This window comes from Cheilinus undulatus, linkage group 13, assembly GCF_018320785.1.
Source record: "Cheilinus undulatus linkage group 13, ASM1832078v1, whole genome shotgun sequence".
Lineage (NCBI taxonomy): Eukaryota > Metazoa > Chordata > Actinopteri > Labriformes > Labridae > Cheilinus > Cheilinus undulatus.
Genome location: NC_054877.1, coordinates 37,411,216 through 37,513,304, shown reverse-complemented (window position 1 = coordinate 37,513,304; position 102,089 = coordinate 37,411,216). Strand labels below are relative to the sequence as shown.

Genomic DNA, 102,089 nt, shown 5'->3' with positions numbered 1-102,089 from the left:
TATGCTTTATACCAATAAAGAGAAGTGAAAACTAGACATGAGTGGAGACAGTTTGTTTTATGTCTCACTGCACCCAAGTGGATAAAATGAGAGTTTATCAAAGTGCATGCACTTTACTCATTTTATTTGCTTTTATTAAAGAGCAGCTGGCTGTGAGCTGGTTCTTCCTGCTGTTTCATCAGCCTGTCATGTTACCGGAGCTCCATCTGGGTGTTTCTCACACAAAATCTATCAAGATTTATTTTAAGGAGAGCTCAGGGAGAGGAAGAAACACCCACTTCTGCTGATAACTGCACCCACTTGTATCTAGGAGGGTTTAAAATGACACCAGCATTCAGGGAAGTGTTGTATTTACATTTGGATGATTCTACTTGATTTATAGCTGCAGTGAATCATGCTGCAGGCATCCCCCACTGCAGAGTTCTGCTCCATATGATGCCTGCCACAATGTTTTCACACATGAACAAAACTCCTGAAAATTTCACATTTCAGGGTGAGCTGAACACATACGAACACATTTTCCACCTCGACTTTTCCCTTCCAAACCCCTGGTAACTGTTAACACATGAAGTAGCAGTGAGCTGACATTAGAGTGAAAGAAATGTCCAAGAAAAATTATTGCAAACAACAGGACTGGCTGATGATGTCTGTGTCCTGCAATTGATGCAACAAAGAGGAGTGCAGCATGAAGTGAGCTCAACATACCCAGGATTTCTTCAAGTAAGCCGGCTTGACAAAGCCTGGAGTTTCAATAAAAGATCTGACATCATGATGCTGATAGTGATCACTCTGTTGTTCTCAGACTTTCTGCATTAGGACGTGTGTGCAACTGGGGGGGGGGGGGCATAGGGTGTCATCTCAAGGTTATTCAGCATTAACATTAGCAATCCGCAGCTGTCTGATTCTGTCAGGTTAAAAGAGAGGAAAAAGATAAATACATAAAAGCTTAAAAAAGACTTCTGCTGCATAAAAATAACAGGGACCCCACCCCTCACCCAATGCCAGCTAGGCTGGGTTCCAGCCCCCCGCGACCCCCAACAGCACGAGTAGTATAGAAAATGGATGGGTGATAGCAGAGATGTTAAAAAGAAACTTTAGTCCAGACTAACCAACTGGTCTAAAGTAGATATTGGATTTTTGCAGATATGGATATCAATACCAACATTTAACCTTAATTCGGACCTAAAACTTCATTCCTTAAAACAGAAAGTTAAGATTGAGTTTAAACAAATTTCATCACTTAAAACAGACGTTAAAGCGTTAGGAATGATGATGACTAAAGATGGCTACAGCCCTGACTAGTGCTGGGGGCTTTGTCTCAGTTTGAGTTTTACATTTGTGTGGCATCGAATGCCAAAATATAGATATAACTAGATTTGCCTACACTAAATCACAATCCTGGTGTCGACTAAGGGATCCAACCTTATATGTTTAGCCAGCAAATTGTGTGTATCCCTATTTCACCCCATTAATAATGAGTATAAATAACTGCCAAATCAAATTAATTTGCTGAAATGGTTTAGTACACCTTGATGCTAGAGATGTTCAACAGATTATATGTCCTTGCAGGTATTTGTCCAACTCAAGGTTGCCAACAGACTCAACAACAAAGAGGAGAGCCCCTGCCCCTCAGGGATTCATTTTTGCCATAAACGAGTGTGTTGGATGTTTAGAACTGGTGCTAGCGTCCTGGCTAACAGTTCACTCACTTTGGACCTGAAAAGTGTGACAAACTATTGCTGGGTTCTGATGTTGGAATTATTTATTCATGTTACCTTTAATTTTTTAAAAATCTTTTCAACAATTTACCACCCATTACCATTTCTAACCCATTTGGCTGCTTTTCCAGCTTTTTTTTGGCACTTTTAACCCATTTTTTTTCCACTTTACACACATTTTGCCAGTTCACTCATTTTTGCCACTTTGCTAATTTTGGCCCTGAAAAGTGCTTCAAACTATAACTGGGCTCTGATGTTGGAATTATTTATTCCTGCTACATTTTAACCCCTTTCCACACTTTTTACTCCAATTTTGGCTACTGCTTTCTACCATTTATCACCCAATTTGGCTGTTTTTCAAGCTTTTTTTGCAACTTTTAACCTGTTTTTGCCGTTTCACCCTTTTTTGTCACTCTTTTGCCACTCTCACGTTTGTGAGCCTTTGTACCAATTGTTGCCTCTGTGTTGCCACTTTTTACCCAATTTTGACATCTTTTTACCTTTTATTGTCAGTCTTTTGACACTTAATGCCCATTTTAGTGATTTTTTTTTTAACATTTCTATCTATTTTTGCTGCTTCTTGCCTATTCTACCTGCCTTTTACTCATATTTGCAACCTTTTGCCCATTTGCTACTTTTTTCGCTAGTTGTTACTCATTTCGCAGATTTTTGCCTATTCTTCCACTGTTGTACCACCTAACACCCGTTTCAGTCACTTATTTTTGACATTTATATTCCATTTTGCCACTTTTTGCCCATTTTAGTTGCTTCTAACTCATTTTTGCCACTTCATGCCCATGGCTATCCCTTCTATTAACCAGTTTTTACCCATTTTGCTGATTTTTGGCCTTTTTTGTGTTTTTACATTGTTGCTGTATACATGCCAGTTTATTGTGACAGTATACAAATAGACTATTGCAATCTTCTGGATTGAAATGCTGCGACATTGCACTGCTTGCAGTAAGGCTAAAAGTGCAGGACTGCTGACCAGAGCAAGTGCTAGTCTATGGCTACAGCCCTGTCATGGTCTGAGTATTACATTTGGTTGGCATCATATTCCAACATATAACTAGATTTTGTTACACTAAATAATAATCCTGATGCTGACTAGTGAGAGTGCTGGCATTAAATAATTATGTTGACTAAATGTGCACATTCCTACAAGACAGCAAAAGACTAATTTATTGAAGGGTCATTTTCCTTAAAGACAAAATTACTTTTATTTACATTATTTCATGAGCTGAAATCGGATGCTTTTAGGACAAAGGATAAAGAATCGCTTTGTCTGCCACTGGGACATTTTGTAAACAACAAGACTGAGCGTCTTTTTTTGTGTGACAACTTGTCTCCAGAGACCTCCTTCCACCTCTTATCCGACAGGGAAAACATCACACTGTGAGGGGCATGTGAGTAACATCTCAGGAAGATTTCAAGGGCAGCCTGTCCTGATATTTTCTAGAAGTTTTCAGGAGTGCATGAGCAAAAACAGCTTAAAACTTGTGCATGAAAGTAAACATAACCCCAGAGGGACAGTGATGAATGTGTTGCATCCTCCCTCCTTCAAACAGCACAGCAGGGCTCCATCTCAGAGAGGGGGGGGCCCTAGAGAGCATTCCTTTAAACACATTTCAAGTATGCACATATACCAGGAGGGAACCATTCACACGTTCTAAACTAGGAGCAACATTCATAGCAGCAAACTGAGAACAAGAAGAAAATGAGACACAGAGAAGCAGAGATAAGCCTCATTATGTTGTATTTGCTTGTGAGTAACGTCTCCTGCACATGAAATGTACACTAAACTGTGAGTGTTTGCAGCACAGTAACAGCTGATCCAGTCCCACTCTGCAGGCAGCTCGACGAGGACGACACGGTGCTGAAACACTCGGCTCTTTGAAACATGTCGACTCTAATCTGAACAACAAAGATGGATTAAGACAGATTCACAGATCTGTAAACTGAGCAGCAGATCTGAACTGCTTTAAAACATAAAAGTGAACGGACGACTACAACACTCGCCCACGCTGCAGAACTTCATGCCAAATGTGTTTGTGAGGCCCGACCACAGCAACCCGGACCAGAAGTGCAAATCGAGCCCAGATTATTTAATCTGGAACATTTTTCTCTGAAGTCCCATCAAAGATACAAAATGATTTTTAAGTTAAGGGTTAATTCAATGACATGTTATCATCATTTTGTGCCTCATAGCGTTAGACTAAAGAGCAGATTTTAACAAGAAGTTCATATTTGACGTGCAGAGACTTGACATCCTCTGCTGCATTCGGTTCTCCTTCCTCCTGGTCTTCACCACCCTCACATTAGCAACAAGAGAACATCAAAAACAGCGGTTTTACATAGAAGAAATCCATGTGAGGTGTTTTATGCTTAAGAGCTAAGAGAGGTGGGCTTGGACATGACATCTAGGAGCCTCTATTGATGATAAATGTCTCCTACAGGGTTATTTAGTAGAATCCATAAAGAAATCCTCTTCCTTTCTTGTTCCCAGCAATGCAGAGCCTTTCTTTTAACTCTTTCCATTTCCTTCCTGTTGTCCAGCTTTATTCTTTCCCCTTTTGTTGCTCACAGTTGAGTTCAGGGTACATCTCATCTCTCCTATGCAAAGGGATCATCCTCCTCCTTTTCTTCACTCTTTCCCATCTTTAATTCTCTTCTCTCGTGAATATATCCTTTATGGAACAGCTCAGGTTAAAAAAAATCTGCACAATCCTGCCTCAGGATTGGCTGGAGCGTCCTGTCAATCATGTAAGAGAGCCAGTCAGTAGGTGGGGAGGGAGGAGGCGGACGGCTGCAGGGAGCCTGAGGAGTTTGAACGTCTCATGTGAGGGAGGAGGTACGAGTCCGAGCACAGCTGGTGAACGTCAAAGCGATCCTCCTTGCGGTAGGCCAGACAGCGGCGGATAAACGCCTGCAGAGCAGAGGAGGGGAGGGAACAGATTATAAAATGAGCTGCAGGCTGTGAGTGGGTTTGTGTGGGGAGATGCTGCACCTTTTGTCTGCAAAGACCGGCTTTAAAGTGATCTTTTTATAGCTACACATCAGAGCTGATGCTGGTCTCCGTGCATGTGTCAACATGTTCTTAGATAGTCACTCTGTTTGCAGGCTATGGTGCATATTAACACTTAATTATGGTCAGTTAATGTCTGAAATACCTTTAATTACTGAAACAAACTGATGTCTTTATGTAGTTAAGTTTATACCTGTCAGGGCTGGGCACGACAGTGACGTATTCTGAAACGGTTCACATCTGCTGACTGTCAGACGTTGTTTAGTAGGTCAACTGACAGTGCATCTAAAGTGAGTTTATCATTTCTGCAGACAACCTGCTGGATCTGCAGGTATCTGGCTGTTTCAACTATTAATATATCAGTCTTAGAGCTGCTATGATCTGTTAGAACTATTCATGTGCTACCCTGCTCAAACAATATATTAACATAGATTTATATCTACTAATAACAAAAGTTTTACCCTTCCCCTTCTGATAGACTAATAAATTATTGACTTTATAAAAATAAAATGCATCTGTGCTGAGCTTCCGTGCCCAGCCAAACCAAGTTGAGCCAAGCTACTCCATGTAATGGACAAGCCCCGGTAGTGAGTGGTAATTCTTAATGCCTTGTGTGGACGCAGCTCAGTGGGGACTGAAAACAGTTTGAAGTCTGATAGCTTAGACTGCATATGGAGGTGGTCTGGTCTTGAGGTTTCTCTCAGTTAAAATGAAAAAGTTCCTTTTTTGGGGAATTTTTTGCCTTTCTTTAATACGACAGCTGAAGAGAGACAGGAAATCTGATTCTACGACCACTGCGATGGGTACATACTCTACCCACTGTGCTACACTTTGCCCAGAAATTTCACTCATGGTGGATTAATGCTGGGTTGTTGTAAATATTAATAAAAAGTACACCCAGACCATCTCTTTTAGCCTAATGCTAATGCGTAACAGAAGTTGCTATTAACAGGGTAACAGATGATATTCTGATTAATCATTTGCATAAAAAGACAAAGTAAAATAGATAATTTCTTAAGTTAAGACAGGCAAGGTTCCTGTCCTGGCACCTCTACATACTGTAACACAACAGTTGTGTCACCAAACATTACTGCTTTCTTCTTCTTTAGCCATTTTGGGTAGTAAGTGATCAGATTTCAAATGTGCTACAGCCAGCATTGAATGGTAGTACCACTTGCAGCTCTGGTAAAATGGTGGAAAAATCCATGTTTAATTTGAGATTAGTCACATGAAATTACATCAGTAAAGGCTTTTGCCCACTGAGTCCAGAATATTTTTAAGCTTTTTTCATGTCCATAACCTGATAAAAAACCCCATGCATTGAAACCTTGCAGACTGAGTCTGTTTTTTTCGTCCAAATTTTTCACGTTAAAAAAATGAAATCCATCTCATGTTGTATGAATCATGTTTACACACTCACACTGAAATTTTGGTCCATCATATCAACAAGTTCGAAATTTCACATCAGTAAAAGTCATTTAAATGGGTGACTGATGATCCAAAACAGTGCCCACTGCTTCCTCCTCGCTTAGTCACTTCCGCCAGACCCCTTCTCTCTCTCTCTCTTACACTGAAACCTCAAAAGTTTGCTTATTTATTATGTGGATATCAGCCATGGAAATATAACAGATAAAGGCATAAGTTATAGCCTACTCACAGGTTATAACAGAGGGCGAATTAGAACGTTGCTCTCCAACGTGGTGCAGTGCTATGACACATGAGTGTGTGCTGTATAAAGCTCTGTATCAAGATGGATGCATCCAGTGGGATTTTAAAGGAGGGACAGAGCCACAGGCTTGCAGAATGAAATAATTTGCCACATTCTACAAATTTTTGCAGTGAAGGCATCGGCAATGCATCAGGCTCGGTGTGCAAGGTCCGAGTGCCTGACTTTTTTCGGATTACGGATCTTAAAAAAAAAAAAAAAAACGCATCTGAAAATAACGGACCCAGTGTGTGAAAACCTTGAGTCCAATGTATTTTATTCGTATTCACTGCAAAAGTTCACAGACCACGGTTGAGTCCATCCATCCTGACAGAAATGTTTACATGGCACAAACTTGCGCTTCATGTCGCTGTGGAAATTGTAGGAGGACAGTAACTTTTTAATTCAGTCTCTATTACGAGGTTGCAAGTACAAATTTATGCCCTTATCTTTTCTGGCTACATGCACACATGGACCAATCACAGCATTAAAAGGGAGGTTTCAATGCAAGCAAGTGAGTGAGAAGGGAGCTGCAGCTGCTGTATCCATTTAAATGGCTTGGTCTTATGTGACTAATGCAAAAAGTAGAACTTTGCGGGAAAAAAAAAGACAGACACAAGCTGGCATCAGTGTGCAAACATAATTAGCACAACCTGAGTTTCTTTTTTTTAACATGCAAAAATTTTGGTAATAAACAAAAAAAAAAAAACTGTGTAAAAGCCTTAAGTTATGTAAAAATGGCAGAGACAGTAAGGCAGATCCTGTCATGATTTGAAGGGAGCAACTTTGAAAATTCATGATCACATTTGTTGACAATGAGCTTTCTTTAGATTTCTGCAGTGTTGCCAACCATAGCTCAAATAGGGATGCACAGATGCATCGGTTTGGCCATTTGCCAAATGATATGGCACGACCAGATATCAGTAGCTAATGTTTGTCCGTTGTCTTAAATCAGTTTATGCTGACATCTTGTTTTTTCACTGTTGGATCACAAAAGAGATTTTTATAGGGCAGATAAAGTGGCCTGTTGGGTAACCAGTGATCATTTATCATGGTAAAATAAGACCAAAAGAAGTAATATTAAAAAAATATCAGTATTTGCCCGAATTTTCACAATCAGTGCATCTCTCCATCTCCAATGGAGTCAACAGGACAATACTGCGAACTACTTAGAGGGAAAAATAAAAGATTATTTATCTATTCATTGGCTAAACTTTTCTTTTTTTATCAAAGCGATGAAGAAAGTCTGATTTTCAGATATTAAAATAACTCAGCCTGATAAAGACATTCCTTTGTTATCTATTCCAAAATATTGTTTATCTTATTTTTAGGTGTTTTAAGGGTTGTAAAGCCACAGCAATGAAAATCAAAATAATCACATGGGATATGTACTATTTGCAAACTTCAATGTTAAATGGACTGATATTCTGTTAAGAAATGATCAATATGGAGCCAGACCAATCTAGTTTGACAGAAATAGCTGCATCTTAAGTTGTATAAAGGTGTATTCAAAGGACTTCTGGTGCAGCTATGACTACAGTAAAAACTGCCAGTCCGACCCTTGTGTTTTATACTGTGTACTTTATGCGTGTATTGATCACTGTGTTACCTTGGCCTCTGTGCTGGCCTGTGGTTTAGCAGGGAACTGGACCTCTGTAGCTTTCAGGATAGTGTTCTCCTGAAGAATATCCTGCTGTGACTGGTTGTGACCAAACGGCTGCAAAGACAAAACACAAACAATCAACAGAATAATAAAATAACCTATAGCTTCTGCATGGCTTCTTCTCTTGACAGTAAAGTGAAAAGTTAAAAATGACTCAAAGTACTGGCTCTGAGAAATACGACAAAAGGTCATGAACTCTGCTTAGAACAATCTACAGGAGGTAAATGTTTTAGTGTGGTGAGTGGGGCTGCACCTTTCGTCCGTAGAGGCACTGGAAGAAGATCACTCCTACAGACCAGACGTCCACCTTGTTGGAGATTTTAGGCGGCTCCTTCCCCACCACGAAACACTCAGGAGGAAGGTACCTGCAAGACAAGTATATAAACTAAATATATGAGTTCCTATGTGAATTATCACCATAAAATCCATATATATATATGTCACACTTTTTATATTTAATCTAAAGGCATTTGCTCTCATTACAGTAAGTGCAGCAGCCACTATCTCACACTGCACATATCTGAGAAACATAGCTGCTTCGACCAGGCTGGTAGAGATTGGGGCCCCTTTTACGGTATTTTCTTCCTCATTAAGTCATAACCATGAATTTAAAGAAACTGGGGGTTTACTAAAGATAATAGAAACCCTATGAAGTGCTGGCTGCACTAAAAAGACTGCTACATTGAGACAACAAGTGACAGCAGAGATGGGCAGAGCGACTCATGTTCGGTGGATCACAGGTGCAAACTCTCAATCGCAAAAACAGATGGTGCTAAAGGAGCTGGACAGCTGTACAAAAACTGCAGGTAGTAGACTTTGCTGAACACAAAATTTCAGGGAGATAGCTTAAACCTTCTTTCTCTCTAGGAGAAGCCCAAAAATAGACTGTGACTTACATACCAGTAACCTGTCTGGATTTTATAGGGATTCAATAGTATACAGCCAGTGGTGTATTTATTGCAGGGTATACAGGGGGGTATAGACTATACTCATTTATTTTTTAGTCAAAGATTTTCCCTACTTCTAAAAAAAAGTATATCCAATAAAGAGTGTATAAATTAATAGTTAACCCACTGCATGCAACAGGCAGGTTTGCAGCTCATTATAATGACAGAAACACAACATGATGTACTGAGAAATCAGTCAGATATATGAGACCGTGTTTTGTGTTAAAATTAATTTAAAAAAAATTACTTTTGTGTTTGGTTGAGGTTGATAACTGTGCTGATCTGTGCACTTGTGTATCTGTGTCTGTCTTACCAGTAGGTACCGGCTCCCTGTGATGTGAGGTCCATCCCGTCCACGCCGTAGTTATCATCGTCCATGATCTTCGACAGGCCAAAATCTGTGATTTTGATTTCTCCACATGCTGTGCCATCCACCAATAAGATGTTACCTGCAAAACGAAGACAAGCAGAAACTAGATCAGGCTTATGGACGAGAATAATACAATACTGCTAGATGCAACGCACCGGAAAAGCAAACCTCGCCACACAATGTAAAGTTAATGCAAGGACTGACAAAAAAGAAGCTGATGGAAATTTCTATGTTAAGCTACAGATGTGATTCATCCCGAGCATTTCTGTACACGTGACCTACCTGGTTTGAGGTCGTAGTGGATGATGGGCGGTTTGATCTCGTTGAGGTAGCGCAGGGCGCTGACGATCTGCATGACGATGGAGCGAGCCTCCTTCTCCGACATCAGCTTGTTTTGTTTCAGGTAGAAGTCCAGGTCATTTCCTTCACAGAACTCCAGCACCGTGCAGAACCTGAGAGACAGAGGAAGAAGACGGCAGGCATAGTTGAATACAAGAAACTATTGTACAAGAATGCATACAAATGGAGATCAAAACCTACAACTCCTGCTTAATTTCATGTCAATAATGTAAAGATACTTTCATGTAGACAATAGGAATCAAATTTTCAATAAATGACTGTATTGGTGGAAAGGTTCATTTATTATTTTGTGCACAAAATAAGTAAATAAAAAAATGAATGATCAGAGTAAAAATGGTAAATCCATGTACATGGATAAATGCCTCAAGCAGCAATTGTTTCATATTAATTGCAATTTTGACATGAGGGCTTTTATTTTTAAATGTTCACCTTTTCCATTGCGTCACATAATTTCCATTTTCTCAAATATTTCATTAAAACAAGAAAACAAAATAAGAGAATAAAAAAAAAAATTGGGCCCATTTTTGGAAATTTGTTTTGAAGTTTTCTGTCAAAAAAGAAAAGAGAATAACAAGAGTTCCTCCTAATTTCTGAGGCTGGATTCAACCAGGAAATGGAACTGCCAGAAAATAGACCGACCCTGAGGTCACGTAGGAACTAAGTTGAAAAATATCTTAAAAAGGAATATTCATTTTTTCTTTAATAATAAAGCTATTTCAGATAAAGAATTCTCCACATTGTACCTTTTGCTAAAATATATATTTAAAAATAAAAGGTTAAAAATCGCACGTTCGACAGTTTTAGCTCATTTTAATAAACGTATCCTTCATTCATGACCAAGATACATCATAACCAGAAACATTATCACATTATGTTCATAATAAATCTCTGATGAGCTTATTGAAAAGGAGTATGATCAAAGTTTCTGAAGTCAAGACTTTCTGCTTTTGAATGAGAGTGACTTTTGTTTTTTTCTAAGTAAATGAGCTATTTGTTAGGCCCTTGAAATCTCTGCCAACATGAGAGCTTCATTATAAAAGAGTTTATATGTGGTTAATCTGAACAATTAAAATCAAACTGGTTAGGTCAGACAGGTTACACATCAAGTTTTCTGAACTCTTTTTTTTTTTGTCTATGTGTGACTAAACGCACAGAGCTGGAAGATAAACCTTGAAAAAATAACTTCTTTTGTCAGGGCATGTTGATGCTGAATCCTCTTTTTCCTGTGAACTGCTTTTAGACTTGCCAAACCCACTGTTTGCCCTCAAGTTTCACATCAACGACGCTGATCTACCAGCCAGAACACAAACAGCCCATGCATCATTTAAATATACTGGTAGTTTCTTTATCAACGTTTAATTCTCACTCATGTCCATCACTCTACTTTAAAAGATGAAAGAAAGTGTTTTAAGCCAGTGTTGGTTGATAAACAAGCAGAGGATGTGTTGAGTCAGCAGGGTGGCAGCTCATAGAGGTCAGAGGTCACTCACGTGTCAGTATCCAGGGAGAAATAGTCGTACAGTTTGACTATTCTGGGATGGTCCAGCTGCTTGTGTATCCGGTACTCTCTGCATGCATGCCTGAGAGGAAATAAATGTCAACATGGAGCGTACTTTTCTGGAGAGACATTTTGTATGGGTGTGGATTTGTGTGTGTATGAGACCTACTTGTGGTAGTTTTCTTTTTTCTCCTCCCTCCAGTTCTTGTTAAGCTGGTGGATTTTAACAGCTGCGTAGCGCTGCTCAAACAGGTCGAAAGCCTGAGTATGAAAAGAAAGCAAACACCAGCCTTTAAATATCAGAGAAGGAAAGGAGTAAAAAATTTCCACTAGTACTAATATTACCTTATAAACTTCACTGAAGCCACCCCGGCCCAGTAGGTGCAGCAGCAGGTACCTCTCATTCAGGGTGGGGTGGTCTTTAAACCTGAAGGTAACGGTTAACAAAATGGAAGAAATTACCTTGACTTATTCTAAGCACAGAATACTGTTTCTCTTAATTTAATGTTTTGTTTTGACGGAGAAAACTGTCTAATAAATTCCCTTGGCAGGTTTTGGTATGACTTACGCTGAGCTGTCCTCGTTGTTTATCCTCTTCAGCTCTCTAATGTGGAGGTTTCTCACCCTCTCCAACCGCTCCAGCTCCGCCTGGATCTCTGCTTCCTCCTGCATAAACATTTAAGATGGAAAGTTTTACATTTCAAAAATAATTCATGCCGTTATATAATTCAGTAGGTTTCAGCTGGTCTAGCCTCAGGGTCCACTGCCACCTCCTCAATGACAAACAGGAAGCCACATTTCTGTAGAACCAGTGTAACACTGCAGAAAGATGTCAGACAGTCCCGCTTCGGGTGGCCTTTAACGCTGATATTAATTTCATTTAGAGTAAATCACAATATGTCTTACTGCAATTTTCAAATAGCAGAAGGTGGGATATTTCTTTTACTTGAAATTTGTCAAATACCAGTTTGATAGATTTTATTTTTTGCAGCAAAGATGCTCTACACATCAAGCAAAAATGCATGCATCCATTTTCTTAGAATAGTTTACAAAAAGTCAGACTTTCATTATTTATGAGATGTTTTTCTTTATCAAAAGGAGAATGATGTAAAAACGATTGTTCCCTTCAATACAACAACTTTATCAAATTTGTAATGAGTCAAAAAGATCACAATTAGATTTTTTCAGAACTGTTCAGCCCTGGTTAAATATACATTTTGTATGTCTTTTACATATAAATTATGTAAAAGTTTTAAGCTGTCAACATGCAATTCCCTTCTCCTACAGTCTCCTCAGCCTCGCTCACAGAGCAGACAACAGGGTCCCCCGTGCATCCGGAAAACTCTTTTTTACACAAGCAGGTTTTGTATCAGAAGGAGAGGGATGGAAGCATGAGAGAGCAGGGAAAGTTAACAAACAGCCAAAGCAGGTTAACGGTGTTAAGAGACAGAAGTCTGAATGGGCATGATTATGCCAAGATTAACAGTAACACAAACCCATGGCCCCAGGACGTGTTGTTGAAAAGCCAGGATTTAAAATTCTCATAAAGACACTTTCCCTAAAGTTTGATTTGCCTGGGCACAAATTTTTTGCTGAAAACTCCCCACCAGAGTTGTCCATTCCAGTGAGAGAAAAGCTGGTCCAATAGCTAACCCCAACCGTAACTTCTCCACAACTACGGCTCTGTGGTCTCAGCCTGCCAGTGCATTACATCAACAACAACAGAGTTAGAAAGTGTGTGCCTCCGCTTGAGTTTTTTTTCCCAATGATCACACAGGAGAGCTTCTTGCACAAGGACTAAAAGATGCTCTCAAGTCATGGAACTTGTCAGAAACTCATCAGCACAGATAAGAGGACAAACGAAATCAAAGCTGTGAGCCTAAATGGACTAGACTGCAGGAGTTTGACCATTGGCTGCATCTTGTAAATAGAGAGGTTTTGTGTAGGTTTGCTTCACCTTTAATGAGGACAATAATCATTTTTATAGTCAACAATAGCAGGGAAAACATTCACAATAAAAGACTTTATAGAAGGGTCTATTATTATCATCATACTGGTGTAATTTTATGCATCAAAGGGCTGAATTAACTATTTACACAGTAATTTTGAGGATATTTCAAAATATTGCCAAATATATATCATAATACATCAACTGATTGACTGCAAACCTTTTTCAGATGCCCGAGGCGAAGCTTGAAAATCTCCTCCTGCTCGTGGTACTCAGCGAGGGTCAGTCTGCCAAAACACAGATGAATCAGAAACTCCAGAAAACAAAAAATCTTAGAAAAACGATTTCATACTTAAAAAACATCTTGGTATAAAGTTCCAAACCATCTGGTAACTGATCTTTTAAAATTTCATTTTTCAATAAAAAAGCTTATAAAAGAGGCATTCAATTTATATAGTTTATATCTCAGTTCTATATATTTCAACATCCTCTACATCAGTGGTTCCCCACCTTTTGTTCCTCTGAGCACCAGGACTCAAATGAAAAAAAGTGTCAAAAATTAGCATCACCTTTAATTTTTTTTCTTTCTTTAAATCAAAACAAAAAAGACTTACTCAAGTGCTATTATCAAAAGACCTCTGTATGAACTTTTCATAGATGTTTGATTTTGATTTTAGGTATTATAGGTACATCTAATTCTGACAATCTCAGAGCACGCAGACAGCGTTGCACATGCCCCCACCCACCAAGGGGGTCCCAGACCCAGGTATGCTCTACACAGATCTCCTTTAAATGCATCTGTGTACTCACAGCTGTGGCAAGGATGGTTTGAGGAAGGGGTCGGAGTCATTGCCATTGACCACTTTAGTTTTGCGCTGCTTGGGCTCAGAGGTGGAGGCCACAGAGAGGGAGGGAGATGCAGGGTTTGGAGGCTTCCTCTTAGCCAGCAACTTCCTCTGACGCTCTATGTCCTCCCTCTGCTGGTTGATGCCCTCCTGCTGCCTGCACAGAGAAGAGAGATGGTCAACAAATATGATCAAGAAAAGTAAATGGATTCAGTTGGTGGTTAAGCTTTGCATGTGCAGCCTCTCACTTTATCAGGTTTTGGAATGCGTATCCATCGGTCCACTGCTCCGTGTAGGACGCTCCGTGTCTGACGGTGGTGAAGTGACCGAGACGGAGACGGTCCTGCATGCTCTTCTCCCGACACGACTGCTTCTCCTGTGTACTCTGATCAAGATAAGAGGAAGAAATCAGACTTAAAAAACACTGAGAGTTAGAGATGCAATGATAGGCTCAACTCACAACACAATAAATTCTGGATGCTGACATCACACTATCATTTGTTCAAGATTTTTGTTAAGGTAAGAAACCCAGCTGATGTTCAAACTTTCAAGAGAAGATTAGCTAAAGAACAGCTATGTGTAATGCTTTTGTTTTGCCTTTTTAACTCACAGCCTTTAATCATAAAAGGACAAAAATGTACTTCAGCTAGATAATAAAGGTATGTGAGCTAGTGTGGCAGGAATTTGGTTGGAAGTGCTGTATCTGTTTTTTGTCACTCTGAGGCAGAAACTTCATTTTGCAGGAGGGGATACCAAATGTTCGATGCAGTGCAGGTTTCAGGCAACCACTGGCACATTTTCTGAGGATGCCATCATTAAAATGGACCTACCTCCGCAGTTACCGCATTGTTTTTTGGAAATGTGTAGATTTTCAGACAAGAAGTAGTGATAAACACATGTTTAGCATATTGACCTCTTCCTGTTAAACAGCTATTACTTGATGCTGGTTACTTCATGGGCTCCCCCCAATACAGGACATTGTAAATGATATTTATGTTATAGAAAAGATGACTTTTTTGTTAATTTTTGGACCAATTGGGTTGAATATTTTGCACAGATTTTGATGAGGTGATCAAGGACCTTGTGGTGCTATCTAATCTTAGCAAACTACATTGTTATTGTAATTTTAATCTATTTTTCCTCCTCTAAAGTGTTTGTGGTATGTTTTTGGCTGATCTAGTGTGCACACTTTTCCTCTACCATGTCATACGTAGAAAAAGAAAAGGCTGAATTGCAGAGGAAACTCAGCTACGTTTCCACCTGTGTGTATTGATGTCTACATTTCTAAATTCAAAATAAAGAATTAAAAAGGGACATGGAAGTTAATAGAAAAAAAAGCTTAAAGCCCTCTGAACACTGAAAATATGAACGTATTAGCACCCACTGAGGGAGCATATGTCCTTGTATTGTTTTAACAGTCTGCTGTGTCTATTTCTGTAACCTGCAACACACGTGTGGAGACCCTGTTCACAACATGTATGTGAGGAAGAGAGAGACTGTCCACTAATTTAGAGAAGGATCTTAAATGACTTAAAAGAAAAATGCTAATATGTCTGATAAATACATAGCTGCAAGTCTCCCAGGTACCAATGTCTATGTGGGACAACACTAGCTATGCATCATACACTACAAAAACGTAGCAAGTTGCAGCTGTATCTGTACGTCTCTTCTTTGTTGTTTTTAAAAAGAAATCAAGATTTTTTAATTCCTTTTGCCAACTGGAACCGCCTCTTATATGTGCAGAATTTCATATGTCTTACAAGGTACCTTTACATACCTGTTGAATGTGTTAAAATGCATGTTGGTATCCTTATCATGACAGAGGAATGATCCTGGTAATGTGTGCACCCTTTCCTGGTCATTAGACAATTTTAGATATGCTCTAATAAGTGCTCTGATAAAAGCACTAAATCTGTATCATTTTACATCTACTCTTGGTTTTTAAAAAACGTTGTTGGTCCAGAATCATAGAGGGTATGAGATACTGTTAATTTGTTACGGTCATATATATAGATCAGTGCTGCATGATTTGGTAACACAGTGCTGTGAAAAAGTTTTTTTCCCCTCTCTGATTCCTGATTCCTGTTTTTGCATATTCATCACACTTAAATGTTTTGGATCATCAAACCAATTTTTATATTTCACAAAGACAAACAAAGTAAATACAAAATGCAGTGTCTGAATGGTTATTTAAATTTTTTAAGGGGGGAAAACAATCCAAATCTACCTGGCCCTATGTGAAAACGTAATTGTCCCCTGAACCTAATAACTGGTGTGCCACCCTTGGCAGCAATAACTGAAATCAAGCGTTAGTGATAACTGGTGATGAGTCTTTCGCATCGCTGTGGAGGATTTTTGGCCCTCTCTTCTTCACAGAATTGTTTTAACTCAGCCATATTGGAGGGTTTCACAGGATGAACTGCCTGTTTAAGGTCACAACACAGCATCTCAAGTGGATTTAGGTCCAGACTTTGACTTGGCCACTCCAAAACCTTAATTTTGTTTATTTTGAGCCATTCAGAGGTGGACTTGCTGGTATGTTTCGGGTCATTGTCCTGCTGTATAACACAAGAGCGCTTGAGCTTGAGGGCATGAACTGACGGCCGGACGTTCGCCTTCAGGATTTTCTGGTAGACAGCAGAATTCATTGTTCAAACACAGCAAGTGGTCCAGGTCCTGAAGCAGCAAAGCAGCCCCAGACCATCACTCTGCCACCACCATGTTTGACTGTTGGCATGATGTTTTTTTTATCAAATGCTGTGTTATTTTTACGCCAGATGTAACGGGCCGCACATCTTCCAAAAATTTCAGCTTTTGTCTCATCAGTCCTCAGAATATTTCTCCACAAGTCTTGGGGGTCATCAAGATGTTTCTTGGCAAATGTGAGACAAGCCTTTGTGTTCTTTTTTTGTCAGCAGTGGTTTTGGCCTTGGAGCTCTCCCATCATACCATTTTTGCCCAGTGTCTTTCTTATGGTTGAGTCATGAACTCTGACTTTAAGTGAGGCCAGTGAGGCCTGCAGTTCTTTGGATGTCATTCTGGGTTCTTTTGGGACCTCCTGGATGAGTTGTTGTTGCACTCGTAATTTTGGTTGGCCAACCACTCCTGGGAAGGATAACCATTGTTCCCAGTTTTCTCCATTTGTGGATAATGGCTCTAATTATAGTTCGCTGGAGCCCCAAAGCCTTGTTAATGCCTTTGTAACCTTTTCCAGACTGATAGATTTCAACACTTTGTTTCTGATTTGTTCCTGGATTTCTCTGGATCGTGGCATGATGCGTTTCTTTCTGAGATCTTATAGCCTACTTTACTTTGTCTGACAGCTTCTATTTAAGAGATTTCTGGATTCAACAAATCTGGCAGTTATCAGGCCTGGGTGTGGCCAGTGAAATTAAACTCAGCTTTCCAAAAACTGTGGTTAATCACAGTTAACTCATGATTTAACAATACAATACAACGCAATACAATACAATAATAACTTCATTCATCCCCGAAGGGAAATTCATTTGTCTGGAGTCATATCTGTTCATAGTAGATTTACAGAGTCTGATGGCTGAGGGTATAAAAGATCTCTTATATCTTTCTATCCTGCAGCGAAGAGAGAGGAGCCGTCCACAATTGTTGTTTTTTTGGTCATTTAAGGTGATAGGAAGTGAATGATCCATGTTCCACAGAATGGCCTCCACCTTCTTCAGTGTGCATCTCTCCACCACATCCTCCAATGAGTTCAACTTGATTCCAACCACAGAGCCAGCTTTTTTCACCAGTTTGTCCAAACGCCTTGCATCCTTGTGTAACAAGGGGGGGGCAATTGCTTTTTCACATAGGGCCAGATAGGTTTGGATTTTCTTGCCTTAATAAATAAAATCATCATTTAGGAACTGCATTTTTGTATTTACTTGGGTTGTCTTTGTGAGATACTAAAAATTGGTTTGATGAGCCAAAACATTTAAGTGTGATAAATATGCAAAAACATCAGGAATCAGAAAGGGGGCAAATACTTTTTCACTTCACTTACACTTTCAAAGAATCATTCAGCCCTTGTTTTGGAATAAAAGAAAGTTAAGGAATAATTGCATATCAAATCTTAACTGCAATACTTGGGAAAAAATTGTAATTAGACTATTTTCCAAAATCATTCAGCCCTAATATTAAGTAGCATAAAATCAGAAGTTTTTACAATACTGCTTTAAAAAGAACTAAACATTAAATTTTTTTAACCCTTTCTTTTAATTAAGCTACTTCCACAAAGTGCAATAGTGGCATTATTGTAAACTTAGAGTCCTCTCTGCAAGACTTTCTGTAAACCTTTCAAGTACTATTTAACACAAACATAATTGCTGCCTTTTATGTGATTATGTAACTGCACACCCTGAGATCACAAGTGTGATTTGATTATTGTTGTTTGTTTATTTTTTATCTGAATGCTTTATTCTTATTTATGTTAGTATATTTCCTGCTGATATGTTTTTTTGTAGATCCTAATTCACAAATGTACAAAACTCCTGAAAACTTCCTGAGGTTTTTTGGGGTCAGCTTCACGTAAGAACAGACAAATTTTTCACTCCGGCTTTAACCCGACCTTCTTCAATCAGCCCCAAGTTAAATATTCCTGCTGGAGTTGGCCTAACTGGAGTAAAAATCAAGAAAATTCACAGTGAGTGAGCAGGAAGGATGATGATGTTTATAGCCTGCAAAAAATGCACAACCATGGACAGTTCAATAAATTGTCAGCACTCGTAATTGTGGTTTCTTTCTTCCTAACATGTAACATTGAAAAAAGGCAAATATTGTCATCATAGCAGCATATCTTGAAGGCTGTTGCTTCTGCGCCATTCTTTTAATGCTCGTCTTGCTCCTCCTTTCTAAGAGAGATTTTCTCTCACTGAGGTGAATGTGCTAACAACCAGATCAGGAAGATTTCAGGAGCAGATGACGTAAAATTTTGAGAAAAAATTTGGCAGTGCATGTTTAAAAAAAGCTCAAAAGCCACTTTAGCGTCCAGCCCCAGCCCCCAGCCCCCAGCCCCCAGCCCCCCCCCCCCCGACATACATAAAGTATTTTTGATTTTGAAATCAGGATGCCATTGAGCCAGTTGTAGTGTTTCTAAAGAGGAAAGACAAACTAGATACTGTGGTTACAGGCCCACACCTGTACGCTCTAGGTTACATCTCCACCCAGAACAGAGGTGTGGTAGGTGAGTTTATTATTAAAATTACAACACTAAGTTCCAGATTTAATAAAGCCGCATTTAGAAATACTTTGATATTAGAGACTTGTGAAATGGTTGTATGAGCTGTCAGTCCCACCACCACTGTGCAGCTTTGCAACAGCTGGATGGTTAAGTGATTTTGAGAGCTACAAACCCAAAGACTGAACGTTTCCTTAAGAAAGAACCAAAACCAACAACACTGCACGTCGCTGCTCTATTCTGTTGTGCAGGTATGAGCTTTATCTTTGCAGGTACAAAGTACACATGTTGCCAAGCATCAGCTTAAAGAGCATGATAATGACGAACAACTTAATGCTGCTGCCCTTTAACTCAAATGTACATTAAAGTACGGAGAGGATGATTGCATGCAAAGACAGATACCTTCTCTATGAGCAGTTTCTTGCTCATGGTGATGCATTTGTTGAGCCGCTCTTTGTATTTCTCCAGTAGTTTCTGCTGTTCATCTATCTGTCTCCGCAGGTCACAGTTGGCCTGTGAAGTCCAGACATAAGGGACAGAGTTTAAAACAGAAGAAATCTGACAAGAAAGCCTGTATCATCTTCAAAAACAAAAACAACTCCGGTTTATGGACAGCAGACTCACCCTGAGAAGATCGTCTATCCGCCCCTCTTTTTTTTCCAGGTCCAGACTCTTGTTGCTCTCCAGAGCAGCAAGCTTCAGCCCCGTTAATTCCGTCTATCAGATTAAGAGAAAAACCAGGCAGAGATGCGTTGATAAAAACACAATGCAGGAATCTTTGGGGGAAATATGAGTGTTTCAGCTGGGTGTCCTGTTACCTGGACACATTTGCTGGAAGAGGCTTTAGGATTGTGTTCCCCAAAACACAGACTGGTAGGAGAGGAGCTGTTCTGACGGATCTAAAGACAAAGAGGTATTGTTAAACCTTGTATAAACAAACGGACTCACTTTCACTTCCTGGGCACATAACTCTACACAAAATCTTGTGCTGCATGCAGGCATCTTACTGTATATAAATACTCACGATTGAGCCTGGGGCAGAGTGGGAGCTCTGTGGAGAGCGGCGAGCTGATGGGAGGCCTCTGACTGGACTGGAACCATTTCCACCCTGAAACTTTGGATTGGAAATAAACAAAGATTAAAACTCTGGTTAAATACAACAAAAATGTTACTTTTAGCAGAGGGAGAAAGGTTTCTGCACTCACATCAAAGTAGTCGCTGATCTTGGGCCCACGTGTGGACGTCTTTCCTGCAAAGACAATTTGAGATTGAATGCATAGAATATTTTAATATCATATTTTAAAATAAAACCCAGCTTTTGTTTTTTCAATGATTGGCAGACTTGAAAACAACCAAACTTTTCAGTGATGCACCAATGCATCGGTAGAACATTGGCATCGGCTGACGGTGGCCTTGTGAACCCTCAATGGCACATCGGCAAAAGTTCTGACAAGTGCTGATAACAGTTGCTGATGTTTGTCAGACGTGGAAAAGAGACAAATCTGAAGTGCATGCTGCTATGAGATTGCTAAAACATGACAAAAGCAGTAACAGACAGTGGTCTGATGGGTTTCGGATGTGCGCATCCTCTTGCTCTCTTTCCACATCAGCAGAGTTGCAGCGTGGCGGCTCTGATGTGGTTTAAACAAGTTGAAAAATAGTGGGACACTTTTAACATTCTCCCGTCTACTTTAACTGCACTGCAGTTAGTTTGAAAGAGAAATCAGCTTGTTGGATTCATCATCTGCAGTCAGGAATGAGACAAAAGGTGTAATGGCCCCAAAACATCTAGAGTTAGACCCTGATCACAGTTTAGAAACTACACTAAACTACTCCTACTGACTACTTTTATTAGAGTCTGTTCAAAAAAGATTTGAACAAATAGAGTCTGATCTACTTTCTGCATCTGGATGTTTTGATCCGGTGGAGCGGCATACGTTTAAAATATGAGGCAAAACCTCTTGAAACAAAAACAAATTTCCTACGTATTGCAGCGGACTACAATCCCCCGCAACTTTAACAGCACAGCAGTTAGTGTGAAAGAGAAATCAGCGTGCTAGATTCATAATCTACAGTTTGGAAAAAGTTAGCCGACGTAATCCCCTCAGTCAGAGCCCTGAAATGTCTTTTTACGCACAGAGGCAGACTCTGATCACAGTTTAAAAACTCCACTAAACTACTACTGACTACTTTAATAGAGTCTGTTGGCAAAATGATTCGAACGAATAGAGTCTGATCCAAGGGATTGAACAATCACAAAAATTCAACAAGCAGCAACAGTTAATGCAAAAACATCCGTATCGGCCAAATTGTTATTTTAACCATCAGTATCGGCCCCGATTTTCACAATCGGTGCATCACTAAAACTTTTATTGAAGATTTTTTTTTGTCTTCATCATGGCAGTTGAGCTGAGGAGAGACAGGAACCATGGGGAGAGAGAATGCGTGATGACACGTACCAAACAGTGCTGGGATTGAGACCAAATCAAGAGCCCAGTGCACTGAGGAATCTAGCCTCTGTGTATGGGTGCCTGCTCCACCGACTAGTCTAAACAAGCATCCACAGGGCCAAAACGTTAAAGAAAAATTACATTTGTTGGAATAAATAAGGATAAATAAAATAAGGATTGGAATAAATCAATTGAGTTGGATGTGCCAGTGTTTGGTTTAACATCAGTATCACCTGCTATTTGTCCCGTTGACCAATCTGCAAACAATGTGGCATGAACTGGTATCAGTAGCCATTGGTTATCCCTGACTGCTGAACTAAATGAGATATTTTTAAAGTGCATAAAAGTCACCTGTTAGACAAACTCTAATCTGTTTTAATGGTCAAACACAAGAGAAAAAACTGGCACAGAGAGAAAGTAAAAAAAAAAAAAATGTAAACATCGTTTTCACAGTCAAATCATCTTTCTTTTTGAGTATTTTTTTAAGGTTACTGCCTTTTATTATGATGGGATCGATATTAGGAGAGAGAGTGGGGGGAAGACATGCACCAGATCAGGTTAATCTGACTACTTTTTGTAATAAATGGAGTTTTATAGTGCGTTTAATGCAGGAATTGAGGATGTGGTTTGTTAAAAAGAAGCATGGAGATGCATTAGTTAAAAACGAGACATCTTCCGAGGCTCAGAGAGAAATGCACTCTACTTCAGATTCATTGCATGAGAGGACAAGAATATGACCATAGAGTGCAAACTGTGCCCAGGCCAGAAACATCTCCTCACTGCTGTGAGCTTGACATTAAATCCTTCAGAGCACCTGCAGAGCTAAAATGTTAACACTGAGGTGAAGATGTGCTTTAGCTGCTGAAGATCCCCAGACCCTGAGTGATGCTTAAGATCAGAGCATAATTCTGACACCAAGAAAGAAGTAGAAGCTTGATTTTCAACAACAGATATTAACAAAAGCAGAGATAAAAAGGCTTTGTGTTGCCTTGTTAGGATAAAGCAGCATTTATTGTGTATTAGAATACAGATGTGTACTGATAGGGTGTAAACTTTAATTCTATACTTTGAATTGGCACTTAAGTGTCATCTCATTCTCAAACTGAAGTAACGAGAAGTGTAAATGATTACATTCTAAAGTGAGTAATTAACTCGAATAATACCTTACTTTTTTAAAAGAACTACCTCAACACTGGCCATAATGCACACCATCATTAAAGCCTTCATTATTCTGATTTCCTGCTGGTGTCAGTCATACCTTGACTACTCTCAGAATAGGTGTCAGCTTTTCTCTTCCTCCCCCTGGACGTCTCAGAGTGCTTCTTCTCTGGGGTCTGCAGATATGAAATAAGAGAGAGAAGAAAAAAGCACATAAATCTCTTGTGTTTTACCTAGCAAAGCTGGCGCTAGCGGTTGTTTTCTGGAGGAGAGAGCAGCAGGAAGAAAGAGTACATACTGAGTAGGCAGGGGAGCTCCCTCTTTTCAAATCAGAGTTCTAGGACGAGAAGAGAAGGAGAGGTGGAGGTAGTGGGAGAGACGGAAAGACGAGTGGGCAGAGCGAGGAGAAAAAAAGGGCTGACAACATGCAGCGTGCCTAACCAGGCCTTGTTTTTGTTATGTATAATATTTAATTTCATCTTATGCTTTTAAAAATAAATAAGTCATCCATGCATGCGGCAGACATGTGTTTCTACGTGCGTTTTTACCTCTGACTCCTTGTCGCTGGATGAGCCCAGACTGCCATAGCTGTGGTTGGAGGACTCATTGGCCAGCCCCTGTAAAACAGTGTGAGATTACACAAACACATGAACACACACACAATATGAAAATATTCTCTGCAGGTGTGAGGTGCTATCCAAGTTCAGCAACGTCATGAAATGTAAACAGAGTGAAACAAAGCCTGAGGCAGGCCTGCGGTCTGACTTGTCTCAGAGGAATCCAGATCTTTGGTTATTGAAAGGTGTGTCTTTTGGACTTTTACCAACAAATGCATCTTTTAAGGAAAACAGGAATGTTACCTGTTTTCACTTCATGGGAACCTGGGTTTGGTGATTATTTCCTGCCTGGTAGCTGAGGTGTTATCATGTGGAATACTTCATGATAAACACAGACAGCTTCAGCTTGTTTGAAACATTATTTCTGATGCAAGAAAGCCAGATATTAGCGAGTACTGGTGTCAGAACATAGGATCAGGTTTTGTTGTTATTGGCATCGAAACGATGCAGCAAATCTATCAAGATGCTGCTAGAAATTTGCAGAGTGCTGTTTCTTGAAAGAGTAAAGATTAAGATCCTTTATTTTCCAGAATACATGGAAGAAAAAGATAACGGTTACCTTTTTAGGACTTGCAATTAAATCTTTTAACCTTTATGAAAAAGGCCTCTCCAATATTAACCCTCTAGTCTCTGTGTGAAGGCTGGGCTCAAGCTCCTTCATAGAAACATATTCCTGAAAATTTAAGGTCACTTTCTGGCTTTACATCGATGAAGTAGCCTCACATCATTGGATTTTTGCTGATATATGATACTCCAATACATGCAAATTTATCTTATCTGTTGCGGATATCTAAATGTATTTCAGACCTAAAACTTCGGTCCTTGAGACACACTTTAAAGCATAAGGAATGATGAATAAAGAAAAAGACTTCAGCTGACGTAGGTCTGTTGGTCCATCCTAAAATGCCACTAATTTCTGTGTTTGTAGGGCCAAAATTACAGCTGATATAGGCAGAAGTTTATAGCAAAATATCCACTGTAAATATCAGCAGAAATGTTCATATCTGCCAATAACGATGAGTCATTTTTTTAAGCTAGTATTTGACAAAACAGATCGCAGATAATATTATGCATCCCTTCTCTTATAATGTGTTTAAATGCTACTTTTTGGTTTTGCACCAGCCATGTGCCCATCGCTAACGGATATTATTCATGAATATGTCCTGCTGTGTTCATACATCGGCTCTTGAGTCTGAAATTTTACCAGAGGATGGCAGGAAAAGTCAGAGTAAAACTGCATGACAACTACTGCTTCTGTTTTCACACAAACACAGAGTTCCTACACACTTTTAAGAGTCAAGTTTTAGATTTTAAAATCTTATTTTTCTTATCTTATTTTAGTACAACATAATGTGGTTAAAATAATGAATTAATCCTCATAAAGCTTGTCTTGTTCATTTTTAAGATCAGAGGGGGTGCAATGAGGAGAGTAGCTGTCACAGATTAAACTGATGGATAAAAGTTGATTGGTCGGTGTGTGGATTAATTTCTTAGGTTAACTACAAGAATCATACCAAAGTTCAAAAGACAAGCAGGAAGAAGCAGAAGAAGCAGCTGACAATGTTTCCAAAGTGGCGGTAAACCTTCACACCCCTGAGGCAACTATTGGCTAGCATGCTACTATTGATAGAAAACAAAGTCGTACCAACACACCTTGTGGTTTTACAGATAACTTTTCTCCAAAACATTAATAATAAGGTCTTATTTGCTTTGTGTTTTATTTAAGTTCTCCCAAAAACCACGTGCGGTTTTAGTGTGTCTCCTTTTGTTTGCATCTTCCCCAGTAGACCATAACAGCATAAGTTATACCCTGATCCCTCTAGCATACAAAGTAATCTTAAATACACCCTTATTAGTGCTGGTACTATTTGATTTCTTGAATGTCATCTTCTAATGAGACGCTAAATATAAAAAAGAGTCACTCCAAAATATGTTGTTTTGAAATATTATTGACACTGTTATTCTTAATTCTGGGATAAATTCATCAACTGACAACCTTCTGTTGATGAGCATATTTCTTATTATTTTGCGGGAGATTTGTGTGGACTTCCTGTTGACAGGGACTTCCAGTGTCCCCAAAACTTTAAATCAAGAATTGACACTTTGTTTAAAATTGCTTCTTGAGCTTTGGGTAACCTTTTGGTATGTTAACACTGAGTCAGAAGTTTATTTATTCATTTACTGATTCATATCTGATGTCATAATGATGATGGGTTATAGAGCTGTTGCTACTTGCTATTTAAGATGTCTCACCTGTTTGCCAGATGAGTGTCTAGTGATAATACTTTGCCAACCAATGCAGGTCTTCATTGGTTAAGCTTTTAAAACTCTTGCAATCTGAGCCCACTATAGCTTAATAAAGCTTTTGTTTTTTTTGTCCTGTAGTTACCTTAGCTCCTCCGCTGGTGCTCCCAGTGCTGCCAACCGTGTTCCCACTGACGGCTCCCGTGAACCTGGCCTCCAGCAGCTCCTGTCTCCGGGGGTCCAGGCTGTGCAGCTCCTCCATGGGGCCTGGCACAAGGGAACAACAGAGTAAAGTTACATCAGCACCATTAAGCAACAAGGAATCAGAGAAATGGAGCCTTTAACACTTTCTCTGTGATGCCACTGATAGAGGAATAAAAATGAGCATGCAGAGAAGGAGCGGAGGACGCTATCTGTGGGAGGATTACAGAAAATTAGAGTGATTAGAGGATAAAAATAGAAAAATGGATTTGATTCAGCTGGGCAGCAGGTAGCTCTGTAAAAAATGCACTTTCACGCTGTGATGGTGGACAGTGTGGATGAGTGACAATGCATTTCTATTTAACGCAGGAAGGTCAGGCTGTATCAAAGCAGAAGCCAGGCGGAGACTCCAGTGTATCAAAACAAGAATCTTCAACCATTTCTCACAAAATCACATCAGTTAGACTGTAACAATGCCCCCATCACAGTGCTAAAGCAGTCTGTGGTATTTAGGGACATTGATACCTCAGATACTTTGCAAATAGAGCAGCTGAGATAATGACACTCGTGGTTTTACATCTGTCCACGGGCTGCACTTTCAATGACGACTAGTCAGGGCTTCTCAGTAGCTGTGAAGTTAATTCAAACACTACAAAAGAGCATCTTTGTTTAAAGTTGTTCTGTAACTGATACCAGTACTGGAAAAGCTCCGACACAGCAAGTAATTAGGGATTCAGAACTGACATGAAAGGCAGTCTGTGCATCAATGGCTTTACATGATATAAGCCCCTTCATAAGCACAAAGAGGAACTAATTTCAGGTATTTTTCATGTGATGTTTACAGACATCCATGCATTGCTGTCAGCAAGTATAAGCAGTTATTGGAAAATGTAAAAAAGAAAGAAAATGTAATACTTTTCAACGCCGAAAAATCCCACCAGTAAAAGTGATTTGTATGACACAGGGCAATGTGGCCACAAGATCAAAAACTTAAACTTTGATACAAACCAAGGAAAAACCAACAATATCAATAACAGTTTCAATCAGCGGTGTAGTACAGGGACCGGTATACAGTCTATCTACTCATTTATTTGTCACCATAGAGTATACCCACTTCTAAAGAGTACATCAATTAAGATGTCCAGAAGTGTACCCACTTCTGCCCAAACCACTGATTTCAATGCCACAGCAACAAGAATATGAGTCCTACAGCACCAAATACTGGAAAATGTCTTGTTTTTGATCACCAAACACTGCAAACACCTGCAGTGTTTACTGCCTAACTGCACAAATACACTAGTAAAGTTTCTGCACAGATGTTTGCATTCAGACAGCTTTTTCTATTTCTGGGCTGAATATGTAACAAGAGATCCATAGTTCTTTATGCTTTGGTATTAGACTTGTATTTTTTTTTAAATGTATGAAATAGTTTGAAAATTTTACATAAATAAAGCCTCTGGTTGCAGCGCTCATTAGAAAAAAATGGTTTTAGGGTGCAAGTGACCTAGTGGTTTAAGGCACGCCCCACGTATGCGGACAGCCCAGGTTTGAATCCGGCCTGAGTCTCTTTACCGCATGTTTCTCCCCTGCTCTCCTCCCTGTTTCCGTCTCTATCCACTGTCCTCCTCTATCAAATAAAGGCACAGAAATGCCCAAAATAAATCTTAAAAAAGAAAAAAAAAGAGAAAAAATTGTTTTATCTTACTGTTTTAATTATAGATTCATAAATCCTCATATAAATTTGTATCTGAGTATGTAAATCAATCTGTTGGATGCATGCCACTCAGTCCAAGTTTAGCCAAATTTGCTGGTAAAGCTTATCACTGTAAACTCTGCATATTTTAAAATGATACACACTCAACCAACGGTTTAAAAAAATGCATCTATTTCATAAGACAGGTATGTAAGAGAGGAAATAATTCCATTAAAATGCATGCAAACTCCTGCACCCCGTCTAAATTGCATGACAACAGTAGCAACATGTGCAGGTGTTTGCATACAGAAAAGATGCAAATGTAGGTGTGCAATTTAGACAGAATGGAGGTGTTCGCCTGCATCCTTTTGCATTTAAAAACAATTAATTACCCACGACTGTTTCCTGGGACTCCTACTTTTGTAGCTGGTGTTACCAAACAGGTACAGACATTTTATTTTTACTAGAAGAATAATCAAAGTCTAAAACTGTAACAACCCTTTTGTAAATCTGAGCCACAATCTGCATAAAAAGACAGTCACATAAGCAGCAGGCTGAACATACATGCTCCCTGACATCTTCTATGACAACTGGTTTCCTGGGAGAGACAGAAACATGCACACAGGCGTAGGTCCCTCTGCTCTCAGCTGACTACTGCTGCAAGTGTTTGTTTCCTTATTGGACATTTCCTGGCTGTCATCTTTACATAGCTTCTGGCAAAGGGGCGAGCCCTAAAAGGCATAATGGACATTATGAAACCCTACAGCAGTGAGACAGAAAGACAGGCCTGTGTGAGGTTATCTCAGGACAGAGGAGAGACTGATTTAGGATAATTTATACATAAAACCAGAAATGTATTACCCTGCAGTATTTATATTTTGATATCTTGCTGTTAAGACTCATTGGATTTTACTTTACGGATTTCTCTAGTGCTGTAGTAAACTTTACACTGTCGTTATTACCGTGTTATCATCGTCTAAATGTTTATAAACATCATATTAAGCATAGCTTTACGATTATAACCATTTACACCCCCTAATGATCCCTGTTATGTTACATCATATCCAGCAGCTTAGCAACATCAGAGTAAATAAACTGTCAACATGTCGAAAACAATGCAAACTGGTGCATGCAAACTGTGCAGAAAGGTAAAAACCAGGGCCTGCTCTTTAGTTTATAGCAGTAAAGGCATGCACTGCAATGCATTAATGGATGCATGCATAGCTACGTTATTTAATATACAACTAGACTGCTGACAGGAGTGCTGAATGCCACAAACTGCCAAAACAACACTGTTACAGCATCAACAGCAAAACCAAACTACGACTAGTGTAACAAGCTGACAGTCCAACAAACAAAACAACAAGCTAGCGCTTCCTTTGTGCAAACAGGATAGCCTGCTGCTACTTAGACTGGCCATCAACTGAACTGACAGCTGACGTTTGGCTTCCAATTCACGGCATCAGTGAACTTGACATCCATTTTTACTTCCACAAACGTCAGCCGTACACGGTTAAAATAGTCCACTTCTCCTGCAAAGAGCTCACTTTAAGGAGAGCAAGAGTCGGTGTTGCTCTTGGTGGATTAATATACCTTCCTTGCTCTTTGCGGTCGCCGTTATATGTTGTTGAGAAATCGTTGGGGACGAGGAGAGCTGCGACCAAGATGGCGTCGCCTCCAAACTTCCACCACCACTTCCACTGTTACTTTGGACACTCATGAAGCCACTTTACCGCCGAGAGGAGCCAGCGTACACTCTGCCGTTCGCGGAAATCCCAAACTTGCGTCCATCGTTTGACACCTGCTGTCGTCAAACAGGCCGGTAAACGTCAGCGGGAGCCTGTATGTGCTGCTAGACGTCTCGCATGTTGTGACCCGTGCGGGTCCTGCGGAGGAGCGGCTTCTTTAGAGACTCGCTGAAACAGATCCAATGTAACCTTTGCATGATGACCGCACCGCGCGCCTGTCAGCATCCAGTCCGCGAGCGGAGCTCTGATTCTTGTAGGCGAGGCTATCGCGAGGCTGGCGCGCACCTAGTAGCGCGAAGGGGATGGCATGACATCGACACAGACACTGATCTGGGATCATTTTACCCTCCTAGAAAGTAGCCCCGGGTTCACTGGAAGCCACGGCTAAGCGTCGACCTGAGAACAGCCTCTTGTTACAGTGAAAACAACAAACACCCCGAAAAAACATGGCCGAAAGTTCCTGTCTGTTTGAGGAGGACGACACAAAACAGAAACACAAAAACACACGCACACGTGCACGCGCACTAACACACGAGGAACGGAAGACACGAAAGCAACTATATTAAGTATATGCACTTTGTATGTTTTGCGTATTTATCAATATGCATATATATATATATATGTAGATAGAAATACTTATAAGCACTGAAATAAAGGTTTATTTTTTTTTAAATATAGTGTTTCTCCATGATGCATGTACAGTAGTCCATATGCACATGTTGTATGACAGCAGTGTGCATGCAGCTTGTCTGTTATGCACATCTCAAGCTGTCCTACCTCTGCACAGGGCTGCTGTCTTGCTGTGCTGTTTTTCAGTCCTGAGATACAAGTTGTAGGAGAATGGGGGTGGTGGAGTAGTGGGGGGCTGAGAGGGGGAGGTGCAGGTGGGAGGATAGTGATGTGGTCTTGGCTATAAGGTCTTTTGTTCCAAATTTGGTGCAGTGCATCAAAATGCCTTTGCCTTCTTGTAGGGCACCAGACACAAAACACACAAAGACACACATCAGCTGTTTGGCCTACATCTCGATCTAACCCACCACTCTGCATTTTCAAAATGTCAAACATTTATTTTACATAATCATAAATCCTCTGTGGCCCTGCCTGTAAGCAGACATATTTATCCTGTGATAATTAAAAGTGATTTCATTGGTTCACGTCAGGACTCAGAGTTTCAGAGTGAACACTGTTCGAAGGTCTTTGTCTGTCAAACCTCTGCTCTCCTTGCAGTCAGATTGCATCAGGAAACACACCGAGGCACAAACCATCATTCTGCACCTCATATGCACCTGCCCATGGTAACCTGATTTTTTGGTCACAAGGTTTCCATGGTAACAGAGCAATAGGCTTGACAGGCAATGAGGAGGGTTGTATAAGCAGTCTACTACATTACACTACTACACACTACTACATTACACACTACTCCACATACACAGTCAGTGAAGTCAGGACGTTCAGGGGAATCAAATGTCTGATGGAAAACATGAAGAGTTGGCTGACATTTTGGAAACCGTCCCCAGCTTGTGTCGAGGAAACACAACTGAAGCTAGAACAATAAATAATAGTGTAAGTTTCAAAACATGAAGGATGTAGTAGGAGTAGTAGATATTCATTTACACAGGCCTTTCAAGTGTAACAAATGAAGTACAATAACATAACAAATACTGAAAATCTCAGATTTGATCAAAAATGGTCAGATCTGTTTTTCCGCAGCTGTGAGAGGCAGTTTTTCAGGCTCTGACATTTCCAATTAAAGTCAACAGGGACTGGCTTTATGAATAATTGGGCATTTATGTGTGCCATACTGTTTTTTGACCCTCCAGTCCTTAAATAGGGATATTTCCATGAATGACATCAAGTTGTTTTGAAATGAAAGACAAACAGCCTCAGTTAAATACCAAAGTAATTGTTCACTGTATTTTGTCTGATAAACATGAGGAATAATCATAAATAGACTTTTGCACATTATGTGAGGACTATCCTGAAGAGTGGATGCTTTAACAATAAATGGACATCTGAAATAAATAAGAAAAATAACAGCAAGGGTTATTTAGATAAACAAATCTGAAAGCAGTTCTTTAAAAGAAATATTGGACAGTACTGAACACAAATAGAAAATGTACGATGCAGATCAGGCTAAATGACAGGGCTGAAATATGTCTCTCAAATATAGAAGCAAAGTACAGGATCTAATAATCTTTTGTTCTCTGCACACCACTGAAACACAATATTTAATAGAAAATGGCACAACAGCATATCAACTGTTGAAACTTCCATTTTTGGAAAACTTTATGCCCATTTTAAATTAATAAATTGTTTAAGAAAGGTGGGACAGGGTCATGTTTACCTCTTCAAAACTCTAAAAAACACTGGAGGAGCTTAGGAACCATAGAGCCCAATGGCATGGACACTGCAATTGGTTTTCAATCACACTTTACACAATGTCCCAATGTTTTTGGAGACATGGTTTCATTAAAAGTAAAAGATCTTATTGAGATAAAGTCAGGGGGTATTTTACCTAACCATACAAATAATAAATACCCTAACTGATGTTATCACTCCACTCTGAGTAATAAGAAATCACTTAAATGTTTTAAATAAAGGACACAATGTAGGGCAGCGTAAAGTTTATTCAATTATTTTACATTTGTCTGAACTTACATTTTTACAAACTCATCTGTTTTAGTAAGAGACCTAAGTTAAGAATTACAATGAATGAACTGTTTTTCAGCAGAAGTCTTCTGTATTAAGGAGGATTTTGTAATTTAAAGTATATATAAATATATCTGAGTGGAAATTTTTTCTGATTTTTAAGATCTATTTTCTTACTTTTCCACCTTTTTTTAGATAGGACACTGGATAGAGCTGGGACAAAAAAGAGAGAGAGGGGGTTAGGACATGTGGGTAAGGAGCCACAAGCCAGACTTAAACCTAGCCCACCAGGTTTAATCACTTTGGCTGCCAGCTCCCCATGTTGTTGAGATTTTATATAAATTAATAGTTTAGTCCAGTCCATTGTTTTGCTTTTGAAGCCTCAAAAGAAAATCATGTGGTTCCTCGGCTGAAAAGTCTCCCTCTGCCTCTCGTACATGCTGACGTATGACCTGAGAAGGTCCACCATTGTTTTGGCCTGAAAAAGGAGAGAAATGTTGTCATTTTATAAAGACACATACATTATATTTGATGCACGTTTTCAGACCTCGGCATCCACAATGAGACATTTTTGTCCTGTGTAATCCGATGAATAAATTCAGATTCATGCCATGGAGAGATAATCCAACAGGGAGCTGAAGACACGCATCATAGTAACTTTGTATGCCACATCAAAAATGCTATCTTCAATCAACTGAAACTAGGGTTTTTGTGTATATTTTCAATTTTCAAAAGTAATAATGCAATAAAAAAAATTCAAATTGTGCTTATATATAACAGTAATAAATAGAGGATAAAGCCAGCATACATTTCCATTATATTCTGATGCCTATAAATGGTAAAACCATGCCAAATTGTGTTTTTTAAAGATTCAGCAGGCATTTAAGGTGTGTGTAATATTTGATACATCCAGTCTATAAGCTCTCATCATCATCCTTTAAGAAATGTATTCTCTTTTGCAAATTAATTGAGCCAATTAAAGCTTTAAAAGGCATCATTTGATACATTAAAAGATGAAACTGAGCATGCATTTTTTAAATATGCAATCAGCTGTAACATGTAATTAGATGTTTGTGTGGGTCACACGCTTTTAACTTATTTTCCCAACTCATTTTCAATGTCAATAAAGTTAATAAAAGAAGAAACACTCATTGGTGTCGGGAAATATAACCTTTAGAAAAACAGATATGTATTATTTTTCTCTCTTGTGTTTTCATTTTATTCTGAAATAATATAATTGTCTTAACAGTGTTGTTATACATGTGATGTCAGCTGAGTTCCTATTTTTTCTTTTAAGGATTTTTTTTATACTATGGATTTAAAGAGTAAGATTTAATTTTAAAATCAGATGGTTTAAGGAAAATTACTACAATCAGAGTGAGTGATCGGCTCAGACTAATTTTAAAACAAAGTTTCAGGGACTTCTTCTGCAAGAAACATGACCGAAAGCCTCTCACCTGTGTGGTTTCACAGACGAAGTTGACAGTATTCACCAGTGTTCGGATGGTCATCTGGAAAGTATTTCCTTTGCTCTGGTAGTCTGTGATGCGGCTAAACTGGTGCATGACCAGCAACTCCTGAAATGTTCACAGTATGATCAATCCACATGAAGCTGCATAGATTTATGCACAATTACCCTAACACAAATATGAGAGTATGAAAAGATCCTAACAGAAAAAATATGACACGTCCATATTATAACCTGACACTCTGCACTGGATCAAAGTGCTTTTGAATCTATGGTATTTACTTATCTATTCATTGTTGACCTTCTTATTTTATTTCAATGCATCTATTCAATTTCACATTTATCAACATTGCCTAAAAAGCAGAGCATTTCTGGGGAAGCATGCCCTTGGACCCTCCAAAGTTTGGGCTAAGCCCTGTATATCTAACACTTCTGCCACTGCTCCTAAGGCTGTAATCACAGCTCCAAAGAAGATTTTTCAGGTTATATCGATTATGACAGGCCCAGCAGACAAAGCCGTGTTGAGTCCATGAAATTTATAAAGGTGCCTCATCTGCTTCTTTTTTTTTTTTACAGTCAAATGCTTTACCCATTGCAAATATTGGCGGAGGAAAACTAAAAGACTGATGGGTTCCTTGGAGGGCAAGCATCAAAATAACTATTCAGATACAATCAGTCTAATTGCTGATGGCCTGTTTGCTTTTGTAGCTTAATAAGAGGCAACGGCAATGACTTCAGATTGTTTCATAGCCAGCAAAAAACTGATCACAGGACTTTAAAGTATTAATTTTAAGGCTTATCTCGGCGCATACCTTTGTCTCTGGGTCTATCAAGCTCACACCTTGCTTGCTGACAGCAATCCGTAGTATATTTGGGTAGCTGTATTCACATGTTTGCTGCAAAGTCAAATTAAAATGTAATATAAATAAACAGTTTTCCCAATTGGTAATAAACAGAATAAGCAGTATTTTTAATCTTTGTGACTCACTTTGACTTCAAAGAAGGCACAGCCGAAGGTCGGCCAGCTTGAAATGGTTTTCAGGAAGGCGATTTTGGCCTCATCCACAGTGATCCCGCTCTGCTTGTTGTAGGAGGAGATGATATGCTGCAAGAAGAAAAGATGACTAAAAGTCAGTGGATATCCATTACACTGGACGCTACATAATTTCTATAAAGATCCTTTGCTACCTTCTTCCATTCATCTGGTGACATGAGTTTGATCTGGTCAGCAGGAACCAAATGCTTTAACATTTTGGGGATCATGACAAACTGTGACCTGTCTGAATCCACCTGAGTTCTGAAGAGCAGCCCGGCCAGCTTGATCATGTCCTCTTTGGAGCAGGTGTGGTACCCTTTCAGGTACTTAGGCTGTTCCTGTAGGAAGAAAAAACAGAAGTCATGCATCACCATGATGTTGTGTGTTTAGAAAGAGAAAATAGATCAGAATTAAGGGTGTTTAGTTGAATACCTGTGGGAAATGGAAGTTTAGGTCTGCAATCAGGTCTTTCTCTGGGCTCACATTGAACCAGAGCTTCCTCCTGAAGAGCACCTGGTATGGTATGTTGGTCTGGGAGCCTGGGAAACAAAATTTGAATTGTAAATATGGAGTTAAATTGATATCAAGATATGAAGTTTCCCCATGATTCATTACCTTCTCTGCCTTTTTTAGCTTTCTTCGGAGCATCTGAAGTTTGCCTTAAGCTGTCAAAGAAATATTTGTCCTCCTCCATACTTGAGACCTGAGAATCCAAACCAAACATGTCAGATGGAAAAGAAGCATTGTCCTGTTCATAACTCTGTATTTCTAAGAGTCTGTATTTGTACAAATCAAACGGACACTTGTAAATGTTTTAATTATGTTACAACGTAATTTAAGGTTAAATTCAACAAAATCTGAAGAATAAAAATACAGCAGGAATGTCACCAAACTCTCACCTTGTGTTGTGTTTTCAGATATAAGCCGTATCCTTCAGTTGAGCCAAGTTTTAGCAGAGAGGCGATAGTGAAGCACAACTCTTTGATTGTGGTCGTCGATGACACCTCAAATATCTGCATCAAAACACAGACAGTGATTTAAGAGACAGCAATGGAAAAAATAGAAAGTGTTATTTTCAACACCACTAATGTGCAGTCATGCAGAAAACGGAGGAGGCACTGTGTATCAAATTGAATAGTAGACAGTGTAATTCTAATTAAATCAAATGGTGACACCAGTGAAGATGCATTGCCCTAAAGTTCTGACATAAATGGATATCTCATCTTTACAGACGTTTGTTTGTCTTACAGCGTCAGTGTCATTTGGGAAGTGGATTTTGTGGAAGATCTGGGAGCTGTTCTGCTGGATGGCTTCCACTTCTACCATGTGGGGAGGAAGCTTCCTGGGCTCCTTACTGAGGGCACAAAGAAAAACATCAATATTACTTTATCAAAAATACACATAAGTACACATTCTCTCCTTTTATTAATGGAAACAAGTTCATCAAGCTTGACCATGCTTGAGTCTTAAAGTAAAAATCTGTCTTGGCATCAGTTTTTTTTTTAATTGAATGACTGATTTTACATGAAATACTCATAGGTCCAACAATTTTAGGGTAAATATTAAGCTGTGAGTGTACCCTGAATATCACTAAATGAAACTAAAGAATATACCTTTGAATATGATAAAAGATGGATGGCATGTCAGCTCCCAAATGTGAAACCAAAACATTTACAGCTCCCACACATTTTTCTCACATTACTGTTTCTTTTCGTCAATTATTATTTAATACGGATTTATGACCCAATGGGAAGTTTAACTTAATTTTAATGGGACATAGCATCATGACTGATTATTTTTTACAATTTATAGGTAGGTACAGAACATCAATAATACAGCTCCATTGTACAAACTATGGCTAAAAATGATGTCACTACCACAATATGTCAGCATTTTTGATGGGGGTGTTTTGGCTTTACTTGTGTACCTTGGGGGGAGCTAGAGATGCATTGTCCACCTTTATATATAGTCACTGGTTCATATGGTGGGAGGACTTTACTGTCATGTCATTAAATCTGATCATTTATTATTTCTATGTCAAACTCCATGCTGACCTGAGCATCGCCTTCAGCCTGTGCAGACAGTCTAAAGACAGCTGTTCTTTTGGTCGAGACTCCAGGAAGCGCTGAGTGTGTCTCATCAACATTTGACTAGGTGGGAACAAACCTGTACACAGCCACATCAGCTGCCAGCCTCGCTCCACACTCAACCTGATAAACAATAATTCATAGAGGATTAGAAATGTTCGTTTAATTTAAACGTGAATTCTTTTTGAAATGTAGAAAAAGACTGTGTGAGTACATGCTGGTGTTCCCAGTCATCTGTCTCATGATCTGACAGTAGATCTCATCCTGCAGATCTTCATGCTGTGTGGCTGGACCAAAGATCTGGTCAGTGAGCTCCAGAGGAGTGCGAGCTTGTTTGATAGGGTAGTCACCCATGTACTTAAGGATGGGTGGCAGAAAAGGTTAAGGACAACAGCAGGTAGGTTCCTACATATGTTTGTGTGGCTGAAACACATACATGATCCCACATATATTGGTGTCAGGTAAGCCCATGTGGGCTAGGCATATGATTCTATGTATGGAACACGAATAAAAAAAATTCAAACTATGTATTCAAAACACAAAATTATAAGGGATACATTTTTTTTAAAAATAAAAAGCACACATTACAAACTGTTTGATGTTTGGGAAAAAAATCTACACATAGGAAAAGTAGCAGAGGGTGCCGGTCTGGCACAGTTGTGAGAGCAGGTGCCCATATTACCTGGTAATCCAGGTAATGTTTGGTGCATGTCCTCCCCCACTCTAGCCCCCCAAATTCCCTCTCTCTCTCCAGCTGTTCTGCCAAACATGAAGACAAAACACCCCCCAAAAATATCTTAAAATAAAAGTAACAGATTAGACTAGTGATTCCCAAAGTTGTGCCTGAAGTTATCAGCAAGGCTCACTAAGGCTAAATAAGACCTTGTGCATTGTTTTGCACTGCTAGTAAAGCCCGGCAAATTCTGAGAAAAGACTTAAAGGTAAATGTGGGGTCAAGAACAAATCTACAGTAGATGTCACAACCACTAAAACAAAGTCATGTCTTATCCTCAGCTAAGACAACAGGTATGAAAGAAAGAGACACACCTTCCCTTTGCCCCATCTTAATTGTTTAAGATAGTTTTTTAAAAGTATTGATATACAGTATATTTATGTGTTGATGTGTGCAGGTGGGCTTGAACCTATTTTCATCTACCAAAGAAAGGCCCAGCAGAAAGAGTTTCAATTTTTGAATAGTCGCATTAACATGTGCAACAGTATCTCTAGTTGTTGCATATTTGCAGTCTTTATTTCTCAAGGCACACCAGTGTGCCTCGACACATCATTTGGGTACCACTGGTTTACAGCAGTGACTCCAAAAATGTGGGCCGTGGCCCCCTTGTGGTCAATGAGGGTACTGCAGGATGTCGTCTTTGTGTTATAATTTACTATTCGAGTCTAAATAAAGATGGATCTATAATCTTTGCATCTTACATATAAAGCCTATGTCTATTTGCCATCCCCTTTTGGACAATCTGTCACCAGTACAAGGTCCCAATTCACAAGTGATAAACTCATGGAAAACTAAACACACATCTACTCTTTTTGTTTTCCTTTGATATGAGGACAGTTTATGAAGATGATGGGGTAATTCACTGAGAAATGACTACTACTAATAGTACCAATTAAACTGACTAATCAAATGTCCATATTATCACAGGAAAGGAGATCAAATAATATGGATACATGTACGCCCTTCTGTAACTATGCGCTTTTGAAAAGGTCTTTTTTGTGTGGTCTATTGGTTCAGTCATGTCTTGTTCCATCTAAGGTCCATCATTAGAGATTTAACGATATTGTAAATGTCGTGGTGATGTGCTGACAATGCAATGTGCAACTGTTGTTTGATAAATGCAGATGTCACTTTTTCCAAGTCTTCTTTGTTGTTGTTTTTTTTCATTTATTTTCTTGACACCAGAATAAAAACTGTACCTTGGACTTGTCGCTGAGGTATTACTGTGAGATACATCAATATTTTTCATTTTATACAATTTTGTGGTTGAAAATTTGAAAAAAAAATCAGTTGCAATTTCTTACAGGGAGGTGGTGGTGGGTCCTGATGCCCTACCAGTTGAGAAACAGTAAGCCAACAACTCGATAATGCTCTTTGTTCCCTTGCAGGGCTGTTATAAGCAGACTCAACTCACATGCTCCCCAGAGAAGAACACACACAGTGAGACATCTGCTGGTGCATCCCTGCTGTGCATGTATTTGTTGAGAGGCTCTGTCTCATGTGAATATGGAGCCTCTTATGCAACAGTGTTAAAAAGTTGCAAGTGCATCTGTTGTTGTTGATAAACTTCAGTAGCAAGTTTGATACCAAATCATCAACAGCAATCCTCATCCATACTTGCAGTGTTGTGGATAAAACAATATGAGATTAAAGTTTGGGGCAGGACATTAGAAATGTTCAGCTAATAAAGAAATTTAAACGCTGAGATCCACATGTGCATTGATAACCCAAAATAGTTAAAGTAAAGTCAAACAGGCCTTAACTCTGAAAGATGTCTATTCCTTTAAACCAGGATTGTGCATTTTAAAGGATATCAGTGAAGGCGTTGCAGGCCAGGCTGCTGAGTTCAGAGTTGCGTACGAGGTTCCTCATCAGTGGCTGTTTGAGGGGTTCTTTCGAACAAGCCCACAACTTCTCCCTGCTGGCCGCTCGGCCCACACCCTGCCGACCCGCATCTTTACCTGCAGGCCTGTGACACATAGGGCAAGCAGAGTTATTCATGGCTTTTTTGTCTTTAAAACATCCAAAATAACTTGAATTTTATTGAAAAACAGATAAAGCGGCATAATAGCAATGCTTAGAAGAGTCTGATCACACTATCATCAATCAAAAAGACTAATATAATAACTTTACCTGAAGTTCTCCATTGCAAACTCTTTAAGAGAAACAGGGGCCATTGTTTCCTCTCTCTGTGGAGCACTTTGTGCTGCTGAAGTTATCTTTGAACCTGGAATGAGCAGCTCCTGTTTGGTCAGAGGCAGTTCATTAGTTTTACCACAAGATAGAGCTCATGTCACTGTCTCACAGTGCTGTATACATGAACCTGAAGTCTACCTTTGTTTCATGTGTGTAGAGTACACCCGGTGTTTGTGCTCCTTGGGATACTCAGATTTAAGTCTCAAGTGAAATCTATAATACTAAATGTATTATATCTTTTTATATGTTGATTGAAAGTATATATACAGACACCTGTAACAGACATAAATACACTTTTCATTTACTCTGTCATACTGTGATTAAGTGTTTTTTCCTGTTTCTTCAGCTCTTGACTTACTTTTCTTGTATTCCTGGAGTTGCAAAATTACAAAGGAACATAGGAAAAGTCTGAACTTAGTGTTGTAATGGCAGCATGAAGTGACCTCGTCGGCCTATCAGAGCAACCAGGTTATTACTGAGAGAAAACAAGCCTTGTATTACTGACATTACAAGAAAATAAATCAAGATCTCACGAAGGCAACTAAAAATTGAGCATATAGGGTTAGTTCAAGCGCTGCCATATAATTAAGATCAGCTGATCCCCCGCAAGCCCTCATGACTCTCATGCTCGCCCTAAGCATGCCATTGGCTAGTTGCACTCATGCTGCCATATTTAAGCTGTTTTAGCCTGGTTAAGCTTTGCTGCCCCCTCTGCATGCTTTTTGCAACCTTCCTCCATCCCAGCTCCTCCTTTGTTCTGCCTCTGACTTAATCAATCTAATTTTGTTGTCACCGATGCCTGCTCTGCTCTGGGGGGTTTTCTGCTTCTCTCCCTGCCTCAAGCTTTCCTTGTAGGCACAGGAAAGCCAGGAAAATGTGGTATTTGATGCTTTCCACGCAGACTCATAGAAGGACAAGGGGCATCCCAGAACAGTCACAATCATAAAAAACGGCAAAAGGAGCAAATTAATAACTGCTAATAAAGAAAAATATTTTTACTTGCAAATAAAGTGTTTCTTGACAAAGTGGCCATGACTGAAATAAGTAATCATGTGAAAAGGAGCATTATTATGATGTGATAACTAGGTTTTAAAGTCCAGATCTTGAGTAAACAACCAGATATGACTTGTTATTATGGGAGATTGATGTACAAACAATATGAATGGATTCATGTCTGCTCAAAGTTTCCTCAATTCAATTTCTTACACTTTATTCCTTTATGCATAATTCCTATAATGGTTATGTGTTTAATTTTTCTGGGAAATATTCTTTTACAGCAGTTAATGGCACTTTTTTCATGAGTTCTACCTCATTCTTCAGTCAAGTGGTCCTTTTCAGCAAGTTTTACATTACAAAGTGTGAGGTATTTATGTTACTCTACCAGTATGTCATCTGAGGGTTTGCTGAGAGTTGGCAGAAACTGCAGTGAGTCCGTATGAACTACTCCGCTGTCGCTGGTCCGCTGGTTGGTTGCCCTGATCAGCTTGTCTTTGGGAGGATAATGTTCATCTTTTTCTACCAGCAGCAGGTCTCCACGCTTAAATGTTAGGAACATTGGGTCGTCTGAAGAATGGGAAAGAAAAACACAGAAAAAAATGCAATAAGTACTTTTACTGCACGGCTTGAGAGTAAGGATGTCCATGATTTTTAAGCTATGCATTTGAGGAATATGCAAAAACTGAAGCTGAGAAAATTACATGGTGAACCCAGCCATCTCAATAATTTTTGTGGACCTAGTTATCTTAAGAACATTCAGTGCATTTAAAAATACTCCAAAAATATCAAATGTAGAAATTAATCAAAGAAAGAAGCTGATGAAAAAATGGTCATGATTCACACTTCATGGCCACATGATGCATGGCAAAATTTGGTGACTGAAGTTCAATCAGAGCATGTTATATACAGTTTAGATTGACAGAATGGCACCATCAAGTAATGTTTATTTCAAGATCTAAAAATGTTTATCAGGATGATTTAAGGACAAAAAGTAAGTCTGGCCCTAAAACTGCTTTAACAGTACATGTGTTTGAGGTTGCTATCCCACACCGTATACATGGTGTACATGCTGTGGTCTCATACCTTGTTTACCAGAATCATATTGCACCACAGCGTACACCGAGCGCTGTCTCAGCCCCTTCAGGTTTTCCTCTATCAGTGCTGCCATGCCTTCAGCTTCAGGAGATGACAGGACAAACTCCCCTCTGATTGTGGCCAAGCTCACTGACTGAACACTCAAATGTTCCTCACTAGACAGATGAAAAAACAGGGTTTACATTTTCTAAGTACCTGGAGAAACTGGAGACTTAAACAACAGTTAACAGGGAAACTTAATTGACTTTTTATGCTGTTATCATTTTAAAAACTTTTCTCATGGACAGCAGTCTAAATTACAGAGTTATCAAATAAAATAGAGACACAAATTAAACTCTTCAATCCAAATCTTTTTAAATGATTTTTAGTCTTCTGCTTCTATTTCCTCCTTTTGTCTTAAATCTCTGTCTTTTGTCTGTTACTTACATTCCTTTTTTGTACTTTTGCTTTAAATTCATATACCAGTATATTTTCTGTGCCTTCATAATGAGTGCATTTACATGGACTTCTGTCATAGTTTAGATCATTCTGTTTAGTATCCCATTTTGTGAGCGGGCAAAGAAAACGTCGTATCCTTGTCTTGATTTTATGAGAAATGTAATCTTGCTTCCCTGAGAACCAGGAAATAAAACAGGATACTGTGGCATGTTTATGCCATATTGATTTTCTGCCAGCTGCAAACTACCTGGCAAGGCAGTGGCAACTAGGGTCTCATTTCTGGAGCCCCATAGAAACTGAGTTTTTTAAAAAAATCATTATTTACATTTGGGCTTTTTTGCCTTCATTGGAGATATAAGACATGGATTGAATCAGACACAGGGATGAAAGAGTGGGGAGGCCAGACCTGAACACGGGCCACCCGTGAACATGGGGCACGGCCTTACCACTAGGCCATCAGCACCCCTAGAAACCCCCAGAGTTTTGTCTTCCAGTCATGAAGAATCAGATATAATTGGAAGTTTTGATGATTCCACTGCTCCCTTGTCCTTTGTGTTGTCTGTGGCAGGCTGATATCAGTCTGAGATGAGGACATGTTTGATATTTGCTGTCACTACCCTCTCTTGTTGCTGAAAATAAGGTGGATACACCACATCTGCAACATAATGTCAGCATTTAAGGATGCTCAGCCAGTGGTGTAATTTTTCTGAAATTTAAATATATCAAAGAAATATGAATAACCATGCATCTCTCTGCGAATGTAAATGCCATATCTGGAATGTGATCAAAACTGGAAAAAGGCTCATCTGAGTCCATGTTAATGCACTGATTGTCTTGCATGTTGTCTGGGTTCTGTTCTGCTGTCAACAGCTTATCCTGTTAACCTTGTTGGTCGAAAGGCTTTGTCAAATCTCATTCTTAAAGGTTCTACACCCAAAAAAAAAAAAGGCGCTATAAAATCAAGAAGTGATCATCATAATCATCATAATTATGATTAGAACCATAACAATCTTGTTAAAAGAAGACAAAATGCATACCAGTTCTCCTTACCTTATCAAGCTTACTTCCTTTACCTCAACGTAAGGAAGCTCAAGAAGTCTCCTGTCTCTTCCGTCCATGAAAAAGATGCCACTCCAGTTAACAGCCACAAAAAACCTACTCTTGACCAAAGGAGGACCTGTGGATGGATGTGGGAGTACAACTGTTTTAGAAACAAAACTAAAGTGAGACAACTGCATGTGGTGACTGACAACAGTTTGGTATGACAGACTTTTTAAAACTGAGCATTGAAAAAAATAATCAAGCTGAGTCTGATGCTCCATTAAAGTCCTCAATGTGTGGTTTCATGAACATATTTTGCTAAATAATAGAAAAACATAGTGACAGTTTTGTAATATTTAGGTCCATGTACAGTAGAAGCAGAAGTGTATTGTTTTTATGGTGTTAGAAAGCAACACATTTATAAAAATAATAAACCCATTGTAGGCACAAAAACATGCAGAACTTGTATGTGGACTGACCTGACATCATGGTGACCTGATAAAATTTGGAGAAATCAACGGGCCACAACTGACGGGCACAGCCAACGAGTTCTCCTTTAACACTCTCTGACGTCTGCTCCCCGTTGACATAAGGACCCTGGGCAATCAGGATGTGAGATTCACCTGAGGTGCTCATATGATATAAACCACGATAAAAAATGACTCATGTGCTGTACCTGTAAGTGTGCTGCGCTGATGAGCTGGACCCACTTTGCCATGGATTTGTTCTCAATGAGTGGCGTGGCAATGCATTCTGTAACCACCTTCTGCATGTTGTCTTTGTTGAAAATGGAGCCAAAGCGGATGTAATAGTGCTGTGCTGCCATCTGGATGTATTCATCCTCCTGAGAGATGTTTGATTTTGTTTAAGAACAAGATGTTACAATTAAACCTGGTGCAAAAGGAAAGGTGCTGACCAAAACATCTGTGTGTATTAGGAGGTTGCAGGGGTTATGAAACCAACCGGTATTAGCATTAATGTTTCTTTACAAACTACAAAATCAAAAAGAAGCAGAGAAAAAAGAAATGTCTGAAGCCGTTGCTGCCAGGTTGGTAGCTTGAAAAAGTTTTTATATACATTTTCCAGAGCTAAGATTCAACAGAGTGAGTCCTTTAAGAGTGAAAGGGCAAATTATGACAGTTTTCATCAGACAAAACTACTTATGCGTGTTTAGGAAAACACAAAGTCTGAAGTTCAATTCTGGCCAAAGGTTTGCAATGCAGCAGTACTGTGTTAACTGTTTTAGCTGTGTTAACTGAACCAGGAAATGAACTGAACTGATTTAGGCTGGCTGATGGTGTTGCCTGTGATAAAGTTTGTCAAGTTGCCAGTGGATGGTTTTATAACATAAGGCGCCCTGGAGTCTTGGACGAAGAAGGAAGAAGATTTATTAATTGTGTTTGAGGAACAGCCCTGACTTTATGACACCGGCTTTAACAGGTACCTTAAAGAAGAAACACAAACTGCACTTTCCTGCATCACAAAGCTGCTGGGTGTATCAGTAGTTCTCAAAATGCACATTTGCCAAATTACTCTCCTCTCATATCTACATTACAAGTAAAATTCAGCTTCAAGACAGGAGTAAACAGTGGAAATAAAAAGAGAAGCACCTTGCTTTGGGAAAAATATATTGTCTCTTTCAGTAACAGTGGTGTGAACTAGAAGGCTTTTGGAATGCTGCAGAGTGGCCGGCTGAAAGCAGATCCAAATTACACCTTTTTTGTCATGTAAACTGGTCTGGACTGTGCTTGAGCTACCCACAAGCTCTGCTGAATGTTGCTGCTCTCCCTGTTCCACTGCTCAGATGTAAACCAGCACAGCAGACAGGTGACATCTCAAATCAGCATATACAGTGCTTAACAAATGTATTAGACCACCTGTCATATTTGTCTCAAAGACCATCCAGCATCATGAAGTGCTTTAATGTGGACTCTTTCATTTTCAGTAAGCTCTCCACATTTTGGTTTTACCATTTTGAACAGCAATGAGGGATTTCAAACTGAATCCACCCAAACTTGAGCCGGCCTACTGGGCTTCTCTGAGAAGTCAGAAATGAATCAAGAATAACATTCAACCACTAAAACTCATTTTTCTGTTCAGGAATGCAAGTAAATAACTATAACTTGACATATTAATCAAGAAATATTAATGTTCTTTACAATTTTTTCATTTTTTTTGTAAATCAGTACATTTGAAAATTCACGAATAACAATAATAATTATGTTTTGGCATTAAAAATATCATTTTGGTTAAAGAGCTTCTACATATTGGTGTATTAACCTTTGCAGAAACATAAAAAATTATTTTGGTAATCACCAATGCTGATAAATTAGGGCAGCTGTGGCATAAACCTTACTTTGGTTAGGGTTAGGGTGGTCTAATAAATTTGTTAAGCACTGTACATACCTTCAACCACACAAATGGAGAAAGCGTCTCACATTTCAGAAGGGGTTTAAAAAGATGCCAAATTGTATTATTGAAGAATGTGATGAACTGTTTGAAATGGCAATTAAATAGGTGACCCATGCTATGGTTTGAACAGATAACTGTGTTAAAAATGTAGCTAAAATTAAAATTTTTGTGGGTGTTTTTTACTATAGACTAGTATGAATTTTTAGTTTGAAGACATGTAAACTAGTCCCACTAAACATACCCAGCAGGGTGGGAAATTACCACCAGCCACTGGGGCAGGTAATTAAACGTAGTCTAACCGAAAAGACTGATTTTCTTTGAGTAAACAGCATAAAATAAACTCTTTTATTCTTCTTGTTCCTTCTGACTTTATGTGCAAAGCTGAGCAGATATGCTCCCTGACCAAAATCCTGCCTCCTCCTCCTTGTTAGAGCTGCTGTCAAATGTTTACAGGCAGCTGTGTGCTGGGATGGTTTGACTCAGAATCATATAAAAGTAGTTCTCCACTGCAACTGGTAGATCTGCTGAAGGTGTTTGAACCAAAGTCTTGCGTGATGCAAGTCTAAAATAGTTCAACAAAGCCTGAACTTTGGCTCAAGACTGCAGAAATTGTGCATAGAATATGAAATTCTAGCGAGTCTAAAACGTATAATAGAGGAAAATGCATATGAATTTACAGTGCATGGTCAAGTACTGCACAAATTGATTGAAAAACCGGATCAACCTTACCAGAGTGGCTCGTAAAAAAATGTTTGTGGCTGGTATTTGAATCACCCGGCCCCAGTGGCAGGTAGATGAAAAGTTTAAATTCCAACCCTGAAACCCAGTTTTACATACTATTTGCTTAATTGTTGCTTTCTTATCAGCTTTGTATAAATGCTGGGAATATTTTCAATGGAAAAAATAGCATTTTTCTTTTTACAAGTCCAGAAAATTAGCCTCTTGTCACTTAAAAAATAATTTTCTGAGTTTCCCTTCTGGCATCTCAAAGTGGGGTTTTCAAACATTTTTGTGATCGCTGAACTCATGAAATATCTAAATTTTCAGGCTACCTAGCCAGATGAATATTTCCCACACTCCCTGAGCTCCTTTTCCACAAACTCCTCAGCGAAATATTTGCCTCTACAGTCACTGATATCTCCACTTTGTTCAGAATGAAATGTTTTCTAGTAATTTGCCCAGAGTTAGTTGCAAAATTTGGCTAATGAGAAGTACATAGTCGCCTAGACACACAAGACAGAAAACTGAAAAAAGGAGCTGAAAGGCTCTAAAAGACTGAAACATTCAATAGAGCCAAAAAAACTTTGCATAGTTGGGATTTGCCATTAGTAACACCTTTCATGCTGTACTAAAGAAATGTAGGATCTGCATGACTTTAAAGCCATTTATGACACAAACGTTTGTTCCTGTCACATTAATTTTTCAAGCTTTTCTCCAGAAATGTAGTTTTGATAAGACTGTGGCGTTATCATGTGGTGCCTCACCTTCTCACTAGTGTACTCTCCAGATTTCATCCCCATGATGATCTGTCTGTAGATCAGATCTGTGCTGGTCTGGTCCCTTGAGCAGTCATGCCAGGGTGTGAACAGCTCTTTGCGGAAGGACAGCCTCCAGGGAGCGTCCTTCTCCTGCTTCCCCTGCCTCTTCATCTCCTGCTCGCACTGTGACACAGCATCCAGCACATGGTTCCCACAGCTGCCCAGAGACCACATCTAGAGACAAAAGACCATCAACTTTATTTTAAGCCTTGATACTGGAGGAAAGGCCTGATTAGGCAACATTCAGAAACTCTAATCACAGACTTTGACTGACAACCAAAGTACACAGGGCAGTTTGAATGGATGAGAGGGTAAAGTTCACCTTGTCAAACATACTGATGTACAGGGAAAACCCATCTGTGTCTCTGAGACCTATACTTTCAGCCATAGATTCACAAACTTCTTCAGAGGTGGAGGCTGAGTCCAGTTCCACACTGATAGAGCGGCCGTCCATTGTGTCTACAGACACCTCTATGGGTGTCTTAGATTTTGCAGCCTGTGAGAGAAGATGAGACAAGATAAGGCTGAAATGGACTGAAATCAAGAAAACATTAATGTTTGAGAAGTTAAGACCTTGCAGATGAAAAACAGAAAAAAAGTGTGTTCACTGCTCCTACCTCTAGTTCCTTTACACATGGCAGCTCTTTTCTCTCTCCATTTTCCCTAATACGACGCAGGCGCTGGGAACAATATGCTCCGTAGCCCATTGGCCCTCTGCGGACAAAACTCTCCAAATACTGCAGAACAGCAAAGTGGGAAAAACACACTTTTAACAGATTACAAAATAAGCACTAAAGTATGAAAACAATATTCACTCTAGTACTATTGTCACGATGAGCAAAGGTCTGCAGCAACCCAGAATATGCAAGATTGTCCACGATGTGAAAAAAAAAAGAAAATATTTCAGTAGATTTCAGTGAGTTGTTACAGACACACTCAGAAAAAGATTAACCCACAAACAACATAATTAGACTGAAAAAACAAAAACAGGTCTAAGGTATTTACAAATTGTGGCTGTCAAATATGACAACTAGTTAAACACAGTTAGAGTGAAACTGTCTCTGAAAACCAGAGGTTGTGCATCTCCCATGCTTGTTTTGGAGGCCCTTGATATTAAAGTGAGACTGCAATCTACTGTCCCTGTGTTCTATGTGAATGACTGTATCCATGGGCCAACCATGAAATTATTTCTGCAAAGCAGTAAGATCTGTTGGAGAGACTTTCTTCAATACCTCAGTCAATAGTCCATAGTGGAGGACTGTAAGGAATGTACTTGGACATCCTTGGTGGCTGGTTGAAATCTGGCTTTTAAAGATATTAAACATAAACATGTGATTGCAATCTAGGTTACTGGTGATGCTTGCTGACAGATGAATCAACAGGCCAATCATGATGTTATTCTTGTGGAGCAGTAAGAGGCCAGAAAAACATCCTTCGATAGCTCAGTTGGTAGAGCGGAGGACTGTAGGGATTGTACCCACCAAAAGAGGTGAACTCAGAAATCCTTAGGTCGCTGGTTCAATTCCGGCTCGAAGGAGGAGCTTTTAACTATAGCATATTGTACAATGCAAACATGACGTGGATCTTCAGCATACAGCTGTGAAAATGCAAATTAGCGCAAGAAAAAGAAATCAAATTCTTGTCTTCCTTTCTCCACATGCTGTCCACCTCCATTGCTACTTTTGGAGCATTTAAGTATAGAAATTGTAGTGAATTATTCCATCCCATGGTGTTTTGGGGTAATCTTTTAATCCATGACCTCTTCATGAAATTATTCTCACTGACCACAGTTGAAACAAGGCACACTCTTGTGCAAGGGAAAATGGCTCTGTACTTGTCCCCAATTTTAGCAAATGTTTCACCTCCCATGCCACTTTTAAACAGTGTAGCTATTAAAGATGTGACTGCAATTTACCTTATTGGTAATCTTTGTGGATAAATGAATTGATTGGCTGATCATGATGTTATTTTTGTCAAACAGTAAGAGGCCAGAGAGACATCCTTCGGTAGCTCAGTTGGTAGAGCGGAGGACTGTAGGGATTGTACCCACCAAAAGAGGTGAACTCAGAAATCCTTAGGTCGCTGGTTCAATTCCGGCTCGAAGGAGGAGTTTTTACCTCTGCCATATTGTACAGTACGAGTGTGACATTGCTCATCTGCATACAGTTGTGAAAATTCATAGTAGCGCAAGAAAAAGAAATCAAATTCTTGTCTCCATCTCCCTTGCTACTTTTGGAGGCTGTAAATATAGAAATTGTAGTGAATTATTCCATCCTTTGGTGTTTTGGGATAATTTTCTAATCCATGACCTCTTCATGAAATTATTCTGACTGACCACAAAAGCCAGGAAGCTTCTTTCCATAGCTTGGTTGGTAGAGTGGAGGACTGTATTGAATGTACCCACTTAAAAGACATGAACTCAGAAATCCATAGGCTGCTGGTTCAAATGTGGCAAGACCAAGGAGCTACTAACAGTGGCATATTTTATAATACAAATAAATGTTTCATCAGCATACAGTTTAAACAAGGCACCATGTGCAAGGGAAAATGGCTCTGTACTTGTCCCATTTTCAGCACGTTTCACCTCCCTTGGCACTTTTGAAGAGAGTAGATATTAAATGCATGACTTCAATCTGCCTAATTGGTGATTATTTTGGATAAATGAACCATTGGGCCAATTTTGAAATTATTTTTGTTAAACAGTAAGAGGCCAGAGAGACATCCTTCTGTAGCTCAGTTGGTAGAGCGGAGGACTGTAGGGATTGTACCCACCAAAAGAGATGAGCTCAGAAATCCTTAGGTCGCTGGTTCAAATCCAGCTCGAAGGAGGAGCTTTTAACTCTGCCATATTGTACAGTACGAGTGTGACATTGCTCATCTGCATACAGTTGTGAAAATTCATAGTAGCGCAAGAAAATGAAATCAAATTCTTGTCTCCATCACCCTTGCTACTTTTGGAGGCTGTAGATATAGAAATTGTAGTGAATTATTCCATCCTGTGGTGTTTTGGGGTAATTTTCTGATCAATGACCTCTTCATGAAATTATTCTCACTGACCACAAAAGCCAAGAAGCTTCCTTCCATAGCTCGGTTAGTAGAGTGGAGGACTGTATTGAATGTACCCACTAAAAGACATGAAGTCTGAAATCCACAGGGTGCTGGTTTCACCAGATGCTGTTCATCTCCCTTGCTACTTTTGGAGGCAGTAGATATTACACCTTTGACTTCAATCTACATTATTGGCGATCTTTGTGGATAAATGAATTGATGGTTCGATCATAAAATTATTCTTGTGGAGCAATAAACTAGCATAGAGTTATCCTTCGATAGCTCAGTTGGCAGAGCAGAGGACTGTAGGACTTGTACCCACCAAATGAGGTGAACTCAGAAATCCTTAGGTCGCTGGTTCAAATCCGGCTCGAAGGAAGAGCTTTTAACTCTGGCATATTGTACAATACAAGCGTGACATTGCTCATCAGCATACAGTGGTGAAAACACATAGCTTAAGCTGTGTCACAGCATTTCTGTTTTGTAAGTTAACTGAAATACAGGTTAGTGGCCATACATGGCTATCCAAAGCAGTGGTTCTCAAATGGTGTGGCAGGGCACACTGGTGTACCTTGAGGACTGTCTAGGTGTGCCGTGGGAGTTGTTTAAGCCATATGTTATTACCACAACTATACACCAACTTAAGTTACCATAACATGTTTAAAAAGGCTATTTGGTATGGACATATTATGGAGTGTCTTAAGATTTTGGCCTGACCTCAGGTGTGCTCTAGGCAAAAAAGACACCGATCTAAAGTTCATGTCCGCAGTTGTTCTAAATGGCAGGAATTCTTGAGGTCTTCTGGCCATTTTGGCCTGGGAAAAAAGGCTTGTGTAAACTCTGGCCTTGATGAATCGTACTGTTCTCTTTTACTTTCAATATCACTGAAAAACTAAGCATGCCCTAAGCTGACTGTGGACTTAATATAAACATCAAGCTGCAATAGATTATATGAGGATACAATGTGGAAGGTTATGCTGTATTTTATCTTTAGATTATCATGTTATCTTGTGTTTCAAATCTTATCTTATTTTACCACTCTGATTAAATCAACACAGCAGGCGGGTGTGAACTGTTTAGAGAAGAAGTTGTGTCTATCTTCCTGTGACAACTATCTTTGATAAAAGCAGAATGATAGTTGATGGCGACAGAGTGACACGTGAGAGATGTCCTAGAGGAGGGATGCCCTTTAAATTCTTAACATATAACACACCATAAAATACATCAGCTTCAGATTATTTTAAGCCTCAGTGTTCCTGAAGGTCTCGCAGCAGAACAGTGTTAATTTGTCAGGGTTTTATATCTAGTCATAGTCTTGTAAATGTAACATAGCAACGGGGAGATTGGGACACAGATGGCCTAGTGGTTAGGTTGTGGCCCATGTATGAAGGTGGGCCATTTCGTCACGTCTCTCACTCCTGTTTCCCACTCTATGCATCCTCCCATCTCTGTAATAAAAGTAAAAAGCCCTAAAACAACCCTCTAAAAATGGGGAGATTAATTGGGTTAACTACAGACATTCTGAGTTTATCACCATAAAAATGCTAATTGGTTGACGGCGATAATTTACGATACAAAGAGAAGTGCAGGCATATCTTAAACGAAGATCTTTTACTTGTAGGGGAGTAAGTTCACAGCAGAGAGGTGAACATTAACTTTGAATGATGTAGAAAGGTATCCCTTACTCTTAACAATGTGATGCTTTGTTAATACAACAATAAATATTTTTCATTTGACGCAAACACAACAGTATGTTTGTAATAGAACTCTTCTATTTATTTTTTATTGCTGGGAAGATGCATAATTCCCCTAAAACAGTTTTATTTACCTTCTCTGTTTCTGCCAAACCCCTGAATTTTCTATTTTTTATGTGACATTTTAAAATATCACTTTTTATAATTTATTTAATGGGTTATTTTATTATCTATGCCTAAAAGTCATTTTACTGAGCAGACCTCGAATATTTTACCTATGTTAAATAATTCAATTTGCTTTGACAAAGCTGAAATACAAAGTCTGGTAACAATTTTTTGTGTAGTTTTCAGGAAATAATTCCCATTATACATTGAAGAGCTACAACTTCAGCCTAGCTTTGCTAATTAACAGAGCTGCAGACTGACCTTCATGAAGAGGTCCGATGGTGGGAAGATCCCGAGGCAAAGGGAGAGAAGAGTCCAGCCGAGTGTTCGGCTCCTCCTGTTTCTGTTCTCCACCAGCTGCTTACAGATCTGACAGTAGATCTCATCCCTGCACACAGAAACAAATAAGAGAGGAATCAACAGTGACGACCTTTTGATGCATTTTAATTACACCAGATATATTTATTTTCTTTACTTCTGTTTCAGTTTTAATTAGGAAAAAATGAAAAATTAACCAAACTATATAATTTTCTTCTGTAGTATGTTCTATCTAAAGCAAGTCAAGTCTCCTCCCATTACAGTGGACAACTAAAATCATCACAATGTAGACCTTCAGTATTTAAATATAACATCAAATGTGACCACTTTAAAACTACCTCTTTAATCTAACCCCTTACTAGGGCTGGGCGATAAGGTTAGAAATTTAATCTCTGATTTTTTCCACACCAAACTTGATTCATGATTTCAATCAATTTCTTTTTTTGTTTTCAAATGAAAAAGGAACTCAAACAGGTTTCTTTTATTTTACTAACAATATGTCACAGAATTGAACTGAATGTTCCTTTAAAGGTCAAAGTGATAACTATAAACCTGTCTTTAAAAGTGCACTATGGGGGTTTATATACATAAACACACTTAAACTCTGTAAGTTTTTATCTGCTTAAGAAACACGCTGAAAGTAATGCTAATGTTTCTCCATGATCTATGCATGTAAACAAGATCATCAGAGGAATATTGACTATTTCTGAATTTGGATTTGAACACTGTAAATGTAATTTAAAAAATGTATCATTTTGTTTACAGGGTTGGCAAAATTAACATAAAATCAAAGCTTACAGTAACTTTTACTTCTGGTATTACTGCAATAATGTTTTCATAAAAAAATCTTGATTTTCAATTTTTAAAATCATTATTTTCCAAAAACATGATTTATAGATTTATTGCCCAATCCTACCCTTTACCGTCATGCTAACACTCTCTGGGTGGATAGATGTGTTTTCAGGCTCTGAAATAAATACATATGCAGAATCTTATACCAGAGAACAACATAGATATTAAAATGGACAAAGATCATAATTAGATGTTTCTGGAGTCAGGTCTACTCCCTGTTTACTTGGAATATAACATTGCAACATAAACGGTTCAAAGAAGTCTCACAATGTATTCTCAGCGTAGAAGAGGTAGCAAGGCTGTTATAATGTAAAAGCAGAAATTACACTATTCTGTTGTATATCATAGCTGGATACTGACATGGTATCAATCAATCAAACAAGGGCAGGCCTAGACCATACTCTCTGATGTGGCCTATTATAATAGACCAGCATTCATTATTAACCCTCTACAGCACAGCGTTGCCCTCGGGCAACAGAAAGTTGTTTTAAGCCTGATGCCCAGTACATGTGAACTTAAATGATGCCAACCAATCAAAGTGTTTTAAAAACTTTCAAATTTTAGTCCAGTAAGATGTTAGGGCCACTATCAAGCAAGATTTGAAGGCGGGACATCCCTTTCTGACACATGGTCACAGAAGCACAGGGTGTGAGAAGAAGGCAAGAATATTTGCCTTTGTAACTATGTTTAAAATGACATAAACTGTAAATGAAAAATACATGTGTGTGTATCAAGTTGTAGAGAGGGTTTTTATCAGGTTTTATTAAGTGTCTTTTATTTTGCATATTCAAAAATTCAGTTTTTCTTTTTGTTGCCTTAGGGCAACGTTGTGCTATAAGGGGTACTTCTTGAGGGGGACTTTGTTAACAGTGTATTTGAATGTAAATCCTATATTATTTCATGTATTTGTGCACAAAACTAGCTGTAAATGCAATAGTATTGTTTTCGCTATTAAATGCTAGTTCTTTAAACAAATTTTGATGGAAAAATGGACACAAGATTGTTCCATGGAGGGTTAGGGTTAAAACAATACAGCACAATGGCCAACAATGTGTGACAACAAGGGAATATGTAGAGTTTCTGGGTGAACAGGAACACCCAACGTGATGTGTATAAAGTGTAATGAGAACCTCTGTTCCACAGCACAGAAGCTCAGCATTAGTTCATGCAGGACACAGTAGTCATATAACCATCCATGATCAGCTGATGGCCAGCTGATCCAAATTACTGCCCCCCAGCTCCCACAGCCAATCACAGCTCTTTCTCTCAACACAGCAGTGTATTGAAAATTATGTACTTTTCACAAATCCCTGCTGACTTTAATGCTGGTGCACCATGCTGCTGATGTTAAAGCTTAACATCCTCCACCCCAGCTTCCTGCTTTAGAGCATAAAGCTTGCTGCACCGTCATATTCATATATGACTAACCCTGGGAGCATCTTCACAGCAAAGCCTTCTCAGCCAAGGAAATCTGTATATCCAGTTTGCAAAAGAATGGTTAAATGTATGATGACAGTGTTCTGGACTGAAGAACTGTTTTGTGAATTTTCACCCAGAGTGTCAGCAATGTCTCACAACATAAGAATCATTATGACACTGAATGATACACACGTAAGCCTGTATCAATTCATATATGTGAAATAAAAATTGTTTTGACCATAAAATGGCCTAAAGTCAATCAGTAAATGATGCTGAATAATTTTCAGCATGTTCCATCAACATGTGTGCAGTAGAAGGTTGGTATTATACTAAAGACTATATCTTATCATAAGAAGACTAGCATTCATTTATAATAGCACTGGTATCCATATGTCACCATTGTTTCTAACTGATCACATTCTGACCTTATGCCTCGTCTGGACAGAGCATATCCGATAATGATCTGCAGTTTCTCCTGAGATGTGAGGTATCGATGAAGTTTGGGACCCTCTCCAATAAGAACGTCCTCATCCTCAGTCAGATCCTCTGGCTGGTCAACAAGGAGAATTACAGAAAAATCAGCACGTAGCACACTTATGGTTAAACTGCAGAGAAATAATAATGAACTACAATGGCCGTCTGAGGTGGCAGACCCACGCCTAAACAGCGCCACCGAAGAACTCACGCTCCCATTGATTACTATGGTGTTCAAAATTCGAAGTGTGAGAAAAACCGAATGGGAGCGCGGATCATCACCAAAATCTAATCGATTCTTCCCTGTCACTATCCCAGTATTCCCTGAAAATTTGGTGAAGATCCGACTTTCCATTCTCGAGTTATCTTGTACATATACAAACAAACAAACAAAGAAACGAACAAAGATACGGAACCCTTTACATAACCCCCTGCCGATTTCATCAGCATGGGTAATTATGGATACCCCAGCACTGACCTCCTCAAGAATAGTGGAGGCTTTCCTTCCAGTTCCAGTTGAGAACTTTTTCTTGTTCTTCCTTAAAATTATCTATTGAGAAGAGACAAAGATGAAAAATATGATTAAAGACTGACAATCAGAAGGGATATGTAGAGAACTTATTCGAACAGTTATTGAAATTAATGCAACTTCCCCTGAGAAAGATAAGTACTCAGGTTTACCTAGTACTGCACTCTGCTTCTCAGCTGCTTTGTTAACCCCTCTTTCTGTCTCCTCCTCTTCAAAATCATTCGTCTGTCATTAGTGTTTGTCTCAGAGTTTCCCTTATTTACCGGTCTTTGGATTGTTTCAAAGGCTAAGTCTGGCAAGTAAAAATACTAACACCCATAATGTCTTTCTGAAAAAAATATCCAAATTAACAATTTATTATGGTGAATAATGACACTATTTATACTGTGTTAAAAAAGCAAAAGCAAAGGGAACGGCATGGACAGTGATGCAGCGGCCGGGATAAGGACGGGCAGAGAGTAATACCTCTGTAAGTGGGTAAGTCTATTTATGACCAATTCTCAGAAGAAGTGGAACTGTATTCAACAGTACCATGTCATACAGAAAGGCATAGGCTGCTAGAACTGATGGTGAGAGCACCATCTCACTTCCCCGTAGCTGGGTGTTCATGCTTGGGGCGTCCTGGCTAATCAGCAGAAGTGTGGGAAGAGCCACTGTAGTGAGAAGGACTTTGCTGAACTATCCACAGTGGACACCTCTGACGTTCTTTGGGACTACGCCAAAGAAACCACAACGGTTGCATTTTACTGTCTTAGCAGAGGTAACAGTTGAAATTATCGGTTTGTGGGGACCAATAAAATGTATGTTTCCTTTTTCCATGTTAATCAGTTGTTATACAGGACACGCGTACGCAGGAAATGCATCTTGTCAATGACGTAAACAAATGATAAAAAAAAGAAACTTATGAACAGCATTACAACTTTAGCAATCCATAGGAGTAGATTTGTTTTAAACTGAGCGATGGCACATCAGTGGAGGTACAGTATTCAACATTTAGACGTAACTCAGCAAGTCTTTATATGCAAGAGAGCCAGGTCATGTGTGAATGCATTCAGTAGAGGTACACAAGCAGAGGAGGAGAAGAGACCAAGACAGGCTGTCCTCTTAAATCCCAGTTGTTTTGATTTCTAAGATGAATAAAAGAATAAAAAACTGTTCTAACTGTTCTGTTCTAATTTTGCCTTTGTATCCCTGTACCGATGTATATTTTGGACTTGTCCATGATACTGATGCTTTATGATATTTCCATTTTTATTATCATATTAAAACCCAAAGACATGCTGCACAGCCTTAAAATATTTCAGTGCGGTTTCAACAGAATGTTTTGGTTTAGGTTTTAGTCAAAACTAATAATGGTGATAGGTAAACATTTGATAAACGCTATTGTTTATAACAAGATCTACCTTTTAACCCCCACACACTTCTATAATTGTGCCTGTTTTGTTTTAAGGAGTCTGTGTTACCTGGTCCAGTCCCACCAGGCTGCTCAGCCTGCGGCCTCGTCTGTTAGAAATATTACTGGAAATGGTGCTGGACGCTTGAGACAAGGCATCATGAGATTTTGGCTCTTGCATGTCCTCCATGTAACGCAGAATAATCCAGAATACAGTCAGACATGCCTGGAAAAATATGGGGGGGAAACAGGCTTTAGAAAAAAGTCACACTGAAAAAAAAAAAAAAAAAAAAGTTTGCGGTGCAGAAATTCCTCTGTCTCCGTGCTCTCACCAATGCATCGCCCTCGTCATCGTGACACAGAAGAGGCTTTCTGAGTCTCTGTGTGATGTGCTTGTGTGTATTTTCTTCGCCCTGGAAGTGGAGGATGCTGAACTTGTAGAAAGAAAACTGATCACTGTCTTCATCAAACTCATCCTCCTCATCATCTTCTCCTATTGAAGGTGTCGAGGTCCTTGAGTTTGAGGCTGGACTGATGGTGATTTTAACTGACGGATCCTCCTCCGGCTCCAGCAGGTCTTGTCTCTTTAAGAGTAAAGAACAGTAAATACCAGAGGTTCTAACAGTGCATAAAACACATTTGATTAAATATAAGATTTTTATCTGTCTTATTATCAGCTAACCTTCAAGTCATCTGGCTTTAATGTGTCCTGTTTTACCACTTCCACTGGGGGTTCTTCCACAGCTGGTTCTTCCACAGCTGATTCTTCCTCAGCTGGTTCTTCCTCAGCTGGTTCTTCCACGGTTAGTGTGGGTACCATTTCATATATGTGCTCCTCTGAATCATGCTCACTGTTGGACTCTTGTTCTTCATCAGATTGATTTTCTTGGGCGATCTCGAGCAGACGCTGCTGAAGCTTCAGGGCGATTTCCTCTTGGTCCTCCTTCTCCTGGAGCTACCAGGATAGAGAGGGAGATTTAAAAAGTGCCTAAAGACGGACCCAAGCAGAACAAAGACCAAAATTAAAGAGATTTTATTGTGTGACTCACAGATGCGGCCTTTTTAGCTCTTGCTTCTTTAATCATCCTGTCAGTCTTTTTTCTGGTCAAATATCCCCTGGTGTGGGCCTGCAGGACAATGGCTGCCTTCCTCTGTTTCAAGTTCTTTCTTGCCCTGTAGCCTCGGATCTGTTATTTATCAGAAATAAATATCAGTTCATGAAAGAAACCAAAAATTAAGAGAAACAAAATGAGACTATGCTCCTTAGCGTTGCAAATGAACCAAAAGGACTTCAAGTTCCCATGTATCAAGCAATAAAATGGAATTCAAGTTGGAAGAGAAGATGTTCTGAGAAAAAAAAAAAAAAAAAGAATTAATCTGAAAAGAGCTGACAACATATGAAATCCATTTTTGAAATTACCAAAGCACTGTTTTAATCAAAGGTTTTTTTTTTCAATCTTTACATATGGTAATTACTCAATACTGAAACATATTTAAACATGTCGTTTAAAATACTCGAAACATTTCACTATTTGTTAAAAGTCATAAAAGTAGAAAATGACTTTTCAATTGGCAGGGCTGCTCACTTATGGCAAAAATCAGAATGATAATTGGTTTAAGCCACCATTTCTATGTAAGATATTTTTGTATAAATTTTATTAGATTAGCTGTATTTAAATCAACATATTTCAATATCAAAATTTCTGATTTATTAAAACCATGTACTAAATTAAAAATGATTTCACAAAGTCTTGTTTATATCTAAAAGTTAAACACTCTAAAATATGGAAATATTATATAAATTATAATCACGAGTGTATCATCGATCTTCTGCTTTATTTTACCATTACTGTAAGCAGTGCTGTGAGGTTTGCGTTCTCTTTCTTAGTTTTAATTCAATTGTTTGCCCTGCCTTCATCTAACTTCTTTTTCCTTTGCTTGGACCCCTGCGAGTCCTCCTCAGGGAGTGTTATGGATAATCATAATCTCTTATGATACTATACCTGTCATAATAGACATGATACTATCTCTTATGACACAAGTGGCATGATAATTACACTCAAAATACACATCAAAATTTCTGAAAGTAATCAAAAAAGCGTACCTCATATTTCATGCAAAACTATAAAGACTACATTGAGGCCCTGTAAAGCACAGGACCCCAAGTATTTCCCACCTTTGCCTGATGTTAAAACAACCTATTCCCACGCCCCCATCCCACAAACCTAAACATGCACGCGTAAACACATAACATATACAGTGCATTCAGAAAGTATTCAGACCTCCTTCACTTTTTTCAATTTTGTTATGTTGTAGCATGTTGCTCCATCAAGAAAAAAAAAAAAACTAAAACATTTTTGTTCTTATTAATCTACACTCAGTGCCCCATCATGACAATGTGAAAACAGAATTTTAAAAATGTTACAAATTAATTGAAAAAAAACAAACAAACAAAAACCCTGACATAAGTATTAAGGCTGTTTGCAAAAACTTTTGAGATTAAGCTCAGGTTCCTCCTATTTCTCTTGCTGAGATGTTTAAAGAAGTTAAAGTTGAGATGAATAAAGAAGTTTGACAAAACCAGGACTCTTTCAAGAGCTGACTGCCTGGCGATCGAAAGAGAAGGGCCTTAGTAAGAAGTGAAAAATAAAAGCCAGCTTGGAGTTTGTAAAAACTCCCAAGGAAATCCAAGTGGGTTTTCATGGGTGTTCCACCGAGGAAAGGCTTCCATCAAGCCAGTCTGCCATAATCCCAGATCAGAGGAGGAATGCAGTTATGTTTGTCCACCTGGAACTTCTTTACATTGCCACACAGGATCTCTAGAGCTCGATGAGAGTGAAGATCGGGTTCTTGGTCACCTCTCGGCCAGCTCTTGTAAGAGTCCTGGTTGTGCCTGGAAACAACTTCTTCAGATTGAGAATTAAGGAGGCCACTGTGCTCTTAGGAACCTTCAGTGCAGCAGCACATTTTCTTGTTGCCCAGATCTGTACCTTGTAATCCTGTCTTTAAACCATGTCCCTAACCCTAACCCTAACCCTGACTCCACTCAAGGTGTAGAAAAATTGCAGCAACGATCTAGAGAAATTGGAGGAACCTGAACTAAATTGCAGGTGTTGTTGCAAACTACTTATGTTAATGTGATATTTCTGTTTTTTATTTTTTTTTAATTTGCAAAAAAATAAACTTATGTTTCACTTTGTCATCATGGGGTACTAAGTGTAGATCAATGAGAATAAAAAAATTATCTTAAAAAACTGTAGCATCAGGCTACAACATAAAACATAAAAAAAAAAATTAAAGGGGTCAGAATAATTTCTGAATGCACTTTACATTAAGATATTATATAATTCACTCCTTGCAATCAAATTATAATCAGATTTAAAATGCATACATTGGATCTGACACAGAACTGCAATGACTTTATGTTAAGGCCTATAGAGTGTAAAGCCCCAGGCAATTTCTGTCACGCCTAATGATAAAACCGCCTATGCCCCCCCCACCCACCAAAACATGCACACACAAACACACAATCAACAATATGTTCTGTACTCATTTTCCATATTCCAAAAAGCTCTCCTATCTCTTTGTCTCTCAGCTGTTTTCTGTGTTGTAGTTGTTTTATTATTACCTCCACCAAGGAGGTTCTGTGATTGGCAGGGTTTGTTAGTTAGTTTGTTAGTCAGTTAGTTAGTTTGTTAGCAACATAACCCAAAAAGTTACGGACAGATCTTGGTGAAATTTTCAGGAAATGTCAGAAATGGCATAAGGAAGAACTGACTAGATTTTGGGAGTGATCTGGATCACTGTCTGGATCCAGGAATTTTTTTGAAGGATGCTGTACTATTGGGAGATAGGGCTAATGGCAGAGGTCTGCACTCTCTGAGTGCTTTTTTAGTAATACATTATTATTAGTAGCAGTAGTAGTATTAGTAGTAGAATAGGAATAGTAATAGTTTTGTTGTTATTTTTCTTCTTTTTGTTTTCAAATATCTTCACCCCTTGCTGATCCTTAATCTCCCATGTATCACTGGTATTATCGGTGTTTGCAATCTCTCAGTTGTCTCTTTTTGTTTAATTTCTGCACTGTTCTGTTCCTCCTTGTACCTTGTCTTTAGTTTAAGTATTTTTCAAGCAACTTGACAAAAAAATAAATGAATAAACGTATGAATGAATGACCTAATGAATGAATAAATTATAAAAATAAAACCAGGAGTTATTACTGTTTTAGTTTTATCCTGAATTATACGTATTTACTGTATTCATATACTGTGGTACATGCCTGGCTTTGTATCGTCAGCGCTGCTGCTCTCTGCTTTTGGTAATGAAAGTGGAGCTTTCGACTTCTAATCTTTGCCATCAGCCGTTCGAAGCCACGCTGGAGCTGTTTGAGGTGAAACAAAGGGCAAGGTCAGTGCACCGAGATAAGTTTGCAAACATCTGGGAGAGGGTGTTAACATTACGTCAGCTACAATCTCAGAGTTTCATAAAAAATAAGAAAGAATCCCACTTTTCTCCGTCTGTAAGCTCTCCAGTTTTTCTGCAACACCAGCACTGCACTCCTCTTCTTTAGAAAAGATCTCCTACAACAAGATGAGAATTACAGTATTTAATGTAGCAGCAGGGTAGATTAACTATAGAGTGTAGTCTTTGGGTCTGCTACTGTATATCCATGACCTCATTCAGTCAGAATCAGTTACTCTTGTTCACCTGTCTTTGTGTCCCATCATGACCCTCTGGATAATCACAGCTTTCCTGCTCAGCTCCTGCTCTCTCAGTCGCTCCAGGAAAGCATCATGAGTGTCCTAAAATACACAAAAAAAGAGACACATTTATAATCTTCTGTTGGTCAAGAGAATTCCCTTTAGTCATGTTTAATGTTGGCTCAAGATTAAGTCATTCAAATACTGAATTAAAAGTAGGTTGATCACAGAAAGCTGAGCATACAGTAGTAGCACCAGCCAGGGGCTTGGTCCAAACTTAGGAGGGTCAAGGGGCATGCTCCCACAGAAATGTTTTGATAATCTGGCTGTTTTATGCCAAGTTATCAAGCAATTTTAAATATAAATTTAGATTTTAAAACACCAACAAATCCTTCCACCATCTGAGAAAAAATGATGCAGTTCCATGAAAAAATATCCAGTAAGTATTAAGTCCACACTAAACCCTATGTTGTAACTTTAACTGTGTCACTGTTTGGTCACCACGAAGACGCGAGGTTCATCTTATCTAGTAGGATGCAACGTCCAAACTAACCAGAGCGTTGACACTGAAGTGACATTTTCACTACTTTTGAGTTATCAGTAAAAAGTAATTTTCTGAGTTCAGTGTTTGTTATGGTGCTGTCTCTTGTGTCTGATTATCTTTAAACCAGCCACTGGCTTCTATTAAATGCTGTTAATCATCACACAGCTTGGACGTGTAAGTACAATCTGACAAAGATTTATGATTAGGTGATATGTGAAGCCTACACCCTTAATGTGCAGCTGGTATAAAATAACAACAGTGATGGGTGGAGAAACAGTCAAAAGCAGTACAGGATCATGGATTTAATCAATCATGGAGAACACTCTTTGAAAAACACAGCATAAAGTGCAAACATGCTCTTTTGGATGTGGCTAAGATACACATGATGACAAAATTATAAGCCCCTCTATGAAAATTCCAGGTTTTCCAAGTATTTCCAAATGCTGTTAAACAGAGCAAGGCATTTTTAACACAGCTTTTCCAAACATTATAGTTTGATATTAAATGCTTACATTCTTTTATTTGCGAACAGAACCAGAATTTTCCACAAAAATCAAAACTGTCATTTAGAACTGACTTTTTATCGAGCCATAACACAAACCACTTTTGTGCAATGATGTGCTCAGAGCTTGTAAAATCAAGTTAAAAATGAGGGTTATCTTCACATTTCACATTCAGGTATAAAAACTTCAATAAGGATTTGAGCTGTCACTGAGAAAGCATCATGGCAAAATCAAAATATATCAGTGTAGACTTGAGAAAAAGAATTGTTGATACTAATGAAGCAGAAGAAGGATAATAAAAGTTTCTTAGTGTCAAGAACTGGAGTCAGAAGGATCACCAAGAAATTCAAAGACAGCCATACAGTCCAGAACAAGCCTGGCAGAGGTCGGAAGAGAAAAAGTTTAAAGACTCTAGAAAGAAATCTAGATAGAGATGTGTCTAAAGACCCCAGAACAACTGCCACAATACTTGTGAATGACTCAGACAAGTTAGGAATTGTATTCTCAAGGAAGACCATCACTTAGAGCCCTGCACAGGAATGGACCAAGAAAAATGCCACGTCTACATAAGAGACACCTTCAGGCCAGACTAAAGTATGCTAAAGCAAAATCAGGAGAAAGATAATGCATACTGGAAGCATGTACTTTGGTCAGATGATATCAAACTAGAGCTCTTTGGCAATAGAGACGTTGCTTATGTTTGAAGAAAGAAGGGAGAGGCGTTTAACCGAAGAACACTGTCCCCACAGTGAAACACAGCAGTGGGAGTATTATGCTGTGGGGATGCTTCTATTCATCAGGAACAAGGAAAAAGTGGAAGGAACCATGACAAAAGATGAAGATGTGAAGATTTGGAAAGAAAACCTCAAACAGTCAGCAGCAAAACTGGGCCTGGGTCATCACTTTGACTTCCAAAGCGACAATGAATCCCATTAAAAATCTGTGAAGTGAACTGAAGACCAAGGTCCATGTCAGAAGACCATCAAATCTGGAGGAGCTTGAGAGATTCACCAAAGAAGAATGGGCTGGGAATCCTCAGGAGACGTACCTGAGACTAATCTGCTGTATCAAAATCACAAGAGAAATCTGTTCAAATATCCCTACCTTTAGGAAAATCTTGGTTTTGCCAATTTTCCACTCATCCTCTCCTTCAATCACCGCCCTGCAGATCGCCTCACAGCAAGCAGCAGCTGACTTCTGCAGAAAAAATAAATATTTCATATTGATCACAAAGAGAGATTGTAACAATAGCAAATCACATCATATCACAAAATGTGCTGCATAATAATTAAAATATTGAACAATTGTGACACATAACAAAGACAGAACTGCTGTAGGACTAACAGTTTTGGGGTTGCAGATGGTGGTCTTCAGAAGCACCCGGTAACGCCTCAGGAAATCCTGAAAGGTGTGGCGAATCGGGTATCCCAGCTTCCGGATACGGATGGTGTCCATCATGCCGGAATATCTCAGCTGACGCATGCACAGCTCTCTGTCGAACAGCTGGAGGAGAAACGATTTAAATTAGTGTTCATATATAGGCCAGAGAAGCTATTTTGGCAGACAACTGACTTCTTAAAGACCACTGTTTTGTTTGCATCGCTGGTACTACAACATTTTGATGGAACTCTCATATTGAGACATGTTGACTTTATTAGATTTAAACTGGTATCTTTCATATGTATGTTGTAAAGACGCTCCATTTAAATTAATATAAACTTACTTATCATATTAACCTCACTCTCAAATCACTTGACATCACTACCCAGAGTGCAATGCAGCGAATGTCGTTGTAGTGGCCAAATTACTTTATATTTTCAATTTTGTCAAAATGTAGACAACTAATATGATTTTTAGCAACACATATAAAGTCATCAGAGTTAATCCAATAAAGTAACATGTCTTCAAAAGCAAGGTTCCTTTTAAAGCCAATCTCAGATTTCGCCACTTTGCCAGTAAAAATGGTTGAAATACGTCAGTCTTCAAACATAAAGTCTTCTAATTAAACATAAAGGCAAAGTGAATTCTCATTATAATAGAGGGAGTAAATAGCGTCTATTTGAGGGTGTTGTGGGTAGAAGCAAAGTTGAAGAAAATTTCTATAGATCTGGATGTAGTTTCAGGGACATAAAGGCATCTGAACTTGGGAAAATGAGCTGCAAAATGCCAATATAGATCAATAAAACTTTTTTAGAAATCAAACTTCTGACATATCGGAATGTCAATAAAGATAAGGTAAGATAAGACAAGATAGAACTTACACAGAACAAAAAGAGAAAATCAAATCGCATCATGCAGGGTACATAAAAAACAACCAAAAAAAGCAAGTGTATTTTAAAGTGAAACAGGGTTAAGGTAGAAGAAATTGTGCCTTAAAATGATAAATGGAGTGAAAAAACAGCGCCTATAAAATGTATTCACCCCCTTGGGTGTGAATACATTTACACAGCAATTTTACTCCATTCTTCTTTGCAAAACTGCTCAAACTCAGGGATTGGGTGTGAACAGCCCTTTTCAAGGGTTTTGACTCGGCTTCTCCAGAACATCCATCTTGTCTGCTGTATGCTCCAGGTCATTGTCTTGATGGAAGATAAATCTCCCAAGCCGTAGTTCTCTTGCAGACTGAATAAGATTGCCCTTCAGGATTTTCCTACATTTTATCCTCTACATCAACAAGCCTTCCAGGGCTGTTTGCAAAGAAGCAACCCCACGGCATGATGCTACCACCACCGTGATTCTAAGTGGAGTTTGTAGTGTTTCATGCCTGCCAAACATAGCATCTTGTCTGATGGCCAAATAGCACCAATTTTAGTCTCATCAGACCACAGATCTCCCACATGCTTTTTGGCAAACTCTAGTCAAGATTCAATATGAGATTTCTACATCAATGTCTATCCGTGCCACTCTCCTAGAAAGCTTTGACTGGTGAAGAACCCGAGCAAGAGTTGTTGTATGCAGAGTCTCTCCATCTCAGCTGCTGACGCTTATAACTCCTTTAGAGTAGTCATAGGTGTCCTGGTGGCCTCTTTCACTAGTCTCCTTCTTGCACGGTCAGTCAGTTTGTGAGGACAGCCTGATCTAGGCAGATTTACACATGTGACATATTCCTTCCGTTTCTTGATAACGGATTTATATGAACTCCTGGGGATGTTTAGTTCCTTGGACTTTATTTTTGTATCCATCCCCTGACCTATACTTTTCATGAACCTTTTCTCTGAGTTGCTTGGAGTGTTTTTTTTGTCTTCATGGTGTAATGGTAGCCAGGAATATTTATCAACCAGTGACTGGACCTTCCAGACACAGGTGTCTTTATACTACAATCACTCAAGACACATTCATTGCACTCAGGTGATCCTCATTTCATAAACTGTGAGACTACTAGCACCAAATGCCTGGATATCATAGTTATGGCATTATTGGCAGTAAAAGTAACAGTTCAGACGCTGGCCCAACCTCCATTGGCGATGGAAATGGAAAAATGTCCAATAGATGTCAAGATTAAACAGTTTGGACCAAAGTGATCTACTAACAGAGTGGCACTGCCCTTGCTTGAACCAGTATAAAAAATGGAAGGACTATGACTTTGATTAAATTAGAAACTGTGAGGAAAGCCTCTGAATTACAACCCCACATTGTAGGCTGATTTTATTTTACAGGAAATTTGCTTGATTGCTTTATGACACAAACAGGAAGAGGTTATTGTTAACATAGATAATCAAGAGGCTAAGAGGCAGAATGGAAAATTAGTTTTATCCTCTTCAGTTGAACCAAGGTAATGTGAGCTGCAAACTTACATAACCATGCCTCTCAGTCTTGCACAACATGAACTCACACCTCATCTCTTAACATGGTTGATAAATTATATGGGCTTAAATAGCAGCCATTGTGTAATACTCAGTGTAATCATTCTATGGTATAGCTCCAGTGTGATTCACCTCAGACTGTTTGTCGTTGTTGGGTTTGAAGCAGCGGATGAAGAAGGGCTCGCAGGCAGACAGGGCCTTCATCAAGGAGTCCAGAGACTGACGGAACTGACCGCTCAGCGTCGGCACTTGCTTTCGACCCTCAGTCTTTGCCTGAATGGGTAACAGAGGAGAGAAATATCAAGATGCAAAGTCAGCACAACGGTGAAAACTGTAACTCCAGTGCCACTATCAAAGCATATCCCATGTATACTCAACAAAATGTCGTCAATTTGAGCTTTTAAAATCATGAACTCTTGTTTTGTGTACAAGACAAGTTGAGGTCAGTTAAGTACGGCAGAAACAAAGTTATCTCCTGATCTCCAGAGTGGCAGTAATACTAAATGACAACCGATAAGACAAGATAAGATTAATCTCAAGTCAGAGTAAACATCCATGAAAAGTTTGAAGAAAATCCCTCGGAGTGGTCTTAGGATATAACGAATTCACAAGCAAGGGATGCACATAATACCCATAACCAAGACCTCTGACCCTTCAGCTCCCAAATCTAATCAGTTCATAAATGAGTGAGGATGGAAATTTATGCACATTTAGAGAAAATGCATGGAAGAATTCTTGAGATTATGCATTCACAAGAATGGCCAAGACATACTTCTGAGTTCCTTGGCGTGTAACCAATGTCAAACGATCAGAAGATAAAGGATTAGTTCTCTGTAGCACCACTTTGTCAGTAGTGGCACACATTCCCTCCACTTAATCTTAGTGCTGATTGCCCACCCTGGTGCTTTTTCTTTCTCTTTCTGCTTTCAGCAGATTCAGGTTCAAAATATAGGCGTATGTTTTGTATTTCAAAACTTTTGTACTTTCTTGCACTATTGATTATAAAAACAACAGAAAATGTATTGGTTAAGCCTCTGAAACAGATGTTTCATGATGACAAGAGGAGACACAGATTACAAAAGACTGAATAACTTTTGAGCAGCACATCGTAGCCACTTACTTTTTTCCCTCTGAAAGAAGGCCGTTGTGCCATTCTAATGAGGCTATCCACGTATTTGTAGCTCTTATAGAAGCGTATCTAGTGAGCCTGGATCCTGGGTGACTTTCTGGGGTGTTTAAAGCATTAATCAATACCAGTAACTCCAATATTGAACGTCTTTTAATCCATTTTTTTAATCATCTCTTGATTGTTTCTGCTAATGCTATGCACCATTTTGTATCCCACAATGCATTATGATGGGCTGACAACAAATGGCAGGCTGCTCCATCATTGTGTCATGCTTTTTCAAGCTGCACATGTCTTTACACTTGGGTGCTGAAAGAGATGGCTCATAGGATATAGCTCATAAGTGAATGAAAGAGAGACAGAGAGCCTGTGATATGGCCATCTATGTCACTACGGACAGGAACTGCTATGAATAATTGCATTATTAAAGTTAACACAGAGACATGCAAGGACTTTTTTGTAAAAATGTGAATGTTTTGAAGATTTTTTTGGTCATAGAATGATTATTTTTTCATGTTTTGGTGCCCAGGAAATGGAAGAACAAGTTTGTGCAAAAAAAGTTGTAATCATTATTGTTTACTGTGTGTCACACATAAAATCTTTGAGTTTTAATTTCCATTAAGGTTTTTCTTTTATCCTTCAAGTCCCATAACTTTCTTAAAACCAAGTAACATTATTGCACTTATTCTTAAAGGCCAGGTTTTTGTGAAAAAAAGGATGTGCAGAGCTTGATTGTGCACCCCAGCGTTTATCTTTCACAAATTTTTTGAGGCAACAAGTCCAGGCGAGATAAAATGGGTGAAAAAATAGCTTAGGGCTTAGTGGGTTATAACACGAGTCATTGAAAGTGTAGTCAGTGAACAAGAAAAGAAAAAAGCACAGAAAAAGAACACTGTGACAACCCCACTATGAAAACTGCCATTTACAGTACAAAAAATATATATATAATTTTCTTCCAATTCCTTTTCTTTGTTAATCATTTTTGCAACAGAGTTCCTCTTCATATGTGTGAACCAATTTCATAATGAACCAGATTCTGATTGTAAATGTTGATTAGGTTGTGTTTACATACCCGTAGTGAGCTCTTGGGTGTCATGATGATCTTCTTGTTGTTACTGATCTTCACTCCATTTACTGAAACATCAGACTCGAATATCTGACGAAGGAGCTTGTTGTCTGAGACATCAATCATCTTGATTATGTCAGGACTGATGGCATCTCGGTTCTTTTCCAGGAACCCTGAACAGAAAAAAAACATTACAGCAGCAGGCTTTCAGTTTGTGGCTCCAAATGTTTACGGGGTTTGTTTCCTACCATTGGAGTCGTAATAAACCACGCCTGCAAAGTGGTGAATCCCAAAGTCTGTGTCATGTTGACTTTTTGATGCAATGTAGGTGTTGTTCTTGCTGTGCTGCTGGTTCATCTTGTTCAGCAGTGTGATGTCTGTGCCCTGTAAGCCACAAAACACACAGATATTTGACTTAGCTGTCAGCTTTTCCATCTAATGTATGTACAAAGAAATCAGCCAATTATAGCACCTTTGGAAACTGGCTTTCTTCATCAATCAGTGCTAGCAGGTTACAGGGCTTTCCAGCCAGGAGGTCCAGGATTTTCTCATTATCACTGAACTTGATGTTATTCCACACGATGTCCTCCTTCATGTACTCCTTCTGCTCCAGCTTGAAAATGTGGGCCACAAAGAACTGCTGCAGCTTCTCGTTTGCAAAGTTAATGCACAGCTGCTCAAAGCTGTGAAACGACAGGGAAATATTTATCAGATTCTAGATACTGACTTGTAATGAGTCTTTACGAAATGTAAATATATATACAAACCTGTTTTTGTAGAAGTTCTCAAAGCCAAAGATGTCAAGCAGGCCAATGGACAAGAAAGAGGATTTGGAGCTTTTTTTCAGTTTGTTATAGATAACACTGTTGATTTTTTCAACGATCCAGATGAAAAGCTTGTTGTAGATTGCCTAAAGGGAAACAACAACAGCATTTACATTGAATTTCTTGAACATACATGAGGGCCACATCAAGTACTGATTAAAACAATTATTTACATAAATGGCCACTTGTTTTAATCTCTGGATATCAAGAGCTATGTCCATAAAAAGTTCTCACATTGTAGTCTTTACTTGTATTTCAAGCACTTATTCTCTTGCCTAAATCTGGTACCAAGTCATGGTAGTGTGTTCTCTGCACTCTGCCAAACCTGGGGTCCGGCTTTCTACAGCTGAGAGGCAGGAGAGATTCAGATGCATATTTTTTTGACAGTTACCTACAGTGGAGAAATATCATGGATTTTGAATGGCTGACAAAAAGTAAATTACATTTCAGTCTAGTTTTAGTCATCTTGATGAAAACTAAACTTACTTTTAGTCAGTTTTAGTCATCAAAGGTCTATTTTTGGTTAGTCTTAGTCTCGTTTTTGTCATGGAAAAAAAGGCTGCTGACGAACATTTTTAGCCATAGTTTTAGTCTACGAAATTAACACTGACCTGAAGAAGTCTCAATTGTTTTTTTTTTCTTATCCCATGTGCTACTGGCATCTTTTAAAGGCATTTCCCTGAATTATTTAGGCTTACAGTACCGAGATGGCTTTAATTCATGTGTTGTCTCTGTTTTTTAATTGACTCAAGTAAGTGCACTAGAGTATGTCGCTACTAAAGTGCAAAAATAATATCCATGGTACGAATCATTTTGATTCTGCTCCAGAAATGTCCCTCCTTTTGATGATCTGGGTGGCTCATTATTGGTCTAAATTGATGGTGGAGGGTGGGAAGAAAAATGTGCATTTTTACAGCAGAAATATGCATGTCTACTAACCTGACACGCCAGATGGATTTGTTTTACACAATCATCTGGAAAACCTTCAATACTAAGCGCCTGGGAAAGGGCAGAGGATTTGAAAGACTCGGAGTTGGATTGGATGAACGTTCTGTCTGTCACATCTTTATGGGCCAATCAGAGCAATAAAACACGTGACGTACCCACGACCGAGGTGCGTGTGTGCAGCTACTGAGGAATAATGTGAATCATGGCAACTATAGACATGTCAGTACACAACTTTTGTCGTTGAACAGTCACTCACTGCTGTTCTTTGTTCTTCTATTAATGAAGAAATGTCATCAAGTTCTGATAAAACTGGCGCTTTAGCAGCATCCACACTAATGTCTTCCGCCAAAATTCCACCGGCCTCTTGTTGCTGTTTGCTTATGTCACAACTCAGCCACGCCTGAAAGTACTGCCCCTTGCTGATTGGTCCTGTCACTTTCTAACCGGGCCCAAACAGTTCAGATGGGAGCTTTGCAAGATGGATTCGCCAGTGAGAAACAAGTAAACGGGCGTATCAATCTGCTTTTCAAGGTTATGTTTTACACAGTCTCTGCAATAAAAGGTGGGAAGCACCTCATGCTGTATGAAAGTCAAACACTTCCTTATCGAAAGAAAAGGTAAACAAGCTTACTATAGTAAAGGTCCTTCTATCAGAGGCCAGGACGTAATAAGGAAACGCTCAGATTTACCATCGCTCAGTAAATTTGATTACCTTGACGAAGGCGTCCCTGCAGTCAGAGGCCTGCTCGGAGTTCAGAGGTTTGGTCACTCTCTCTCTGTTTGTCTTGAATGAACGATGGGTCAGACTCGTTGACAGGGATGACTTCTCAACCTGCAGATAAAAATGTGGATGTTTAATTTATTTCGTTTTGTGTATAATTTCAATAAAAATGAGAGCAATGAGAAGCTGTTTACCTCCAGCAGTGACGCTGTGATGCTGAAGTGCTCAGACTTGCTGACATCACTGGTTTCCAGGTTGTTTTGTGTGTTTGCTGGTGGAACAAAGACATCAAATAAGACAAAAACATCAACAAAAATAATTCACTGAATGAGATATTTTTACTTACTACAGATGATGCAAACCTAAATTTTTGCTTTCATATCTTGAAATAACAAACTTGCTAGGTTAACGTCACTGAATTAAATGTAATTTAATATTTCTTTAGCAATCACACAAATATTTTTGCTTTGTTTTGAATATTTGCAATGCTACAGTTGTTTCATCATTTTAAATTACCCCCTTTGTCTTTTATTTTCAATTTCCTAGATATTTCATATGAAGCTTTGTTGAAATTCAGAGATAAAATAAATATCACCAATTTAAAATTGCCACATTTGCATCAATCAATATTTGTTTGTATAGTTCAAATTCATACCCAAAATTATCTCAAGAAATGTTATAAAGAGGTGCATGCACTCACCCTCAAAGCAAACGTTTCCCAGGTGTAAAATAGCCGCCAGTAGATTGAAGATTTGCAAGCACTGGCTTTCTGTAAAGTTCAAGATTTTCATTGCAGAACGGATACGTGTGTAGTCTTTAGCATCATCCCTGCCTGCACACACGATACAGCTGCCCTACACCACATGAGAGAAAAGGGATTATTTATGGCAAACACTATAGAAATAAATCACTGCATATAAATGACAAAATGAGATGCAGGAAGCTCTTAAAATACCTTAGAAAGGAATCTATACTCCTCAGCTTTTCCAAGGTTCAGAGTTTTCTTCTCCTCCTCTGTGACTCCTGCTAGCAGACAGTAAAACACGTGGTAGTTCCTCTCCTCGAGGGCCTGAGAAGATGGAAAAAATAACTGTTAAAGCGACAAAAAGATCAGGTGAAGGTGTTCATCATTATTCTTTATTCTGCTCTATCTACAGTGCTTTAATCAAGATTAGGTTAACTGTTTATTCAGCCAGCCCTGCCACTGATAGTGCATGATTTCATGGCTGTTAAAAACAGATCCTCCCTTTAAGAGTGATAAGACTGAGTTTAGTTTGTGTTGCTAAGCTCTGTTACCTGATGGCAGACACGAGACTTCTCCAGCAGATACTGCTCCACCCGAGCTCCTTCAATCACTCCCTCCTGACTGAAGAAGATCTCCAGATATTTCCCAAAGCGACTGGAGTTATCGTTGCGGATGGTTTTGGCATTTCCAAATGCTGTAGGGGAAAGAAAATAACATTTGAAATCCTTTTAACCCCTTATTCTGCATGTATGTGCACCATGAATGAGTGGAGGATGTGAAAGCCAAAAGAGACTATAATGGCTAAAAATGAATCTGTGGCTTGGATTTTGTGAAACGGCTAATCTAGAGCTGGAGGATCTCAAATACAACCTGAATTTTCTGATACCAAATTGCTACTTTAGAGTTAAAGGCTTAACTATTGTCTGTTCAAGAGGATTGAAAAATAGAAGGAAATATATTCAGAAAATTAATAACTAATCAAATGAAACAACTTGTGTCACTGCACAACAGTGGATTGATCTAATCGGTGTCTACATCACAAAATATGCAAGGTTTTTCAGTTTATTTCAGAGAATGTCTTTTTTCTTCTGTCCCTTCTTTCTGATTTTCCCTTTCATTTAATAAGAAGTGTGCAATATGCAGTATTTACTATAAAACTAGAGGACAGCAAGGATAATGAAATCATTGCACACCAGTTTTGATCCCATTAAATATTTATATCATGTATTCTACCTGTTTGCAGACTGATTTTCTGAGATTAATCAATAAGTTAACAATATGCCCTCAGTCTCTCCTACTCTTATTCCTGTCTGTTGATGTGCAACCTTTCCTGTGTGATATAAATTAGAGCTGCAGGGACATCTAAATTTTCAGTCACAATTAATTACAGAATTTATGTAGGTTACTGTGATAAATCTTTTTGCTGCAACTTCAAATTTCAACTCTTTTCATTTAGTTTCCTTTCCCAATTTTTAACATTTTGATTTTTGTACTGTTTTACACTTACGGTGCATTTAATTTACCTTGGAAGTCAGATGTCAGAGCTGGGAATGGCATCACAGCCGAGTTAAAAGCATGTCAGTTATTACGAGTCAGTAACTCGGAGGACTGAAGTTGCTCCAAGTTTTCCGAGTTGAAATGCGGAGTTCAGGGGGCATTTGTGAAAAATTTTCAGACTAAATAACTTCAAATGTCCGAGTTTCAAAACTGAATAGAAGACACCATAAAGGTAACTGACTTTCTTTCTGGATAAACACCTGCTTTTATTTCGAAAGAAAATAAGGAACATTTGGTAGATGGATGATTATATCATGAACAAAACAACAGAAAAATGAACTTTTTTTTCATTGAAAAGAAAATAAGGGAGTAAATAAAGTTAAATGTTTGATATCACAAGGTGTAGATGATTTTTGACTCATCCACTGAGATGTCAGTGACTTCTTTTAAAAGTGAAATGAGACGTTAAGGAGCAGTGGTGGACCTATTTTACATCACTGTGACTGCAGGGTGATGCTGCAGAGGCTTAACCAAAGTGTGCTGAAAAAGCTAATACAGCAGTTTTAAGAAATTAATGCACCAATTTTGGACCTTAATTCATCACAATTAATGCATTAATGCCTGTGGCCCTAAAACAAATTAATGCCAGTGTTAGCTTGTAAAAGTTCTGATGCTGCTCAGATGCATGTTTTTCCATTTTGTTCACTACAATTATAACTGAATCTATGTGAAATGAAATCTTACTCATATTACTGATTTTTGCAACTGACAGCTGTGATTGACTAATTAATAAGAAAGCCTGTACATTTTTAATCAATTGACAGCATACCTATGAAACAGCACCCCTGGTACGGTGTCCCTAGCAGCAGGTTTTGGAGCTGCCTCTGAGGTCTGTCTGTGCCACTGCCACACAGTTAAATTAATTCCTGTTTAATTGCGCTGCATTTTCTCTTAACCTTTTCTGTACCTGACTTAACAGCAGAGTAAATGAGGGTTGAACTCTCAGTTTAATGTTTGGTATGAACTGTGGGGAAGTGTTGTAGATGTCGTACCCTCCAGTATTGGGTTAGACTCCAGGATCTGCTCTTCAATCTGTCGTTCAGAGAGTTCTCCACTGACTGCTGCCAAGTACTGAAGGATCAGCTTTGTGCTCTCTGTCTTCCCTGCTCCTGATTCCCCACTGAGAGGAAAGAGGAAATGAATGAGAATTTTAAAGTTAATCAGTTACATTATCATCAGTTAAAATATGACATGACAAATAAAATTCTGTTTTCACCACCTGATAATGCAGCACTGGTTCTTGAGGCGGCGCTTCATGTTACTGTAGCAAGTTTCAGCGATGCCAAAGATGTGTGGAGGAAGTTCTCCAAGCTTTCTACCTTGATACAATTTTACCTGAAGAATAAATTCATAAAATTACTTTGAGGAAGAGAATCCATTTTACTCCAGAAAATAGTTAACTATTAAGAGGAATAAAACGTGGATAGTAACTGTTGTGTCTGCCTCACCTGCTCAGCTGAATACATGGGATAATCCTGGTAAGGGTTTACCGCTACCAGTACTGAGCCTGTGTAGGTCTAAGAATCAGGAGAAAAAAATAGCATTAAGTTTAAACAAGTTAAAAAAATCTCACTGAAGTCATTCAGTGTGTTGTTTCTGTGCTGGATCTAAAAAGCTCTGATCAACTGGATAACACATAAACACACCAGAAACCTTTTGATCATGAATTGTGTAATCAGTCTCTAAAATGTCTGCAGTCAACCCAATATTATAGATTTAAAGCAAATTTGACTATTCCAAAGCTTCAACAGCACAAAAATGTTGAAAAAGACAAGTTGAGGGTGCTGGTTTAGCTCAGTTGGTAGAGCAGGTGCCCATATACGGAGGCTATAGTGCTCACGCGCTGGTAGAGTGACCGACTCCCGGTCTTGCATGTTTGGTGCGTGACTTCCCCATTCTCTTGTCCCATATTTCCTGCCTCTCTTCCCAATCAAATAATGGCAACAAGCCCCAAAAAATATTCTAAAATAGCGATACAAGTTGGTTGGACCCTCTGCGTAGCTTCTAGCTGTCCGTACAGTGTACACAACATTATTGAACAAACAATGGGAAGGAGCCCTGAGAGGGGCTCTCACTAACCTCTTATTGGAATTTCTTTGAAGAGGACATGATTTACAAGATTTAAAATTTATTCTGATGAAGACCAGACAAACTGAAACCAAGTAAATATAGAAAAGTTCAGCATGTCTGCAATATTTCTTGGTCAAAAAAAAGAGACATGCAGGAAGGGAGTGAATTCTCCTTGGTAAGACTGCCATTACATCCAGAAAAACAGTGAAAAAACTCAAATCTTTGCGAGTGTATTTATATTTTACTATACCCTCTGCCATCACAGCACTAATCCAACAGAATGTGAATGACACCTGATTGTCTTCATTTATTAGGAATTCATTGCTGGAAGTGAATGCTACGTGTTTTTTTTTTTGTGTCCTGTGATCGTTCTTCTTGTAATGCGTTCTTATACCTGTATGCACAGAATCTGTGAAAATGAACCTCCCAGAAGGGACAATAAACTAACTAACTAACTAAATCCAACTTCTGGTCCACAATCCCTCAAGGTATAATTTAAAAAAAAATCCATATTAACCTCTCAAGACATAAAAGACATCAGTAAAATAAAGCCTGAATTGTGAATGGTAATAAAATATGTGAAGCCATCAAACAAAATGTGCCTTGAAATGAGATGTCTATGAAAGTACATCATCTAAAATATTACACAAAGCACAATCACATTAGTCAACACTGCTGTTTTCAAATGGAACTTGTTAAGTTGTGAAGTCATTAAGGATAAGCTAAGCCTTCAAGTGGTAACCATATGGGAAGCACTGACACCAAAACACACAGAGCAACAAGTGACAAAACAACAAAGGTGAATTTGGTGATTCACACTTGCCATGGCAGGGTTCCTCCATGCTTTTTAAAATCAAATGTAAGACTTTTAAAAACCTTTATAAGACCAGAACTAACTAATTAACTCCACCTTTTGCACAGTTAACAGTCAAAAATGAAAGGCATGTGCGATTTATGGGTTCACTTGGCCAGGACTGAATTTTCTGATTTATTGAACTGTTTATGAAATGTAAAATGGCAAAGCACAGATATGTTCTTTTGACCATAAACACTCAAATTTGATGATCTGTGGCACATTTAATGCTCCTATTCTATCAATATGGCATATGGTGATATTCACGATCACATATTTTTGCAGGTGTGCTGAGTTGATTCTAAACAGTTTATTTATCAGAAAGCAAAAAATGTTTTTGTCAGGGAAGACCTGTTAAAATAAGGGTGGCTGCAAGGATTTTGCAGGGATTTAAGTGGGCCACCTGGTAGCCCATGAGTGTTTCAGGACATTTAGAACATGCAAATTTAAGTCCCCTGAATTATAGAGAATATTTATGCAGCAGTTTATGGAAGATGATGATTAAAATCATTTAAGATTGGCTAGAAAACAAAGATTGGATAAGGACATGTCTTAGTCAAAGTGCCTCCTAAAATCTAAGATCTCAATGTTAAAAAAATGACTGTACAGATTTAAATTTCAAATGTGTAATTTAAGACAATTTAAGACTATTCAGGGTTGTGCAGGACCCTGGCTAAAAACTGTAGTCCATAGGCACCAACACTTCTTAAAACATGATCAAACATGATCAAACTGTTGAATTAGACCTCTCAGAAATATGATGTCATGAATACCATACAGGGGGTGTTATAATCTTTTTTTGTTAGCACGATAGTTATGACCCTATTTGAAGGTGACATACCTCACAGGATTGGCATAAAAAAACCTGCTGGAGTAAATGATCACATCTTCAGAAGAAATTAGGATCGTGAATGAAATTTTTTTAAACCAATGTAGTCGTGGCAAAACATTTTGCTGGATGTCAGTGCTAAAAAAGATAATGTAGCTCAATCCAGATACAATACTTTCAGATATTACAGTCACCAGGCAAATCAAATCAGTTCATCTTGACCATAAGCATATGGAGTGAAAACTCTTTTAAAAGCTCAGTAAATTCAGCTGAGTGGTAGGTTGTTGTGTGTGGCCTTACGTAGATTTGGCCTCGTTTGTGACGGAGCAGCAGGTTTCTGAGCAGGCCGGCCTCGTTCATGTCTCCCAGTTTGATCATGTCTTCCACACCCTCCACTGATGTTGGGTGCATGATCTTGAGAGATGCCTCCAGCTCCGGAGACAGACTCTGCTCCTGGGAGAGCAGACAGTAAAAAGAAAATACAGTTATTTTTATGTAGGATATTTTGTTTTATGTGCTTTTCCTCACAGCACACATTTTATCTGAACTTTGCCTTTATATTTTAGCCAACAAAGGGTGTTTACCTTTCCCTCATCGTCCACCAGTAACCGCTGGCCTGACGGTGTGACTTTCACCTTAGCTCCAATTGGGACCCCGATGTCGGAGTCCACCCAAACCCACTCCCCCTGAAAATACAGACCACAAATTAAATCATGTGTTAATTAACAGCAAACTTTGCTTTGTGTTTGTCCTTCATTATCTCTTTAACTATTTCCTTGTCTGACTTACTGCTGGGAAATGTAACAATAAATCCAGGAAACACCATCTCAAAATCCCAATTAAAACACTTTACAAAATGTATCAGTAAAATCAACATTCATAAATCCATTCTACATGTTAAGAGATTTGGTTTAGTCTTACCTTTCTCAACATCACCGGTTTCTCACTGTCCTATTCCCTGAACAAAGACATCAAAAAGAGGGCCTGTTTTCAGCAAAGGCAAGAAACTCCATCATAACATGTTAAAACAGGGTTTTCTCTTTACTGTATTATTTAGAGGCCACAACTGTGCTCATAGTGTCTAGTTTTGTGTATCCATATGGCAGTATAAAAAAAGATACAACTCACTTAACGATCCGTTTATCTTCATTAATCCCACTCTGTCAAACGGCTGTGGAACTGCTGTTTGTCTTGACGCCCTCTGTAATCTGTCTCAGCAAAGAAGGAGGAAACACAGCTCTCCTACGACTGACACACCGGTTTTATGGCACTTTGACTTTGAACCGGGTGTAATGGAAGAAGAAAAGAAACCAGTCTCTTACACAGAGGTCTTTATCTGTCCTGTCATGGAGGGGTCATCATTACAGCCATGTTGCCCCATTTTTAATTCTTTTCTGCTGGGAGAGTCCTGAACAGCAATTATATTCCAGAGAAGTTTTTAAAAAAACGGTTCAGAAATGTATGTGATAAGACAGGCATCCAGTAAGTGTTGTTATGAATTTATGTGCGGCCTTTGGACTCTGGTTGTGTAAATCATAGATGACACTGCTGGGCATCTCTGTCTGTGACTGCAATAAAGATAAATGACAAGATTTAACCATCAATCTTTTACATCCAAGAAAGAATGATTTAATTAATTGTGTGGGGGTTATCAATGAAGTCATATTTTGAGGAAGATACTGGAGGGACTCCAGGGTACTTGAAAAATTACGTCTTCTAGTGCTGAACTGTAAAAAACCTGCTAGTGGGAGTTCTTAGGTTAGAAACTGAACTTCAAACCTTAAGAGGAAACCTCCCTTTAATAGTTAGTTATCTGCACTACAGTAAAATAGAAGTGGTATGAGTTTAATCAGTACACATGACTAAGATGGGAGTCTCTGCTTTTTATTCGCTGGCGTCAGTCTTTGGCTCTGATAAGAGTTTCTCTGTATGGTAGTCGAAGAGTCGAAATAAAAGATGTCATAAACATTGTACACGTGCAATAGTCACAACGGTAGAGGCTTTTTCTTGATGTAGCCTGTATGTCTGTTTATGATACAGACTGACTCATGTCAGCCTAATCTTCATTTTTAGTTACATAACACAACCAATGCTAAAACTAAGCAATACAATAAAAGCTGAGTTCATACATTTCCCTTTAAAATTATAGAGCATTAACTCTTGTATAAGACATTTATATGGTGTAAGGACGATACTGTATCACATTCCTGTTTCAGGGCAGTCAAAGCTACAGTATCTGTAACTTTAGACTGAACAACACCAGGGTCTCTAAGGTCACTGGGAGCTGTAAATGGCCAGACAGAGAAAAATAATGATTAGAGAAAGGTAGCTATATACCAAAGTATTATTTAATCCTCCCTTCTATGTTTAAATTTAATTTGTTGTTGCTATTAGACAAACCACAGGTCATAAAGTGGAATTTTTTGAAGAATGCTCTTCCATCATTTAAGTAATAGCCTACCTGTATTTCAGACATCTCTTGCACTCTCTTATTTGCATTGCATGTCCTGTTTGTGCTCCATACTATGTGATCACGAGTCACATAAATAAATTAAATGAAAATAAAAGTTTTTTTAATTAAGAAAATCCACAACCAATAGATCTATTTTATATTCTGAGAGGGGTCTGAAAGTATCATACAGTTATTAACTTGTTTCAGTATAGTTTCAATTACTCAAGATAAGTTCTGAGTCAGCTAAATACTTTAATGGTGATTTGTAAGTGTTTAATCTGTATCAGACATTTATTAAATTTAACAAAGGAAATATGTTGCTCTTTAAAATAGAAAAATATTCTCAGTAAATTTAAATTCAATTAAAATTCTTGGTTACAGAATTTTTAGAGAAAAAACACAGATGTTTAGTGAGCTGAGACAAGAAGAGAAAGAGGAGTTACAAATGTAAAGTTTGTAACCTATTTTGTTTGACTGTTGGCTATTTACTTACACAATTTCTCAGTACTGATAAGTTGTTAACACACAAACAGTCTCAGAATAAAGCAGCCAGGCTGTGTGTGATGCCCTGTCCCAGGATACATGAAACTTTAAGTGTCCCCATTTGGTTTACCATCATGACAATAATTAGTGGTTTTCATCTGAACAGGAAGCATTCCCAGTTTCCACATCAGAAATCTGGTCACCTTAATAAAACCTTTAAAAAGAAGATAACAGCATATTCAATTTCAATGTTACTGAGATCAAAATGCAATTAGAATTATATTCTTCAAACTAAAATGTAGCTTAAACAAACAAACAAACATATAAATCGTCTTGTCATTTTCACAACAGAAAATGCTAATGCTAACGCCAGAAGCATTAACGGTTAGGTAGCTTGTAGCCGTAGCGGCTGACGTTAGCAATGTTTAAGCATTTACCGTTTTTACGTAGGCTAATAGTTTTGTTTCATGGTTAAACTTTCCAATTTAATTTACAAAACATTTTACTCCCCAAAATAGCTTCCTATTGATTTAAAGGGAAATAAATTTAATCGCAACAAAGACTATTATCATACAAAGAAACTACATAAACCTGAAACCAGATTTTTGTCCACTTGGGTGCAGCAGGTATATGTCGAACACGGAATTCACGACTGTTTATGTTGATTACAAGTTTTGAGTTTCTTACCGTAACTTCCAGCGTACAGCCATTTTTATAGCTACCTGAAATATATATTTTACCTTTTTCCACTGCGTAATTATATCTCATTTGCAGCTAGCTTAATGTGTTACTGAGCTAGACTCTGAGTTAGGCTGTAAACGGCATAGATGTATTTTTACAGTGTACTGCACTATAAAACCGAACAAGCAACACATACTCAAAACATTTGTTGAAACCAATTACGTCAGAGTTTAAAAGATGTGGTATTTTTGAGTTGACTCAAATTAAAATATCTTATTTACACTACAATCCGAAGAGTTCATTGAACTCAAAACATTAGAAGAAACTGATTAAGTTTAAAAAAATGTATTTGCTTATATTAGAAAGTACTAAGCCATATTACTTTATACTTATATTCACTCAACCGTTTTTCTCCATGTGAAAATTGTGTTCAAATCCAACTCAAATCATGTTTAAAGTATTTTTATAAAGCTACATGTGCTTTACCCACTGTAATTTTTCCCTTATTTCTATTCTATCACACTCTTATCTTAAATATTTATACCACTCAAGGTATGTCAACTGAAGTGAAATGACATTAATTAAACGGTGCATACTGAACCAGTAAGTAATTCTCCCACCATGTTCAGTATAGCATTGTGTGTGATTCTTGGGCCCCACAGGCAGGATTTCTCTACCGGAGTCAGTAACTTCACTCATGGTACAACAGTGCAAAAGTCATTCTTGGGAAAAAGGCAGACTAAGGGATGACTCTCAAAAAAGTGCAGTTACCATAAAGTATTTAAAGTGATTGAATACTCTAAGGTCACCATAGAGCATTTTCATAATGAACCTCCAACTCTTCAAACAGAGAAAATCTGAAAGATGCACTTTTACCCAGAAGTGCTTTCCCACCTAATTTAGTTTTGTAGTCAGGACGTCTCTGTGTCATGACCACTGACCCTAGCTGAGGCCTGCAGTTCTTTGGATGTCATTCTGGGTTCTTGTGTGACCTTCTGGAGGAGTCGTTGTAGCATTCTTGGAGTAATTTTGGTTGGCCAACCACTCCTGGGAAGGTTCACCCCTGTTAACTCATGATTCAACAAGGAGGGCAATTATTTTTTCACAGAGGGCCAGATAGGTTTGGATGTTTTTTCCCCCTTAATAAATAAAATCATCATTTAGAAACTGACTTTTGTATTAACTTGAGTTTTCTTTGTGGGATATTAAAATTGGTTTGATGATCCAAAACATTTAAGTGTGATAAATATGCAAAAAACCAAACCAAAACAAACAAACAAACAAAAAAAACAGGAATACAGAAAGGAGGCAAATACTTTTTCACGGCACTTTACATTTTAGTTTTTGTTTCTGATACTGCTGATAAAAAGATATGGATTTAACACATAACATCAAAAATTTTCAAGTATTTCAAATTGACAGCCCTATGGCACATCCTACTAAAAAGTAATCTTACCATAAAATCTGAAGATAACAGAAATAATCCTTTCATATCAAGCAAAGTTTGACATGCCATGTGCTATTTTGAGACTAGGAGTTGTCTTCGAGTAGGCTATGTGTTGTTAATAGGGGCAGTGTCACCAACTGTGATGCAAAACTCTACCTCTTTATTGACTAAGGTGAGTTGTTGAGTTGCATTTATAGCTGATTGATTATAAACCATCCCTGCTTATAAAAACACTGAGATTATCTGTGTTTATTCATAATATAAACTACTCACAGGAGGGTAGTGCCACAGTGCTGTTAATGGGTGATCATCTGACCAATAATAAGAGGAAATACAGTGTGATTGAGTTTCCCCCTGCTGGATTTCAAGTACATTTATTTCCTTCAGACACAGACAGACATCTTTTTATCCTGTATGTTGTGAGGCAGAGAACAAATGCTCTTTAAACACTGACCACAATCAAAGTTACATGTTACAATATAACTTTGTAAAGAAAAAAAACAGATACTACATTAAATTCTATTTCAAATGCTAGTTTATAATTAATTTCCTTAATCCTTATTGCAGAACAACACTCTAAAAACAGGACATGTCTGCAGAAGTACTTAACTTATGTAAAGCTCATGGAAAACCATCCATCCTCTTAAAGCAAAATAACCCCAAAACAAACATAGTCTTCTTCTAAGAACCTAAAAACAAGTCAAATAAAAATCCAGTTCATGTCCAAAAATAAGAACATATTCTTGCAGATTAAGCAGCCAATCTGTATGACTTTTTGTGGCACTGTTAAATGTAAAACTGAACAAGTGAGAAACTGACAGAGGCACACTGACTCTAAACAAAAAAAAGGTCAAAAACAAGTTAAATGTGCAGCTGCACTGATGTTTAGTTTTATCTCAATTTCATTGAATTAAGGCTCAATTCACAGTTGACATTAATGAGGTCCATGAATTATTAGTGCTGAACAAGTCAATCTGAGCTACACAAAACAAAACAACAAAATCTTACAGTTGGAAGCACTTCAAGATAAGGAAAAAAATACAGTTAAGATCCAAGGCCACTGGCTATTTTCAGCAGCATTTAACATTCAAGTCATTCCCATGTTTGTATTAAAAACAATAAAAATGAGTTGATTATGTTATGTTTCTTGATAAGCACATTAAAAACAGAAAATGTACCTCAGATAGGTCTGTAATACTGTGTTATTCCTATCAGACCCACTTTTTTATGAGTTTTAATTGAATGTAAAGTCCAGTGCTGTTCTCCATCACTGTGACAGTGAGGGTCTCCTTCATTTACATCACAGAGAAATCTAAGAAACTCTTCCTGAATAAAACTATAAATACAGACAGCAATAATAAAAAGTTATGGCTGATGCGTAGTTGTTTTTTTTTTATCCTATTAATGCTGATACTCTTTTACCCTGCTATCTAAGCAGTATTTCTACTAATGAACCCCCTCTCTGTAAATTATACATGACGATGACGACTGAAAGCCATTAAATAAAGCCACATAAATAAGCTACAGAAGCGCTTCAGCCTGTTGCTTTATAAAGCACAAAGCCATACGCCCACAATCCTAACTGATGTAAAATCAGAACTGTTCAGTTTTCAAACGTTAGACTTTGTACGTCAGTTATCACTCACTCTCACTAAATAAAGCAATCTGCAAGCAAAGTGAAACATGCTTGCTACCTTTTCTGTCTTTTACTGTTACACCAGAGTCATACTTAACTTGTACACTCCCTATGATAAAAGTCATGACCCTTACTGAGTCAAACAGGGCACAGATACAGTTAGCAGCTTTTACACAATTAAAACACCCCTACTTCAAATCACAGGTCATACTGTTCACCACTTCCAAAGCATATCAAGGCAGACTTTTAACTCTTTTACTCTCACTATTCCTATTATTTTGAAGGAATAAAAGTCCCCTTGTGTTTCATACTCTATGCAAGTGACGGTTAAATGTTCATGTCAATAATTGCAGACTTCCACATATATCACAAATTAATGACACCACAGAATTATTCCCTCACTAATGAAGTTCTAAACTTCAAACACAGTAAGTCTGAAAAGTGGCAGCATTAATAGACCTGTTTGTAGAGGGTGAGCCAACATGTAAAAACACACTGAAGGGCTTCAAGCCGAAAAGGAAATGTGTTATGGATTCCTATTTGAGATCCAACTCTAGCCTGATGGATGATTACCTAGTTTACCACAGTAATACTGGCTCTAAACTACACATAATTTCCACCCATGAACAAAAGAGAGTGCAAATCTAAATGTTCATAGAAGGTTTTGTGCTGTATGGCCCATTTTAGTGTTTAGGATCCGTGCTCCTCAGGTCTCCTCAGCACAGCGCTGTACTTCATTGGTGCCTCATCTGCTTTGAGCTGCACCTCCACTAATGTGAAGATTGAAATAACCTGTAAATAAAAAAAATGTATCTTTATTAGAAGTCCATTATGTCAACAAAATTGTCCTTTTGAAGGATGCTAATGTCAGCTTGCTGCCCTAACTAACATGTACATGATCTTTACGGTTGTCGAGTGTTTGAGAACAATATTAACTGTATATGTGGATAGAGCTATATCAAACCAATAATGTTGGTGAAGTTTGGATGAATAAATCATGTTAAATTATTATTGGTTTGGCAATTAAAGAGAATCATAACCATTTGTCACACAGCAATGTTAATGGGGAACTTACCAATTTTTTTTTGGCACAAATATCTTAACAAAACCCTTTTCAGTGTACGGATCTCACCTGCTCCACTGGAGGTTTCTCTGGGTCCTCTGATGCCCAGACCAGAGTTAGCTCAGATTTCTTCCCCACCTTACGATGGTGAAACGAGTCCAGACCCGTAATGGACTGAAATTAGAAACAAACAGTTTCACACAGTTTCTGATCAAAATGTACCCCAATCTACTGCTGAGAACCCCCTTTGGACTAGTTTTGTCTTGAACTTTCACACCATCACTTCCTGAACTACTTCAGGTCTCTCACCTAAATATTTTTTTAATATATTTTATATATTTTTTTGTTTTAGATCACAGGTTCTCAAAGTCGACCTGCAAGGCAATGGCGGCCCACAGAAACATTTCTGGCGGCCCGCAATTGTTAAGACAGGAAGCAAGGCACACTGAGACTGACTGTTCTAAATAAGTATATTATATTCTGAAATGGACTGCACACAGGACTGTTATATCCCAAATTTGACTGTAGAGGGCAGAAAACCCCAGGGATTTTGTGTGTATTACAGTGTTTCTCAAGGTTTTCTCAAGTTTTGCCAGGTTTAGCCTCATTTATTAATTGAAATGTGTTTATTGCACATCACCGGATGCAGATCAATAAATGTAAACTGTAGAGATGCAACCTGGTCATTAAAATGATTACAAATGGGATTTTTTTCCTGTTTTTTTTTTCCATTTATTTTTTTCTTGGGCGGCCCTCAGTCCAATATTGAGTTCCTAAATTGGCCCTCAGCTATCAAAACTTTGAGAACCCCTGTTTTAGATTAATGGCCAAGCAGAATAGCACTCTACAAAAACATACAGTAAAAGCCATTACTAAGCTACACCAAATATGACTATACAGCAAATTCATGCATAGGACAACTGAAACTCCTCTTGTCAGTGGCTGACCTTGCAGTAGATGCGTTTTTGTACTCCATATCGTAGAACCAGCACATCAAAGGACTGATCCAGCACCCCCATCACCATAGCTTCAGAGTCCAGAGGACCACATTCCTGTGAACAAAATATTATTTCATATAGGATACTATCAGCATGTCTCTGAATCATCAAAAGTGGCTGATTATAAATCTAAAATGAGGAAATGCTTGTTTTGTTTGTTTGTTCTGGAAAAGTATACTGGATGAGGTAGTATAGGTACGTTTTTATTGAAGAGTGGGGGTGGTTAGGGAAAAATAAAAGCAATATAAATGATATATTCCGGCAATGATGTTTTTGTCATCATGCTACTACTGGGGATACATTTTCTTGGGTGGCTTACATTGAAGAAAAGTCACAACTTTGGTGTGGAAAAATAGCAAAACAGTAAATAAAATATACATGTTGGTTCATATGATAGTTGAAGAAAAGAAATACTACAGCACTTTAAACTGATTTCCCTGCCAGTCAGACGCATTACCTCACTAGGCCATAACTCAGCCAAGAAGTAGCAGCCAGATAGAAGAATGAGAAGAAGGATTAAATTGAATAAACACATGAATACTGTACTGTGCTTTTCAAGGATATTCATAGTTTTAAGTTCATTGGATAAGATAAGCATTCTCATCATTGTCTTCTAATGTATCTGTTTTCGCAGAATTCCTGCACCATGATAACAATTATTGTAGGCCACCTATCATAAAACGTATCAAATCATATTGTGATCTACGCTGCAATGTCCACCTATAATAAAAAAAATCATTGTCATTAGACACATACTGTATCGTTGTGTATTGCATCATGAATTACCTTGTGAATGCAGTCTCTAAACACAAAGGGGCAAGATTTAAGTTCTTTTTTAGACCACAATGAGACTAAGACTCTTTGATTTAAATTTATAGGTATTTTTCTATTTTGAGATAATTCATTGAGCTTAATGCACGTTTGTCAAAGCTACAATAGGAAAAATGTTTCTTTTTGGTGTATCTCATTCACGTGATGGACCACGATTCTGTGCCATCGCCAGCTGGCATTGTTTGGTTGTACCATGGAGACTTAAGGTTGATCTTAACAAGTAGAGCTTGATGTCCTACTAACCAAAATATTGGCATGGATATGACATTTTCACTATACTTAACCAATTAGTGAAAAATATTTTAACTGAAGGTTTGGTACAGTGCTGCCATGCATGTCTTATTGTCTTTTACCGGGCTAACGGCTAAAATAACTTCTGCTAACTGCCGTTAATACTCAAACAGTGCCAAAGTGTAAAAAAATATTACAAGGTATTTTGCATAAATGATTGCAAAGCCTAAAACTAAAGCCAGTTTGAAATAACAGCACTAACACTGAGTAGTTAAATCTAACAGAGATAACTCAATGGTAATCGGAAGAAATGATCTCTGCTCATGGAAAACATGTTCATGGAAAACACACTGCGGACACCAAACAGCCATTAAAGTTCTCAGCTCCTAACCATGACAGCCATATTTTATGGAGGACTTTACACCTAGTAGGAGGAAGGTGTAAAATCTAAGTTAAAACTTAAGCCTACATTGAAACTATCTCAGCTGGTGCAACACCTTAAATGCTCTTAAGATGTAAACCCTGTCATATTCAGATCTTAGATTTAAATTAGGTTTCATTTGAACTTATGCACCACTGGTGCAACCCACAGCTGGGGCCTATAGCACGAAGCGTGGTCAGCTTACCCCGGGTAACTCACATCTATCCAGGGTTGACTAACCCCAACAATGGCAATCAGGATAATCGATAGCACGACACGGGTTATCCACACGGTAACTCAACCCAGGTTTGTCTCATCAAGAGCCGTGAACGCGCACGTATAAAGGGAGGGCACAAAGGCAATCATGAGCGCTAAACAGATGGAGAATCGCAAGGAAGCAAGTGACAGGGCGCCCTACTTCAATGTGAGGAGCAAAGATTAATAATGATGAAGTACGAGGAGGAAAAAGGAAACACCATGGCGGCTGCCAATCATAGGCAAAATGCGTGGCAGTGGGCAGTGCATGGCGGACTGTGTAAATGTGTAAGTTACTCATCAATGGCTCAATCTGACACTGATCACACTCATGAATCTCATGAACAATATACTCTGCAAATGAATTGCGTGCATTACAATCATCATCTCATTCCCCAGATGTAATCCTTCTGAGTGAAAAGAACATGGGGGCAAATTAAAAATAAGTATAAAAACATCATTGCGTCTGGTAAGTTGGTCTGTTTCATGTCTTAACATCAAGCTACAATTAAGCTTAAAATTGTCGCCACACTGAAATCATGCATACCGAGTTGATGTCTGACCTAAATTAACAAATTACAAATCAGCAGCTGGACTCAAATACCGGTATACTCTCCCTGTTTAAAGACAGAAAGCCCTCAAACACAATGAATGAAGTGTAGGAATGACATGATGGATAATGTGCTGTTTCACATTAGCATTACATCCCTTTTATTTGTCAAGCACTTTGTGTTGCATCTGAATGTGTGAAAGGGGCTATATAAATGAAGTTTGATTATCCCTTCCTAGAATATTACCTCTAACTGTATGGTTACGTATGAATTCATATCATATTGGACAATCGCACCGCTCTTGCGGTCACACAGGCAATAAACGGCAACAAGATTTCGCACAGGTAGATGAGTCCGGGCCGCGAGAACTGGTACCTCTCATAAAGCGCATTTTCGGGTTGATCCACTGGGTTTAAACGGTCTCGGAACACTCTTTCGCGTCTTAATGCTCTCTTCACTAGTTGTGCTCCTCTGTCTACCGGGTTTGGGAGAAAAGGGCAGGCCATTGTTTCGGAGAAGCTGATTGGCCAGTGGGATGGGCATTTTACAGGATCAGATTCAACCTCCAACTTACCCTGCTCTGGAGCAGGTTAGCCGTTCAGCGTAAGTTACCATGGTGATCTACCCCGATAAGAAATGAACCGGCTTTGTGCTATCGATAACCCAGGGTTAACCCTGAAGTTACCTCGCTAAGACCTTAACCCTGCTTTGTGCTATAGGCCCCTGGTCTCTACTTGTGATATTTTGTTATCGTATTGATTAGGAGCCCCCTGAGGTGGAATTTCCATACAGTGTGTTTAAAGTACTTCTGCAGCATATTTTCTTTAAGTTGATGAAGCATTTGATATCAAAAGATAACAAATCAATGGCCACTTTTACAAAGAGAGAGAAGCAAACTAGCAGCTTAAATAACTTAATTCTTCTACTGTATGTATGTACACTTGCTGTGAAAGATAGTATATGCACAAACCTTTACAAACACTCCAAAGAAAAGCTCTGAGCTGAGCTCCTGGACTCTCTTTGACACGGTTTTCTTGTCATTACAATGTGATGCCTGTTTTTGGACTTCTTCTGTTGACAGTCCCAGATGAGGCCCACACTCTGCACAGAGACACACATGTTAGGATTATAATGAAGAAAGAATCATAAACATTTAACTCTGAGACACACAAAGCAGGAAAATGAAAGAGCAGAAATAATGCTAGAGGCAGCCGCAGCAAAAAACAACACAGCAATGTGAGATCTGAGGCTGCTTTGTTCTTGATGCATTATCAGAAGTATCATTGTTTGATACCAAAAGGGCGCTCTGTTGTTTGTTTATGAGTGCTTGTCATCATGACTCTGGCAGGAAAAGTACGCACTTAGAGAAGAAGCCAGTAGACGGTGAACGATGATGTCAGCGTAGCGTCTGATGGGTGACGTGAAGTGAGTGTAGAGAGGAACGTTCAGGGCGTAGTGCTTGAACAACTGCTCATCTTGAAGTGCACCAGAACAGAAATATATTGCCATCTGGAAAACACCAACAAGCGATGTTAGAAAAAAAACTTTATGGTGAAGAAAGATTAAAAAAAAAGATTGGATAGTAAGAAAAGAACAAACATAACTACTGAGCTCTGACCTGCATTGGTCTGGAGCACATGTGAGTGAGGACTTCTTTTCTGGCAGTTGTGTACTCATCATCACCGAGAGAAGTGTTGAGACTCTTCTGCATGTAATAAAAAGCAGAGAAGGCATGATGTTTTAAGCATTGATGTTGTGATATGATAACTTTATCATTATTAAAAGAAAATGGCACAGCAACAGAACAATACAACTCTGCTACAGCAGTAATACCATTTCTAGGCCTTGATGACAAAGGAAAGCTTCTGTGTCTTATCTATAAAGGAGCTACAGAACACAAAAAACATCACAAACAAGAGCCTTTTAATTTGTATGAATGTAATATGGATTTCTCTACTCTAACAGCATATCGTTATGGCTTTAATCAAGCTAATTCTTAATTAAAATATTCTATCTTTGTATGTTTCCTAAGGTCAGACACCAAGCTGTATCATCTGCATTACTGACGTGCAGTGCTCCTGCAGAGGACAGATCAATGTCGATGCCCAGCTGGTCACAGAGCTCCTGCAGCTCATCCACCATCTTTGCTTTGGGTGGAGGGTGTCTTCTGAGCATGGCAAGCTGGGGGAACTTGCGGTAGATGTGGTTGGCTGTTGCAATGTTAGCTAAGAGCATGAACTCCTCGACCAATCTGTAAAACACAGACACAGAGTGTTAAATAGAAAAACAATGACAGAGCACTACAGACTGATTCAGGAAACAGAAGTTACACCGTAGAATCTGACATTTAAGTCATAACCATATATAAAGCAATCAGTATGTTTTGAGGGTTCTTTAAGGTGGAATAAACGTCTTCTGAAGGATTTCCATTACGTTCTGCAACGTCCATAAAGTGCAGCTTCTTGCAGCAGCTTTTGCATTTTTCTGGCTATTGCTAAGGTAGTTGAGCTCTCAGTCTGTGGTAAAGTTGATATTCTTAAGGACAGACCCACTGTCCGCTGTCCATCTCCACTTGTCAAACCAGCACTCCCGAAGATGATTACTTAACAGCACACCACAGTTTACTTTAAATGCAGGACTACACCTGATGATGAAGAAAAGCTGTTGAAAAGTGATACTGCAAGCCTAGTGTACGTGCAGTGAAGCTGCCACTTGAAACACACAATGAATGGAATCACATTTTCTGTCACATCAGCTGATGTGCAGTGGATGAAGGTGGCAGTTGCACTTGCATTCATGACAGCATCTCTGCATTCTATGAAAAAACACTGGTTGCACTGGTACATTGGACAGACTCTATCTCACACACAAGATTTAATGGTACATGCTGATCATTGTATTTTTTCATTATTTTGGAAACTAATCTCAAGAATATAGAGACTAATGAGAGTAGGATATGTTACTCACTTGTTGCTGTCTTTGTACTGGTAAATGAAGCATCCTTGGGGCATCATGGTCTCTTTGTCCAAGGTGAACGCCAGTTTTAACTGAAACAAAGAACACAAGATTGGTGAAATAAATAAGATGAATTATCTGACTCTTATTTCTGTGTATTTCCTTATTTGTTCTGAATACTGTCCTGTTCAACAGCATTTTGGTAAATCTCTTTCAGCTAATTAGTCAATGATTAATTTTTTGCATCTTTCATGAAATTAAAGGGCATGCTCAACCTCAAACTGGCAGCTTCACAGAGTTTAGCATGCCAAATAAACTAACAGCGAACAGGAACCGTAAAAAGAAGCACTGACTACAAATCTCAAAAAGGTTCCACAACAAAGATAAATAAAAATGACTGAAATGTCATAACATAAGTTCAATAAGCATTTTTGTATCCTTTTCTACTCACCAGAGAGGTCAGTTCAGTGAGTAAATGCATTTCCAGTAAATTATTTTGGTTACTTATCATAAAATTGATATGAATTACAGTCACAGTGTGTGAATAATAACTATTTGGTTGCTTTATTCCCATGAGACACGCTAATTCAAACATAAATATTCATTTATGCTTTAAAATTAGTATACCAATTTATCAAATGCCAATCAAAAAATCTCAACATCAACAGATCTACTTTAATAAGACACTTCTGTAAGGATTTTTGGAGCCCTATGCTCTCAGACACTTCTGTCATGCTCCATCATGCTTGGTTTACAAGAGATCCAGGACAGATATAGACAAGGCAACCAGGAACTGACCTGATCCAGTCTAAGGGCTCCTCCCGAGAAGCGCTGAGCTCGCAGGTTCTTGGCAATGGTGTGTAGGTTGAGAACAGCTTGATGAATCTCATCAATGGGGTGTTCAGGGGCCACAGGAGGTAGCTCCTCAGCAGTAAATAGCTTCTCTGGCGCCTCAATCATGCTCTGAGCATGGTCATAACTCATTTTCACACAGGAGCGGATAACTGAGCGGCCAAACCATTCACTTAGGATCTGGAGAGAGAAAAGGAAGATGGAGTGGATTCAGGAACATTACATCAAGAAAAGGGATAATTCTGCCAGAATTGGTTTTAATTCTACCTGAAGAAGCATCTACAAACATTTTCTGCCTAATAAATCAGCCATCACATCATTTAAGTATCACATCGGTACACCAATTTTTTCACCAGCTTATATGTTTATAAGTGTTAATAGCTGTGTATGGTTCATGGAGATGCATCAATTACAACAACTGATATTCTTTAAGATCCAACATAAACATTTCTGACTTTGGCTGATTATTATATTGTTAATTAAAAGAGCTACTGTTGTTTGTTAATAGACTGCTTATCAAAAGGGAAGTGTTATATACAAAGAGTACAACACTCAAGGTCTTCACAAACAGGGTCTGTTATTTTCTGAAGCGTTTTTTTTGGCTCTGTAATCCAAAAAATGGTGACACACTCGAACCTTACACACACTAAGTTTGCTGCGTTTTTGTTTGCCTTCACTATGAAAATTCGTAGAATATGGCAAACTGTTTCGCACTGCGAGTCTGTGGCTCTGTCAGTCCTTTAAAATTACTCTGGATCCATCCATCTTGACAGAGATCTTCATACAGCACAGGCTTGTGCCAAATTAGAGAGATAGAAAGCAACTTTTTAATTCAGTGTCTGTTATGACCGGTGAGTTGGCTACAAACTTCTGCCTTTGTTACATTTTCATGGTTGATATCCACTTGATACATGGGCAAACCGTGGTGTTTAAGTGAGGGTGAGAAAGAGGGCGAGAGAGAAGAGGTGCAAGCGAGCAAGAAGGAAACAGCAGGTGTTGTTCTAAATCATCAATCACCTTCAAAATGGCTTGACTAATGCAAAAATGTTTTCTTTAGTGTTTTACTCTTTCCTATATTGTTGTTCATCAGTGTGCCATAATTGGATACAAAACAGTCTCAGTTTACTCCCTTGTAGGTAAAGGGATTTCCTCTCTTCAGGTGTGGCTGTTGCTCCGTGTTTGTCTCTGTTCCAATTGCATGAAATTCTCAGATTGTGTGTAAGGGTTTGAGATGGGCACAAAATTGTACAGATTTAAGAGGACCAAATGGTCACCAATCAAGATAGAATGAAAACTGTTCCGCTCTTGGTCACCAGTTGGTCAATTGGTGCATATCTAACAGCTAAGGAATGAATGTTGAGTGAATAACTTTTCTAAATTTTCCTCAACTTAAATTTGTGATCCTACGGTGACCTATGTGCCATGGTTTACTTGTGCATTTTCTTTATTTTGTTTTTAAGTGTAAAACACACTGACTTTACCTGTAATATGATTTTAAATGATCATACCTTTCCCTCTGGGGTGATTTCCCAAATGACAGAAAAGGTGAGTCTGTCAGTGAGAGGATTCAGACTGCACAGCTCTTCACACAGCAGCCTGGGCAGCATGGGGATCACCTGAATGGGGATAAAACACAAACACACTTAGAAAAAAAATTATAACCATAAAGATATCAGTCAAATGACTTTTAATTGACAAGTAACCAATGACTGCAGACAGTTGAGCTGCTTATTAAAAAATTTTGAAAAGAAAGGTTAAAACCCCCCTACCTTCTGAACCAGGTAAACAGTTGTTGCTCTTTGGCTGGCGATGTTATCCAAAGCATTTCCCTCCTCCACAAAATAACTAACATCAGCAATGTGGACTCCAACCTCAAAGTTTCCTGTGTGGCAAAGACAGTCAGAGACCAAACACTCTGAATAAATAGCTCTAACAACTCTGAATCTCAATCAATAAAAGTCACAGTTAAGTTGTTTTTACCATCAGGAAGTAGTCTGCAGGACAGAGCATCGTCCAGGTCTCTGGCAGTGGACGGGTCAATGGTGAAGATGCACTCTCTCCTATACATGATAAAATAGTGCTTTGTTTTTCATATTAAACCATGGCCTAATTAAGACATAATAAAGTACACTTGAGTCCTGTCAATAAATGACAAACATTAAATAAAACATAAGAGTGTACCATCAGGTATAGTTGGTTGCCTAGGGTGCTACACATTGAAGGAGATGTGACCCACTTCTTCAAAGCTATCTTAAGCCCTGAATGTTTTGAATGAAGCCCAAAGCATAAAACAAATACCAGACGGTCAACTTCCTTGCATCTCAGGAGACACTTGGTGTTCTTTACAGTAAATAAAAGGTGTGCATGTATCAGTATTTGCAAAAATAAGTTTGGAAATATCAACAAAAAACATCTGCATCCCTGCTGATGAAAGTAACAAAGGGTTTTATGAGCTTAATTTTCCCCAAAGTTAGTTATCAGTCACAACCCAGCTGACGTCTGTGGTAGTGTCTGTATTAGCACAGATTCCTGCTTTAGTATGCATACTGGACAAAATGAAAATGCAGCAACTAGGTTTACTCTACAATTTATGTGTTTTCCCATGATGTTAACATGACTTGTTCAACTTAAGGAGAAGCCAAATGGACTCAGCTATACATCTGTTGACATGTGAATGATAACTATCATCCTTGTGGGAGCTGTGTAAGAATGGCTGCTACTCCATACAAACAAAATCCAGTACTATACTACTGTATTTTGTTGTGTTTATGGGTTCTAATAGAAATGAAACTGCTGTGAAACCTTCTGAAAATATCTTGTTTTCTCATGGTCACAACTTTATATTCATTATCAGGTTGTCCCTCTTTACTGTCAAACTTCCTAGTCCTACCTCAAATCCCTTCTCTTCCTCATCTCCTCAGGTGGGATGGTCCAAGGCAGGTTCTTGGGCAGGCAGTCTAACACCTCATCTGAAAACTCAGACGAATCTACGTCGTACTCTGTCAGGATGCCCTCTGTCTCTGGCTCGATCTCTCCAGCCTGACCCAAAGTCTTGGCGAGTCGACTGGAGGAGACATCGGAAGAGAGTAAGGCAGGCTGGTTGACTGTTGTGAAGATTCAACATTTGAATATTAACACTCACCCTTCTGCAAAGTTGCTGTCGGCTGCCCAATTTGTAATCCGACATATGAACAAGGTGTTGGTGTAATCTCCAGGGCGGGAATGAAAGTTTTCCGGACAGTCAGTGAGGGGAATGTTGATCCGTGGCACCCGGTGGTCGACAGGGGAGAACATGGCAAAGGTTTTATCGGGCAGGAATTTGAGGAAGCCTGTGACAGCTCTTGAGTGTTTCTTTTCGACAATGTACACCACCTGATGGGTAAACCACACCAGAAATATTGTAAACACTTCAAACTTAAGACTTAGTTGCTAATAAAACGTCCTCATTTCAGGCTATCAAATAACAAATCACTTTAAGGGAACACATGAATTAACAGGCTGAACTGTTGCCATCTCAGCTTGTCCTTAACGCTATCTTTTCAGAGTACAAGCTCTTAAGTGCAAATAAATGTCTGTTATAAACAAGCAGGATAAATTCTGAATGACAACTCAAATTAACTTGTTTAAGTTGTGATTAAACAGGAGACCAATTGGAGTAAGGCTGCTAGTCATAGTCACTTTACTGGCTGGACTGAAGGCCTAGGTCTCCTTTCAGTAGAGTTTAAATAAAATGTACTCTTTTGGAAAATACAACACCACATTTTCTTTGCATCCTGGCAGAAAAAAATGCACATTTGTGTAATTATCTTTAAATCTATGTTTAATTTTGCGCAAGGCACAGCATAACAAATAGGCATGGAGCTCACTTTAGCGGTCTTTTGGAGTATTTCCCCATTGGATCTCGGGGTTGAGGGGTCTTCTAGAGGTTCTCCTATTTCCATCAGAAAAGAGGGAAGATTTACACATACAAGCTGAACTCTGCTGCTCTGCTCTTTTTTGTTGGTTTTAAAAATAAATGAACACAACAATTACCAAACTGAAGGTGAGTTTAAATTGCTTGTATTATCACCAGAGTACTGATGTTCTATGTAGTCTGCTCTTCTGCATATGAAGTTTACCTGTTTCAGTGAGAGTGTTCTGAACTTTTCTGATGAACTCGTCTTGGTCACTGCACTGCTCTTCAGCATTAGCACCCGGCCTTGGTGTGAGTTGTGCTGTCCTCTTCTTCGCTGTATTCTCCCTTTGGCTCTCTGACTCACTGGCACCCTCACAGTCAGTATCCGACCTCACAACCTGAACAGACCAGCATAGTACATTAATTTCTTACTGATACACTCCATAAATGTCTATTTTACTGTCCTGGGGAAAAATTCCTGAAAAGGTTCTTTTTGATGAAAATGATACACTTTGAATGTTGCAGACAGAGGTTGTAAGGTTAGTCTACCTTCCACTGTTCTCGAGGAAGGATTTGTACCACCACTATATCTCCATTCAACGCTCTGTTTCGAACTACAATCCCATCCAGAAATATATCCCTGGTATCATCCTGAAAAGAAGAAAAGATTTATTTCAACCTTTAAGGGATTTAAACACTAAATCACATGTAAATTTACATTTACTTTTAAGTACACTGCAAAATCAGAAATGTTAACAATATGGTGTTTTATGGGCCCAGTTCGCTCTGGGTTAAACTTACAGGAGATGGGATGAAAGCTTCATGGTATTTCTTTGGGTTGATTCTTATTTGACCCTGCAAAGGAAGTATGTAGAAATTCAGAAATTGATTCAGTTGTATAATGTGTATTTTACTTCTGTAAATGCTGCTATAAGTGTGTGGGTCACAAAGCTCTTTCTGGTGGGTTGTGAGTGTATGCCAGGGAAAAAAAAGTGACCAAAACTTTGTCTACGGAAGCCCATGTGGGCATACAGTTATTTCATACATGTATTTTTTTTAGGTTTTTGCTATGATTACGAGTAAAATTCAGTGTATTTCCTCAAGGTTTCTACCTATTTATCTCCCTTTTGTTGGGGAATAAAGCTGGTGTGCCGATGACAAGAAGGAACTTTTAAGAGAAATTACCAAACTTCCATGCTATCTCAGGAAAATTGAATAAAATATAATGTATGCATGCAAATCCTTGATGTGCTTTTATAACGTATTTGTTTTGTTCCGTCTCTTTGTTCAGCAAGTTTTCTATTTAGTGTTCTTATGTCTTTATGGTGTAATGGTAGCCAAGAAAACTGATTAACCAGTGACGACTGATTAATCAACATTCATGGAATAAATGAAGATTTTTTTTTAAATCTAGGTCATGGTTTCTCTTAAGGAGGAAGTAGTGGGTCCTGATGCCTGACCAATTGAGAACCACTGGTCTAGAATAGAGGTTCTCAAGTTGTCTAGCCTCAGGACCCACTACCAACTCCTTTATCAGCCATCACAACCAAAATTTCCAATATTTCTTTTTCAGCCAGATTTATTTAGTAAATAACAGTGCTGTTTGGACCTCAGACAGTACAGAACATAAAATAAAAACAAAGAAAGGGTTCTTGGAAAAGTCTTGATAATTAATGCTGAAAGTTCCAAAAAGTTTCAAGTTCCAAGCAAAATTTCTTTGCATTTACAGGAAAAGTCCCATATAATGTTACTAAAAATTTCTGGGGAAAATGCTGAAAGAAAACTCACAAAATTTGAGGGTAAGTTCTTAAAGTCTGCAGGCAAAATTCTCTAAAGATTGTAGGAAAATCCACAATGAAAATTCCAGGATAATTTTAAAAATCTGAAAAGCACTTTCTTGTTTCTTTTCTGCCATTAAAATACTTAAACTGCAGAAAAAAATGTAAAGTACTTCATAAACTGACAATGTCATTCCCCAGCACATATTTGCAATCCACTGGAAACAGCTCCGCAACCCACTTTTAGCTCTCAACCCATCAGTTGAGAACCACTGGTCTAGAGGTTTAAGTTTGTATTTAGGAGAGCCAAAATGTAGAAATGTCTTTTATATAATGACATAAATTAAACTTAATAATAATGTTTTTGATTCAGATATGGTCTCAGGAACTGTAAGCATTGTTTTCTACCTGAATGAGCTCTCCTCTTTTAAGGCCATGGGACACCTCCTCAAGTGTCATGTAGGGCTCAAACACTTGTTTCTTAGATCCTCTGCCTCCTTTGCTCCTATTCTTGTCAGCAGGAGAGTTGGCACTGGAAGCTGAAATAAAGTTCACCTGTTAATTTAAACCATTATAAAAGTCGTAAAAACGTTAAACAACACTATAATTACAAATGAAGGTTGTACAGTTTTGGAAACTCTTAAACCAAGTGTTTTAAAATGATATAATCTTACTTGTTTTCATGATCAATAGTATCTAACAGTGCAAAAAAAAAAAAAAAACCTACAAACCTTCAGTCTTAAATTTAATCAAAAGCAACCATAAGTGACAGAAAGATCAATTGCACAATTACTGCCACTGTTTTTGTACTGTGTAATGGGTGCTCAGAACTTGTTGTTGTGTTGGATTGGAACATGCTTGATTTTTACTTGAGTCCCATTAGTGTAGTAAACTTGGATACTTCACCTAACATTTTCAGTACCTCTGAGCTGCTGCAGTGTTTTGTCCCTGCCATGAGGGGACTTCGGCCTTGCCATCTGAGTGTCAGACCCAGGTGTCGACACCCCTTCCTTACTTTTGTCCTCCTCTTGGTGCTTCGCCTGATTTTTTTTCTTCGACTTCATCCTCTCTTGCTCTTGTCCACTTGTACTGGCTTTGGGGGACTGGGGGGATCCAACAAATGAGTCCATCTCCTTGGGTCCTTTATTTTTCTTTTGCTGCTTCTGTTGTCTTTTTGAGTCGTTGGGTTTTAGAGAGATGAGTTCCTCACCAGACTCGATATCACCATCTTGGCTTGTGGTGGTGTCTCTTCTCTGTCCCCGGTGCTGTCTGTCAGACATGCCTTGCTTTCTCTCACAGTCCTGTGGAGCACTGCGGGTGTTCAGTTTTTCCATGTACAAAGACAGCGAACTCTCATCTGCTATACTTTTCATTGATGAAGGGGAAAAATCACTTGAATCAGAGAAATCATAGGGCACTTGATCCCTCTTTTGCTGTGGGATATTAAGCCTGTCACTCTGGGCTTGTGTGCTTGGGCCATTTCCCTCTCTTTGAAATAACGTGTCCCTTGCATATTGTTCCAGATACTGACTGAATTTGCTGCTGTTGTGCTGACTGAGAAGCCTAGCATAGGCATCTTTCTGACGAGGAGCGGATGACTGCCTCTGGCTGTTCTTCTGCTCTCGGTTTAGGTTGGTCTTCTTATCGTGCCTCGGAGAATCCATTAGGCAACCGTGAAAGGTGCAGTCACTGAAATGACAAAACCACACACATTCTGATTGTTTACATTAAAATTTAGTCAACAAGCTTTACTGTGAGGAAAGGTTGTCAAAATGTTTGACACTTTGCTACTTTGATACTGCATTTGAAAACAATACATTCAATGTTACAGATGAGGATTACATTACCTATAAAATGTAAGTTTTTATGAGAGTTTCCCTAAGAGCTGTTAAACAGAGCAAATATCTTTTAACACAGCTTTTCCAAAACATCCTAGTTTTATTTTACTTTGAAAACTAAAAGTCATCTCCCAATTTACACACAATATAAAAACTTCGGGAAAGGTTTGAGATGTCACTAGAGAAAGCATCGTGGCAAAAACAAAAGAATCAGTTTAGAATTAAAAAAAGAATTGATGCTCACAAAGCAAGAGAAAGATTACAGTTTTCACAGCAACCCCAAGTGTCAAGAACTCCAGTCAGAAGTATCAAGATATTCAAAGAGAGCCACAGACTACAGAACAAGCCTGGCAGAGATAGAAACGAAAGATTTCAAAGACTCTAGAGAGAAAACTAGTGAGAGGTGTGTCTAAAGACCTCAGAACAACTGCCAAGACACTAGTGATTAACTGAGTCATGTCAGGAATTGTAGTCTCAGAACACAATCACTGGAGCCCTGCACAGGAATGGACTAAGGCCAAGAAAAACCCCACTCCTGCAGAAGAGACACCTTCAAGAAAGACTGAAGTATGCTAAGGTCAATTTAGAGAAAGATTATGCCTAATGGAAGCAGGTCCTTTGGTCAGATGATACCAAACTAGAGCTTGTTGGCCACAGAGACATTGCTTATGTCTGGAGAAAGAGAGGCGTATAACCCAAAGAACACCGTCCTCACAGAGAAACACAGAGGTGGCAGTGTAATGCTGGGGGATGCTTCAGTGCATCTGGAGCTGGGAATCTTGTTAAGGTGGAAGGAATCATGATGAAAGGAGGATATGTGAAGATCTGGAAAGAAAACCTCAAGCAGTAAAACTGGGTTTGGGTTATCGCTTTGTCTGACCCAAAACACACACGGCTCCTGGTGAAGAACTGCCTCCAGAAGACCAAAGTAAACGTTATTGACTGGCCTGCACAAAGCCTTCACTTGAATCCTGCAAATCTGTGAGGTGAACTGAAGACCAAGGTCCATCCCAGAAGACCATCAAATCTGGAGGCACCAAAGAAGAATGGGCTGGGATTCCTCAGGAGAAGTGCCTGAGAGTTTCTGAAAACCGCATCAAACGACTGCAGGATAATATCCAGCAAACAGGAGACACGTCTGACTATTAGCATCAAGGGGGCTTATAATTTTACCCTGGTAGTTTCCGTGCTAAGTCAAATAATGTCAGCATCCAAAATAAAACGAAGATGTTTGGAGAAGCTGTGTTAAAATTGACTTCCCTTGTCTAACAGCACTTGGAAATAAAAATAATTAAAATTTCATAGGGGCTTATAATTTCATCCTCATCTGCATGTGAGTGATAATGGATAATAATATGTAGGCTTTGAAATTCTGTTTAGGAGAGGCATAAGTCCATCTAGCCAGTAAACTGTAGAAATTACACACAAAAACATTGTCAACATCAGTCAATGTAGCGTCAAAAAAGTATTTAAAGTACATCATAAATGCCCAAAATTTAAAAGATGGTTAAACTTATGACTGACAACTCTTGAGAGGGTGACTTGTTACTGAGAAATGCACTTATTTCACATTATGTAGACTAATCCTAACTTGATAACTGCCCTATCTGTTACCATTTTTATTAAAGTTAACTGCTGTACTAAAATAGATGCTGACTCATCCATAACTAGAACATTTCTTCTGAAGGTGACTTATTGCTGGGTAGTCAACTTGTCTTACATCATACAGGTAGGTTTGTTAAAACATAGTTAACATAAGTTTTGTTGCCCTAATTTAAATGACGGCGAGCTGTTGCACAATTGTAAATACAGTTCCATCACGTTGTCTTCTAGTTTTCAGTCTTAACAAGTTTAAAATGCCATCCACGACGTAGCTCTACTTGACTACAGGTAAAAGTTTGGACTGAACGTTAGCTCAGTTAATAGCATGCCCAACTAGCATCAGCTATATGCCAGTAACGGCAGGTGTTAACTAACAAAAATTAACCACTGACGTATTTCGTCCGTCAAGTAACCGCTACCCTGACCACGATACACATCAAAAATTTAAAGCAAAGACTGCCACACTCAAGAATGAAACATTACCTTATTCAATGCTTTTACCTTATGTAACTCTGCCGCTGTTGAGAGCGAACTGCTAACTGATGTATTCACTTCCTTTGTCGTCATGTAACGTTACTGCCATGATGTGTTCGTGTGCAGTAGGAAATTTGAGAACTACATTAAAACACAACATTGAGGAAAGTCACGATTTATTGTTAAAAGTCACAATTTATTTGTCAAATAATTTGAGGATATGTAGCCAAATATTATATAATGAAAGGTTTTTTTTTATAACTTTTAATTTATATTTAAAAAAAATAAGAGAGATGACAAGGAATACCGAAGCATAAACGTGAGGGAATATTTCCGTTACTTCAGAGTCATATTGGCCTATCAAGCCTTGAAAAATTGTGACCTGGTTGTTTCAA

The 102,089-nt window shown here is 38.7% G+C and overlaps 3 protein-coding genes and 4 non-coding genes across 9 annotated transcripts; 4 read left to right on the top strand and 3 right to left on the bottom strand.

The window, feature by feature from the left end:
- Positions 1–3,099: 3,099 nt before the first annotated feature.
- LOC121520380 (serine/threonine-protein kinase tousled-like 1-B) lies at positions 3,100–29,831 on the bottom strand. 2 transcript variants are annotated; one of them, XM_041803792.1, is made up of 22 exons: positions 29,227–29,831; positions 25,885–26,006; positions 23,427–23,495; positions 23,177–23,215; positions 22,979–23,054; positions 20,476–20,519; positions 20,295–20,384; positions 20,089–20,169; positions 19,895–19,987; positions 19,673–19,783; positions 14,328–14,464; positions 14,045–14,236; positions 13,455–13,521; positions 11,855–11,952; positions 11,632–11,713; positions 11,456–11,547; positions 11,279–11,368; positions 9,711–9,880; positions 9,372–9,507; positions 8,365–8,476; positions 8,058–8,165; positions 3,100–4,644 (listed from the first exon to the last, which is right to left on the bottom strand). In XM_041803792.1, exons 1-22 carry the CDS (start codon positions 29,351–29,353, stop codon positions 4,495–4,497), a joined length of 2,286 nt encoding a protein of 761 aa, XP_041659726.1. In that variant the 5' UTR covers positions 29,354–29,831; the 3' UTR covers positions 3,100–4,494. The 2 variants fall into 2 exon arrangements, with proteins under 2 accessions (XP_041659726.1, XP_041659727.1); XM_041803793.1 differs by lacking the exon at positions 23,177–23,215 and having other exon boundaries at positions 3,101–4,644; positions 29,227–29,830.
- A 2,176-nt stretch (positions 29,832–32,007) lies between these two features.
- Positions 32,008–78,484, bottom strand: LOC121519559 (unconventional myosin-VIIa-like). The gene is made up of 50 exons (XM_041802306.1): positions 78,380–78,484; positions 78,173–78,209; positions 77,836–77,937; positions 77,552–77,704; positions 74,948–75,016; positions 74,719–74,834; positions 74,492–74,619; positions 72,494–72,636; positions 72,153–72,266; positions 71,898–72,051; positions 71,392–71,468; positions 71,189–71,308; positions 69,472–69,614; positions 69,177–69,387; positions 68,953–69,088; positions 68,711–68,877; positions 66,645–66,785; positions 64,054–64,212; positions 63,814–63,906; positions 61,670–61,764; positions 61,470–61,542; positions 61,242–61,343; positions 58,012–58,149; positions 57,645–57,917; positions 57,295–57,546; positions 57,033–57,188; positions 55,519–55,590; positions 54,992–55,116; positions 52,239–52,365; positions 47,688–47,807; positions 47,393–47,566; positions 47,017–47,244; positions 43,797–43,964; positions 43,600–43,717; positions 43,130–43,256; positions 41,630–41,796; positions 40,932–41,113; positions 39,488–39,597; positions 39,169–39,323; positions 36,836–36,989; positions 36,589–36,744; positions 35,783–35,888; positions 35,434–35,547; positions 35,150–35,237; positions 34,967–35,073; positions 34,687–34,872; positions 34,487–34,603; positions 34,311–34,394; positions 33,488–33,607; positions 32,008–32,508 (listed from the first exon to the last, which is right to left on the bottom strand). The coding sequence occupies exons 2-50, from the start codon at positions 78,182–78,184 to the stop codon at positions 32,413–32,415; spliced, it is 6,528 nt and encodes a 2,175-aa protein (XP_041658240.1). The 5' UTR covers positions 78,185–78,209; positions 78,380–78,484; the 3' UTR covers positions 32,008–32,412.
- Positions 48,502–48,607, top strand: trnay-gua. Its single transcript has 2 exons — positions 48,502–48,538; positions 48,572–48,607. It is a non-coding gene; the product is annotated as a tRNA-Tyr (tRNA).
- Positions 49,071–49,176, top strand: trnay-gua. The gene is made up of 2 exons: positions 49,071–49,107; positions 49,141–49,176. It is a non-coding gene; the product is annotated as a tRNA-Tyr (tRNA).
- On the top strand, positions 49,793–49,898 carry trnay-gua. Its single transcript has 2 exons — positions 49,793–49,829; positions 49,863–49,898. It is a non-coding gene; the product is annotated as a tRNA-Tyr (tRNA).
- trnay-gua lies at positions 50,391–50,496 on the top strand. The gene is made up of 2 exons: positions 50,391–50,427; positions 50,461–50,496. It is a non-coding gene; the product is annotated as a tRNA-Tyr (tRNA).
- A 4,122-nt stretch (positions 78,485–82,606) lies between the features above and the next one.
- dis3l2 (DIS3 like 3'-5' exoribonuclease 2) lies at positions 82,607–101,786 on the bottom strand. 2 transcript variants are annotated; one of them, XM_041803516.1, is made up of 21 exons: positions 101,722–101,786; positions 98,703–99,469; positions 98,189–98,319; positions 96,804–96,857; positions 96,552–96,653; positions 96,226–96,400; positions 95,974–96,038; positions 95,250–95,479; positions 94,998–95,171; positions 94,088–94,167; positions 93,877–93,989; positions 93,616–93,723; positions 92,054–92,287; positions 91,268–91,347; positions 90,368–90,551; positions 89,919–90,005; positions 89,662–89,809; positions 89,271–89,401; positions 85,961–86,065; positions 85,083–85,187; positions 82,607–84,742 (listed from the first exon to the last, which is right to left on the bottom strand). In XM_041803516.1, the coding sequence occupies exons 2-21, from the start codon at positions 99,442–99,444 to the stop codon at positions 84,641–84,643; spliced, it is 3,150 nt and encodes a 1,049-aa protein (XP_041659450.1). In that variant the 5' UTR covers positions 99,445–99,469; positions 101,722–101,786; the 3' UTR covers positions 82,607–84,640. The 2 variants fall into 2 exon arrangements, with proteins under 2 accessions (XP_041659450.1, XP_041659449.1); XM_041803515.1 differs by having other exon boundaries at positions 101,704–101,783.
- Between the last annotated feature and the right edge of the window lie 303 nt (positions 101,787–102,089).

Coding starts and splice junctions, on each gene's coding strand:
- dis3l2 (XM_041803516.1), bottom strand. CDS start 99,444: ATGGATTCTCCGAGGCACGATAAGAAGACCAACCTAAACCGAGAGCAG. Junction 95,172..95,249: donor GACAGCAACTTTGCAGAAGG/GTGAGTGTTAAT, acceptor TGTCTCCTCCAG/TCGACTCGCCAAGACTTTGG. Junction 91,348..92,053: donor GAGCCCTTAGACTGGATCAG/GTCAGTTCCTGG, acceptor TCTTTGTTTCAG/TTAAAACTGGCGTTCACCTT.
- LOC121520380 (XM_041803792.1), bottom strand. CDS start 29,353: ATGAGTGTCCAAAGTAACAGTGGAAGTGGTGGTGGAAGTTTGGAGGCG. Junction 19,784..19,894: donor GGATAGACGATCTTCTCAGG/GTGAGTCTGCTG, acceptor TGGACTTCACAG/GCCAACTGTGACCTGCGGAG. Junction 11,369..11,455: donor AAAAAAGAAAACTACCACAA/GTAGGTCTCATA, acceptor ATTTCCTCTCAG/GCATGCATGCAGAGAGTACC.
- LOC121519559 (XM_041802306.1), bottom strand. Junction 34,604..34,686: donor CACCAGATGAATGGAAGAAG/GTAGCAAAGGAT, acceptor TTCTTCTTGCAG/CATATCATCTCCTCCTACAA. Junction 32,509..33,487: donor TCGTCTGTGAAACCACACAG/GTGAGAGGCTTT, acceptor CTCCTTTTTCAG/GCCAAAACAATGGTGGACCT.